This window comes from Amblyomma americanum, chromosome 1, assembly GCF_052857255.1.
Source record: "Amblyomma americanum isolate KBUSLIRL-KWMA chromosome 1, ASM5285725v1, whole genome shotgun sequence".
Taxonomy (NCBI): Eukaryota; Metazoa; Arthropoda; class Arachnida; order Ixodida; family Ixodidae; genus Amblyomma; species Amblyomma americanum.
Window position 1 is genome coordinate 151046494 of NC_135497.1, and position 114222 is coordinate 151160715.

Consider the following 114222-nt stretch of genomic DNA (forward strand, 5'->3'; position numbering starts at 1 on the left):
CTAAGCGTGGAGATAAGACTGCTTGGAGCCGGATGGAAAGGGAGGACGTCTTGAGGTAGGAGCCCTGGCTCGCCGCACCCATGGTACAGCAGACCACGCATGCGGCACAATACGGCGTGGGAGGCGAGATCAAGGTGATCAAGGCACAAGTAATCCTGTGGGGGTGGGTTGGGAGTCAGCGACGCGAACACAACACAAACTATACCGCTGCGACAGGACGGCAATGTAGGTAGAGCAGGTTAATCCATGGGCCCTCGCAGCAAGAGTCTGGTGGGCTTCCGAAGATCCCGCCTATGACCACAGTGGACGGCCACGCTGCCACCAACACGCCACAGTCGTAGGAGGCGCTGAGGGATGCAGAGTGCGCGCTAGGAATCGCCCATTGCCTTGAAATCCGCTGCCGCGAACGACGCCTGTAAGAGCGCCATTATGGTGTAGGGCCGTGAAGCTGTGCAAAAGACTTGCGATGCGCCGCGCGCCGCTGCACCAGTTCCAAAAGGAATTATGTGGGCACACCGAGGTGCGCGGGAAAGCTTCCATGAATCCGCAGCTACGAAGTTCACGACAGCCCAGTGATGAGAGCAAGAGCTGCTGCGCACTGGGGCTTGCGCGCGAGCGGCTAGGGGCTGCGCGAATACGTGTGCGCAAGATGGCTTCCGTCCAGCGAGGAAGCCGGGCGAGCGACGGGAGGCCCGTTACTGCGCCTCTGCTAGACAGCGGCGCAACGAGGACTGCTGGTAGTTGGAGATGCCTGCAGGGACCGCCGCACCGTGCTGAAGTTGGAAACACTATTGAAGACGGGCACGTTGTTGACCGCCGCTCCCGACGACGCGATGAAAAGGCAGACCGCCGTCGCCTGCCTGCAGCATGGAGCCGACGGCCCACGAGAGAGATGCGGGTGTACTGCGCTTCCTTCGGCTGTTCGAACAAAACTGTCTGATCTCTCAAAACGGCGAGTGCAAGCGCAAAACCTTCTCTCCCCGTAGGTTTTGGCGCGAGGGAGAGAGAAAAGGGAGCGATGAGTCAATTTGTATTTTTTGTTGAAAAGCATTGGTCCCAAAAATGTTCTCCAAGTTACCTTTCTGGGACCAAAAAGCTATGATTTGTTTTTGTTTCTGCTTAACACCCTCGAAAAAACGTTTCTAGGACATTAGTGGGCGCACTTCGCTTTTGCTTGTGTTTCTATGTCCTGCCTCTACGGCCTGGAAATGTTCGATAAATGTTGTACTGGGACAGGGACATTCCATCCTTTCTGGGCGCTCCTGGGGAGGTACGTTGTTTGCTGGGGAGTTGGTCGTTGAGGCTGGAGGGGTGCAAAGCGGCGGACCACCTCGACGTGTGGGTTTCGGAATTAACGCCGGTTAGTTGAGCCTTGCACTCCCAGAGTATGTGTTTAAGTGTGGCTACGTCTGTCTTACGACTTTGCACGTGTTGGTGTTATATATTTCGGGGTAGATATGTATTGCAGTGGGTACGTGCTTGTTTGTAATTGCCTCGTTGAGGTTGGTAAGGTGCGGAGAGACGTCCCTCATGTGTGCGGGGAACCAAACTAGCTCGACCTTGTTGTCCGGTGAGCGTTACAGGCTCTTGATTATTCGGCAGGCTTCCCCGGATATTCTATGGCCGTGCGCGAGTCGCTGACAACGACCCCGCAATCGTGATCAGATGGAGAGAGTGCGATGGCTAATTCCTCGGTCATGCACTTCAATGTGTCGGGACATTACGCTGGCGGAGTGGACAAGCGTTTCGGCAGCGTCCACGAAGCACGCTTCCCTCGCTTTTTACGTAAACTCGCAGCAGGGCCGCGGCTCTTGCCCAGTGTTGTAGGCGTTACCGAAAAAAAAGTTACTAAATACGTTACTCGTTACGCTAAGAAAAAAGGAACGCGTTATCGCCTTACGTTACCTACATAAAAAAGTAACGCGTTACCGTTACCGAAAAAAGTACCGCACGTTACTTTGCCGTTAGTTCGTGGCCATAAATTTTAATTACTGCGTCTTCGCCTTAAGAACTCACGATAACGTTGTCATAAAGCTCATATTTCACATAAAACTTCTAGAAACAACGATTTTACGCGAAATCCTGATTTAACGAGAATACTTCGCACAAATGTGCAGGAGCTTAGCAATGTTATAGTGGCCTAAAATTACCTGTAGAGTTACATGTGATGGATTCTAACTCTATGGCACAGTGTGAAGCAGTTTTCTGGACGTGACATTAAACACAAAATAACACACTTCATCATCAATTCTAACTTCACAAAGAAAACATCGCTGAACTCTCAACAAATTTACAGTAATTCCGAAAAATGTGATGTTCAAAAATGCTCGGCATGCTTTCACTCTGCAGAGAGTTGTGTGCGTGAGTGGTTCGGGAAGGGGAGGTAGGTGAAGGCAAGTGTGTGAATGCGTGTTCGTGCACGTGTTTTGTGCTTTATGGCTATTCTGTCTTTTTTTTTAGTTGGGTGCGTCGTCAAGAGCAGGTGTTTTCTGGCATGCATGCGAGCCGTAACAGAGGTCGTCGATAGCACCTGTTTGCTTATTTGCAACATCAATTTAGGTGCTCTGCGCTCTTTTTTCTAAAAAAAGGGGGAGGGGGCAGAGTGCGGGACAACTGCATGGAACAAAAAGTAACTAGTAACGTCACGCCTTACGTTACCGAAAAATGTTTACGTAAGTACGTTACCCGTTACAGATCCCAAATGGGAGAGAGTACGTTACTAAGTTACCGAAAAAAGTAACGCGTTACCGGCAACGCCGTTACTTGTAACGCGTTACCTTCAACACTGCTCTTGCCTGTCTTGATTATATGTCAGGTGCACGTTTAGCGGGACTGAGGCGATCGACTTGGATGCCGTCCCTGACCATGAAAAGTTTCCTCCCTTCAGTGATGGCGACATGAGGAGGCGAAGGATGGCGGTCGCCACCACAAAGATTTGCCGGTCCCGGCTCAAAAATCTGACGAGCGCTTCGTTCAGACACTGATGAGGAATAAGTTTCATATGATAGCACATCCCTAATTGGCTCTCTAGCTATGACCATTTATTTTAATGAAGAGCGATGCCGCAGTGACATCATGCCTACCCAACATTTTACGCTCCCCTTGTGCTTCGCCGTGCCACCTTATCACGAAGGTTCAAGCGCCATCCCAGCCACTTATTCGACTCCGGGATTTCCCTCTCCTGCCGGTACCTTTAGCGTATATATGGCTCGGTACAACAGGTGCAAGGTCCCCAATGCATAACCAATCATACAATAACGCACTGCTTTCTATCTTTTCTGACGATGCATTCGTGTGAGAAAGCTAGACGGGACCGATGGTAGCAGTTCCAATCGACAACAACGCAAAAGCCAATCTGACGCATGAAGTTCTCAAAGGACGAAGTGTGATCGAACAAAATGCAAAAAAAAAGCAGAAAAAAATTGGGGTACTTAAGCTCTGCCTTTAAAGGGGTATTCACACGGGGGATGGAATCCCTCCCGAACTGACGGCGGCTGCGTACACGTCACGCCTTCGAGAGTGCTCGCGGCGACGCAGTTTCCGGTTTTGGTCCGGCGGCCGCCGCCGACGGGGGAGGGGACCGTTCGCTCGGCCGCTACGTTCAGTCCCCGCGTCCCCGGGAGATTAGGCGGCACTTGGCAGGGCGCGCGTTGGGGTCGCTGTGAGTGGCGCTCCGCTGTCGACGGAGCTGTATTACTTCTTGCCGTGGATTTTGCGCACGTTGGACGAAGAGGAATGCGGGCACTAATAAAAACATTTTTGAAGTCCAATAATTATGAACTGGTTAGAGCAAGATGCGTTTTGTGGCATACGTCGTCTTTGTGTTTGTCTGCATCTTCTCAGAGTTTCTTCTCTTCTATCTTTCACGCATCTCTTTTTTTTCGTCTAATTTTTCCCCCCTCGACTGTCGGCATTTTCCCTCCTCAGATCAGCACAGCCCCGCTCCTTGAGCATGGTAAACCCAGATGGCGGCTTTTGTTGTAAAAAAAAAAAATAATAATAATCCGGTGTCTGATGCGTTCCAGCATCCACAAGAAAACTTCATGCGGCACACGAAGCAGTTTCTGGTATTCGTCCGGGTCATCTTCACGGAGCGTGTTATACAGACTGTGCTGCACACCAAGTGACTTTTCTTGCATCCATGGCTTCACCCAGCACCGCCGCTTTTTCTTGAAAAGATCGTCGTCATCCTCGGTTTCAAGTAGAGCCGCCAACAACACGTACTTGCGCCTTTTTGCGACGTCCATTTCCTGCTCTGGATCCTCTAGCGCCAGAAAGTTCGACGTGTATTCAGCTCCGGTGCTGGGAACTGTCTGTTTGTTTCCCTTTTTCGGTTTCTTTTCCCTCTTATCTCCCTTCAATCTTTATTATTTTTTTTTAGCCTTCGCTGTCTTCAAAGAACCGCAAAACCGGCCGTCCGGCCCTTTCTTTAACCCCTCCCACGCCGCCCGGCCGCTTCGCGCGTCTAGATCCCCGCGGCGGCTCCCCGCTGCCCGTGTGAATACTAAATTTGGGAGCGGGGGAGGGGTTTGGCCGGCCGGTGACGTAGCGCGCCTCGTCTCCCCGTCCCTCCGCGCCGAGGTCCCCCGTGTGAATACCGCTTAAGGGTATGACGCGACAGCGGTTCCTCTTGCCCACGAAGACCGACACCCTCTAAAGAACTTAAGGCCTGATGGCTGTTCCTCCCCCCCCCCCTCCCCCCTGAGCTACGTCACGCGACAGAGGCCGACATAGAAGTTCCGTGCAGCACGTCTCGAAGCTACGAGCGGCGCACGGATGTTGAGAATGAGGCCTGGAAGGTACACAATGGTTAACCCCACCTGTATACAAAGAAGTCAGGGTGGGGGCCGACAGTGACGACAATGCAACCGGTTCTGGAAACATGTGACACTTCCTTCATTGCCTTGTGGAAAGTCGTGGCATGTCGCGACATGCTTCCGAACGCACTTTTTTTTAGACGTTGACTGTGCATGCAGATCCTATACACCTTGTGCTGCGCGTGCGGTTATGTCCGTCGAGACGATGTTCTAGTGCCATCGCTGGGGTGGAATGTGGATTACGCTTTTGCCAGGGTATGCCTATTAAGTGCTGCGTTCCCAATTGCCGGACTAATTACGAATCGGGTCCCAAAAACCACGTGTTCAAGTCTCCCCGGGATGGAGAAGAACAGAACGCCTAGATTAGGGCAATACTTCGTTGTATCACCGCACTCCAGGGTAAGATGTTCGAAACTTCTTCAAATAATAGTTACATTTGAAAAATACGATAAAGTTATGCGCATTCATTGTAAATAAAGCGTATTTAAACTAGGCAGCTGGCTAAAACCGCAGGTAGCAAATGCAGACTTTCAAGAAAACTCTCTTGCGAAGTTACAGCTGCTATTTAAACAAAAATTTAACTTCCCTCTCTCTAGGTTTGCGAGCTTCACTTCACTGAGGCCGACATCGTGCGAGAGGCCTCCCACATCGACAAGGTTACAGGGCACACCACCACGGCACCACTTTCGCATTTGCGCCTTCGCCCAGGTGCAATCCCATCTAAGTTTCCGGGATGCCCGTCTTATATTTCGAAGACAAGCAACTCAAGGGATGACCCAGACTCGAAGCGCATGCGTCTTGAGACTGCTGCTTTGAGGAAAGCGCTTGAATAGTCAAGTATTCCGCAAAGGGCAGGAAGCGGATAGGGTTCTAAACCTAAAAGACTTGACCGAATATCTAGCAAGCAAAAAGTCTGCATTCTGGCATGCTATTGAAGGAAGTGAACGCCCTATAGGAGCTATTCACGTGACGTCATCCGCAAGGGGTGCGAGTGTCCGGCGCGCCATTCGCCATGTTGGTGGTCGTGCGCGCGGCAGCCGCAGCATTTACCTCGCTTGTGATGTGTGAAATGTGAGTGTATTTAGCGTCTCGCCGCAAATCATTTCTGTCCGACCGGTAAGACCATGTGACTGAGTGGATACGCCGTGAACTACGCGAAGCAGAAAAGAGCGGGCACGCTGAAAATGTTACACTTTGTGAAAACGTCGACGCGTAGGAATGTGCAGGTGCCGGCGTGGTGTGCGACGTACTACAACACGGCTGCCGTGCGTTAAATTCACCAATATTAAGGTCCGCCTTGTGCACGGCGTAATTTTGCCGACAGGTCGAGGAATTAAAGCATGCAAATCTATGAGAGTGTGCAATTGCTTGACAAGCGGTCGACCCGGGCCCCACATCCGTGCTGAGGGTGCCGACGGCCGAAGTGCTGTTTTTCACCTAGGTGAGTAGTTAAACTTGTCTGTTCGTTTAGCTAGCTTAACTTGTCATCTGACGTGACGTGTTACTACTGAATGTAGCGGAATCGCTGCACATCGAGTTGCTGCGAACCGGCCTACAGATTCCAGGCCTTGCGCACTGGAAGCGACGCTACATTTCTACAATAAAACCTGAAAAAAACGTTCTTGTTATGTCTGCCATTCGTGCTGCGAGTGCATGACAGTATTTGCTCGACCATTTTATCGCGTAAATAAAGCAGCTATGACGCAATAAGCGTTTTTGCTGGAACAATGAGGCTTCGGCAGTTCGCGGACTACAGCCGCTGGAAATATGAGTTTCTGCAGCGTCCGTTTAGGAATATGGGTAATCAGTCATGTGCTGTGTTATACACCATGTGTCCTGCATGAGTAGCTGGCAGTTATGAACTCATATTAAAAGCGGCAAGCCGTGTACATTCTTTCGTGCAATGCAGCCGGCCAGTTTTGCTGCCGAGTTGCGGCACGCAGCTCGGTTAAATTACGGCACAGAATTCTGCTGCAAACTTGATGCACAATAAGCGTTCCACAAAGAAAAGTGGACGTTGTCGCATTTAACAACGTGCAAAGATGTTACCGATCACTAACAATACAGGCCGGATACCTCACGGCGTACCGTGACACTACGCGAGCTTTCGTGAAACGACCGCGAACATGGCGCATTTGCCGCGGCGACGCTCGCGCCGTCTGGTAGCGCGGCCTCAGTGAATACCTCCTATATTAGTGCACATCACTGAAGACGGAGCTCCAAGCATCAAATATTAAATTGCAGTAAAATCTGATCTTTTCGTGACAGTTCACTTCGTAAAGCTGCCGATAACGAAACTAGGCACCAATTTCTCAATCCCAACAGTAGCAAACAGCAAGAAAGAAAAAGTTGGAGCTTCTTGAGATCATTGAAGAAAGCAGTGGCGACCTCAATAAAACTCCTGAATCCGTCAACGAAGACATCTGCAAGCAGATTCTTCTCCTGCCGGAAAAATTATCTTTTTCGCCCACAGATGAAGGCACCAATGCCGTACAATTTCTTAGCGAGCAGTTCTCAACGAAGAAAGTTCGGAGAAGTTACTCAGCCGACTTCATGATATTTTGCTGTCTACTCTTCACTGTATCGCCTCACGCATACAAATATATCCGCGGATCTGGAATCATGACTCTGCCGCACCCAGTGACCATTCGCTCAATATGCTTATCGTACGAAAGGAATCCTCAAATCGAACATCAGAGTGAATTGTTCCTCCGGTACAAGGCCGGAAGAATCACCGACTTGAATGATCGCCAACGTTTTGTGGCACTGATGGTGGATGAAATTCACATCAAGCCTTATTTCGACTACAAAGGAGGCAATATTACAGGTGCTGCTCTGAACAGCTCAGGTGCAGCAACCAGCGCACTTGTCTTTATGGTGCAGAGCCTCTTGTGCCAATTCAAGGAAGTCGCTCACATCGTCCCTGTCCAAAAAGCAGAATCAGAGTATCTGCACCAGTTGCTGAGAAAAAGTTATAAGTGGAGTAGAAGAAATTGGCTACAGGGTAGTTATGTCTCGCTTCGTCCCCGTCTTTATTCGCGCTGTATCGCATTATGGAAGCTGTCATATGTCCTGCTAGGAAAAATCCAAACCGACAGTCTGGAGGAGCGCTTTCTGAAAGTACAGGATGCTGGCTGGATCCCAGTATTATGTGTCGATGAGGCAAGTGTATGAATGCGAAAAGAAGCTAAGGCTGCAAAGCACTTTGCCAGCCATCAGTAAGAATGATCAATGGGATGAGCTTCACTTGCGACCAGACTGCCCACGCCCTATCCTAAATGTAGTGGTGACCGAAGATGCACTGTCGGAACTAAAAGACATCGTCTCGGTGCTGGTCTATGTGGCAGGCTATGCAGTGTACGCAACACTTAAACAGCTGAACTGCACAAAATGCATGGATGCACTCACGGAAAAAAGGATGACATCATGCAGTATCCGACACGGATGGACGATACGACCTTTGACAGGGGCGGGCTTGTTCACCCAGCAACATTTGCCGTCAACGCTGTCGCACACAACTAAGTAGTTGTTAAGCAACTGTCAACAAATAAGGACTTCGTCAATCTGCCGAACCAGCGTCATTTAGTCACGGACCTCACGCTTGAACTGCTCGCCGGTGACGATTCCTCAGAGTTTGACACCTGCGAGGATGGCCACAAGTGCGAACTTTTGTTGAAACATTTGTTATGGTGTAGCACCAACATTTTGCTGAAGAACTACTGTTGCAAGATGAATGACAAAATATTGGATGCCAACGCCAAGGCAAAAAAGAGAAAAGCTGAAACTCTGCGGAATAAGGCAGCGGTTTCTTTGTAAATAGCAACATGAGTGTTTTATATATCAACTTCTAAACCCACTTGCTGTGTTGTAAATACGTAAACTGTGGCAATGTACGTATCTGTATCGAAAGCGATCGAATCCATTTCAAATATATTCTTTGAACAAATACATGTGTCGCCAATAAAAAATATATACGCAGTTGTGAAGCTAATCGAGTGTTTAATTTTTCATTATTGCTGCGCTTCATAAAACTAGGTGGAAAACGGAAAGCGTTAAAGCATTGGTAAATTTATTTCATGTAACGCATAAAAAAAACTTTTGCTGAGAAAGATGAGAAAGCGCAATGCAATAGAGTGGCTGACATCAGTCCTTAAACATTCTCAGCGCAGGTGTTTCGGGCTAGTGCCTCTAAATAAATTCCGCGTAAAGTGGCTGCTCTTCATTCCAGCATTTTAACTAAAAAAAATGTGGATTGACAAATGGAAGCTTATTGCTGCTAGTTGATTCCAGTCGCGCTTCCTTAAACTCCGCCATAAGTGGCGGCGACTCTCGGCCTCTTTTCGTGACGTCACGGGAGGAGCACTCAGGCCTTCTCAAATTCTCTAAAGGTAGTTCCGCAGACACGGTTTCCTCTTTCACAATCATTATGTGACAGACCACACTACATACACATAAAGCCCCGCTTTAACCCAGCCAGCCATGCGAATGTGTCTGCGTGGCGTAGCGGTAGTGAGTCTAACTAGCAACCCGAGGGTCAGAGATTTCCTATCCGCCGCTGGTGTGGTTGGCGCCATCTAGCTATGGAAGCCTCTGGTAACAGCCACTTGTTCGACTTGTCCGGATTTTCCCGTCACGATGACGGCAACGCCTACACCGGCTTTTTTGAGACATGGAACATTTACGCTTCCGCGTGTGCTTCGAAATGAAAACTAGCGAGGCTTCTTGGCCACAAATAAAAGCAGCACGGTTCACAAAAGCTGAGATCATATAGTTCCAGGAAAAATCGTTCCTGTCTGCCAGACGTGTCATCGTCAGCCTGACTACGCCCACTGCAGAGCAAAGGCCTCTCTGATATCTCTGCAATTAACCCACATTCCTAAAGTATCTGAGTACAGTAATAAATAAATAATAAAATAACTAATTTCAAAGCACAATTTATTGTATGACCGAAACACAAAGTTTCGCTTCACCGAGAAGCATTATTTTCTTGACAAAAGCAAAGGGCCGCACAACCAAAATGTCTTGTTCGCCCACAGAAATAACTGCTCTCATTGATGTTGTCCTCGAGACACTTTGCCCCTTTTCTTTTCACATACAGCGCTGCCGATGCCGAGAAGCCGCCCTCGACGCGGCTCACAAATCTCTGCAAGGCAGGTGTATGATCGATGTCAGCTCCAGATTTCTCGGTTCATACTTGGGGTAGCGACGTAGTTCCTCGTAGGAGGAAGAAAAATCCTCGCCTTGTCGCTCTTTTGCGCTCAGTGCAGCGAAAGCCGACTGCGGCAACCGATCAACTTCCTCCCTTCTCTACTACTGGCTGGCGCTTCGTGTCTGGTACACGTTGAATTTTAGACCGAGAAAGAAGGATGACTGGATCTGGCAGTCATCGCGCCACCGAACTTTTCGGAAAACCCACAAGCAACGCCGTTAATGCGTTGTGGGGTTTGTTTGGGGAGATAAATACGTTCTCCCCCATTTAACCGCGGCTGACACACAAAGTTAAAAACCGCTGGACCCCACCCCGTGATCGCGTACGCTACCAAGCGCACGCCAACAACGGCGGGCCTTGCTCTGAGGGAACAAAGGAACGACACATTGGCTGACACAAACAGGCATTCATTGCTACAGCAACAATAACGCCAGCTAGCAAAAAGATACGCTAATGAGTCAAGGTCGTCCGACTCACCAGCAAGGTTCCGAGCGAATGTTCGCCCGCGCTAGGGCAAGGGATACTCCGCGGCCTGGACGGGACGAGATACGGGAGCCAATCTTCCCGCCGCTTCCTCGCCCCGCAGGAAAAGAGCGCAGCCGCGAGCAACACGCCCGCTCGCGCTGACGATCCCAGCCGAAGACCTTCATGCCCTCTCCGACGCGCGGGCTGCAAGCAGTCTCTCGCGCTGTAACGCTGGCGCCCTCTCTTGCTAGTTAATGTAACTAACAAGGGAATGTGTTCCTCCTCGAGGCGAGGCTGCTGCTGCACGGTGCCTCGCGGGAAAGCAAACACAGGGGACTGCAGGGCAGATCCCCACAGAGTTCAACGAGTCAGTGAGTATTTTCAGGAAAATAGCATCTCCAAGTTAAAGTGAAGTTAAAAAGCAGCAAGCAAAGAAAAATTAGAGCGACACTTAAGCTCCGCCTTACGAGTATTACGCGAGACAGTTAATGGTTATTTGCTGCTTTCTTTCTTAATACCCATTTCTTATTACACACACAGGTACATATTATATATACATACATACAATTATAGGTATTATACCTATTTCAATACAGATGCTCATTAGCGTACAACTTGCCCGGCTTTCCCTTACCCGTCAGGGTCAGTGGTTATTGACTCAAGCGGGTATCTCGCCCATTCCAATCTCCCCGTTTACCTCTCCTATTCCCACCCCCGCTCCCAATCTTCGTATCCTTCCCCTCCCGACCAACATGTCCCCCGTCCTGCACGCCGGACGTCGTCATGCGGCCGCACAGCACCATTCCCCTCTCTTTGATACCCAGGGTGTAGCTTACACGGATGCCTCCTTCGTGGCTCCTCGAGGATCCTGCGGCTACGCCCTGTACCATCCACACCTCCCTGCTCCTGAAACCCACACCAGCGGGCCGTATCTACACCCTCCAGACGCATTGTCCCTCGAGGTCCTCGCCATTGCGCATGCCCTCCAGTCATTTGCCCTCCTTCCCTCTCTCCAAGAGTACACAGTCTATTCAGACTCACAAGCCGCTATACACCACATACCGAAACGCACCCTGACCCCTTCTCTCCAACAGGAGGTCGAACGAGCGGTCTCCGCACTGCAGCCTTCCATCGTTTTCCTCCGCTGGGTCCCTGGGCGTTCAGGGATTGACGGCAATGAGCTGGCCCATCAGCTCGCCCGCGACACACTTTTCCGGGCACCGTTGATCCCCTGGCCCAAGCCCTCGGAGGACGGTGGGAGGCTCACCCTTCGCCGCACCATAAAAGAGGTCTACCTTGAGCTCCGCCTCCGTGACGGTGCCGGAGTCTCGCCTTCTTCGGAACATTCAGATGAATGCAGTTATCACCCCGTCCCGCCTCTTCCTCTATCGCTATCGATCGGACCCTTCCTGTCCCAACTGCCCCTGCATCTATGCGGACCTGGCCCATTGCCTCTTCTATTGCCCGGCTGCTCAGCAGTCGGGTTCCTTCCCCCCACCCTTTCTATCCATCACCACCTGGCTCGACTGGCTTGGCGCTGAAGGGGAAGAAGAACAGCGGCTTCTGGTCGCCCAGGCGGTCGACATGCTCGGCCTATAAATTATGGTCGAATAAAAGTCTTTACTACTACTACTACTACTACTACTCAGTATTTACTAGATCATGTGATACACCACAAGACACACAAGGTCTGCCTTTAACCAAGTCGAACGGACGTGCCTCAGTGGCGCAGAGGCAGCGTGCCTGGCTCGCAACCCAAACTTTCTTTTCAACGTAATAATTTACTGCACAACTTTACATGTCAAAATGGCATTTCAGTCATCTTGCGACTTCATAGTGTCAATTTAACTCGATTTTTAATCATTTTAATTGCACAGTGTAAGGGATCGATGATCCGCGGGGTCATTAGGACCGCGGTCGCCCGGTCTCGGCGCATCACAGCTGCAGGCTCCCCTTGAACACCCCTCCCAACCCCCCCACACACACCTCGTTCCCGGCGGCGGTGGATGGATGGATGGATGGATGGATACGGCTGAACCCTTTACATCGGGCGGTGGCTCAAGCCACCTAGCCATGTCTTGTGAAATTTTACTCCTGTCTTGCTTTTAGCCACCAATCAGATAACCTTCGCTTGGTTACTTCTAACCTCTTAAAATCCACTTTCCCCTCACTATCCCTAAACCCCAATGCCTTGGGTAAGTCAGCCCCGCTGCCTTCCACTGTAGGGTGAAGCCCTTTACAGAAAAGTATCAAGTGTTCAGCCGTTTCCTCCTCCTCTCCGCACGCAATGCACAAAGTGTCTATCTCCTGGTACCTGACTCTATACGTCTTAGTCCGCAAAACTCCAGTCCTGGCCTCAAACAGCAAAGAACTTCCCCTACAATTATCATAGATATTTTCTTTGACAATTTCCTGTTTAAAGGTCCGGTATGTTTCCAGTGCCGATTTCGTCAGCATAACTGTTTTCCACAACGCTCTCTCTGTTCCTTTAACCTTTTTCTTAACCGATAATTGCTGATTTGCCCCCTTACTGCTGTCCAGATATTTGCTTGTCAATTTTCTAGTTCGCTTTCTCCATTTCGTGTCAACATTCTTTATATACAGGTATCTGAAAACTTTCCTAGCCCACCGCTTTTCCTCCATCCTTCTCAATCGTTCCTCAAATGCTATCTTACTGCTAGCCTCTCTGCTCTCGAAAGACGCCCATCCCATATCCCCCTGTACCCCCTGATTTGGTGTATTGCCATGTGCTCCCAAAGCTAACCTCCCTACTCCCCGTTGCCTAATTTCCAGCCTTGCTTGAACATCTGGCCTCATACACAGGACCGCATTCCCGAAGGTCAGGCTAGGGACCATCACCCCTTTCCAGATCCCTCTTACCACCTCATACCTATTGTAATTCCACAGTGCCCTATTTTTCATGACAGCTGCATTCCTACTAGCTTTATTCATTACATATTTTTCATGCTTTGTCAGATACTCAGCACTGTTATTTATCCACACCCCAAGATACTTGTACTCATTCACTACTTTTAGCACGAACTCCTGTATTCTATGCTCGCCGCCCTCTTCATTAAATATCATGACTGCAGATTTTTCCTTACTATACTTGAAGCCTAATCTATCTTCCTCTGTACTGCATATGTCTAACAACTTCTGCAGGTCTTCCTTGTTGTCAGCCATTATCACTATATCGTCCGCGTATATTAGTCCCGGTAATGTCTGTTTAATCAATTCCCCTTGCTTGAAAAAAGATAGGTTGAAGCCTAGTCCACTCCCCTCTAGCTTGGCTTCCAAACCTTGCAGGTACAACATGAACAACAAAGGGGACAGAGGACATCCTTGTCTAAGCCCCCGCTGTATCTCTACAGGCCCTGATACATTTTTTTCCCATTTTATGAGCACTCTGTTACCTCTATATATATCTTTTAAAAGATTAATTACTCCATTTTCTACATCCAATGTGCCCAATATGTCCCACAAATGCTCCTGAGTAACGTTGTCATAGGCTCCCCTAATATCCAGAAATGCTAGCAATAAGGGCCTATGTTCCTTTTCCGCAATTTCTATACACTGTGTCAATGAAAATAGATTGTCCTCCAACCTCCTTTGTTTCCGGAACCCATTCTGTAGTTCCCCTAACACCCTCTAGAGAATTTGAGAAGGCCTGAGTGCTCCTCCCGTGACGTCACGAAAGGAGGCCGAGAGTCGCCGCCACTTATGGCGGAGTTTAAGGAAGCGCGACTGGAATCAACTAGCAGCAATAAGCTTCCATTTGTCAATCCACATTTTTTCTTTAGTTAAAATTCTGGAATGAAGAGCAGCCAGTTTACGCGGAATTTATTTAGAGGCACTAGCCCGAAACACCAGCGCAAAGAAAAGAAAAATTGGGTCTCCAGGTTGCGCACAAGCCCACAAACACTGTTGCGCTTTGCCTACCTGTTCCCAAAGACCGGCCGCCGAGAGAAAGAGCCCAAGGCATTGTCTACCAAATTCCATGCGCCGACTGCGACGCAAGCTACATCGCCGAAACCAAAAATTTCAACGAAAGAATTCGGCAACATAAAAATGACGTCCGCAAATTCGCAAGAGAGCGCAACCCAGTAGCCGAACATTCCGAGGACTCCGACCATAGAATGTACTTCGAAGAAACGCGCATCCTCGGAACCGAAAGAAATTACCACAAAAGGCTCCTTCTGGAATCCTGGCATATCCAAACCACCCCGAACAATATCAACCGCACAAAAGAAAACCTGCCCCCAGTATATGCCCAGGGACTTCGCACTTCAACTCAACGAAAAAAATTCGCCATTCACCACCTCCCTGCAGTGCGCCAGCGTGACTAACATCCTAAACCCCCTCCTCCTCCTCCGCGCCTTTCGCGTCACAGCTGTCGTTCCTTTGACCCCCCTCCAACCCTCCATACTTAAAGACTCTTAGCTACTGCCCTCAGTCACCCCTGATGAAGGAGCCGAATCGGCTTCGAAAAGTTGGGTTAAAGTTAAAATTTTTGGTTGGAGATGTGCAGTTTTTATTACAGATAGTTTAAGGACTGATGTCAGCCACTCTATTGCATTGCGCTTTCTCATCTTTCTCAGTAAAAGTTTGTTTTTATGCGTTACATGAAATAAATTTACCACTGCTTTAAAGTTTTCCGTTTTCCACCTAGTTTTATGGAGCGCAGCAATAATGAAAAATTAAACACTCGATTAGCTTCACAACTGCGTATATATTTTTTATTGGCGACTCATGTATTTCTTCAAAGATTATATTTGAAATGGATACGATCGCTTTCGATACAGATACGTACATTGCCACAGTTTACGTATTTACAACACAGCAAGTGGGTTTAGAAGTTTATATATAAAACACTCATGTTGCTATTTACAAAGAAACCGCTGCCTTATTCCGCAGAGTTTCAGCTTTTCTCTTTTTTGCCTTGGCGTTGGCATCCAGTATTTTGTCATTCATCTTGCAACAGTAGTTCTTCAGCAAAATGTTGGTGCTACACCATAACAAATGTTTCAACACAAGTTCGCACTTGTGGCCATCCTCGCAGGTGTCAAACTCTGAGGAATCGTCACCGGCGAGCAGTTCAAGCGTGAGGTCCGTGACTAAATGACGCTGGTTCGGCAGATTGACGAAGTCCTTATTTGTTGACAGTTGCTTAACAACTACTTAGTTGTGTGCGACAGCGTTGACGGCAAATGTTGCTGGGTGAACAAGCCCGCCCCTGTCAAAGGTCGTATCGTCCATGGATACTGCATGATGTCATCCTTTTTTCCGTGAGTGCATCCATGCATTTTGTGCAGTTCAGCTTTTTAAGTGTTGCGTACACTGCATAGCCTGCCACATAGACCAGCACCGAGACGATGTCTTTTAGTTCCGACAGTGCATCTTCGGTCACCACTACATTTAGGATAGGGCGTGGGCAGTCTGGTCGCAAGTGAAGCTCATCCCATTGCTCATCCTTACTGATGGCTGGCAAAGTGCTTTGCAGCCTTAGTTTCTTTTCGCATTCATACACTTGCCTCATCGACTCATGATACTGGGATCCAGCCAGCATCCTGTACTTTCCGAAGCGCTCCTCCAGACTGTCGGTTTGGATTTTTCCTAGCAGGACATATGACAGCTTGAGCTCTTCGAAGCAGTACTTTGTAAACTCCACAAAAGCATACGTTGTGTGGTCGATAGCGGCATGGGTCTCTCTTGTTAACGTGCCACTGTCCAAGTTTTTGCCTTTCCACTCCTCCAACCAAGCCGAAAGATTGCGCAGGAAATCAATCGTGATGTCATTTTCCGAAGAAAACACTGGTTCTTCGAACTTGTCTCGAAGCCTTTTTCCCTTCCAAGGGGTCTTCACGTTCACGATCTTCCACCATTTCACCACCAATTCAATGAAAGTGGCAGTCTCTTCGAAAAATAAGAGGTTGTGCTTCATGCCAAGGGCTCGTAGGGCCTGAGGAAGGTATTCATTGAACATTTGTAAGGCCAACTTAACATCTTGCCGTTCGATGTTCGATGGACAAAGAGCTTTTCTTGACAGTCTGTAGCCATAGCTTAACAGCCTCTCGCACTCCAAGTTGTAGAGATTCCTCATGGTAGCAAATGACGCATGAAAGCATTCGCTGTCCTTCAGTGAGGTTTTTACCGAACTCGGAAAGTAGAAGCAATGTTGGTCGTTTTTTTTTATTAAGCCAATTGTTGCGTATACACTTTAGTATGTGTACCGGGTCTATCACAAAAAAAGAGAGGTCTTGCAGGGTCCGATGGATGCGAATAAACATTTTGTTTGGAAGGAGGTGACGAGAAGTAAGACATAGCTTTGGTGGTGATGGCATTGTTGTCACTTACGACACGCACTACCCTGTAGCCAATGGACCACTTGCGGAAAAGCGAGCGCCGCCTGCCGTGCAAACAGGGAAGCTCCGCTGGCACTTTCGGTTGGAAAGGGGTTCTCGAGCAGGCGTGTGCAAAGGTAGATTTCAGCTGTTCACGTGCGCTTGTTTTCTTGTTTTAGCGTTGTTTCTTCGCCGGAAGCGTGCGTTTGCTAACGAAAGACGATGATGGAGGAGGAGAACACCCCATTTCCGTTTTTAGAAACGGGGTGGGGCGAAGAGTTTTCGAGTTGTTGCCTGAAAAACGACCATGTGTGGCTGAACCTGCAGTCTACTACCTCACCGGAACGCCGAATGACCAAATGAAAGTGTGCATGAATGTGCGCCTATGTGCGGGCGAGTTTAACAGCATAATGAAATGCACTTTCCTAATGCCCATTTATGTTCGCGCTTCCTCGATAGGGCAAGAGTTTCTGCTAACTTCATGCAGCACCTTTTGCCGCAGGCCACACTTAACTGATCAGTAAACGACCCGTTGCACCATCTCAACCACGGCTCGTGCTGATACGATAGAGCATTGCTTTGCGTTCTAACAGGCCGCTGGAGCGTTGGAATGCGCGGATATAGGCGAGGTTGCGCTCTGACGCGTGCTTCGCTGTTGAGATAGCACAGCTTGACATTGTAGCATTTATGAATGTTCATACTAGTACAAATAATTTGGCTGTCACCGAATACGCACGTGCGTCGATGGCAAAACTCTTCTAGAACGACCGAGCTGTGCGCACTTGGGAGCAAGCGCGAAATGTCGCAGGAACAGTCGTTTCGAAACGTGCTCGATGCGCGAATTGCTGGCTCCATTAACGGCTTCGTCTTTTGCGCGTTGTATCTCGTAGCGGCTTTTATTACGTCCAAGTATCGCTGTTGCAAAACGCGTGGTCAGTTTAGTTAGAAACGCGTTGAAGTTACATGACAGTTACGTGGCAGTTACAGCTCACATCTGTCGCCGTACTACAGCGCTGGAATGCACGGCCAGCTCATGTTTTCCAACCAAAACCAAATCGCCTACAGAGGGCGCTAGCTGCGCTTTCACCGCGCATGCGCAGAAACTTTTCCGCAAATGGTCAATTTCTTCTACTCCACATATAACTTTTTCTCAGCAACTGGCGCAGATACTCTGATTCTGCTTTTTGGACAGGGACGATGTGAGCGACTTCCTTGAATTGGCACAAGAGGCTCTGCACCATAAAGACAAGTGCGCTGGTTGCTGCACCTGAGCTGTTCAGAGCAGCACCTGTAATATTGCCTCCTTTGTAGTCGAAATAAGGCTTGATGTGAATTTCATCCACCATCAGTGTCACAAAACGTTGGCGATCATTCAAGTCGGTGATTCTTCCGGCCTTGTACCGGAGGAACAATTCACTCTGATGTTCGATTTGAGGATTCCTGCCGTACGATAAGCATATTGAGCGAATGGTCACTATGTGCGGCAGAGTCATGATTCCAGATCCGCGGATATATTTGTATGCGTGAGGCGATACAGTGAAGAGTAGACAGCAAAATATCATGAAGTCGGCTGAGTAACTTCTCCGAACTTTCTTCGTTGAGAGAAGCTTCAACTGCTCGCTAAGAAATTGTACGGCATTGGTGCCTTCATCTGTGGGCGAAAAAGATAATTTTTCCAGCAGGAGAAGAATCTGCTTGCAGATGTCTTTGTTGAAGGATTCAGGAGTTTTATTGAGGTCGCCACTGCTTTCTTCAATGATCTCAAGAAGCTCCAACTTTTTCTTTCTTGCTGTTTGCTACTGTTGGGATTGAGAAATTGGTGCCTAGTTTCGTTATCGGCATCTTTACGAAGTGAACTGTCACGCAGAGATCAGCTTTTGCTGAAATTGAATATTTGATGCATGGAGCTCCGTCTTCAATGATGTGCACTAATATAAGGCGTTCACTTCCTTCAATAGCATGCCAGAATGTAGACTTTTTGCTTGCTAGATATTCGGTCAAGTCTTTTAGGATTAGAACCCTATCCGCTTCCTGCCCTTTGCGGAATACTTGACTCTTCAAGCGCTTTCCTCAAAGCAGCAGTCTCAAGAGGCATGCGCTTCGAGTCTGGGTCATCCCTTGAGTTGCTTGTCTTCGAAATATAAGACGGGCATCCCGGAAACTTAGATGGGATTGCACCTGGGCGAAGGCGCAAATGCGAAAGTGGTGCCGTGGTGGTGTGCCCTGTAACCTTGTCGATGTGGGAGGCCTCTCGCACGATGTCGGCCTCAGTGAAGTGAAGCTCGCAAACCTAGAGAGAGGGAAGTTAAATTTTTGTTTAAATAGCAGCTGTAACTTCGCAAGAGAGTTTTCTTGAAAGTCTGCATTTGCCACCTGCGGTGTTAACCAGCTGCCTAGTTTAAATACGCTTTGTTTATAATGGATGCGCATAACTTTATCGTATTTTTCAAATGTAACTATTATGTGAAGAAGTTTCGAACATCTTACCCTGGAGTGCGGTGATACAACGAAGTATTGCCCTAATCTAGGCGTTCTGTTCTTCTCCATCCCGGGGGAACTTGAACACGTGGTTTTTGGGACCCGATTCGTAATTAGTCCGGCAATCGGGAACGCAGCACTTAATAGGCATACCCTGGCAGAAGCGTAATCCACATTCCACTCCAGCGATGGCACTAGAACATCGTCTCGACGGACATAACCACACGCGCAGCACAAGGTGTATAGGATCTGCATGCACAGTCAACGTCTAAAAAAAAGTGCGTTCGGAAGCATGTCGCGACATGCCACGACTTTCTACGAGGCAATGAAGGAAGTGTCACATGTTTCCAGAACCGGTTGCATTGTCGTCACTGTCGCCCCCCCCCCCCCCATTCTGACTTCTTTGTATACAGGTGGGGTTAACCATTGTGTACCTTCCAGGCCTCATTCTCAACATCCGTGCGCCGCTCGTAGCTTCGAGACGTGCTGCACGGAACTTCTATGTCGGCCTCTTTCGCGTGATGTAGCTCAGGGGGGGAAGGAACAGACTTTAGAGGGTTCTTTAGAGGGTGTTGGTCAAGCACCCCTGGCATAGAGTCACTAAATAAAGACTCCCTGACAGCGATGGCCGCACGCTTAATCCTCGCACTCAGGGTTGTTTCGCACCGGAAGCACCCTCGTCTTGACAGACACCGGACGCGACGCGCCCTTGCGACGAACATCTTGTGGGAAGATCTTGAAAAATAGCAGTCTTATCAAGGAGGGGAACAATGAAAATGACGGATGGGCAGCGGCGGCCAGATTTGGGATAGCCCCAACGAAAGGGTATCGATGTGGAAGCTAAGCCGCGTATGCTCACGAGAACGCTAATCCCCCTGGGAAAGTCGGGACCGAGCAGGCAGTCGCTCACAGCGGAAGCACCCCGCCGGAGTTCGGTGACAGCTCTAATTGCGTAACGGCGACAGGGTTCAGGAGTTTCGATGAAACCGATTGCACGGGCAGGCACGACTGTGTGGTTTTTGCTTTTCTTTTTCTGCAGGAGAGAGTGTTTTGGTCAATACTGAAAGGGCTGCCGGGCGGGGCAGGCAAACCTGTGGACAAATGGTTGTGGCACCTTCTGAGAAAAATGGGTTTTTTATTGCGTTGTTCACTTTAGGGAGAGTGTTATATACCTTGCGGAAATTGGAGGGCCGGTCATACACTTGTTTAACCAATCATGTCAATAGTTTGACGTGATTGGACGCTACCGAATATGGGCCGGACCTTTAGGTCTTTATAACCAGGGCCCGGAGCCCTGGAAAATTGTTCTGGGCTAAGGTCAGGTGTAATGCATCTTCCGCTATGCCGAGTAGGGGCCTTCCCTAGTGTTAGACAGTTCCACCTTTTTTGTTGTTTAACCTTTTTGCCGTTTAAATTGTATCTTGTGCATCAACTTGTTTGTAATATAAATTTTTGTTTATAAACCAGTGAAGTCGTACCCCCTTAATACCTGCATCCTGATTCGTCGCAATACCGTCTCTGACGGAGCGCCCCTGGTGCGAAGAAGCCTTCGGTCGTGAAATCAAGCAACCGTCTCCGGCGGTGGGCACCTCTGGTGAGAAGATAACTAACCTAGTAATGCCTGCAAAGAGACCTTACAACTTTACTCAAAACTCAACTTGTGACGTCGCGACCCTCTCGACCAATCCCGAATTATTGTGACAACGCGCACGGCTTTTCCTCCGCACATCCGCTCTAGCGTTGCGCATTTAAAGAGCTACGGTTGCCTTTTGTCGTGACCAGCGATCACGTTTAGCCTCAGCGGCTCAAATAGTTGGAGCGCGCAGGCAACATCATTAACTTGCATTAAGAACTGCGACAGTTGGTAGCAAATAGCCACGGAATGCCTTGTCACCTTGAATAATATCAAACGCATTTGCAGCATGCTTCATTCCCTGTAAAAACTGAAAAATTTTGAAGAAAAAAAAAGATTACTGGTCGTACCACGTACGACGTACGCCTATGCGGCAGTTGCATATCCACAGTTCTCCGGAGAACCCGAAGTTTTTTTTTTCTCCTGACAGAAGTTCTCCAAGATGCCATATTTATTTTCAAGACGTTCCTTTACACGCATTGTGGCATTGAATAGAGATTTCAACCGCGTAGTGTTTGGAACGATCGGAAAGATCATGTTTTGTTACCGCAGCCACAGGACTCAAATCATTACTTTATCCTTTAAGCTGGTCGCCGAAGAAATCAACGTTACCCAAATAAACTTTACCACACACCTCGCCAACAATCTGTAGATGTTGTCTGTTGCAATCGTCAACCGATTTTAACGGTACCAGATGGCCTAGAAAAGGTTATGGGTGACGAGAGAAAATACAGTGTGTATATAGGATGCCAATGATTCGTATGCACCTGATTGGGTCGACGCGAACAGAGAGAGAGAGAGCGACTGAAAAAGGATCAGGAACAAATTCCTCACAAGTGCTGACAGTTTGCAGCCGTGATCTTGGCGACCATTCGCGGCAGTTTCGGCTGTTATACAGCAATTTCGGTCAGGTATTCACTTCAACCACTGCAGCACAGAAGACGAGGGGCATGCTGTTCTCGTACCCGATACAGATGCCATTCTTATATTGTGCGACACTCGTTATGAACGTTAGCAGCGACGTTTTCTGCGCACAAACGCTTCCTCAGGGAGGCGGGCCTACAGTGGAACTGTGAATATGATAAGTAGACATTGGAAAATTGGACAATCGAGGATCACTTCGCTGGTTTCTTAGCAAAAGTTTTCACTCCTTCTTCCAACATTCTCCTCTAGCGCCATACCCCCTGCTAATCGCGTCTATAGTGGAATACTCGTCGAATTATAGGGGAAAAAAGGGGGGGGGGGGGGGTTGGAATGTTGTTGGGCTTTAGCTCCTGGCCCTATATGTCGTCTTGCCGCGCTGTACAGTGTGTGAGCACGGGTATGCATGGTGTTTTAATTCGCACGCGCTGTGCTCCCCTGAAACCCTATGCGCTGTAGGCATGCTGCTTCCGTGCAGGGATCTGATCATACCATGGACATGCGAAACTTCCCACAGGGCCCATGTATTGAAATCCCGCGGTCTGATTGAGACAGAATTCGGATGTTAGCAGGCTAGCTGTCGCCATGCTTGCTGGCGGCAACGTAAACAGTGTTCATGTTACAAACTTCGAGATGGTTAATAAACGCGCTAGCGCCTGGAAACAAAATCGGTCAAACAGATATGCTGTAACAAAAATGATATACATATTACCGTCCCAGAGATAAATTAAGAGCTACAAAGCAATACTCTTTTTAACTTTTATTGGCAGTTTTCATTTGACGCTCACAGCTGGCGCCTGCAAATGGTAGCCTCCGTGAAGTGGCCGCAAAGGCTATACCCGGGTTTTGAAGCGGTGTCCGTGCTCTTGCCATTGACAAGGCCAGTGCGTCTATAGACAGGCGCGGGATAGGCAGCACTCATGGACTATTGAGTAAAGAAGCAACATCTGCAGCGGTGCTGGATAAGTTCCCTCGAATTATCAGTTGGGCCGATGCCTGAGCGGCAGGATGCGGGCACCCCAAAACGCTCTGTGAGAGGTGCTCGATGGAGGAGCGTGGCCGGCAGCCACAACTGCAGGCGGCGACGTCGCAAGCAGCGGACCGGAATCGTGCCGGAGAGAGTGCCCCGCAGCAGCGCAAAGAAAGCTGAGCGTCGTCCACGCCGCCCTCCACACCTGAGCGGTCCCGAGCAGAGGACCGCGACGCAGTTCTAGGCGGCGACGTCGCGGACGCGCCTCCAGCTTCCTCCTGCTAAAGTAAAAAGAACATTTACGCCGACGGCGCTTTGCCTTTCGCGGCATAAAAGAGGGGCGCCTGTGGACGGGCACTCGTGCAACGCTCAACGCATCCCTCGACGTCACCAAGAGAGCCATGGACAAGTCACTGGTGAGCGCTTCCCACTGACTCCTCTCGTCGCTCGGGAGGCGAGCGGTGAATTTGTGTGACGAAACGGGCAGAAACGGTCATGTCGTCGCGCGAGAGCTTTTATGACCTCAGAAGCGAGAGTTGTGGAGAAACACTGTACCTGTGGGCCACGGGGTACTCCTAGCTTCGCCCTGACTCTGGGCTGCCCGCTTTGGTTGTACCTCCCGACGCGTGTAGCGCGCTGGCGAAGGACTGAAATCAAGGCCCGAAATCTTGGTGTTCTTGTGATCTGCAGACGGCACCATTTACATAATTTGTAAGTTTCCGCCCACCATAACAGAATGCAGCGTTTCGCTACATTCTGGTCTTTTCGCGTATGTTGTTTTGTCTGCTGCCATTTACGTTTTTGAAACAACAAACAGGGATTGCGACTGAGGTGACCGCACACGCATGTTTTAATGGACACAGAAGCACTGCGATATTACTGAAGAAGGAAATGAAGAGCGAGTTGAGACGATATACGATGTTGACTCCGGGAAGAGTGACTAGGCGATTGCATGCATCCTCTGGTACTCGGCAGCACTAACGTGTACACAAGTACTGATTTCAGTCAAGACAGACTAGACACGTTTCGCCCTGCAGGCGTCAACCATTAAAGGGACTATGCAATGAATTAAAAGTCGCTTGTAAATCTTTTCCATGCTTAGAAATGAAGCTAAGGAGCATTTACACTAAGTATGAGTGTATGGAACTGAGCCGGCAATTTATTATGATTTTTTAAAAACCGTGTTTTTCAAAATTCGCGGGCGATTGGTGTTCTCGTATTGACGGTTTTTGCAAGTAAAATCGTGAAAATATGGTTCAGTGAGTGACGTCGGCAGGCCATCACAAGCTGTCGCTGTCATTCGTTGGACCACGGCAACCCCGACGTCACGGGCACACTTCCGGTAGCCGTGAAAGTCGTCTGCTCGTGCCGCCGCGAGACCCCATCGGGCAAGCGCGAGCCAGGTCACTACCTTCGCGCATATGCTTTCAATTTACCTCTTCCGCCTCTTTCTGCCGGGAGTCACCGGAGTCGGAGCCACCCGCAGTGTCTTTTTCGTCTGCAACAACAGATAAGAAGCAAAAGAATCCGACGAGCGCCGCAATCCAGATAGGCGAAGAGAGACCGCGGAGACGCTGCCGATGCTGCTGGTGGGGCACCGGGTGCGACAACCGGAAGTTGCAAACCGAAAGTCAGCGGATGACGTGTCCATAGGCGAGGCCCAGTCCCAGACTTGTTTTCTTTATTTTTTTTTCTGGTGCCCAGCGTGTACGAGTTGAGGGGTGAAGAAGCGTAATTTTTAATCGTCTATATCTTGGCTGTTATTGATGCTAGCTCAAAAATTGTTGCCTTTTTGAAACATTTAGCACTACTGTTCAACTTTTTAGAATTACCGCTGTCCGTTTCATCTTGAGGTGAACAGCGCAGAAAAAAAAAAGACGAAGGACAGGTGACGCGCAACTGGCCATTGTCTTCATTCTGCGTTGTTGATGTGAAGATACAAAGCAAACTAGCCATAGCTGCTGTTCTAACACGGTGTACACTGTCCGTCATGAAGGATTCACTGCTGCATGTGGAAGGGAAAAGCTCTGACACCATGGTACACTGCTATCACTTGCCATTTGTTTGCTCGGGAGCATTTGAACGAGCGCCAGAAATGGTTTCAATGTTTTTGAATAACCCTTAGCACTTTCCTAATCGACGTCTAGTGAGCCTCGAGAGATGTCTGCATGAGTTGCGGACCATGCCGCTATTTTCGTGCATGCCCTTGCCATTGTGAACGGAAACAGGTGAGCTCTAATTTGAGCTTGTCCCGCGTGTATCATTCGTTCACGCTCACCTGTCTGCGTTAAAAAACCACGCAACAACAAGCCCAGACCGAAGTTCTTTGCCATTGTGAGTTCGATTCTTTTAGCGAAACGCTCGGTGCATGCCTTTTCAGGTGTCAGCTAACAATTGTCACAATTTTCTAAAAGCAGCTGGAGTGGACAAAAAAGTAAAAAAAAACATCTGTTCAGGAACAAACTGTCAGACACGGTGGACGTCAGTAACTTTAAAAGCGACGCTAATAACTAGCTAATTAACTAACTGCGGCAATTATCTTTGCGCTTAGCACATGTCTTTAGGGCCAAAGGCGAGTTTGTAGCCACGGTGGAGACGATGTCATATCAGTTTTTAAAAAGGAAAAAAAATAAAAGCGTCCGTCTCAGAAGCCTTGCAGCGCGAGGGCTTTTTTTCCATACAAAACCGAAACACAACAGCATTGTTCGATTCAGCCGTGGTTCTCTGCACCGCCGGCACCGGTTCACGGTGCGCTGCACCAAAGCCCTCGATTCACAGCGCCCCCTGCACCACTGTCCGTGATTTATGTGGGTGCAGCCGTGGTGTCGCTGTGGTGGAAGGAACCTTGGCACCGTCCGCGAAGGATGCGCAGGAAAGTTAATTGTGCACATCCAGAGAGCTTTGAGCAGACGACGCTAACATGCTCGTAAGTATTGAAGGTTAATTGAAAGAGGTCTTAGCTGTCGTAGACGGTTCCCATGTCATTTTGCGAGAAAATGACGCTGAAATATACGCGACAGCAGGTAACTTTCTGTTTTTTTTTTGTTGTACCTGCTACTTGTAACAGGTACCTAAGCCGTCCATGTGCCTGGGAGTTCACACAAAACATTTTTTTCTTCAGACAGCGCAGCAATGGTGTGGGCTGTTGGAAAAATACGGGCAGGGCGAATCGCGGGCGTGTTTTGCCGGCGCCGTTACCTCTGCCTACTGCGCTAGCATGCAGGCAGATGCTGCTGGTTCGCCGCTGCCTGTACATTAATTCTGCTGTGGCTACAGGGATTCCGGGGCTCACGCAAAGCAGCGAGGTTGCTTTTAAACTGCTTATAAAGAGCTAAATGAGCGAGGCGGGCTTTCGAAGGTAATTTGTGGGTGCCTCCCTATAGGCGTCGGAAAATATGCAGGGCCTTGAATCGCGCCGAAAGTTCTTCGAACGACTCTCTAGATAGTCTGAAGAGCCTCGTGAATGCGAAATTGAAGTAGAAATTGCAGTCACGCTTTTGCAGTACTTTGGAATTCGGAAGCGATAGGTCCAAACAAGTGAGTTGCGGCAAAGGACCGCACGGAGTCGGTTTCCTGGTATTCACTGTCGTAAGAGTAGAACTACTCCATAAAGAGGAACTATGTGATGTCCCCGTCGTAGACCATGGCCGACTCCATGGACGACGCAAGTCTCGTTATGCACGAAAGCGACCGCACACAAAAAACGCACGCGAGAACTGCACCACTGAACACCTCCACGGCGAGCAGAAAACAAGAGCTGCCTGCATGCGCTCGATTGAAAATTGTCGCCCATAAGGTGCGGCGCTGCTGACGCGCTGCACCTGCACCACAGAACTGGTTCTGCACTGCGCTGGCACCAGCGACACTTTTTCAGGACTGGTGCCGTGAACCAGATCTGAATCGAATAAATTTGCTAACGGATGAGATGCGCAGGAAGTTCGGCTCAAATTCAACATCCGGCTGGTGACGTGTTGCAAAGCCTACGGCGTCCAATTAGAACCGTATGCGCTATTGTGCTGCGGCATGCACTTTCTTTTGTTTGATGTTCTTTTCAATATCTTCCTTTTCAAAGCTGGGAAGTGAACAAGCGAATGTTTTCGTGACATCCAACAAACTCGAAACAGCTATAAACTGTGGGCGCATATCCGTGCCCTGAAATGCGCGGGCTGTTCAGCCGGGCGCAATCGCAGTTGACTCGAGTTCCGGGGCTTCGTGCACGATTGCTCGGAACTCACAACCCCTGCTTCAACCACAGCCGGCCACGCGAAACACCACACACGTCAGTAAACGTCAACTCTGTGGCGAGGTTTCCAGCTTGAACCTGGTTAGAGAGATAAAGCTGTGGTGCGACGGTGGCTCAGTGGTTAGGGCGCTCGGCTACCGATCCGGAGCTCCCAGGTTCGAACCCTACCACGGCGGCTGCGTTTTTATGGAAGCAAAACTCTAAGGCCCTCGTGTGCTGTGCGATGTCAGCGCCCGTTAAAGATCCTCAGGTGGGCGAAATTATTCCGGAGCCCTCCACTACGGCACCTCCTTCTCCCTTTCTTCTTTCACTCCCTCCTTTATTCCTTCCCTTACGGCGGGGTTCAGGTGTCCAACGATATATGAAACAGATACTGCGCCATTTCCGTTCCCCAAAAGAACAATTATTATTATCCACTGACCCAAGGAGCCAGTAATGCGCCCTTCCTTTCCTCAAAATCATCGGAGTCTAGTGTAGAACGTTGACAATGCCACGCTAATGAACACAATGAACGCCGACGGCCTATAGCGTCAGTGCCGCGTTTCTGTCACCGGACGTTGTCAATGCCAACGCATGCAGTGCCCATCTGTCACTACCGCCACGTAGCTTAGAGCGCGACTGAGGTGTCCACTCTCCCAGGGGCTCAGTTATGCGCCTTTCCTCTGCTTTCGAAGCTCCCGCTCTTCATCGGTTTCGGCGCAGCTCCGGAGCGGCGGAAGGTCAATGTGACGGAGTAGGCGAAACTCGCGGAACATGGCGTAGTAAAGCTTTCGCTTTAAAAATATTAATCCTGCAAGTTCAAGAATGTCCATTGCCGCGCATAATACGAGCTAAAGGAGTCCGCACATCCTCACCCTTAGAGTCCGACACCCCACTGAGAAGCAGCCGGTGTATGGTGTGAAATGCAACAGCCATTGAGTTTCTTATTTTTTTACCAAGGAGGTTTCATGGGGTTTGAGGCGATGTGGCAGATTTAACGCACGCAAGTCGCTGTGTGGAGGGAGGTTCGTAGTCTGCGCCCACGCTGCAAAGCAAAGGTAATCGGAAGCCAATTCCATGCTATTACAGTAAATAAGTTTCGCCGAGACGATTTTTTTTCTGGTGTGCGTATAGTTAAGCAACAGCTATTATGTCCACAGTTGCATTAGCAACTGTTGAATGATTCATGACAACACCGCGTGAAAAGCGCTCCCAAGGTTTCTTTCGCAAATTAACGCTGTGGGTGCGAAAAAGTGGCCGCGAATAAAGAGTGTGTAAAAAAAATTACAGCACAGAATGCTGCTGGTGCATTGTGGTCGCTCACAGCTAGTGACGTTGCGTCTCATTCCGCGCCATCAGAGCACTTATTGGAGCCTCTTTAGTCACTGCACATTGAACAAGGAAAAAAAAGATGGGGTGTGGGCAACGCCCATCGTTTGAGTCGCCGAGAATCGTTTTTGCGCAAATCTCTATGGAGGTTTCGGTGCGATTGAAGAACCCAAGGAACGCCTAGACACAGCAGCATGAAGTTAAGAAGCTAAAACTTCATCCAAGGTTTCCGGAAATGGTTAGTAAGCATGCTCACCGAACGCTGAGTTTGCAGGAAGTGTACGGAACTGGCCAAGTGCAGAAATTTCGTCCTTCACCTCTCTTCCTGTCCCCTCACCTCTTTCATTTCATTTCTCCATTCTGTCTGCTATCCTTTATTTCGGCTGCCCCAGCTCACGTGCTTCAGTATCGATGGCAGATTCCGGGGCTAGCAAAAATCTTTTCCTTCCTTTTTACTATTATTTTAATTAAAAAATCTACTACTACCACAACTCAAGGCGTTTTCGATGTCAGCATTCTTGCAAGCGCCCTTCTCAATCACACATGCTCGGTTGATTGCAGCTTGCTCCCAAGGGGCAACGACCCGAAAGTCTGAGTTCCCTAACTTCGTGCGCCCACATGGGATGCGTGAGGCGCGCAGAAATGGACAGCCTGGCAGGCAGGGCGCGGATTAGAGTTTAGTTTGCAAAGCCTCCCGCATGATGCACCAACATTAAGTTATAAGGCTGTCGTGTGAACCACCAGCGAATGATAAAAAAAAATTGTTTTCAGCATTTATGAAATATATTTTCATGATTTATTTTGTGAAACTATGTTTTGGGAAATGCCTGACGCTGTGAATAAAAGCCTTGTTCTGTTTAGTATTTGGGATTCAAGGAAATTTTTTTGTGTTAGATTTTAAAGCACAAGAGTTGAGCGTACGTGCGCAAGGGAGAGGGAGACCGTGGAGGCGACACCCACCTTGTTAGCGAAAATTGAATGGGAAATCGAAACACTGCTCCAGTTATACTTCTCCATACTTTTTGTATCTGTCAGTATGTGGAAGCTTCCCAGATAAGCATCGGGTTGCAGGTTGAAATTTATTCGTTCACATCATCCGAATGAAAAGTCCCCTCCTTCCCCTTACATGCTACCCCTCACATACAATGTCCACCAATAGGGCTCAAGGTTCAGCCCCGGGGCGGCGATGCCCGCCCTCCGGCAACGTTCCTTCTTTCCATCGGAGATGGCCGCAAATCAACATCGGATGCACCACGCTCGCCACTATCAGCTGGTCCTCATCTGTGTGTTCTCCAATTCTGGGAAGAGTTCATCTTGGCGTCGCTGCCGCCGCCAGCCCCGCTGCAGTCTCCACCAAGGTCGGGCAAGAACCTTCGCGTATCGCACCCGCGCAATGACGTCAGTGCTGGAGTCTCCGCCAATTTCCGCCGCATGGCGCAACCCGGGAGTAGCACAACCGTCAAGCCAGCGCCCTTCACGCATGGCACTCGAACCGCGCCCCGGCCCGGCACACGGGGGTTTGTCCAACTGCGCGACACCAGCGCTATTCCCTTTAGACCCCGGCGACGACTGTGCACGTGTCGCCACCACGTGCAGATGGCCTGTCACTTGTTTGGCTGCGCCGAGGCAGGTGGCTCTCTTCGTGCAGTGCCGTCCGGGCAATGGCCCTTCTGCGAACTTCGCTCGCACGAGCGCGTCTGTAGGCACCGACACGTGGTGGAGACCTAAAAGAGGCGCTGGGCACCAAACTATCCACGCAAAGTTCAGAGCGGCTCGTGGGTGGCTCTTCGGCACAGATGCAGGCAGCACTAGCGCAACAATTAAGTGGGCATCTACCTCACATCACCGGACAGTGTTCCGGAATCGTGGGCGCCGCATCTCAAACATATCGTTTGAGACGATATGTTTCAAACGATACAGTTTTAGATACGGCAGTTGCGGCAGGAACAAAGCGGTCCCGTTTGGTGTGGGAAGGAGCTGCGTAGGCCGCTAGTATAAAAGTCAGCGTACGGTTGACACGCTCCGCAAGTCCGTTGCACTGGGGTTGGTTGACGGACGCGGTAGAGTGCCGAACAGAGGGGGGTAAACTCATGAGGTCGACCTCAACCTCACCTCATGACGTGAGGTCGAGGTGAGGTAGGCGACGGCTCGAAATTTTGTAAGTGAGGTCAACAAATCAGACCTCAACCTCACGCGTGAGTTTGAGATTGAGTGAGGTCGTCATTCAGTGAGGTCGAAATTTTGAGGTCGAGACTTTTTGCAGATGCCACGTCTTACTCCAACGAGTGCCACTTCCGAAGCGGAGTTGCAGCGCATCACCGCAGTGTTCATGCAATGACGATTGGTGTTCGGTTTTCCCTGTCTAGACAACCGGATGACGCAGTCCGCTCTTAGCTATCGGTGCTGCGCCGTGATGTCCGTCCAGCCCGAGCCGACAGGAGGACGCACCCGTCTGGTCTTCCTGGAAGGAGTGCTGCTGCCACAGCACGCCACTCTACCTCCCACTTGCCCCGCTGGCTTAGCACCCGTAGCTGCCTGCCGGTCGGCTCAAACTCCCGGGAGCGCGCAAAGCACGTAACTCACCTTGACCCGCGGTAGCTTTGTTTGATGCCGCAAACAAATAAGTTCAGTCCAACAAGCACGCAATAAATTCGTCGCAGCGTGGATGCCCCAAGCAAGACTGCTTCGTGTTCATGCTCGTTGCTGGCGCTGACGTCATGGCTCTTGCCTTGTAGTCGAATAAAGGGGATCCTGCTGTACACATAGAGAAATTTAGTATTCCACGTGTGTACACTAATTATGGAAAGAGAACCCGCGCATTTTATGTACCTTCATGTTTCAACAAATTTGAAACCGAACACACCTTCACCTCTGATCGAAAAATTAAGGCATTTATACGGTCATTTGTGCTGTCAAATGAACGACACCATGTGCTTTTCGTATGCTGCCCTTATTAGACAATTCATTTGGAACAATGCTCTTTCTTTATATGGAGTGCTCAAAAGATAATTCGGTTGCAAAAATGCCCTGTCTGGTTTTTTTTATGTGTATTGAGGAAAATACAATCTTGTTCATATACTATGCCAGTACCTTGTTTTGAGCATCGCAACTTTGCGACATACATGTGCTTGTTTGTTTCTTTTGAAAATTTATGTGCTTTCAATATTGTTTTATTTTTTTATCCGACTACTGATCCGGAAGCGGGCTGGTTACTATCATGTACAATTACCTGGAAATAAACGATTATTATTATTATTATTATTATTATATTATTGTTATTATTGTTATTATTATTATTATTATTATTATTATTATTATTATTATTATTATTATTATTATTATTATTATTATTATTATTATTATTATTATTATTATTATTATTATTATTATTATTATCACCACAAGCTGGCTTAACAGAAACTGGAGTAGTCAGCACAGGGGAGAGAATATGATTCATGCTGCTCCTGAAGACGACATCTGCTGATTTGATTAAAAAAGCACGAAGTCAGAAAAACCTGTATAACACCGTCGACGCTTTTGATCGGTGACTTCCCCTTTCGAATGTCACACTACTTGTGTATAATCCCGTTCTGTAATGGAAGCAGAAGCGGCTGCGTTTTTATGGAGGAAAAACGCTAAGGTGCCCGTGTGCTGTGCGATGTCAGTGCACGTTAAAGATCCCCAGGTGGTCGAAATTCTTCCGGAGCCCTCCACTATACGGCACCTCTTCTTCCTTTCTTCCTTCACTCCCTCCTTTATCCCTTCCCTTACGGCGCGGTTCAGGTGTCCAACAATATATGAGACAGATACTGCGCCATTTCCTTTCCCCCAAAAACCAATTATTATTAATAATGGAAGCAGATACAAACATAATTTCACTTTTTATCCTTCCGAATAACCTCTCTTTTGGTCTCCGGTTCCTTGGTCCTTCTCGGAAATTCGCTTATTATGTCGAAACACCGCAACACGAGACAAACACGCCAGCATAGCGGTGTTACAGCGGCGAAAAAGTGCAAAACTATAATGAATGTATGGTGATGTCGTAGCTGATTCCTTTCCTGTGCGATTCCTTTCCTGGTTCCTGCGCGATGTCAGTGCACGCACGTTCAAGATCCCCAGGTGGTCGAAATTATTCCGGAGTCCTCCACTACAGCACCTTTCTTGCTTTCTTTCACTCCCTCCTTTATTCATTTCCTCACGGCGCTGTTAAGATGTCCAACGATATACGAGACAGATACTGCGCCATTTCCTTTCCCCCAAATCCAATTATTATTTTTATTACTTAGCGCACACCAGCAAGAGGGGACGCTCTTTGACAGCTCGCGGTTATATGTGTCATTTTGTTATTTTTGAGATGCGTTGATAAATATGATCAATTAATAAAATCTATACGCAAGTTAAGTCCATGTTACATGTGTGCAGTTGAGTCATTTTACGCGACTACACAGGTGAATTTAAGGAGAGCTTAAGAACCGGAGCCAGCCCTTGAAAGGTTGTTCAGAAAGAAGGCCTGATCTGCGAACAGTTTTAACAAACCGGCTCTGGTAGCGGTAGGCGACTATGGCGACATTACGATTATTTGATCGTACGTAGAAATCTTTTCCGTGGTGCGGAGCACGACCGACATTATACCATATCACGTGGGAGTGCGAAAGAAATCATGCATTCCACAAACACAAAACACCATGTGCGGAGCAATGGCAGAGCCGGCTCACCAGCTGCGAGCTCGGGGTCCAAAGGGCCCTAGTAGCGCACGCAAGCGTGGTGGCCCGACTCAGTGGAGCCCTGGAATAGGGGCCCACCCACGGCCAAGGAGAACCCAAGCTTCAAGATGAAGACTTCGTCCTCCACTGCTACCACCCCCCTAAGGGAATCATAAAAAGGTTTTCATTCATTCATTCTGAGCAGTTCTTCTGGCTCTCTGTTGGTAAATAATGGTGTGTCTAAACGGAGCTGTTTGTTCCGGCCGCCGGCAGGCTCTTGCCTTAGATGTCGTCCCTCGGGGGGCTAGTCCGGAAGATTTCGTCGATGCGACAGCCTCCGTAGTTGGATTGGAGGAAGTTTACTGTGTCCAGCACTTCGGTGGACGCAATTACCAAGTAACCGTGAAGAGGGAAGCCGCCATGGCTGCGTCCTGCCTCATCATCGGCAAGGAACGCGTCGCCATCGTTCCCCTGAGCCCGCAGGTGACCCAGGTGACTGTTCTTTTTCTGCCCGCATGAGTACCAAGTGATGCCCTTGCCAAGGCTCTTTCCCCTTATGGCAAGGTGCTGCGCATAAGTCGCGGCACCATGGAGTCGCGTCCCACTGTCACCACCGGGATGCGGTACGTCCGAATTGAAATGAAGCCCCAGTCGCCCGTGCCTAACTACATCAAGGTCGCTGGCCACCGCGTGACATGCGATTACAAAGGCATGCAGCGTGTTTGTCGGCGTTGTGGGTCGACTGCACACTTCAGAGCACAGTGCACGGCTCCGTTCTGCGCTCGCTGCAGGGTCTTTGGGCACCAAGGTCAAGGTTGTGTGCTGCCGTGTCGATGTTGTGGTGATCCACACGCTACCGTGGCATGCGCAATCAAGCCCTCGTACTCTGAGGCTGCGGCCCGACCTGCACCTCCGCCGGCTGCACAGGCAGCCGATGAAGCCATCAAGGAGCCCGGCGTTTCCGACACCGACGCTGTTACGGGTGGTTCCTCTGCGTCTCAGAGTGTCTGTGTGGAAGAACCGCTGCCTGCGGCTGAAGTCTCCAGTGATGCACCTAGCAAGCCGGCAGTAAATGTGCCTGCTCTGTCAGCCCCAATCTCTACAAGTGTACCTGCCGCTGCGGAGACAATTGCGCCCCTGCAAGTCTCTGATGCTGGGGGCAAGCTGCTCTCGGAGCCCGTGCGGCAGCCCGCACCCAGCGTTGCGGCTTTGAGGAGTAGGAGGAATAAACATTTTATTGAAATAGCAGACTGAGGTTCTTGCGGGTGAAGCCCCTATTCTAGGGCCCCACTGGCTCTAGCGGCTCGTTGGGCTTGGTCCAAGGTGGCCTGCTGGCTTCCCAGGTCCTGCCGAGCGAGTCGCGCCTCCCACGACCTTTCAAGTCCGTTGCGTGTGACGGGGGGTGAGTTTCCTTCTCCTGGTCTTTGTTTGCAATGCCAAGTGATGTGTTTGAGGGTTGGTGTGTCGCCGCACCAAGGACAGCTAGCAGTCATCGTATTGAGACGGGTGTATTTTGCTGAGTGTGTGTATGTTGAGATATGTGTTGGTTTGTAGGCGTCTCCAGTCACTGGACTGCCAGGGTGTGAGTTTAGGGTGGGGTGGCGCCATTGTCTGCCTGGCGCGTATTTGGCTGTCGAGGATATCTTGCGGCAGCGTAGGTGTGAGGTATTCCTCCCGGGTCGATGTGTCCGCGGCTCGGAAAATTAGTCCTCGAGCCACGCGGTCCGCCCGTTCGTTTTCCTGTACAACTTCGTGAGCAGGGCACCAGGTGATGATGTGATCTTCTCGAAGGCTGGTTCCTAGTATCCCTAGGACGCTCCGAGAGAGGACGCCCCTGAGAAACAGTCGGCAAACTTCTTGCGAATCCGTGAGAACACGTGCAGATTGCCTCTTGCCCTCTGCCGCTCTTATGGCTAGTGCTATGGCTGCCGCTTCGGCCACGGCCGTGCTCTTGGTACGGATCGTAGCCGACGTGATTGCTTGGTTTCCTCTAGTGACGACCGCAGAAAATGCTCTCAGCCTCAAAGGGTAGGGAGTTGCGTTTGTGTAGTGAGTGTTTGGGTCGTTGCGTAACCGTTCGAGTGCCACCGCTCTCGCTCGTCTGCGGCCGGCGTTAAAAACATCGGATGCATGTTCTTGGGTATTGGGTCCACGTGTATGCGTTCCCTGTCTTGTCTGGGTATTTGGTGCGTTTCCTCCCGCAGAATTGGGATGCCAAGACGTAGTGAAGTCTCTGTAGTAAAGCTTTACTTTGGGTTGTCGTGTTGAGTCTCTCTGCGCGATCAAGACTGCCGCGGCGTGTTCATCGTATGTAATGTAAATACCAAGACTCTCCAGGCACTATGCGCCAGTGAAGTCAGGGAGGCCCAGCGCAGCTTTGTAGGCAGTGCGAATGAGTACGTTGGCCTGCTCTGCTTCACATCTGCGTGAAAGCTGGTATGGCAGAGCGTACGTAATGCGGCTGATGATGAAGGCTTGTACCAGTCTCCTAGTGTCGTCCTCTTTCATGCCGTCCTTACTGCGGGCGATTCTTCTTATGAGTCTCGATACACTCCTTGCCGTGTGTTTGAGTTTGTTTAGCGTTGACGATACGCTGCCCGTCTCCTGAATTAGCATGCCTAGCACCCTGAGCTCCTGCACTTGTTTGACCTGGCTTCAGTTGATCTCCAGATTGAGGATGGGGGAGCGCGTCTGCTGGGTGTTTTTAGGTCTAATTTGTATAAATTCTGATTTTTCCCGTGCGCATCTCATGCCTGCCCTCCTCGCGTGTTCGTCAGTTGTGTTGATCGCTCTTTGTAGAGTGTCTTGTCTGTGCCCGTAGGACCCCTTGGTCGCCCAAAGGGTGACGTCGTCCGCCAAGATGGCTACTCCAACTCTGCGTCTTCCTACAACGCTAGAGCCAATTTCCTCATCCCTATGTTTAAAAGTAGTGAGGGGAGTATAGAGCCCTGTGGAGTGCCCTTGCTGGCCATGTGAATCTTGTCCGATCTTAGGTGGCCCAGCCCTATGGACGCCGTTCTGTCTTTGAGAAAACTGGTCACGTTACTGTATATCCTCTCCCCACAGCCTACCTCTTATAGGCCGGTGAGTATCGCGCCATGTGATATGTTGTCAAAGGCCTTCTGCAGGTCCAAGGCAAGCAAGATTCTGTTCATCCTTCTGGGTGGTGGGTTGAGTACCTCGTCCTGAAGGAGGAGGAAGGCGTCCTGCGTGGAAACCCCATGTCGGAAACCGTACATCGAATTTGGTAGGAGTTTGTTATCCTCTAAGTATCTCCCAATCCGTGTTTGGATGACTTTTTCGAAAAGTTCGCCAAGGCAGGAGGTTAACGAGATTGGTCGGAGGTTCTGTAGCAATTTTGGTTTCCCCGGCTTAGGTATTAAAATGATCTCAGCCTCTTTCCATTCAGGTGGTATGGACCCTCCTATCTTCCAAACCGTGTCGTTGAAGAGCTGCGCTAGTTTCCATAAAGCTTCGGTGCCCAGGTTTCTGATTGTGGCGTTTGTGGTACGATCCGGTCCGGGCGCCTTGTTCCTCTTGAAAGACAGCGCTGCAGCGTATCGGTTCGTCAAGGGTGGGGTTAGCCGGTCCCGTATAACTTGGTGTGGTGGTTGGGGTCACCCTTTCTCCCACGTACGTGTTTTGGAGCTCGTTCAGTAGCTCCTCGTCTGAGCCTGCGTAGTTGTTAGCTATGCGTCTCAGGGCGAGCGTCGTTTCTCTCCGTGTGGTTGCAGGGGTGAGCATACTGCGAAGGATTACTGCTTCTAGCCCTTTGAGCGTTATTACAAGAATAACCCCCATATTCTTGGCGCCCAACGTGGGGCCAGAGGTGTGACAAACCGAGTGTCTGTGTGACCGACTGCCGACACACAGGCTAGCCATGGCGTGCAGCGGGATTGACTTCCAGTCCCTGCTGTGGTTGTCGGATATGGCATCTCAGCAGCAACAGGTTGACGCGGCAGTAACAACTACTGCTGGCATATTCGCAGAGGCTGACGCTAGCCCCTGCGATCTAATATCGTTTGAGCCGAGCGGTGATTCACGCGACACACTGGCTCGGACGAGCGGCGACGGTAGGCACTTCTCGCCAAACGCTATGCCGCCAGGTATGGAGAGCACGGCGCAACCTGCGCAGCCTTGCTCATCCCACGCGGCCCCTCAGCCAGAACTTCCTGGCCAGGCCAACCCCCAAGAGGCTGTGTTGCGCAACGCCCTGTGCCTCATCGAGAACCTCACGGGTATCGTGCAGAACAACCTGCAAACGCCCGCTCCAGTGGCGAGACCTAGGCTTGGGGTGGACCTTCCCAGCTACGGTGGCTATCATGATCCTGTCAGTGCCAACGAGTACCTGGATCGCATGCTGAACTACCAGCAGGCGACGGGGCTTACCGATGGCGAGGTTCTGGCGCGTGTCGTGCCAGTCTCACTGGCAGATCAGGCTGCCCGCTGGTTTCGCCTTACTGGCCACCGGTCACGCACGATGGAGGAGTTCCGAGCGAGGTTTCGCGAGGAGTTCTTGCCCGCAGATTACGACCGTCGTCTGCGGCGCGAGTTGGAGCTGCGTACTCAGCATCCGGACGAATCCTTGCTTGAGTACGTGAGGGCGATGGACGAACTTTATCGTATCGCAGACCTCTCAGCTCCGATTGGCGAGAAGGTAGAGCGCGTCACGCGACAAGCTCACCCTACCTTCGCAGCCTACCTACGAGGCGTGCAGTTCAGGGACTTGGACGAACTCGCCTCGGCAGTCAAGCGCATACAGGCGGACATACTCGCCCCCCGCGCGTATCGGCCACCACCGCCAGCGTCGCAGGCACTTGAGCCGCGATGCGCCTGGAACGGACACTTTTCGCATTCGTTCCCGCGGTGCCGAAACGGTTGCATTCAGTGACGGGCAACTGAGAAACGGTTGGGAATTGTCTGACCGAGCTCTCGACCCGTACACGTATGCCATGCGGGCAGCACACGCTGCACGTAGCCAAGGTACGCAGAATCGGGACCGACATGCCGACCCGAGGACGCTAGAGCAAAGGGCAACTGCGACGGTACGCCCGGCAGGAAGGAACGGTCAACCGGCGCGAGGCGACAACTGCCCCGCCCGGCAACGGCCGAACACCCTCTGCTGCCGGTGCAACCCACGAGGGCACTACGCCCGGGAATGCAGACACCCCGTGAACCGAGAGCACGCGCTTTCGGGAAACGAACGGAGCCGCCGGTGAGCAACGCTGCACAGCCGGCGGCGTCAACAGCGGTGCTCAGTGAGTCACACGAACTCCTAGCCCTGCTGGCTTGTAGTTTGGAACCACCCAGCGACACACCAGTCCCGCTTATTGAGCTTACGGTTGATCGACGTAAGTTCATGGCTTTGCTAGACACAGGAGCGAGCGCATCCCTGTTTGGCGACGAGGTATGCGAGCATCTCCGTCGGAACGGACTCCGACTGCGAGCGAGCAACCTCACGTTCCGATTAGCCAGCGGCACAGCGCACGCGAGCGGTGCCGCGCGGCCTGTGGTGCGGTGGGAGAAACGAGTGAGGCGCCAGCGCTTCGCTCACCTCCCCGCCCTATCGGTTCCCATTATTCTTGGTAGAGACTTCCTCGCCAAGACGGGCATTGTTATTGACGTCTGCAACGGAGGATATAGGGAGCGAGCATGTGGCACCCTGAAACCTTCCGTTAAACCCCCAAAAGCGTCAGAAGCACATTCGCTTTCCGATGCTACGCGCGCAGACGTACGCAACGATCGCCCGAAAAAGCCCCTCGAAAGGCCTTCGGCCGAGCTGCCATACCAGCCGGTCGACCGCGCCGAGAGGAAAAGCGCGGAAGGGAACCCCTCCCTTCCCGTGCGACCCCCTGTCCCCCTGCGGACAGGCGACGCCGTTCCGTGGAAGTGCAATCCTCGGCCAGTCAGCTTGGCTAAGAGGAAAGCGCTCGATAACGCTCTGGACGAACTTCTCGACACAGGCGTTGTGGAACGTTCAAACAGCCCCTGGGGGTTTCCAGTGGTGCTGGTGCCCAAAAAGGATGGAACTACCCGCCTTTGTGTGGACTATCGACGCCTGAACGAGGTGACACGGAAGGACGCATACCCACTTCCGAGCATTCCCTCGATAGTGTCTAATGTTGGTGGAGCGAAGTACTTCACTACGCTCGATACCAGCAGAGGATACTTTCAGGTGGAGATGACTTCCAGTGACCGAGAGAAAACAGCTTTCACTTGTCACAGGGGACTTTTCCAGTTTACCCGAATGCCTTTCGGCCTGGTCGGAGCGCCCGCGACGCACCAGCATCTGATGGACCGTGTCCTAGGCGATGCAAGGTGGCACCACGCTCTTGCTTACCTGGGTGACATTGTGGTGTATTCGGCCACCTTTGATGAGCACTTACGCCATCTCAGGGATGTACTGGAAATGCTGAGGTCGGCGGGAATCACTCTGAACCCGAACAAGACCGAGATAGCGGCGACCCGAATAACACTGTTGGGGTTCACGCTAGACAAAGGACGCCTTTTGCCGTGCGAGGACAAGCTGCGGGCTATATTGCAGTTCCCGTCGCCGGCAGACATAGGCGGACTGAGACGCTTTCTGAGGCTGGTGAACTTTATCGCCAGTTTATCCCAGATTGCGCAGCTCTGCAGCCCCCTTAACGGCATTGTTGAGGAAAGGAGTGAAGTGGCATTGGGGACCCGAGCAAGAGGCGGCACTACGCCATCTCACTTGCGCGCTCGCGGAAACCACAGAGCTGAGGCTGCCTGACCTGAACAGGGAATCTGTGATCCACACGGACGCTTGTGACCTGGGCTTAGGAGCAGTCCTGCTTCAAGAGCACGAAGGTAGACTGAGACCGGTGGCGCTCGCTAGCCGATCATTAACTGCCGCAGAGAGAAACTATTCCGTGACAGAAAAAGAATGTCTCGCGATTATCTTCGCTCTGCGGAAGTTCGACTATTACATCGACGGAGTCGCCTTCGTGATTGAGACTGATCACATGGCACTCACGTGGCTGAGGCGCCTAGGCGAGCCGAGCGGACGCCTAGCGCGATGGGCGCTACTCCTCCAGCGTTAGGACTTTACCGTGCGCTACAGGAGGGGTAAAAACAACGTGGTGGCGGACGCACTTTCGCGCGCGTCCGTTGATGGCGTGAGAAGTAACAACACTGCCCACTCCGCCGTGCCCGACAGCCGAAGCAGCGCGACTGCCGCGAAGCTCACCCAACGCCCCGAGGGAAGGGACTACCCCACCCGCCTTCCCAGGGCTAAAGCGTGAACCACATGGAATTCGACAGTTCAGAGGTGAGCGTTTTCAGCAGAAAGGAGCTGTTGGAGGCACAGCGGGAGGATCCATTTTGTCGAAAAGTGTTCAACGTGCTCCGGGAGCCAGGCGGCGCGGCCGCGGCGCACATGGAGGCAACTGGTATTGTTGTCCGTGCGGGGCGCTCGAACACAGCTGGTAAGGCTGTGAGCGCGATGGATTCCTATCTGCTCGACTCCGACGGCATCCTGCTGAGATATATCCCCTCCGAGAAGGATACACACGAGTACTTCAAGGTGGTGATACCACGCACGATGAGATGAGCACTTTTACGCTACTTTCATGACACGTGCATCGCTGGGCATGCGAGTGGCACTAAGACTTACCTCAAGTTGTGCCGCCTCGCTACCTGGCCTGGCATGAAGCGGGATGCGATTCGCTACGCCCGCTCGTGCGACGTGTGCCAAAGGGTCAAGCCGCGTGGTGGACGCACACCCGGGCTTATGCAGCCGATCAATAATAGCCAGGGTTCTTGGCAAATTGCGGCTTGTGACGTCATAGGACCTTACCCCAGGACTCCGAGTGGAAACCACTTCCTGCTCGTTGTCACAGACCATTTCAGCAAATGGGTGGAACTTTTCCCACTTCGAAAGCTGACGGCACGCGTAATCATGGGGAAGCTGATCGAGGTGTTCACACGATTCGGCTACCCCGGGCAGTTTATAACGGACAATGCATCGTACTTCACTGCCAAACTCTTCGTGGACTCCTGTGCGGCCCTTGGCATTAAGCACAGGAGAACAACCACGTACCATGCCCAGGCGAATCCCACGGAACGCGTGAACCGCAACATCAAGCACATGCTCGTTGCATTTGCGGAGACGCACAGCGATTGGGACACCTGTCTCCCCGAGATTGGGTTTGCTCTCAGGTCGACCGTGAACCGCTCGACTGGGTTTACACCTGCCGCTCTCAACCTTGGCAGGGAGCTGACGAACCCGGTAGAACTTACTCTCCAGGTTCGCAGCAACACCCCGATTGCTTCGTCGGCACGCGCCGACTACGCGACCGGGCTGCGCGCGAGGATGACGGAGGCTTTACACAAAGCCCGCCGGAATCTGAGCACTGCTCGGGCCCAGCAGAAGGCGCAGTATGATCGCTCTCACCGGGAAATTCACTACAAACCGGGTGACCTGGTGTTGAGGCGCAATCACGTCCTGAGCGACGCAAGTAAGAAATTCTCTGCTTCTCTGGCGCCGAAATGGACGGGCCCGTATGTAGTTCGGGAGAAACTCTCCTCTCTCGTCTACAGGCTGGCGGACTTGACGCCTAAGACCGACCGGCGGACCGGTGCATGTCTGTGATCTCAAACCCTACTTTGACAGAGGGAACGAGTGGTCGGCGGAGAACACCCTCCCCCGCCAGCAGGCAGCCGCACCGAGAGGCAAGGCTCGACAACAGAGCCCAGCGCCTCGTTACAACTTGCGCCCACGGCAGAACTAACTCTGGCCAACGCGCAGGGAGTAATTTCTCCTGCTTAATATGGACGGAACACCCCTTCCATATTTCGCACTGTCGCTTCCAGAGCGAGCACACGCTTTCTCTTTGGAAACGACCTAAACTAAAAAAAATGTTAAATGTAAAAATAACTAGAAAGAAAAGACAGCCTTGCAGCCGCAGGCCAGCCTTCGCAGCGAGCCCGGAGGAGAGCTGACATACGCTGAGACGACCGTTGCTGCTTCGAACATCCAAAGCCAGGCCGTTCGGACAACGGCCGCATTCCAGAGCCAAGATCCCGCTGTCACCGCCAGGCAACCAGGCCGAAAACAAACAGCTTCCGGTCGGCCGCGGGACGAGCGAGCGAAAATTCGGGGAGCCGGCGACAGTGTCTTCCACAGCGAATGCTGCAGCAAAGAAGCCGTCTTTGAGTGCCCCGTTCCCCGCGGCAGAGGCTTCGCCCACGAAAGCAGCTTGGCACCCCACTGGGCCCGCCTCGCAAGCCCTCGGCGGCCGCGGGAAAATGGGTCGACGCGCCTTTGCCGGCCCCGCCGAGAGGAAAAGAAGGCGATTCAAGAGCGAACGGTGCAACCAGCTGAATGGAGGCCTGCTGCACACTGTGCAACGAACGGGACTGTGCAACTCTGCCTGCCGCCCGCGCGTCCCGGGAAGGTTGCCCTGGCCGAGTGACCCTCTGAAGCGGGACCAGCGGTCATCAACCCCCTTCACTGCTTGGCTCCACGGGCGTCCATGGCGGTCGTCTGCACTACCTTCCTGTCCTGTCGTCCACGGCCTTCGACGACGGCACCTGTGGCTGTGAGCTGAAACTTTTCTTAATTGGTTTTAAAGTTAAACGGCGTTTCGCCTGCCCCACTCGGTACACCCCTCGGTGAACGTGGTCCTTCTTGGCCGTAGGTAGTCGCTCTCTAGCACCAGCGTGCCAGCCCTAGCAGTCAGAGCTGTGACCCCCAACCCGCGGTGCGGTAAGTCGCAACCACGGTGGGTTCGGGCCAGAGGGGACAAACACGAGTATGCTACTCGGATGAGCGTTTATTGCTCCCGAGCAATACAAGCAGCAGCAAGCAACAAAGCAACCGCCGCAACGAGGGAGTGTTCCGCTCGCGTATGGGGGTGAAATGCACAAAAAGGGTGGAGCGCACACAAAACGGTGGGGGAGAAAGGTTCCCTCACCTCGCGTGGCTCCTCGCTCGCGGCCCGCGGCGGTCAGTTCACACACGGTAGCCGGGCGATAATGGCAGCGGTCTCCGTGGCAGATATGCGTCCGCGCGTGTGCGCGGCTCCTGCCAGAAGACCCTCGGGCCCCAGGAGAACCGCGCGACCGTGCCTTCTCCAGAAATGTGGAGAGGAGGTCTCTCCGTGAAAGAGGGGAAAGAGGGAAAGTCTCCGCGGCGGCGTCGCTGCGGGGCGCGAAAGGAAGCGGGGGCGGCGTGAGTGCCCTCCCTCGCAAACCTCCCGAACAGCGCGCGCATAACATCGGGTGATCATTACGCGCGGCCGTTACCATGGGACAGGGGATTCGCGTGTATCCCCACAGGCTTTGGGTCGTAGTTGCTAGATGCTGTTTGAGTGCTGCGGATTCGGCCTGTAATTCAGCAAGGCTGGACTACAGTTGCTTATTTTCTGCGATTATTCTCTGATAGTCCTCACTTTGTTATATTGGGGTGGTCGTGGGAGCCGCGACCCTTGCCAGCTTAGCTGCGAGTTCGTATAGGTGGCGTCGACTTCTGTCCCGCCGATGCCGTGGTGGGTCGAGTGGGCAGCTGCGTTCCCCCTGCTTGATGTTTCGGACTGTTGTTTGTCGGTGAAGGCCTGGACCTTTAGCTCGATCTCCACCGAGGTGTAAGCGGTGTCTTGGAGCGTGCTCGGACTCTTCTTCGATCGTTGGGTGACGGAGTCCTGTATCGGCTTGGCGATAGCGACTTTGCTTGGTTACAAAGTTCCGATTCCTCTTCCTCAGATGTAAACCAGCGGATCGCCCTACCCTTTGGGCTGGGCGAGCGCCTTCTTGGTTGCCTGGCCGGTTTTCTGGGCTGTCTGAGTCGCTGTGTACAGCTGCGGTCACCTGTGACGTGTGCATCGGTTGGCATCGGTTTGCACGCCAGGAGCTGTTGTGCCCTCAAGGTGCCCCTGCTTTTACATCTTCCGCCAGGGCTGTGGCCCAGCCAGTTGGCTGGAATTTCAGTGCGTTTTTCGCACATTTCCGAGATAATGCTCAGTCGCTCCTTCTGGTTGATCGCAATGACGTTTCCGCACACCCATTTTTTGAGGCTTGCCGCAGGCTGCCGCTGAACCTCATGATGGCCTTATGGCTTCGCCAACACCAGGCGAAATCAAGGAGGCGTTAGATTCCATGAAACGAGGCTCAGCGCCTGGACCAGATACGCTTCCTGTGGAGTTCTATTTAAAATTCTGGCATATTGTAGGCCCCATTTTCTCGCAACTGTTTCACTCGGCGTGTCTTTCCCGACTCATTTAAAAGAGGTGGCGTTGTCCTGATTCCTAAAAAGTCTCCTTTCTCGACATCTCCGACAGATTGGCACCCTATCACCTTACTAAATTCAGATTATAAAGTATTAGCAAAATTACTCGTTCGCCGTCTACGGTATCTTCTCCCGTCCCTTATTTCCTGCCACCAGGTTTGCTCCATCCCGGGTCGTGAAATACATAGTTTATCTTCCGTAACACGAGATATCCTAGAGTATACTATACGGCGGCGCGCACAGGGATTTCTTGTTTCCTTCGATCAAGAGAAGGCGTTGGACTTTTTAGAGTATGAGTATATTTACGGTACACTGGATGCTTTCTGTTTCCCACCTTCTTTCGTGCTTCTCATTAAAGAGATGTACAAAGACATTTCAAGCACTCTGTTCCTCGATGGCTGGGAAAGTACCGCATTTGATGTTGGCCGCGGCGTCCGTCAAGGTTGTACGCTCTCCCCCTTATTGTTTGTCTTAGCATTAAAGCCTTTCCTCCTGGCAGTCAATCACTCTCTTATTAGAGGTCTGGCGTTGCCAGGCAGTGAGGTAGTACGCATCACTGCTTATGAAGATGATATCACACTCTACTTAGCTGATGAACGAAGCCTTTTTAAAGCTTTAAACGTTTTTCTTGCGTACGCCTTCTTGTCGGGGGCTGCTCTTAATTATTCGAAGAGTCATTACTTTTTTGTGGGGTCTCCTCAGAGACGTATTACAAGTGCGATACCTTTGCAGTGGTGTGCGCAGATGCGCATTTTAGGCGTGACCTACGACTGTGCTGGAATATGGGATGGTATGTGGTCTTCGGTTGTAGAGGGCATTACAGCTCGTGTGCGGAGGGCGCAGACATTTGGCCTGCCTCTGCTTGAGAGGCGCTACCTGGTTCAGTCGGTCGTGCTGGGTGCCTTATGGTACCTAGCTTTGCCACAATGTTAAACCACCCCTGCGCGTCATAAGGCGGGTGCCGACTACAGTTTTTTTCTTTTTGGTCAGGCGGAACCGAGCTTGTGGCTCGTGCTGTTCTTGTACAACCACGGGAGAGAGGCGGTTTTTCCTTTCCAACTTTGTCCATCACGTCCTCGTTGTTAGCTTTGAAGTGCATTTTGCGTATCCTGCTGGGGGACGCGTCTCCGGCGCGAACCCTAGCGGTACTTTTTGGGCCCTTTGCGCTTTTTACATACTTCGGCCTCTGTTAATTAATTAATTTATTTATGTATTTACTTCAGAATACTGCAGGCCACTGCTTGACCCAAGCAGGAATGAATTTACATTGTTACATAACCATCATGTTATGTTAATCATGTTAATCATGGATCTCAACCAGAGCAGCCTACCGCTTTCTATGCTACGTCAGTGGCCTTTTTCAGACACGTAAGCGCAGTAGCACCTGATGTCAACATCGTTGCAGACCGTGTGGTGGACATTATGGGCTCGCTGTTGTTGCCTGTTGTGCCGGCGGCTCGCCGCTCACCGATGCGCCGCATTCAATGGGCGCGCATAGCGTAGACGCCTCTCCCAGACCATCTACGCGACTTTGGAAACTTGGCTGGGCAGTGCTGCCTACATGTGATCGGCTAGAGCGGTGGGGTGTTTTACGCTCCAGTACCTGTCCGAATTGCGCGCTTCCGGAATCTAATCGCCACGCTACAGTCACCTGCGGGGTAGCGCGTGTCTTTTTGCGCGCGGTTCATGGGGGACTCCGTGGGCAGGGCATTTCGAGCTTTGTCTCCCGCGGCCCCTTCCACAGCGGCCGTTTTGCTCGCCAGTTTACTGTAAAAAATTTTAAGGACGCTTAAGCTTCCTCTTTAACAGCAGGACGCGACAACTTAAGCTTCGTCGTTAAGAGCAGGGCGCGACAGCGTGTTGCAGCATTGCCAAGGAATCCACGAAACGCCATTGTCCGTTCGGCGCGACGCCTTACCCGGACAATTCAAGGAAAGGAAACATATCTTGGTGGTGGCTGATTGGTTAGGGCGCTCGGCTACTGATCCGGAGTTCCCGGGTTCGAACCCGACCGCGGCGGCTGCGTTTTTATGGAGCAAAAGCGCTAAGGCGCCCGTGTGCTGTGCGATGTCAGTGCACGTTAAAGATCCCCAGGTGGTCGAAATTATTCCGGAGCCCTCCACTACGACACCTCTTTCTTCCTTTCCTCTTTCACTCCTTCCTTTATTCCTTCCCTGACGGCGCGGCTCAGGTGTCCGGCGAGATGTGAGGCAGATACTGCGCGTTTCCTTTCCCTAACAACCAACAATCAATTATAGAAGAAAGGGAAAGAATTAACAAGGGGAACAGGATCCGCAATAGGATCCCCCTTTCCCAAAAAACATGCACCCAGAACTAGACATGAAAGAAGACAAAACAGATCCGAAGCGCTGGAACGCATATAAGCCCCATGACTGCGATTGAATGGTGCAGGTGCCGCCTTTTGTCCAATTCCTCAATGGCCTGGGCCGTCTTGCTAGCCCCGTCGATCGCTTTGTCATGTTAGCGAACGCATTGTAGCTTGTCAAAACAGCGCGCCAGCTCAACGTCACTCAGCGAAATGTGGCAGCGAAATATTAGGAAGAGCGGTGGTTACCAGAGCTAGCGCGCACGTCTTCGCGGGCCGCCGCCAATTCCAGCGAAGGGAGAGGCACTTGAATTTCCTTGGTTGCCCAGTCCGCGGGCCTACAGCACGCCTCTCAGTTTGGTGGCGCACGAACACGTGATGCGCGGGCCGCGGGCTAACGGTCCGTCGTGTGAATCGGCCTTTATGGCGCGGTTCAGGTGTCGACCGATATGTTAGACAGATACTGCGCCATTTCCTTTCCCCAAAAACCAATTTTCAATTTTATTCACCCGAACCACGCCGTAAGGCAAGGAAAATGAAAATAAAAATGGTTTTAAGGAAAGGAAATGATGCCTGTCTCATATATCTCGATGGACACCCAAACCGCACCGTAAGTGAAGGAAAAGCACCCAGCCTTCTAAGACAACACCGTATTCACTAGACGCGCCTTTGTTTATTCCAAACCATCGAGGTGGCGTGACGGTGTGGTTAGCGAGCTCGTATCGCACTCCGGAGGCCCTGGCTCGATTCCCCAACTAGACCAATTCACTACTCGATCGGATAGATTTATTAATGCTTCTGAGATTTTTCGCTCACGACCAACGCCGCCTACGACACCGGCTTTTCTGCGTTACGGGGCCCTTAACGCTATCGCGTTAATACAGCGTGAGTCTGTTGGTGTGTCTTTTGGTGCGTCTGCGACTACAGTCGCAGCTTGTTAACTGCTTTCGAAGGCAACGTACAGAGGACTCAAAAGAGCATTCTCGCTATGCCGGATAGAGCTAGAAAATTGAAATATACTGATATCGTCTGCATAACGGTCTCATTGGAAAGTACACCGACGACCAGTTTCTTTATATTCGGTAACTATTCTCAAGCCTGAAAAGAGAATCGTGAATGGACCCGCCGCGGTGGCTCAGTGGTTAGGGCGCTCGACTACTGACCCGGAGTTCCCGGGTTCGAACCCGACCGCGGCGGCTGCGTTTTTATGGAGGAAAAACACTAAGGCGCCCGTGTGCTGTGCGATGTCAGTGCACGTTAAAGATCCCCAGGTGGTCGAAATTATTCCGGAGCCCTCCACTACGGCACCTCGTCTTCCTTTCTTCTTTCACTCCCTCCTTTATCCCTTCCTTGACGGCACGGTACAGGTGTCCAACGATATATGAGACAGATACTGCGCCATTTCCTTTCCCCCCAAAACCAAATATTATTATTAATACCTTCCCCCACGCTTCTTCCCAATTTCTGGTATACGGTGTAGAAGGTCTGTTTTTGTGCATTGCCGGTTAGTGCGTGAATGAGAGAGACGCTTCAATAAGAACAAGTATACACGAATAATAACAATAATTGGTTTTTTGGGGGAAAGGAAATGGCGCAGTATCTGTCTCATATATCGTTGGACACCTGAACCGCGCCGTAAGGGAAGGGATAAAGTAGGAAGTGAAAGAAGAAAGGAAGATATAGGTGCCGTAGTGGAGGGCTCTGGAATAATTTCGACCACCTGGGGATCTTTAACGTGCACTGACATCGCACAGCACACGGGCGCCTTAGCGTTTTTCCTCCATAAAAGTATACACGAAGCAGGCTGCTAAATATTGACACATATAAAGTACTCACCGACGTACTGGTAGTAAGCGCGTATGGGACACCCCTGCCCGCAGGGCATATACTCTCTGAGGGTTCATCCCAGATTATAAGCTTCTCCTATTGCGTGCACATCAATAGTGTCTGTATACACCTTCCATCATCATTTTGGCTTTCCTTTCGCGAAGGATTCTCAGAATTGTTTTGAACTGAAAAACTTCTTAATCGCTTTTTTGTTTTTCGTTTGTTTTCTGAGGTGTTTTCTGAGGAAGAGCGCTCTGTCAATAGCAGGCGATGGGGCCTGACCACTGGCTGCGATTGGCTGCAATATGCAGTGCGAGTTGTAAGAGGGGGATAAGTACGTTCTCCTTGCTTAACCGCGGCTCAAACGGTTCAAAACAGCCGGACCTCACCCTGTGATCGCGTGCGCTACCTAGCGCACGCCGATCAAGGCGGACCTTGCTTCAAGTGGGAGCAAAAGAACGACACTCTGGCTGACACGAACAGGCATTTATTGCTACAACAATAACGCCAGCTAGCAACAAAATATGCCAATGAATCGAGGTCGTCCGAATCACTAGCACGGTTAAGAGCGAACGCTCGCCCACGCTAGGGCAACGGATACTCCGAGGCCGGTCGGGGCGAGCTGGCGGGAGAATGTTCCCACCACGATGCCTCGCCGCGCAGGCGTAGTGTTCCTGTATATGCTCCCTGCGGGAGCAGAGTTGCGCGACTGTTTTCCTCGCGCCGCTCTTGACACCATTCGCCAAGCTGCAGTCACGTGATTCCGCAGACGACGTTTGTTCCATTTTAAAGTGGAAGAGCCGACTTTCCAGGCGCAACGCCGGTTCCTCGCCAGCCCCAGTACCCTCTCGGCGGCCATCGTGATCGGACGCGTCCGGTGCGATGTGTTCCCGCCTTTTCCGTGCGCTCCTGTAGTATATATTTTGATAGTGTGCAGTGACGGCAGCCTCCAACTATGACGGGGTGCAGTGCGGCAAACTGCAAGAACCGTACCGAAAGCGGCAAAGCTTTTTACGCAGTGCCGTCCGGACGGTCAGTCGTACATCAGCGATTGCGTTGGTTTTTGCGTATGGGACGCGTGAAAGCATCTCCGAAACGAACTTGGATATGCGAGATAAGAAAATAAACAGCACTACTTTACCGTATTTGCATGACTCACTTAGCCACATAACCTCCATTGTCTCATACCTCCCTCCGGCGTTGCAACTATCATTTGCCTATGTGCCTAGTCTGATAAAAATTACAGTTCAATAAAAATTATAAATTGTTCAACAGGCACGCTCAAACTCTATGCGGCGACTCATGTTTGCCATCAACAAATTATCTTCATTTTTCCTGCAAAGCTACAAGTTCCAAGTGAAAATGTGAACAAAGGTTCTGTTCCTTACCTGGCTGCACGTGACAGAGCATTTCTCATGTGCAGCCGCTGCCAGCCCGTCTGCTTATTCTGCTGCCACCACCAACATTTTGCAGAAATGGTTTCTTTTGTGAAAAAAAGAATGTTCGACAAGCAAACTGTATGTGAAATTTTGTTCTAGTCCCAGTTTACTACGCAGAAGTGGGAGGCCAGTCTCTCAGCATGAGAACAAGCTTTGTCTAGACTTTTTAACTATTTTATTTGTTAAGAATACCCCTAAGGTTCCACTAACAAGGATGTTAACACTGGAGGAGAGGGGAACAAAAATAGCATGAAATACTTGAAAAAGCAAAATTGGGTATTCAGATAATTATTTTTCCTTGAGTAAAAGCATTAAGCAGTCCAAAACAAAGATATTTCAGAATGCAGTGAAGGTACATATAATTCAAGTAGGTCAAGAGAAAACGCAACAGTGTTTAGGTAAAAACGAGCAATTAAATAACAGCACCAGAAAGAGATGTCACTTTTCGAGATCCTTGGAAACTCGTAAACCACAATTCAGCTGCAGTGACTTAAGGCAGGCTTCTCTAACTTTTGGATATTAAAGAAGTACGGCACGTGATATGTTTGGCTTGAAAAGATGACCATGGCATAGGAAAAATGCAATAGAGGGCTCGAAGTCAGAGCGACAAATGATACGTATATTTTGTGAAAGATAAGCGCGCGAGTTTACGATATCTGTGCCTTTGGTGGGTTAGATTTACTTGAGTGCAAAATGCATAGCTTTAGACTGCCCGCATTCACATCGTATGCAGCGTGGTTTCACAAGCTTCGTACCACATCGGCGGTCGCAACCCTATAGAATAATGTATTTCAATGTGGTTCTGCAGGGAGATGCATTACCGCACTTCTCTTCATCGCACAACTCACGCAGGTTTTTCATTTCCAAGCATTTCTGTGCGATTATTGTCCGTACTGCGAGCTATCGCTGTCATTCCGCGATCTTTCTGTCATGCGTATGAAATTTTCGGAAAATCACATTATTTTCCGACGTTTTTTTCAACGAAGTATGATGGGCTTAGCATCGATGCCTGAGCACTGAGACAGTAAAAGGAAAAAGGATGCCCGCAATCGAGCGCCGTTTGTAAGCTTTTCAAAAAAAAAGCGAACTGCTCTACAACGCCAGCCCCTACATAATCCCAGCGCCTGTGCACTCGAGGAGCTGCTTTCCCGCACAGCTTGGAACAAAACGGCGGACCTTCGCGCAACTCTGCTCCCTGCGGGAGCATATACAGGAACACTACGCAGGCGGAGAGCGGAGCGCCGCGCCGTAACATTCGCGTGCGACGAGTTCCCAAGCTGAAGAGAGGGAGAGAGAGAGAGCTACTCCACTCCGGCTACCCCCCCCCCCCCCCCCCGCGCGCAGCAATCACATCGTCCGTGGCGCTCGTGTCACTGCGACGCCCTCCCTTAATCAGGTACTTAGGGAGGGCGCATCGCGGGAAAGCAAACCAAAGGCGATGAAGCGGGCAAGTCCCCAAAGCAACCAATAGTGGGGTCCGCTCGCCAACCACCCAAGGCCGGGTCGCTTCCCACAAACTTGAAAGCCGCGGGTATATATATATATGAGTCACCATTGACAAGACCAAATGGACGCGAAATGAACAATGGAAAATGGACAGCTTGTAAAAGACGGCCCCTGCTACCTCACCTGTTTTCCGTGCGCCCGAAGGCACTCCGCTTTTCGTTCACACTCAGCACTGACGCCTCGGGCGACGATATCGTTGACGGCATAGAGGCAGTTGTCAGTCCGAAAGTGCTGGAAAGCCTCCACCACCAAGGAGGGCCGAAGTTCTGCGTCGCCATTGCCTCGGCTGCGGCGACCTAGAAGATCCTAGCGGAAGCCGCCTTCAACCTGAATGGCACCTCTGAACTTGTAGCCTGCGTGGGCCCCTCCGTAGTATACGTGACAGCTTGTCGAGTGCCGCTATTCGTGGGAGATGCGGTGATGGCTTGGGTATACTTCATGACCACCCAAGGCCCCCGAGTCTAGTTCGACTGCTGCGGCGTCCGGAAGGTGTGCTCTCGTTGCGGCCAAGGACGGCCACATCGGCGCGGCATGTCGAACACCGCGGCACGCCCGCTGTGAAGTGTTCGGCCATGACACGGCTGGATGCAGAGCGGCGTGCAGATGCTGCGGCGGGAAGCACGTGTGGCTGACTGCCTGCGGCAGCTGTCTTATGCGGCGGCAGCCACCCCAAGAAAAGACCTGAGCAAGGACAACGTGGCCATGGAACCGCGGGCAGCGCAGGCCATTCCAGCACCACCTGAGGACACGGGGCTCACGGCCAACAGCCCGAGGAGCCCAAGGTCGTCCCTGCCGCAACAGAGGCCAGGCATGACAAGCTCTAGGGGTCGTCATCGTCCGAGGTGGAGCAGTTCTTCAACATCTTCACCGAGAACTTGCCGCCGTATCCAGTCGTGTTGTCCTCCATCAGCTCGAGCAGCGCAGAAGACTCGTGCATAACATCAGACGACATGGAGGCGGTTCCTGCTGGCGACACGTTGCTACGCCTACCAGGCGACCTAACATGCGAGCAACGTAAACAGCGCAGCGACAAGGCTGAAGGCCGTCCAGAGGAGCAAGCATAAGAGCTGAAGACTCCTGGCGGTGTGCACGACACTGGCGTATGCCCTCGTCGGCAGGCCAGCTTATATCCCATCAGGGACCCAGCCAGCCTCCTCAGCTTCAGTTTTGAGCACCACGCCGAAACCGGTGAGCGCTGCCACAGCGCCGACGAGGCGACGGGAAGAATAGACGCGGGCAGACCGGAGTGCAAAAGCACCCACCACCTCTCTTCGGACTCGAAAGGCCCCCACGATACGGGCGAACCTTCCAACGCAAAATTGACTCACGGGTGCAGAGTCCGCCCTTTGCGGGGCCCCTTAGTTTTCGTGCCGAAACGTCGGCCCTCCTGGCTACTATGGCGGCTGTGCATTTCATCTCCCTGTATGCTCAGGGATTTTGGTCCACAGGCAGAGAGAGAGCTTTTGCCCTTCGCCCGTTTGAGGTAATTAATAATAATTAATAATTGGTATTGCGAAAAAGGAAATGGCGCAGTATCTGTCTCATATATCGTTGGACACCTGAACCGCGCCGTAAGGGAAGGGATAAAGGAGGGAGTGAAAGAATAAAGGAAGAGAGGCGCTGTAGTGGAGGGCTCTGGAATAATTTCGACCACCTGGGGATCTTTAACGTGCACTGACATCTCACAGCACACGGGCGCCTTAGCGTTTTGCCTCCATAAAAACGCAGCCGCCGTGGCCGCGGGTTCGAACCCGGGAACTCCGGATCAGTTATTGAAAATTGGTTGGAATAATAATAATAATAATAATAATAATAATAATAATAATAATAATAATAATAATAATAATAATAATAATAATAATAATAATGATAATTTTTGGGGAAAGGAAATTGCGCAGTTTTCAATTGTTAGCATTGAAAATTGGTTTTGGGGGAAAGGAAATGGCGCAGTAACTCTCTCACATATCTCGGCGGACCCCTGAACAGCGCTGTAAGGAAAGGAATAAAGGAGGGAGCGAAAAAAGAAATGAAGAAAGAGGTGCCGTTGTGGAGGGCTCCGGAATAATTTCGACCACCTGGGGTTCTTTAACGTGCACTGACATCGCACAGCGCACGGGAAAAAATTGATAATAAAAATAATAATTGGTTTTGAGGAAAGGAAATGGCGCAGTATCTGTCTCATATATCGCTGGACACCTGAACCGCGCCGTAAGGGAAGCGAGTGAAAGAAGAAAGGAAGAAGCTAGAGGTGCCGTAGTGGAGGACTCCGGAATAATTTCGACCACCTGGGGATCTTTTACGGGCACTGAAATCGCACAGCACACGGGCGCCTCAGCGTTTTTCCTCCATAAAAACGCAGCCGCCGCGGTCGGGTTCGAACCCTCGTGCTCCGAATCATTAGCCGAGCGCTCTAACCACTGAGCCGCCGCGGCGGTTGTTAGCGTTTACACATCCTGAAAAATTGTTGTATGCACAATAATCATTAGAATTGCGATTACGCTTTCTTGAAATGCGCCGCTTTCAGTTTCGCGTTAGGGGCCGAAGTCGTACTCAAGTGAATGGTATTTTTAGTGCACTACGGCGAGAAGAAGGCCATACAGGACCGTGGGGCAGAGACCTCTATATTTTTACAGTAGCGCAATATATTTTTACAGGTGCGCAATTTTCGCTCTTCCTTCGACGTGTTTAGTTTCACCTTTCGGCTTTCTGTTTGCATATTTTTCATTGCTCGATTCTGTTGCATCTGGAGTCGGCGTCGTTTTTTCAAACACTTGTCTGGGCGCGGTGCGCATTGTACTTTCGGGCTGCACGGCCGCACTCTCGCGGTCGATTTTAGTCTCCACTGCAGTCACTTTGCGCAAGTGGTTGCGGTGCACGTTCTAAGCATGACGGCTATCTGTAAACGCGTTTAGGAAGTCTTTACGGAACAGCCGGCGCAAAGTGAGCGCGACTTCTAGCGCCTTGCCCTCCTCACCCTCCACTTTCCACCTTGCGCTTCTGCCTTTCTTCCACTGCTACCCCCTCCTCCATCTTTTCATTATCGTCCTCCTTTCCTTATCGCCCTACTTTCATCCTTCGCCGTGCTCTTCGCTTTGCTATATCTCTGCCGGTTACTCAGAGCTGCGGTCCAAAACGGCGTCGTCGCTGCCGGTGCAGCGGATGGCTCGGTTGAACGGCAGACACGCAGAATTAGGTTAGGTTAGTGTGCTGAGCGCGCAAGCCATAAGCGCCAAACTCGATCCTCTCGTATTTCATGCGGTGCGAAGCGCGCCCCATGCATGGGACAGCAGGAAGCTAAACTTTTCCGACATGCTTCGATGAAGCCGAATCGTCATGCATACCATGATGGCGTCTATCACAACTGCACGCAGAGGCCGAGTCGCACGGTTGTAATCCAGCTAAGCGTGACGATAAAACCTTATGCGGTTCAGAGCAGCCCCCTCGTTGAGGCCCTGCCGGTGCTCTCCCATAGCTTTGCGACCCTCAGTCATCGTATCACGTGCACGGTGAGCTGACAGCAAGTGTACATGTGGAAGTTACCTGTCTCCGGTCACGGCGGCCATCCAAAGAGTGTGATCGAAATGCGATTGGATTATGTGGTAGTGGTTTACTGACAGAAATAAATACAAGCGAGGAAAATTGTGGGTGCGCAGCCCACGGAAACGTCGCATATTCATAAGACGCGTGATCTGCGGCCGGCGGAAACAAAACGGGTAGCACAAAGGGTGAAACAGAGACAGGAGTAAGAAATTATATAGGAGACAGGTGCTCTTTGCAGCTATGTATAGTTATCACACTCGCACAAAACAGGATGAGATGTCAATGGGTGTTCGCGCACAGGGGTTCTTTGTGCAAACAGTCACGTTATCTACAATTAGCGATGCACGCTTGTTTGTTAAGTGAAGTAGTACGTAAGGTGCGCTCGTAAGATGCGTGGTCGCGTGAAATCGCCAAAGGTGCGGCCGAGCAGTCCGTTTGCACTTCATGAGTGCTTAGATTTTCACCCAAATTAACAATATGAAACAGCAGCATTTACTAAAAGTTACACGTTTTAATTTTTAATGGTCTCAAATGCATGAACATACCGCATTATCAAATGCAACAATCTCAATTCAACTGACGTTGAAACTCGTATCATTTTTAGTCAACGTGTGCTGTAAATTTTGCTGTGAGCCTGGATCAGGGGTGAATTTATTGGACACACTTGTACGGGGCCGGTCCGATATGAACCCATTGATTTTTGAAGCGAATGCTTCGGTGCGCTAGGTAAAGCCGATTTCGCCGTGCGTTGCCGGTTTACCTTCAAGTGGGCCAGAGGTCAAGTGTGGCTATAGGCCTTAACATACGTCTGCCATGGTATCGCACTACTTGACCTTTGACCTTTCGATTCGCCGGTAAAGGGCGGTAGAATAGTCACGTGACAATCGCGTGATGTCGCGCGATGGAAACTGCATGCCGTTGTGACGTCAGTCTGGGGGAATATATAGGCCGCAGCGTTAATGGGTGACCAACCTCTCGCGATCAACCATTAACTTAACTGCCACCTGCCAGGGTGGCAGGGTGGGCGCGCTGCATATATCCAGTGTGCGGAACACACTCAACGTTAGAGACGACAAGCCGCGTCTAGTTGCCCGATTCACCACACCTTTCGCTCTCTAACCAGGTTCAGCAGTAGTTAAACCGCAGCTAATTTTAGAGCGTTAGACGCTCATACCTGGCTTTCTCGTCGCCGTCGGCGCAATCTGTGGGTGCTAGCGCACCCATCGTTTGCACCGGTCAACCTGGGTCGCATAATCCTACGGGTGGCCCTCTTTCGAACAGCCGCCTGCCAGTGCAAGGGTTCATCACGTGACCACTGCACCAGTGCTCACGTGACTAAACGCGTAAACAGCTGTCGCTGAATTTCGCGTTACACAGTCGTAACCGTCTTGCGAGTTTTTTTTTACTTTTTTCTCCGAAAGAATGACGTTAAGCGCGGTTTTCCTACGTAATATTTTGCGCTTGAAAGGAAGATCCCCCCCCCCCCCCCCCCCCGCCTGCTGCTAAGAGCCTTGGAGGCGAAGGCGCCCGCCCGAGACCTTTGGAGCCTGAAGGCGCGGTTTTCGAGAACCTGTGATCGCAGTGCCATCGATCATCAATCATCATCAGCCTGGCTACACCCACTGCAGGGCAAAGGCCTCTCCCATGTCTCTCCAGTTAACCCTGTCTTTTGCCAGCTGCACCCACCCTTTGCCTGCAAACTTCTTAATCTCATCCGCCCACCTAACCTTCTGCCGCACCCTGCTGCCGTCCAATGTCAAAAAGTAAAACCAATGGAAAATGTCTATGCAGCTAACAATGTTTTAAAACATCTTATAAATATACAAAAAGTTTGTCCGGTTTTGTTTTTGGACGGGTGTTTGTATTTTATGCCAGGATTTCAGGACAGTAAAGTGTTGCAGCAACACCGAGTGACCCTGAAGCCAATGCAATTCACAAAACCTGCTCCTGCTAGATACAGCAGCGGTGACAGTTCTTTTAGGGAAGCAAAAACAACAAAAATATCTGAGCTCAACAAATGAAAAGAATACCCAACTTTAATTTTATAACACTCACTTCAGCCCCCTCATGCACAGCAGCGGTTGCTAAGCCTCGACGGCTGTTTCACCGTTGTGCTACACCGTGTAGCTGGTGTAGCTGCGTCGCTGCGCCTTTGAGCTTTCGCTCATCTGGTGAAAAGAGATGTCTTCGTTGCAAAGACCTCCGAGGAACGCCGTGTGGCAGGGGTGCTCTGGCCTCCACCGCGGAAGTTGTGCGTGGATCACCATCGTGGCGCCCCTGACATTTCCCGCTGGCAGCAACGGTGAAAACCGGTTTCGCACCGAACGCGTTTTCTCTCCTAATTTTCTGCCACAATCTGAGGCGCCGCGTCCGAATTCGTTCGTTCATGACGCCGAATGGCCTAACGGGATACTTGAAAACGAAGCAGCAAATGCACTTCAAAGGTGGGCCCCAGCCAATGGCGTCGGTCGGTTGTGGTGCAGGTCATCTGTGTGGGTTTGGCAAGTGGTGTAGTATGTAGGATCGCTGTAATGTGGGATGTATTCGGTGTGCTAATACGGGTAGTCGTGGCGACCGCCATCGCTCGTCGGGCTGGGAGAGCGTTCCGTCGGCGAACGGAGGGAGATTCCTGGGGCGTACGCATGATTGCATTCATCATGGGGCATACACGCGAGGGAGAATTGCACCTCTCTCGAGGGTGGAGTGTGCACACGCGTGACAAAAAACGTCACACCTTTGGGCGCTTGGGCGGGTATAGCTTGGGGTTGAGGGAACCTTTGATCTGCTGGCACAAACGCTCCCTGCGGGGGCCGCCACCGGCCAAGGCGAACAAAGCAATGTGGTAGGTAAGCTATAATTAAGGTCAACTTTCTGTGAGGCTACAGCGGAGGCTAGGCAGGAAATGGGAGGAGGCGGGCCTTTGTCCCTGTGCAATGCGGAGTGGGTTCATTGTTCGGGCTAAGGGTTCAGTCAAATGGCTAAAGGGGGAAGTTGGAGACACAGTGCGGGGTTGCTAGGGTAGGGGATGGCCCACTCCCCACTAAAGTGCTTTACTCCCCACGGCACTGGACCAGACTGGTTCCCCCTCGCCTCTTCGCCACTCCTGGGGCGCGACAGAGGCTGCTTTTTCCTGCTGGCGACTTCATGACCTCCCCCTTCCTCGAGGGAGAGCGGGATTTCCGGCGGACGGAAGCAACACTGTTGGCGGAAGCCTCTGCCTAGCCCCCATGACAGAGAGCCACCGCAGCTGTGTTCAACTAGCGAATCTACCCTAAAGTCCATATATCAGCTAGGGACTTCAATCTCCCCATAGCTTTGTTCACTTTCGACTGCGGCGGAGGCAGAGAGCGACTGTATCATGCCAGTGGAGTAAAAATTCCCTCAGCACGAGGGGAGGTTGGCGCTCCCGCGCTGGACCCGCCCCGGCGCCTAAAGGCATGCCGTTTTAATGGGATAGCATTAGATACACATGAGCAGAAAAAACTGCTGCCGTATGCCAGGAAATTTTCTGATTGGTCGAGAGCTACGACGTCACCGGGTCACTTGACATGACCTAGAGTTGATTGGCCGGCGGGGTGTGTGACGTCATTAGACCACGCGACATGGCCGAGTTGGCAGGTGCGCCGGAAAAAACATGGCGTGGTTATCGATAAAACAGAGGGTTGTTAGTCACAAAATTCGATGGTAGATCGAGAAGGTGATGACGTCAAGAGTTCACGAGACATGACCCGGCGCTGATTGGTCCCGGTGTGTGACATCACGAGACCACGGGGCATGCACGAGTTTGTAGGTGCGCTGGTCACCTGACATGGCCGAGCAACACATAATGGAGGACACAATCAAATATTTCATGGCCGCGAGCGGGATTCGTAGCCGCGGCGGCGCAAAAAGATCAGCTCCGCTAGCTACTGCATCAGGCCACTACGCCTTCACCGCTGCCTAAAATGCAGCGTGTCGAACTGCCAGTCGTTGTTGTTGTCGTTTTTTGTTTATTCGAGAAGTGTGCCATGAGGCATAAGTTGAAAAAAGGAAAGGGGGAAGGAATCCAATCCCGTGTTGTTGTCGTTTGCCTCACAAAATGGTGCATACCCACAAGGGGGATTGGCGCTGTGCTTCGGGTGCCGTCGTCTTCATCAACTTCCATCCATGCGCAAGTCAGTCTAAAACCAAGAGAACGCGGGCACCTGTGCATGCAAGCCCTAATTCGAACGCATGGCAGCTTTGAACGGTACATATTCACCAAGAAAGGAGCGCGTCAACGGAATTCGGTCCTCCGGTACGCATGATTACGAAGAAGAACCATACGAAGATGCCCTAGGCGTGGACGCAGTTAGTGCATGAAAAAAGTGGTAGGGTTTTAACGTAGTCAAACCGAGTTTCTCTCAGATCATGAATGGCATATTCGTAGACAACAGCGCAACGTCTCTAGGCCAAAGAAGAACAAAGAAAGAGCCTGTACCTATTGTATCACCGGTGGGTACCCGACGGCACTGGGGTTCTAACCCCGCACCTCCCGCATGCGAGGCGGATGCTCAGACTACTAGGCCACCGCTGCGGTGGCCTGGTGCTTCCCCTGGCCTGGTGCTCGGCTTATTCAGGGTGAAACGCTTGGGAAATGAGTCTTTGACCCTACCTTGACCGATCGAAATTAATTTGTGCCATGGCGCTCTTGGCCGCAGATGCCCTTGCGCCATCAAAATTCACTATCGTCATCAACACAGAAGGAAGGGCGGAAATGACTAACACAGCGCTGACTCTCAACTGTTTATTCAGTTGAGTCAGCACTGCGTTCGTCCTTTCCGCCCTTCCTTCTGTGTTTTTCTTTGGCCTAGAGCCATTGCGCTGTTGCCTGCGAATATGTCCCAACTTCATTACCAACTAGCCCAACAATTAACACTTCTGAAGTACATGAATGGCAGTTTACCAATATCCCTCAAGAGGAAAGTATACAACAGCTGTATCTTAAAGGGTCCCAGAAAAGGGCGCTTGAGGTTATTTATAACAGCCTTGCATTATGTAGAGTACAGGCCACCGAAAGTTCATGCCGTGTAGAGTACTTCAAAAGCGAACCAATCATTTACAATATATTTGTAAAAATTCGCGCTTCCACGCCTCGCGGCGACCTGCGGTGGCGAGCGTTCTCCCGAATCCCCGCTCGTTACGTCATGCAGCGCTCGTTACGTCACAGTGAAGGGTTTTTATTGGTCCGCCGTGACGTCTTTTTCTGACGTCACTCACCTTCCCTGGCTGCGGTCAGAAGCTCCGCCTCTCCCCCCCCCCCCCCCCCCCGCCTCCTCCCGCGCGCGTCGGCAGCCGGCGGAGGTATAGGGGAGGTACCGAGTGGGTGGGGCCGGAGCTGCAGCGCCGACATTTCAGCGTGCAAAAAGTGACGAGAGGAGTGAGAAAGGCGCGATGACGAGTAAATTCATATTTTGACTACAGATAACTCAGCTTCCACAAAACGCATCAAAAAAATTCTTTCTGGAGGATATTTGTGAAGCGGCGCCCTTTAACATCTGAGGCATACCGCAGCTTTATTTTCAGAGCCCCTTTCAGAGCCCCTTTAAGCGGGTTAATGACATCCTAGTCGAAATCAACAGGAAGAGATCGTCTTTAATGCAAAGGCAAGATAACCGCTGGTCCTTAAGAGAACGGAGTGGATTCCAAGAGACGGCAAGCGTAACAGGGTTTGGCAAAAAGTTAGTTGGGCAGATGAGAATAAGAAGTTTGCGAGGATACGGCGGCCGCAGCTGGCAAAGGGTTGGGAGAGGCATTTGCCCCGCAGTGGGCGCAGTCAGGCTGATGATGAAACCGAGTCGACGTGCGAAAGCGTGTATTCATTCTCCGCCTCTTTCTGGCATCTGCATCTGCACGCAACCGCGTTTCTCGCTCTTAATCGTCATCTCTCCACTCGGCGGCAGCTGCTGCTCCCATTGGATACAGCTGACGCGACGCTCCTCCCAGCTTCCTCCCAGTGGCTGCAGTTTGTGCGACTCTCCGAACTAACCCGAGCTTAACCAAGTTCATCCGATCACACAAGACAGGACAAGATCCTTTCTCGGGGTTGGTACTACGTTCGGAGTAGTGTTTTCGCACCAAGATGTGTGCGTGCAAATAAAACTTGAAAGGACACTTAAGCTCCGCCTTAAGGATTTGGCGCATATCACTTGGCAGACACGGACACTGTGCTTTCTTTCCCCATCACGTAATGCTTAACCTACCCTTATGTGCGCAATGAGATAGCATAGAGATCCTTCCCACGCAAGTACTCCTTCCCTGTCGCCTAGGTTCTGCCTGCATGCCCATAAACACGGTATTGGTTTTTCTCTACATTCATTGATCGCTGGGAGTGCTCACGCCACTCCTGGCGCAGTGGTGCAGCGGTTAAGCACTTCACCACTGCCCCGGTAAGTGGCTGTTTGAAACACAGCCCCCGGTGGGACTTGTGCGACCCAGGTTGCTCTTCCCGAGCAACCTCTCACGACCAATAAACCATTAATTTAACTGCCACCTGCCATGGTGGGCGGTTTGCTCACAGTCCTGTGGTTAGGTTGTGATGACGTCACAAGATCACGTGACCTACCTAGGTGGCAGGTGGGCTGCCTGCTGTTCTCTACACGCCACCGACACGGGGGTTGCTGCTGAACGGGACCCTTCATGCTGTCGCGCTAAAAGATGCGATAACAATAGCAACGATTGGGTTGTGTAGAGTGGATGCGAACTCAGCCGGTCCACTCTCATCCGCTGGTTCAGTTATGTGATCGAAGAGTATAAGTGGAGAGGCAGACGACAACACAATTACCGAAAGAGCTGACACAGACACATAGGTATGATTATCATGCTATGGCATTACTCTCTTGAGGTGAATTCAGCATCCCCATAGAGAGAGAGAGAGAGAGAGAGAGAGTGTGTGTGTGTGTGTGTGTGTGTGTGTGTGTGTGTGTGTGTGTGTGTGTGTGTGTGTGTGTGTGTGTGTGTGTGTGTGTGTGTGTGTGTGTGTGTGTGTGTGTGTGTGTGTGTGTGTGTGTGTGTGTGTGTGTGCGCGTGTGCGTGCGTGCGTGCGTGCGTGCGTGCGTGCGTGTGCGCGCGCGCGCGCACCGGAAAACCCTTGAGCCCAGGTCCCCATGAGACGGTTATGGGGTGTTCGGATGTGGGCGCGGTGGCGGCATGAGCGATTGCCAGTGCTATAGGACAACGTACTCGACTTCTCCCGGGTCCTTGGTGTGAACGGCGGCTGCCGTATTGTGGGCCGTTAGGTCTATTGTGGCCGCCGCGGCGGTGACGGTGCCGTCATGGAGTACCGCGTCCATGTATGGGAGGTATATGCACTCAAACCACAGTGGTCGCCATGTTGGCGCCCATGCAAGACCAGAGCCAGCTGCTCTGCACCAGGGGAGGGCACATGCCCTCATTTTTACTTTTCCTCCCTTACCCTCACTTTTGAATCCATGGCCCTCCCTCACCCTCGTTTTGAAAAGTTATCCGGCCCTCCCTAATCCTCACTTCGAAAAATTTGCTAGCCCCCCTCACCCTCGCCCTCACATCGTCGGCCCTTCACTACCAGTCGTTTTAAAACTCGAGTGTAGTTGGTAATTTCTGGCGATATTACTTCAAGGCACTATTGGACGAGAGGCTAGACGCTTATATTGTTGTGTGTGTGCATGTATGTACGTAGGTGTGTGTGTGCTGTTGGAGCTAATACGTGAGACAAAACCGTAAGTTACTAGTTGTGCACCTCGCTTCCAATCGTGAACTGCTGTTCCCTTTCTAGCCTGTTGAGCATTACTTTGGTTTTCTGCATGTTAATTTTTAGACCCACCGTTTTGCCCTGCCTGTCCAAATCATCGATCATTCTTTGCAATTCATCTCGTGAGTGACTCAGCAAGGCCATGTCATCAGCGAATCGCAGATTAAGTATTCTCCATTAACTCATCGCCAACTGTTCCCAATTCAGGCCTCTGAATACCTCCTGTAAACAGGTGGTAAACAGGGAAGTGGTAAAAGAATACGTCTACTTAGGGCGGGTACTGTCAGCTGATCCGGATCATGAGAGGAAAATAATTAGAAGGATAAGAATGGGGTGGAGCACATATGACAGGTTCTTTCACATCATGATTAGCAGGTTACCATTATCCCTAAAGAGAAAAGTGTACAACAGTTGTATCTTGCCGGAACTCACTTACGGAGCAGAAACGTGGAGGCTAACGAAAAGGGTTCAGTTTAAATTAAGGACAACGCAGCGAGCCATGGAAAGAAAAATGATAGGTGTAACGTTAAGAGATCGGAAGCGGGCAGAGTGGGTGAGGGAACAAACACGGGTTAATGACATCCTAGTCGAAATCAAGAGGAAGAAATGGACTTGGGCAGGGCATGTACTGCGAAGGCAAGATAACCGCTGGTCCTTAAGGGTAACGGAGTGGATGCCAAGAGCAGGCAAGCGTAGCAGGGGGCGGCAGAAGGTTCGGTGAGCGGATGAGATTAAGAAGTTTGCGGGCATAGGGCGGGCGCAGCTGGCAAAGGACAGGGTTAATTGGAGAGACATGGGAGAGGCCTTTGCCCTGCAGTGGGCTTAGTAAAGGCTGATGATGATGACTAGTTGAGCCCCAAATAACGCTCTGCCTTTACTTCAGCCACGCACTGCACGCATGCATGTGCCCTGCACTTATAACATTTCAATGTTATCTTATGAACTGCTGAAATGAGTCAGCGCGTTGTTACGTCCGAGTACAAAACTAATATACACCAAGAATACTCAGAATTCAATGCAGTAGCATTTACCACGACAATTACATTAAGTGCTGGGCATAGAGTAAACACAGAACAAATTTGTAAGTCGCCTAATTACCATTATCCGATGGCAATGCGATAACATTGGATTGGAATGCAAAACATTTATTTCCTCAGAAGGCAAAATACAGATGATCCGTGCTAGGTGGTTATCAGTCCACGGTTTACAGCGACCTGAGTAGCCCATGCAATGGACCAGGTTTGAACTCCCAGGTCTGAGCTGGCCAAGTTTCTTTTTACTTGTTTTTTTTTTGTTTATGTACCTTGGTTTTTCAGAGACTAAAGTTTGGCTCGAGAGAGAACAATTAACTGCGCGAGAAAAAAAATGTTTTCCTTATGCAGTGTTTCTTCGATCGCTAGATGGTGCGTATTATACAAGCACTAACAAGAAAAAAAATTACAAAATGAATTTTCAGCGCGCACATATTTATTGACATTTGACAAATTTACATATTTAGGCATTCGCGCATGAAGAAAACCATAACATAAAACAACAGTTTAAATGCCACAATACAAGCAAACGCGCTACAGTACATGTATACAGTTGCCAATAATGCACGCAAGCAGCAGACATTTCGCACAGTGCTGCTCTTTCTAGGCGCTTAGGCGATGGTTGCTGCTCGCTCCGCTCTTCTGCTCACATACTCCCTGATGACGTCGTCTAAACTTAGGAGCGCCGTTTTTTCTTTGTGTATATGCAAAATCAAAGGATGCGATAACCTCTTTTGAGTCGTTCGGTTGCGGAAATACGTTTTGATTCTGCGCAGAGCACTAAAAGAGCGTTCCCCAGAAGCGACAGAGGCTGGTATGGAAAACAGAAGTTGAACATACCTCACGACCTGATCCATCAACTCGCGAATCACTTGCGATTCCCTTTGTAGAATCTCCAAAATGCCCAGCGTTGTGGTAGAATCAGCACCGTTTAGAAGAGTTGATAATAGCATAAACTGCGCTGAGAGTCTGCACAAGTCAAAATCAACTGCATGCACTCCCAAAGCCGCCTCTAGATCATCTGCTGTATACCGAGTCCCAGAGATGAGCATCCTCACGAGGGCGAACCCTCATGAGGGCGTCTTCACCCTCACCTCATGAGGATTTCACTTGGTGAGGTGAGGGTGAGGTAGGATGGACGCATGAAAATACGTGAGGTCGAGGGTGAGGGAGGAAACAGATGGTGAGGTGAGGGCGAGGGAGGGAAGACATGATGAGGTGAGGGCGAGGGAGGAAAGACATGATGATGTGAGGGTGAGGGAGGGCAGAATTCACTGTCTGAGGGCGAAGGTGGTTGCCCGAACCATACTCCGGCTAACGCTTTTGTCTGTGCCGCCCGTTATGAATTCCCGCTTTAAAGCGCTACTTCTTAGGGTGACGATCCCGGGGAAGACGTAGTTTCTGCACTCTGAAGGTACACGAGGCGAACACGAAACACCGGTGCAGCACACCTTTTCCGTCGCCGTGATGTACCACACCACCGAAAAAAAAACGCTCTTCTAACTCAAAAACCTTTTTTTTTAATTGCGTAAAGTATTCGGTGAAACACCCTGTATATTGCGCTAACAAGGGGCTACTGGCCGGGCCGTGTGTCTGGCCGCCAGTCCAACGGGGACCATGGCACCACAGTCAACATTTTCATTATCAGCCCCGAATCTGTCGGATGATCAGAGTGTAGAGTAAAACACGTAGAAATTATACCTAGTAAGGCTGTTGAATTCCCAAGTTAGGCCTTCTTTGCCGGAACGAAGTCTGGTTTCAGCTCAGTGAGGTTTCACAGAATTGGCTGCAGCGCAAAAAAAAAAAAAAAGCTTTTGCGAAAATACACTGTCAAATCAAAACCTGTTGGCGGCGTTGCTGTGGATTTTTTTTTCACGCTATGAGTAGTTCAGTACAGTCATATCTTCTTTCTACATTCTATTTTCTCTGGAACTGCGGAATAGGAAAGCGGTGCATCATTGTTGGTGGCCAAAGGCGACCACTGTAGTTTTGCCATGAAAATAAAGCAGCCCCTTAACCACCTTGGTCTGAATCATCGCTCACTCCGCCTCGCATTGTACGATGCGCTAAAAAAGAAAAAGTTGCCCCAAATAACATCACCATCTCTTTATTTATTTCTGTCCCTAGTAAGACCTGTGACGTAATCGCGCGCCTGATTTTAAGAACCAAATTTCTATCAGGCAAGGTAGGGAATTCACACTCAGCGTTTGAGTAGGGCGTAGACGTGCAAGCAAAAAAAATCAAGGGCGGTTTCGCTTCGGGATAACCACGAATTATCGTGCGGTAGCACCGTTAGTCCTGTTTCGCATGGTTTATCCTGACTTTCTATGCTGTTGCTTGGCCTGAACATGCTTACTTTGGTTGATATGTCATGTGATGTAAGCTTGCGCGTTATTGCATCTTTTTAGAGTTGTACTGCGGCTGAATTGGTCATTCTCTACCCTCACAGATACCTGCGAATTACGCTCCATGCGCAGAGGTGCAGCGGTTAAGCTACGCGCCACTGCCCTGCGATGGCAGGTGCTGCCATCGGTGGGGCTTGTAAGACCTATGTTGTCCCTGAGGAATCTCTCGTGACTAACCATTAAATTGAACTGCCATGGTGGGCAGTTTTCTCACAATCCGGTGGGCAGCTTGTGATGACGTCACAATCTCACGTGACCAAGGTGGCCCACGTGCTATAAGCAAGCTTCGGACAGGAAGACCACTTTTCGGCGGATTGGAAGCGCTAGAGCACTAAAATCGCAACCACAGAAATCGTTCAATCCAGACTCGGGGAGTTAGTGATTACTATTATTCAGCCCATATCCTGCATTTTAGCGAGCGGTTTTATTTTCAAGTGGCCTAAATAATGTTTTATTTTAAGCAACAGCATAAGGACCTCACTGCAGCGGAAAGCCATCACCGCACCGGTGAAAGACACTAAAGAAATAAAAAACTTTAAAGCTGGGGGAACGGGATCCGAACTCGCGGTGGCACTAAAAAATCAGGTCTGCTGGCCACTACTTCAGACCACTACGCCGTCGCCACAGCTTTTTTTTACGCATGACATTTATAAGATTGAAAATATATTCTATTTACATTAACTAAATTTTCTACAAAGCTTTTAGGATAAGCCACGAAACACATCGCAAAAAGACAGCAACAGAGCAGTAGACGCGAGGTATAGGCTGGGCGCATCACCACGGAGTGCGACTTCGGTTTTAAGTCGGTCGGTTCATACACTTCCCTAATTTGAACAATCAGTTGGGAGAAATCCTAACATCCTGCCTGTACGAACTGCCAAGCTCTCGTGCTGTGCTTGCAATGTCGTCGCCTTTGTCACGTAGCCGCGTTCACGAGAGTTGTTGTTGAAAGTACCAGTCTCTCACGATGTTGTTGTTGTGGTTGTTGTCCACATACTATGGCACATGCCCACATAGGGGGATTGGCCAAGAATTGGGGGGCACAGAGATTTTTTGAGGTAAATAATTCCTGGACGAAATTAAAATGAATGGTAAGGACGGAAAAAGTAAACAAAAAGAAACAACGAAATGAAACGGGAAATGCATAACGCACGCAGCAGATCGAGACTGATGTTTATGGCCGAGTAGTTAAATGATAATGATGATTGTAAGAATAAAAATAATAGTGAAAAAATTAAAAAAATATAAGGTAGCCGTCGTGATTCCATTAAAAAATTTTGCGCGGCAGTAAAAACAGACTTGTGGCTGTACCCAAGTATGGTGGCTCCAAACGACAATAAGACTGGGCTGTTCAAACAAAGGCCAAGCTGTCGTACAGGTTTCTCTAAAAACCGTCTTCGCATCATGGTGTACCGGCGACAAAACAACAGAAAATGGTCTATGGTTTCGTTCTCACCACAAAACCGTACGAAATGGCGGAAGATTAGAAGCAGTGAAATTGATAAGACCTAGTGCAAAAGAAATGTAATTGGGTTATGGTAATTAAGCGACCTACAAAACTTCCTTGTTCTGTGTCTATTCTGTGCTTAGCACTTATTGCAATTATTGTGGTAAACGCTGCTGGATAGATTTCTAAATGCTCTTGTCGTACACTAGTTTTTGTACACAAACAGAGCAACGCGCTGACTGATCTTAAGCAGTTCATTTTAGCACAGTGTGCATGGCAGCAGCAATCGGGGTAGCATGCTGAGCAATCCTTTTTGCTTTGCTATCCAGGTTAGTGATTCCAAATCTGCACATTGCTATAGGAGTGACTATCGCTTTCTAGCGCTGCTGCCCTGCCCACTGTGTGTTCAGCGTTTCCTTTCTTGCGTGATTGCATTATCAAAAGAACTGTTGTCTTGCGGCGGTGTTGAAACAAATCCTGGCCAGATTGAAAAACAAATACTATCGGAATTGCTAGAAGGCCAGAACAAGGTTAATTAAAAAATGTAAGGCCTGCAGGCGTCTCAGAACATAACTGAGAATAACACTCCGGTATAACTGAGCGAATTGATGGTATTGAGAAACAGTTGTCGGTCCTAAATGTCTTAGCCACGAAGGTAAAAGACATATGGAATCAGCAATATCGGAACTTCAGGAGCAGCTTAGTACTGTTAGGAACCAGACAGACGATTTAGAAAACAGAGGCGGGAGAAACAACCTGATCATTTACGGAATAAAAAAGCTTAGGAGGAGACTATAGCGAGGAACTGGAATAACAAGTAATTGATGGTGTTTTTTTTTTTCTGGAACAAGGTTTAACAGTGAGTGGTGTCGAAAGATGCCACAGGGTGGGTAAAAAGGGAATAAATACGGCGCGACCAGTCGTTTTGAAACTGCGAGACTTCTGTGAAAAAAATTAAATACTACGATCACGCTATTAAGTCAAAAACACCAAAATCAGCTCAAAATCCAAACACCAAAAAGCTCAGAATCATTAGGTGATGAATTTCCTAAAAGAGTTAGAGAAATATTTTTAAAAAATCCTCTTTTTTTCTATTTATCTAATCTATGATAAGCCAAGCGTTAATAGCGTACTGTATGGTTGGGATGAAACAAAAGCTCCTCGCTTTAGGCTTAGAAATAAATCAAACTGACTCCGGACTAAGATCTCAGACCCTGAAAATACTAAATGTTAATTGCGGAAGCGTCATATACAAGACAACTGAGTTGGAGGCTCTTCTGCTTTTTCATGACACTGAAATAGCGGTTTTGACAAACTTGGCTTAACAATAGAGTGTTTGACAGTGAGTTCGTTACCACTGGCTACAGTTCGTACTGAAAGGATCGTGATGGTAGATGTGGAGATGTCTGCATTCGTTTTAAATCATCCCTGCAAATTTTACCAAAGCCTGATGTACCCAATGTAGATCCCATTTTTTGCACAACGCACTATGGAAACGTTAGATATATTATTGGAGCAATGTACGGGCCCCCAACTCCACCGTTGCCGTATTAGACGAACTGAAACAATATTTGTGCACGAATTTTAAACCCGATTATCGTATTATATTGTCAAGATATTTTAGTTTGAATAAAGTAGACTGGTCAAATTTTTCAGTTAAAAAGCATCACCCCCAACGTGATGCTATGTTCGACATTGCTTTGGCCTTCGACTTATTGCAAATTGGGGAAGAAAATACCATATTTCAGGGCAATTCTCAATCAATGATCGACCTCTTTTTTTGTTAGCGGATCAATTACTGCCAAAACAAATAGCCAGATAGTAGATGGAATATCGGACCAGAAAGCTATACTGCTCACTACTGCAGACGCCGCTATAGATAAGAAACCTTAATATTCATCCTCTCGAAACTTTTCTCGAGCTTTTCTCGAGATACATTACAAGTATCTCGGACTCTTGATCACTAATGACTTCACATGAACTAAACACATTGAATGCATAATGGCTAATATTAATCGCAAGTTGTTCTTTCTGAGGAGAGCTTTGAGACTTCCTACTCATTCTGTCCGACTGCTCGCATACAAAACCGTAATTCTGCCGATACTAGACTATGCATGCGTTATTTGGGACTTACACTAATAAGATTAAAACTTACACTAATAAGATAGAAATGTTGCAAAGAAAAGTAGCTCGCTTCATTGGTGATAGATTTGGACGTACGTCAGTGACAGAACTCTAAACTAAAGCGTGCTTTCCCCCATTAAAGCAAAGAAACTATGAGTAAATGTTTGCCGGTGGTGTTGGTCCGGCGATTTCCAGAAACTGGATGCACCGCTTGAAGGCTTCTCGATGATATGACTTGCAGGCGAAGCGATTTAGTGAGAAACGAAATTTTATACAGGCTATCTACAGATGGGTACAAACAAAAGTCAGTATACGGCCACAACTGCCCGCGGCCGGCCTAGCCGACCGCCTGCACAGAGGCGAGGGACACCGCGTCCCAACAGTCAAACTGGCGCGCCTTGCGCCAGCTCTCAACGGTCACTCCCTCCGAACTCAGCCAGACCGAGCGCCTGCCAGCTAGGAGCAGCTAGAGAAAAAAGCACACGGGCGCGGCTCCCTTCGCGGGTACACCCCCAAGATGCCCGCGCCCCTTTCCACACGTAAAAATAAACTGCTAACTGCGGCTCATCAGTTTTGACGAATAGGAAAGCTCAGAACTGATGCAGCGTTTTCCCTTATTCCCGAGTTCCTCCCTAGGTGGTCTCGCAATCCTTCGCCATGGGGACAGGGGTCCAAGGTCGAGGCCGGCAGACAGCCCCGCTGTCCGGAGCGGCGAAGGAAACCGCAAGGACGAATGGGGAGACTAACCAAAAAGGCATGAGTCCCCTTCTAACGGCGTGCACCAAAGCAAAACAATATAAAACAAAACCGGACGCGCTGCCTAGGTCACTGCCCTCTCGCGGAATATTCGCAACAAATGTACAAAAAGATGCGACAGCGTGCCGAACCCTACACCATGTGTCATGACTAAGATTTCTCGTTCAAATCAGTAATGGCGACTATAAGACAGATCTCACGAGAATAATTTCTTTTTCATCTGGTTACGCCACTAGGCAAAGATATTGCCGCACAGTAACGCCATTTACCAAGCGTAATAACAGTTTTAAGCGTTCTTTCTTTCCACGAACAGTAACTGAACTCCTCCTCCAAATCCAATGACCACGTTTCAAAATCATCTGTCAACATTTCTTTCAAGTATTGTTTTAAAATCTGTTGTGTATGCTTATTTTCCAAAATTGTCAAGCTACGTTATTCTTCTTTGTTCTTTTGTTCATTAGGTGTTATTACGTTGTGTTTATGTCAAGATATCGTGGGCGGCTGTGGTGTTGGTTGGCGCCGAAGTTACAATTAATCGGGCCAACCTGCCCAACACTGCACTCTCCGTAAGTTCGGAGCGGGAGGAGCGACAAACTTCTCCGCCCCGCTTGCGAAAGATTGTGAATCGACTGCTGACCGGCGATAGGGGCCACGCCTGATTAGTCGTTGACCGGAGGCATGAGGCGTAGGCCAGTTCCGTAGCGAATTAATTTAATTAGGCAAACAACAAAAAAGTATTACAATATGCCCGACAAGGTAGCGCCGTACACTGACGTGACGCAAATAACACAAGCACCAATTGAACACGTTAACACAACAATTAACACAAAGAAAGAAACATCAGGGCGATTGCTATACAAAAATGTTACGAGACGGAAATACAGTACAAAGGATTACAACGAGAAACACAGAAAGCAAAAATACAAAGTTAAAAGAGTTGAAGTGAGTGGTGAGAAACGATGGCTTAGCTGCGGAGTGGCAAGGTCCAGTCGCAGGGAGCGTCGGGCTGCGGTTGCTCGTCGCGGGGCTGATGGGGGCTTGCGGATACGGGCGAACTTGGGCCTCGCGTCTTCGGGACCACCGTCGCCGCGCTCTAGGCGTCAGATCTCCGCCTAGGCTCCTTGCCGACCACTTCCCTGGCTGACCTCACTCACGACCGCACGCACCGAAATCTCCAGACCAACTGCCAGCGCGCGGCGTTACCGTCGCCCCCTTCGCATGGCAAAGAATGAAAAAAAAAACAACACAGGGAAAAAGAAGACTTCAGGAGCCACGCACAGAGGAATGCAGCTCCCAAAAAGAAAAAAAAGAACACATGAAGGAATGTCGAAAGAATTCGGCACAATGCCTTAATCCCACGAGGAGTCATTGGGGGCCGCGAATAGTGCCGGGGCATTTAATCCGCTTCTGCTGTTCCCAACACGTGCAAGCGCTTGCCACCTGTATGGCAACAATGCTAGGAGGGGGGGGGGGGTAGTTTTGAGTGACCCCTCCAGCGCTATGGTGAGAATGCCGTTCCCCCGCGGGGGAGGGGGAAAAAGTCGTCGACGCCGCTCCGCGACATGTTTCTGGGAAACAAAGGTCAAAGCTGGACAGGGCAGGCATGAACTTTGTGACAGTTTACCTATCTGTATCCCACCCTGCTAAAATCCCCAGTGGGGATTGCAGTATAGCAAAATAAATATAGATAACAATGAAATGTTATAAGTGCAGGGCACATGTATGCACACAGTGCGTGCCATAAGTAAAGCCAGAGTGATATTTCAGGGCCCAACTCGTAACTGTCTCGCTTTTCTCTCACGCATTAGCTCAAACAGCTCACACACATGAACCCCTCTCGTTTAACAGAGCCTTGAGGGCTTGTATTATATGTTCATTACTCAGTAATATCGCCAGAAGTTGCAGACTAGGAAATATAGCTCGAATTTTAAAATGACTGTTAGTGATGGTGAGGGAGGGTCGACGATGTGAGGGTGAGGGCGAGGGAGGGCCGGATAACTTATCAAAATGAGGGCGAGGGTGAGGGAGAGCCATGGATTCAAAAGTGAGGGTGAGAGAGGAAAAGTAAAAAGGAGGGCATTTGCCCACCTCTGATACCGACTACCTCCAGCGGCGCTAATTAAGATGCCTTCTAGTTTTACGAGCTGTCCCATGCCTGGCTGTTCAAAACGCTGTTTTGTTTCACTTCTGATTCGGTCGGCAGTAGCGAAATACTCCTTGCGCAGTACCGTTCAGCTGTGGTTAATAGTCGTCTGACTTTATGGTTTATGGGGTTTAACGTCCCAAAGCGACTCAGGCTATGAGACGCCGTAGTAAAGGGCTCCTTAAATTTCGACTACCTGGGGTTCTTTAACGTGCACTGACATTGCACAGTACACGGGCCTGTAGTCTGACTTTATGGCTTACTTCTAAGCCTTGAATTGCAAAATTAACATCTCGTAAGACCAAAATAAATGGTGATGGCGAGGGTCTTCTTCACATTGCTCAGATTGCTTCAATTCCCCCACCACACGGCACAAACACTAACCATTTTGTGTGGACTGTCAAGGGTTTTTAAACGGGATATCAGAGCTCAATATTTCCAGTTGTGGATAAATACACCTTATGTTATTTGCACGCACTGCAAAAAAATGTTGCTGAAATATAATTTGTATTTTGGCAAAGAATATATTTGGCTGAAAATAAGACGGAGCCATGGCAACAAAGAAAACAAGCACCATGGGTTCTCTGTTCCATACTAGTCCACCGCTGTGGTTAATGATGACCTGCAGCGCTGTCAGTACTTGCATTTAATCTGTATCTCTAACGAATTTTCTATTTCAAAAGGAGCAAGACTAAGCAGGCCTACTCAACTATAATAATAATGTAAGCGCAGAGAGAGCGGTACATACCCGAATAAGCCCCCAAGAAGGCTGGAGCTGTCCACGGAGGTTGACAAACGGCGCCGGCCTTCCTTGATCGCGGTACAAGCTTCCGCCAAGCTCCCTAAAGGTCGACTTCGAAGGCCCTTCCGAAGCGCTTCTTTATATATAGCCACTGGAATGGACCACTTTTCCAGTAACGTCCTACGCATGCGCAAAGCCTCCTCGTTCGCAAATTTTGACGACTAGATTTTTGAATAGGAGAGGAGTTCGCTGAGTTCGCTGAGAGGAGTTCGCGTGCTTTTCCAGGACGCCCCCCCCCCCCCCCCCCTTCTCCCCGATGCGACAAACTACTGCACAATAATGGATCATTTGAAAAAATCTGCAAGCCAGCTTTCCGCGAGGCTTGTTTTCCAACCAAAAGTTCTCGTTCCAAGACGACACTCTCGCATTCTTTGTGCAGTCGGGTTCCCCCTTCTGAGTAACTTCTGGGATATCGCCATTTGACTTCAAGATGGTCCCGAGAGAGGGGGGACCGCTGTCAACCTCCTGTAGCCCCGCAGTAGAGGTTAGGCAGGAAATGCAAGGAAGTGGGCTTCGCTTCCGTGACGGCAGGAGTGGGCTACCTCATACAGGGACTCTGCTCATACTAAACTTTCTTTGAATTTTCTGCTGAACAAATTAGACTGACCCCGCACCGTCGCTCCAACTTCCTCCCTTCACCCCTCCGTCCCCCTAGCCCGAACAATGAACAGCCAAACAGCCCACTAGCCACTTCGCGAAGAAAAAGACCGGTCTCCCTCTTTTCGTGCGCCACCACGCTGAGTGATGACACATCCGACTCACAAAGACGACGGTGATGGGCACTCCCGGAAAACTTCCCTTCGCATACGTTAATGGACTTCGCCAGTTTTTAACAAAGGAAAAGCGAAGCCAGCTCCCTGCTTCTGCTGCTACTGCAGATTGGCACCTGCGCCAGGGTGTTTTTATTAATAAAATTGCCGTTCTATGAAAACCAAAATGAGGGCTAGCACTCTAATTCATGCTTGTTCCAGAGACTTGGGGATGTCTTCAACGTGTAGTTTCCTACTGGGACGTCATGGGAACGTGGAGGTCGTAAGTTAGGTTACAGCAAAAAAAAAATGTAAACAAGGCAGGAATTTAAGTGGGGGAGGGGCTGACCCCCCTCATGAGAATACTTGAGGGGGGAGGCCTCTGGCCCCCCTCCCCCCCCCCCCCTTCCTACACAGTGCGGCCCTTACCCGCGTAAACACGGTATGTGTATTTATTGCGTGCTGCTCTTATAAGGACACAACTGAAAAAAAATCACAAGTTGGTAACACTGGTCATGGTCCGCAGCTTAATATTACAACGCTTACCAATTACAACATAGATCAAAATCAACTTTTTAGTGTTGGACTGCATCAAACAAGCCAGAAACGTCGAAATACTTGAGCCTACAATTTCGCCGCGTGATTGACTGCTTGTTTAGGTAAACAGAAAAGTTTTACCAGTGGTCTACATTTTCTCACGGAGGAATTTTGTTCGTTGGTCGTGAATGTGGGCGGAGCTTTGCTGCAGATTTAATTGTATCCGACTGTAGTCCGTCTGCAGCGTGCGTTCTAGGGGGTCAGGGGGTCATTCAAGCTTTATAATACAGTCGAAATAAGCGCCCAAAATGTGTTTTTGACTAGCGAGGGGAAACGCTGTGATCGAGTGAGCAGACGACAGTTGCTAAGAAGCGTTTGCAATTATTCATCCACTTTACGCATTATCATCCGAGGAATGAAGGTACAATTGTGAAGTTCTTGCCATTCATATCGCTCTTTAGCAAGAACGTCGTGGCCAGAAAGCGGTGTTTAATCTAGACCAGAATGGACTGAAGCGTGATGAAAAATCTGTTTTGTGCAAACGTCCGCCTTAAAGCCTGGACTCCATGTACGCGAAAACTCATGCGAAGGCGACGGCGGCAATTAAGCGACGAGTGACGCCGTCGAGCGAAGCAAAATGCACGTGTTGCTTGCCGTGTCGCTCGGATCTGCACCCACAGAAAATTTCGATCGTCACCCGGAAGTCCCCCACCCGACTGGCCAATCAGAGCCCCGCAAAGCCGTTTCCGGTTGGTCCACGGTTTCTCACGGGTACATCCATTGTACATCTCACGAAACCAGCGCGTCGTCTTGGTCATCGCCACCGTCGAGAAAATATTTTGTTTTGTAGCTGTGAGGCAGACCCGCATGATTTAAATAATTAAAACAACCTACTTGTTGAGCGGGCTACACGAGCGGGCGTACTGCAGGGAGAGATGCGTGTCGAGCCGCGGGTACCGGCGCTCGATCCGCCGTGCCGCTGCGCTCCAACTGTGCAGAAACACTCGCGGCGCGCATTCTCAGTTTGCTCACTTACAATCAGATTACGGTGACAGTTTACGGGAGTGTTTTTACTAAGCCGGAGTCCACAGGCAGCGAACGAAAGCACACCTCCCCCGTGAATCCGTGATTTGACTTCAGGCCGTTTCACATGATGCGATTGTTGCCGCAGCGCAGTGCGATTTCTGCCGCTGTGCGACAGAAATGCGCGTCGTTCTCGTCGCAGGGCCACTGCGACAGACTTTCAACAAGTTGGTCGCATTGTCGCAGCGTCGGTGCGGTCGCAGCGATGGCCAAAGTAGTCAGCCAATAGGAGTTCAGCGACATGACAGGAAAATCTCGAAAACGTCTTATTGAACTTAATAATACATCACGGCTCAATATTATTACTCATGATTACGAAACCAACGCCTGCCACGATGTTTGACATTTATTGCAGCCGAAGAATTTTCGTCCACTGAAAGGTCGCACCGACGCTAGGGTGCCGACGGCACCGACAGAAATCGTTGTCATGTGAAACGGCGGCTGCGATTACCGTTGCAATGGCAGTGCGACCGGGCCGTAATTTTTCGTTCCCGTCGCTCCATGTGAAACAGGCTTTCGTCTCCGCAAGCACGCCGTTGGTTATCTCCACTGCCGCTACATCGCTGCCGTAGAGGAAATATTCCTTTGGCCCTGACTATGAGGCACACTCACAAAATTTTAAGAGAGAGAACGGGTAACGGGCGTGTTTCTAAGCTTGAGTGCGCAAAGCACGGAGTCCGCTGCGCACGTCGCGGGTTCGCGTCGCCTGCCGCCTTCGCTTGCATGGAGGTTGCCCACAAGCGACGGAGTGATCGTCGCCGTGTCGCCTTGTCGCGTCGCTCGCTCTTTCGCGCACATTGAGTCCAGGCTTAAAATATAACCAATATACTCCATATCAGCTCAGTGTTTAAGCACTGCACTGCTTTCATGCAGCTGTAATAGGCCACGTTGGTAGCATGAACAAAACTCCGAATAGGAATGCATTGACGACACGGTGTCGTGGCGTCAACATAGCACGTCACTGATTAACAGACGGGTCATTGGGCTGAAACTCGTTGCCAACCTGCAGAATCAGCTTAATCACTGCTTTTTGAACTCTTTATGTGTTGGCAGAAACAACATGTTTGCTATTTGGAATGTTCGCAGATTGTATAATAACAGAATATGCTCATTTTTGACGCGTATCTGAGGCTCCAAGCCACTGCGATTGCACGCGTCGCACAGAGCGATCACCGGCTCGCCGCTTCAGGAAGAGGCCGCATGGCGCCGCCACCGTCGCTGGAACGACCGAATCTGTTGGGGCAGCGGCATTAACTTGCGAGGATGAGGAGTGCAAGGAGGAGGATTTTTCGCTCACGGCCAACGCCGCTGACGCCGACACCGGTTTTTCTGCTACACGAGCTCCTTAACGCTGTCGCGTTAAAATTGGCGGCGGTTTAGCTCTGGTTAAACCTGGAGTGACGCCATAGCTACAGCTGGTGCGTGGAACTTGGTCACATGACCAACCACGTGACGAACGGCGTGATCAGCCACGGCGCCGTGCCGCCGGTAGCTGCTCGGCACCACGCCACCAACCAGGTGACAGCGTGGCGGCACCGCCACCCTATGGCGGCGCCGCCCCGCTGAAGGCTCGAAATGCCACCGTGATGTAGCTATCGACCCGGCGCGGTGGCTCAGTGGTTAGGGCGCTCGACGACTGATACGGAGTTCCCGGGTTCGAACTCGACCGCGGCGGCTGCGTTTTTATGGAGGAAAAACGCTAAAGCGCCCAAGTGCTGTGCGATGTCAGTGCACGTTAAAGATCCCCATGTGGTCGAAATTATTCCCGAACCCTCCACTCAGGTACCTCTTTCTTCATTTGTTCTTTCACTCCCTCCTTTCTTCATTCTCTTACGGCGCGGTTTGGGTGTCCGCCGATATATGAGACAGATACTGCGGAATTTCCTTTCCCCCAAAACCAATTATTATTATTAATGTAGACCTGCCGCGGTGGCTCAGTGGTTAGGGCGCTCGACTACTGATCCGGAGTTCCCGGGTTCGAACTCGACCGCAGCGGCTGCGTTTTTATGGAGGAAAAACGCTAAGGCGCCGTGTGCTGTGCGATGTCAGTGCACGTTAAAGATCCCCAGGGGGTCGAAATTATTCCGGATACTGCGGCATTTCCTTTCCCGCAAAATCAATTATTATTAATGTAGGTTTCGCTACAAAAACGTTAGCCCGCAGTACGGTTCGACACGGGAAACCACCCTCGCCTTCAGACCATGGATCTTGCTCTCCCGCGCCCTCACCTCATCATGTCTTTCCTCCCTCACCTTGGTCCTCACGAACTTTTATGCGCCCGTCTTCTGTCACCCTCACCTCACCCAGCGAAATCCTCATGAGGTGAGGGTGAGGACGCCCTTTAAGGGGTATTCACACGGGGGATGGAATCCCTCCCGAACTGACGGCGGCTGCGTACACGTCACGCCTTCGAGTGTGCTCGCGGCGACGCAGTTTCCGGTTTTGGTCCGGCGGCCGCCGCCGACGGGGGAGGGGACCGTTCGCTCGGCCGCTACGTTCAGTCCCCGCGTCCCCGGGAGATTAGGCGGCACTTGGCAGGGCGCGCGTTGGGGTCGCTGTGAGTGGCGCTCCGCTGTCGACAGAGCTGTATTACTTCTTGCCGTGGATTTTGCGCACGTTGGACGAAGAGCAATGCGTGCACTAATAAAAACATTTTTGAAGTCCAATATTTATGAACTGGTTAGAGCAAGATGCGTTTTGTGGCATACGTCGTCTTTGTGTTTGTCTGCATCTTCTCAGAGTTTCTTCTCTTCTATCTTTCACGCATCTCTTTTTTTTTCGTCTAATTTTTCCCCCCTCGACTGTCGGCATTTTCCCTCCTCAGATCAGCACAGCCCCGCTCCTTGAGCATGGTAAACCCAGATGGCGGCTTTTGTTGTAAAAAAAAAATAAATAATAATCCGGTGTCTGATGCGTTCCAGCATCCACAAGAAAACTTCATGCGGCACACGAAGCAGTTTCTGGTATTCGTCCGGGTCATCTTCACGGAGCGTGTTATACAGACTGTGCTGCACACCAAGGGACTTTTCTTGCATCCATGGCTTCACCCAGCACCGCCGCTTTTTCTTGAAAAGATCGTCGTCATCCTCGGTTTCAAGTAGAGCCGCCAACAACACGTACTTGCGCCTTTTTGCGACGTCCATCTCCTGCTCTGGATCCTCTAGCGCCAGAAAGTTCGACGTGTATTCAGCTCCGGTGCTGGGAACTGTCTGTTTCCCTGTTTCGGTTTCTTTTCCCTCTTATCTCCCTTCAATCTTTATTATTTTTTTTAGCCTTCGCTGTCTTCAAAGAACAGCAAAACCGGCCGTCCGGCCCTTTCTTTAACCTCTCCCACGCCGCCCGGCCGCTTCGCGCGTCTAGATCCCCCGCGGCGGCTCCCCGCTGCCCGTGTGAATACTAAATTTGGGAGCGGGGGAGGGGTTTGGCCGGCCGGTGACGTAGCGCGCCTCGTCTCCCCGTCCCTCCGCGCCGAGGTCCCCCGTGTGAATACCGCTTTATGAGGGCTCGGCCTCGTGAGGATGCCCACCTCTGCTCTGCACAGTCCTGTTCGCGTCGGGGCGGACGCTCACTACACGCGGTGACAACCCCAGTACACTGCACACAACAGGAGCTTCAGTTGCAGGCGCATGCGTCATGCTCTGCTGAATTTCCGCTCTTGCCTGCTGTACGTGACACGCGGCTTCATGCATACAGGGGGTAAAAAAGATGAAAAATGGTTTTGAGGAAAGGAAATGGCGCCGTAACTGTCTCACTTATCTCGGGGGACACCCGAACCGCGCCGTATAAGGGAAGGGATAAAGGAGAGAATGAAAGAAGGAGGGAGGGTGGAAGGAACCCGAAATGAAAATTCAGCGATATATGGGTGCAAGACGTTGTCAATGCTTTTCTTTTTAAACCTCAAGTCCGGCTATAGGTGTCCACTCATGTGTGACTGGTACCGCACCGGTTCCGCGTAATATGCGGGAAGTGCGGGGTTCGATCCCCAGGCCGGTTTTCCAACGGGCACAAACTTTCTCCCGGCCTAATGATCTGCTTTTGTGGGGTGAAATGCTTGCGAAAGGAGACCTAGCTGTTGCTTTGGTGGATCAGTATTTCGTTCCGTCGCCAAACAATTTAAATACATTTCGTGCGACAAAGACGTACCTCTTGTGACACTTGTGCAGACGCGCGCTCTCTGTGGCTTCGGCAGAACGGGGACGCCCGTGCCTCAAGCTACGCTATGAATAAACTATGACGCCGATGCACGACAAAGTTTTGAAGATACTCCAAAGAAATATCGTCACACTCACCCATATTTATGAAACAATCCTCACAACGCTTGCGCCAACGACGGGTGGTTCCTATGTCTCCGCAAAGCTATGATGATGGTGATTGGATTTTAAATGGTGCAAGAGGAGTTTGGCCAGATGGCGTCATGCTTGGGTAACGTCCTTGGTGGGCAAGATATTACAGAGTCAGGGACATTTTTTCCCCCAATTATTTTGCCCCAGAGAAAAGGGAAAGGAAAACCGATGGCTATCCCGGCGGCACTAAGCACCAAATCCCGCACCTCCCGCATGACAGTTGAACAAAACTGGTGTATACATGTCGTGGCGCGGTGCCACACTGCTTGAGAAATTAAGGGGACACTGAGGAAAACTGCATCTAATTTTTGTTCTCGGCAGATATCGATTCAGTGGCTCTTTCGAGGCATAATCTTGTACAGGTTACGTGCTACAGTTTAGGAGGAACAAAACGGACATAACGCGGTCCGTTGTGTCCCTCGTGAACTGTATATAAATTGTGCAAAAAGTCGCGTCAACTAGCCAAAGCACAGCATTTCTTATTTAGTACGCTGATGTTCGCCAGCAAAAGACGCATTTATTGCGGAGAGAACCGCATTAAAAAAAATTTTCCGTCAGTGGATTCAGACTCGCGATGTCATGATCCCCTTTTCGAAGTGAATCGCAGTGTAGGTCAGTTTCCGTGATCCGCGCGCGCAAAAAAAAAAAATCATACTTGAATTAAAAACTGTGTCGACGCAGTCCACCTGCGAAATCGACCGGTGATGGCGACGCCTGTATTTCACTTTGTGCTTTTCCAGGCTGTAAAAGCTCCGTAACGCAGTAATCGATCAATGCGGGTCAAGTTCAGTAAGTCCTCAGTGTGCCTCTTAGGTTCGCGCATTTAATACCTTTCTGTGATGCCACTCAAAGGGAGGCACGTACGTATAGTGTGACTATCAAATAACTGCTGGGGCTGCAGCGTACCCCTTTACGACCAACATTTTCGGTGGTGCATGCCGGGAGGCACTGTGTGCCATCTCTCGCGCCACTGATCAGAAGCTGCATTTGGCAGAAGCCGGCGGGGCTGCAGTCCCGCCAGTTGAAGCTCCAACCTGGGTGATCGAGCTGCCCCAGCTCTCAAATGCATTGCGCGGGTGCGGGAGGGAGCTGGCCGGCCTCACTCACGCGCAAGGCGCGCGGCGATCGCAGGGTGGGCTGTCGGCGCTGGTGGCCAGCCTGCTGCTCCTGCTGAGCGGCCACGCGGCGGAGGCAGCCCCCGGCTACGGCGGCTACGGGGGCCACGTCAGTATCAAGGTGTACCGCGGCCCGTCGCACGGCCACGGCTACCACTCGTTCGCGCCCTTCGGCTACCACGTCCACCTGCCACCCGACAACCACGGCTACCACGGATAATCCGCGCACGCCGACCACACAGGAGATCCAGCTTAGCGACATAACCGACGGCTTCCGATGATGTTGCGGCTCCGCCAATAACAGCGACGTCCCAAGCTCGTCATCGCACTCGGACGAGCACTGTACAAGCATACGCACACTCATGGCCTTGATTAAAGCAAGCACACTGGTATTTAATTTTTTGAAATGCAATTAAAGTTTATCTGAGAAAAAACATTTATTTCATTTTCAACTGCATAATAATTCAAAGGTCATTAGCAACAATACCTTTTGAAATAAAAAACAACTTAGTTCATCACAAAAACTGGACGCGCAGGTAGATGAAAAGGAGTCACCGGTTCGCTGTCAAGATATCGTGGGCGGCTGTGGTGTTGGTTGGCGCCGAAGTTACAATTAATCGGGCCAACCTGCCCACCACTGCACTCTCCGTAAGTTCGGAGCGGGAGGAGCGACAAACTTCTCCGCCCCGCTTGCGAAAGATTGTGAATCGACTGCTGACCGGCGATAGGGGCCACGCCTGATTAGTCGTTGACCGGAGGCATGAGGCATAGGCAAGTTCCGTAGCGAATTAATTTAATTAGGCAAACAACAAAAAAGTATTACAATATGCCCGACAAGGTAGCGCCGTACACTGACGTGACGCAAATAACACAAGCACCAATTGAACACGTTAACACAACAATTAACACAAAGAAAGAAACATCAGGGCGATTGCTATACAAAAATGTTACGAGACGGAAATACAGTACAAAGGATTACAACGAGAAACACAGAAAGCAAAAATACAAAGTTAAAAGAGTTGAAGTGAGTGGTGAGAAACGATGGCTTAGCTGCGGAGTGGCAAGGTGCGGTCGCAGGGAGCGTCGGGCTGTGGTTGCTCGTCGCGGGGCTGATGGGGGCTTGCGGATACGGGCGAACTTGGGCCTCGCGTCTTCGGGACCACCGTCGCCGCGCTCTAGGCGTCAGATCTCCGCCTAGGCTCCTTGCCGACCACTTCCCTGGCTGACCTCACTCACGACCGCACGCACCGAAATCTCCAGACCAACTGCCAGCGCGCGGCGTTACCGTCGCCCCCTTCGCATGGCAAAGAATGAAAAAAAAAACACAGGGAAAAAGAAGACTCTTCAGGAGCCACGCACAGAGGAATGCAGCTCCCAAAAAGAAAAAAAGGAACACATGAAGGAATGTCGAAAGAATTCGGCACAATGCCTTAATCCCACAAGGAGTCATTGGGGGCCGCGAACAGTGCCGGGGCATTCAATCCGCTTCTGCTGTTCCCAACACGTGCAAGCGCTTGCCACCTGTATGGCAACAATGTTAGGAGGGGGGGGGGGGGGTAGTTTTGAGTGACCCCTCCAGCGCTATGGTGAGAATGCCGTTCCCCCGCGGGGGAGGGGGAAAAAGTCGTCGACGCCGCTCCGCGACATGTTTCTGGGAAACAAAGGTCAAAGCTGGACAGGGCAGGCATGAACTTTGTGACACAACCCCCACGAAAAGAATGATATTCTCAATAACATTCACAAACAAAACACAAATTTCGTGCATGCACACACGCTCCTGGCGGACAAGACGCCTCAGATGAAAGACGCGCACATCACTGTCACCAGCGCGCACCACATCGTCGTATCACCAGTTTTCCACGAAGGCTCGCAGGATAGCGCACCGACACACGCCTCACGCACTGTTACACCTCACGCAGTCACGTCCCAGTTAGTCAAAACAGTTCGACACTGCACATTCGGTCGTAACAGTCCAACGCTGAAACACGACCACAAGCAAATATCTTGCGCTGCATAATATTTCAAAACACTACCAACAATGCACAAAATAACAATGAAAAGAAATTTTTAGCTAAGGGTGAAACTGGGCCGTCGCAATGCGTTTAGTTCACCCCATGGCTATTCACACCCGGCTGAGGTAGTCTGCGCCGACGTTATCTTTTCCCTTAAAGCTCTCGACCCCGAAGTCGTACTCCTGCAGGAGCAGCGCCCAGCGAAGCAGCCGTGAATTCATAAACTGAGCCTCGCTCAGATATTTCAGTGGCTGATGATCTGTCTGGACGGTGAATCGTTTGCCGTAGAGGTAGAAATTGAAGCGCTTGATAGCCCATACAATGGCCAAGCACTCCTTCTCAACTGCTGCGTACGCCTTCTCTCTGGGAAGTACAGTTTGCGACTCGCGTACGCAACGGGATGCAGAAGTCCGTCCTTTTCCTGCAACAGTACTGCCCCAACCCCTTGATCTGAGGCGTCGGTACGGAGTACAAATGGCTTGCTGAAATCCGCAACCTGTAGGATGGGGGCCTCTGAGAGCAGTTGTTTCAGGCTGTTAAAGGCTTGTTCTTCGTTATCCCCCCACCTAACGCTGTTTGGTGCGAGTTTTTTGGTCAGGTCTGTCAGAGGTACGGCAACAGTTGCGTAACTCGGGATGAATTCACGATAGTATCCCGCTAGGCCCAAAAAGGCTCGTACTTGGCGTTTGGTTATCGGTCGTGGGGCTTGGCGGATCCTGTCCAGTGTTGATTCCATCGGGCCAAGGGTCCCCTTTCCAATCGTGTGACCGAGAAAACACAGTTGATCGACGCCGAGTTCGCATTTCTTCGGGTGTATGGTCAACCCGGCTTCCCGGATTCGCGTGAGAACCTGCTCCCGTTGAGCCTTTCCACGAGGCCGTTGGCCATCGGGTGGTAGGGCGAGGTGGTCTGCAGGCGAAGAGAGAGCAGACGGCCCACTTCTGCCATGAGTTCCGAGGTGAAATGCGACCCTCGGTCGCTCAACATCTCCTCCGGAACACCCAATCGGGCGAAAATTTGTGAGAGCCTCGGCCACCCGCTCGGTCTCGATGCTGGGCAGGGCGACGGCCTCTGGGAACCGGGTCGCATAGTCGACTAGCGTCATGATGTAGCGATTGCCCCTTCCGAGTTGTGGGCTTGAGGGGCCCAATAATATCGATAGCCACCCGGCGAAACGGCGTGTCAACCAGAGGCATTTTCTCAAGGGGCACCTTTTTGACTGATCCCCGTGGGGCTGTCTTCTGGCAGCTGTCGCACGACGCCACAAACCGACTAGCGTCACCATGCACGCCGGGCCAGAAGAAATCAGCCAGAATGCGGTCACAAGTCTTTTTGTGCCCCAAATGACCTGCCATGAGTCCGCAGTGCGCGAGGCGGAGAACCTTGTTTCGGTGCTGAAAGGGGACAACCAGCTGTAAAGTACCCGAGCCTGACCAAAGCCTCCTAGAATACTTTCAGGCCTGCGCACTCGCTCCGTGACGTCACGCACCTTGACCGAGCAGTGCGGGAAAGCATCTGCCGGCGTCGCGCGCAGTGCATGCGGCACGCATAGCTCTAAACATCTAAGAGAGAGAGAGAGAAATAACATTTATTAGCACCCGTCAAAAGGATGATGGGTATCCGAGGCGCCGCTCGGTCCCAGCCATGTCCTCCCCCTCAGCCGTCGACCGGGATCTCTTGGATCTCAGCAGCGGCAAGGGCGAGACGGATGACTTCACGTTGTTTAGTTTCGTCCTCGTTGTGAAGCAGTGCCTCCCAGGACTCATCTGTTCGAGGGTATTCGAAACCCCTAGACTCAAAATCTTTTTTGTTGGCGCACAGGGTGGTAAACCTAGTGCTGTTTTCAACCTCCTAAACATCTAAACTTTTTTAATTTTCTCTCTTGAGCTGCGGCCTTCTTAGCCGTTAGCAGGTCCGTCTTCATCTGGACGTAATTTTTCATGTAGGTGTTCGTGGAAGCCCACAAAATGTTGGAAATCACTTTGTCCGGGTGATGTCCGTTGCAGCAAACATCCAACTCTTCGTCATCGCTCAACAAGTGCTTCAGTAAGCAAAGGAGCTGCTCTCTCTGATGGCGTGTGGAATGGAACTGCGCGGCGTTTTCTTTTGTCGTCAATTTTTCAAGCACAATTTCTGTGTGCAGAACAGCGTTCACAACGACAGGCTGCGGAAATTTGAGCGCTCCTCTAGTGAGCCCTTGAATTAGACAGTTCTCGTCCGGTGGAATGTCCCTGTCCTCTCTAGTCAGGTTTCTTGCACAAGCTTCGCAAGGAAGTTTGTTCAAGGCGGCGTGGGCGCAGAAACCAGCTATGTAAATTATTGCGGGCAAACTTTGTTTCTTTGAATTGATGTCATCCCATGTAACCGTGATGTTGTATTGGTCTTGCAATTTTCTGCCTTCAAATGTGATGGTGCTGGACTCTGAGAGTTCTTTCATATCTGGAAATACCAGTGAGTCTTGAAGACGCAGTTTGGTTTCCGACTCAAATATTTGCTGAACAGAAATATGATAATTGGATCCAGCAAGCCGGCGGTAACGTCCAAACCTGCTCTCCAAACTATCTGTTTGAAATTTCCCCAGCAAGACATATTCAAAATTAAGCTCTTCGAGACAGTACCTGCTGAGTTCTATCAGCGCATATGATGTCAGCCGGAGTGCTGCATGAGTTTTTGGAGTCAGTGAACCAGAACGGCTGCCACTCATCTTCAGGTCATTCCATGTGTCCAACCAGTCTACAAATTCACCAAGAAATTGCAGCTGCACTCCAGTCATGTTTCTGACAGGCTCCTGATAAGGATCTCTGAGGTGTCGGCCCTTTGATGGTGTTTTTGTGTTCACGATGCACCACCACCTGTGTATTAAATCAATGAACTCCGCAGTATCAGCGGCATAAGGAAAGCCGGGTTTCGTACCGGGAGTCTTCAGAGCTTGTGCTACAAAAGGATTGATTACTTTGAGCGCAAGTTTCACATTTTGACGCTCAATATTTGTTGGGTGCAAGGCCTTGTATGTTAGTCCATAGGCAAATTTAGACAGGTTGTGTCGCTCTGAAGTATACAGGTCCCGAAGCGTCTGAAACGAAGCTTTTTTTATGTCAAGCTTTGATTCTGTGCTTTTAAACTCTGGATAAAGAAAAGATGTATCTGGATTTTTTTGATTGAGCCAATTGTTCCTAATGCACTTTAACAGGTGCACAGGATCCACCGCAAAAAACAACGGCCGTGCATTGTCTGCCGGATGAGGATACACTATGTCAATTGCTTTTTTCTTGGAAAATAATGACATTACTTTTCTGTTTATAGAATTATTATCGCTTACAACCGCAATAACCTTGAGACCGGCTTTTTCAAGCCCTAAAATAACCTTTTTGAGGACTTCATGCAAGTCACTTGCCTCAATGCTGAAAACTGGCAAGATATGTGCCACATCTTTGTGTCCAGAAAGCAACGACTGCGTCATAAATACGTGCGCAGTTTTGGCAGCTTCAGAGGAGTTGGATGCTGTTCCCGTGAGGGAACCTCCCTTATACTCAAAATATTGCTGTATATGGATCTCATCCATCATAAGTGTTACCGTCCTCTCATGGGGTTTCAGAAGATTTGCTTTTTTTGTTATATAACTTAAAAAACCCTGATCACTTTGCTCTGCCGCAGGGCTAACGTTGTATTTGTTACAGAGTCTGGTGATTGTACAGGGATGAGGCAAGATCAATTTTCCAGAGATGCGAACAAATTTGTACGCATGTGGGGAAATTGTGAAAAATATGCTTGACAAGATGACAAGCTCTGAAGAATATCTAAATGCAGTCCGTTCTCTGTTGAGCAGATGAAGCTGTTCTTTTAGAAATCTTAGGGTTTCCATCTTTTCCACTGGCAGAAGGTCATCACTTGAAAGATCATCAAGAAGAGAAAAAAGTAATTGAAAGCAGGCTTTCAGTTTTTCGTCTTTCTCGCAACGGTCGGGTGCTTTGAACTGCTGCACACTTTTGAGGACGGATTCCAAACTGCGCATGTCTTCAAGTCTGTCGGGAACTGTCATTTCACCACCGCGCAGCTCAACTTTTCTCCAAAAGGCTGACACCTTCAACGAATTATTTACTACCACGGAGCGTTCGATTTCTGGGGGCGCTGAATTCTCGTTGACGTGAAAGAATGCTACGGCGGCGTCAGTTTTTCGCATCACCCAGAAGTCTGAGACGTGAAGACCTTCAAGGAGAGACAGAAGTTGCCCATACGACGAGACTTTGTTCCTGCGCTCCTCTTCTTCATGTGTCGCAAGTGACATCTCGATGGCGTCTTGCAGACGAGTTGCTTCGCGTCGTCTCCGTTTTGCATCGGGCTCCTCGCGAATCGGTGCAGAATTAGACAAGTATGATGCGCAATTTGGCAGTATCGTAGGTACCGCGTCAGGAGTGAGTCGGGTGAGGTTCATCGCAACTTCTATTGTCTTTCCATCAGCATCTGTGTACGATGTTGTAGACCGGAGGTATTCGGGCTTAAAATGGAGCTCGCACACCTGCATAAAAGAGGAATGTTCCCTTTGAGTATATGAAATTTTTCTACGTCCTGTTTTCTTTTTTTCTTTTGCGATGTAAGTGCTGTTGTTACTACCACAGATTGGCTAATTACTGCTATTGGTGCTGCTTATAAGTGCTGCTGTATGTCAGTTAACTGCCATCAACTGCAGCACGCCGTGTATCGAACTGGTTGCATGCCGTATGCTTAATGCATCCGAATGTATATTATCATTTGACATTAACAGTGATTGACATATGGGAAAATTATATTACCTTTGGATCCCGCAGTGTGTCGATGTCCAAATCATCACGCCGGATGGCCTGCTTCCATTTTATCCTCCGGTCGTCTTTTGGGAATGAGAAGACACGGACCTTCGGACCGCCGTCATAATTTCCACGGCAGTTCGGCACGCAACAGCGGCCCATCCTGGACTGCCGGAACTTTCACTGACACTTTCACGACGCAGATATGCAGCACACAACACACGTTTGCAGAAGAAAATCAGACCACGCTACGAAAAGAAACACGTGCTTAGCTTCAGAGTCAAGCTGCCGTGACAGGACACTGCACGCAGCACGTGTGTACTGACAAGCCTAGGCGGTAGTGCACCAACTTGTTTGACCGGTCACCCTACCGCCCGACCGGTCAAGGTGGGGTGACGTCAAAGGGTGCGAGGAGGAAAGTGCGGAGGCCTTAAAAAATTCGAGGAGGCTTTGGCCTGACTCTGGTAGGAACTGGCGATAGAGCATGTCATCTCTTAGCAGAAAGGTGTACGAGCCCCCTCCCTTGCACCGGACCTTTCCCTCTTCCCTCTGCATCTGAAAACAACGCCGGAGGGTCTCGTCCGCTTGTTGGTCTCGGCTAATCTGCGTCGGGGTGACTTCTGCCATCGCGGTTGGTACTCGTAACTTGCGGAACGTCTCCGACGATTGCTGCCTGGACTGTTGACGGATGGTCACGGCCGCCGCGGGTGCGGGCTCGTCCGGGGTACTTGGCTGTCCCTGTACGGGATCCGATGCACCCGCTTCGGCCCCTTCGATACTCAAGGCTATTCTCCTCCAAGTCGCGTCGGGCTCGGACGGATGCCTGGCGCCGTCGATATTCCCGAGAATTAGGTCGAACAGTGGCGATTCCATACATCCGGCCAGCACCTCTCCCCTATAGTAAGGTGTGTCAACTTGAATTCGCGCCTCGGGTAGCGTTTTGACCGAGCGGTCCACCGGGTAAACAGCTCGGTGTCGGCCAGTAAGTTGGGACTTTGTTACAAGGTCTCGGTTGACAATAACAATGTTACACCCCGTGTCTCTCAACACCTTTATCCTCTGCCCAGCAATGAGGCCTTCAACGACGGGAAAAACCCCGGACTCTTGGGCCCTGCCGAGGTTCACCACTGGCAGGAAATGGCCATCTTTCAGCTCTAGATAGCCGTTTTGAATGCAGGCCGACACGTCCTTTGCTCCAGGGCGTGCCCGGTTGCCCTGCTCAGGATTTCTCCGGCTCTCCTTGCAATGTGCCGCGACGTGCCCCGGTCGCGCGCAAATGTAGCAGCGTGGTGTGGATGATACTGCCGCGGGTAGCGGCTTTCCCTGGTGGCCCTTGCGGCCAGCGTCGGAGGACTTGTCTACGGGCCGGTCCTCACGTTGCAGTTCACGCCGGCCAAAGTATGTGGACCCCCTAGCAGTGACATAGTTGTCTGCCCTTTGTAGCAGCTCATTCTGATCGCCCGCCGTTTTCTCCTTCAGGAAGGTAGCCATCGACGGCGTGCAGTTCTTTAGAAACTGCTCCCTCAAAAAGAGGCTCTGGATACCCTCGTAGGTCTGCTCGCACGAAGAGAGCTGTACCCACCGCTCCCAGTAATTCTCTAATTCGGGAGAACTGGGACGAGGCTTCGTGCTCGTGGGGGGCTTCTGTTCGTAACTTTTGTCGAAATCCCTCCTCCTTCAAGCGGAAACGAAGCAGAAGAGCTCGCTTGACCTTGTCATAGTCTACCGCATCCGCTCCCGGCATGCGGCCACAAATGCTCAACGCCTCTCCCGCAAGGCACGTGCTAAGGGCAGTAGCCCACTGGTCTCGCGGCCACTTCTGCGCCTCTGCAACTCGTTCGAACCGTGTCAGGTAGGCGTCCAAGTCGTCCATTTTATCGTTAAACGGCGCCATTAGCTTATGTGGACTGACGACAGTGAAACGCGATGTAGGTTCGCTTTGAACCGAAGCGGAATCTGAACCAGCGCTCCCGCCACCCTCGCCTCTCGCGTGGAGAATTTGTAGTTCAGCGTTCAGTTCGAGCATTCGACGAGCGGAGCGCGCCTTGTCCCTCTCTTCCTCCTCGAGCAGCCGCTGCTCTTCTTCTTTCATGCACTCGCGCTGTTTCGCGCGCTCATCTCTGAGGAATTCCTGGAGGGCGACCCCCTCGAAGCCTAGCTGCTTCCCGAGAGCAATTATTTTTTCTAACTCTGCCATTGCACCAACGGTTCTTTGTTCTCAGTTCTGACAGTAGGTGAGATATTACTTGAACGCTATGCCTCGCGGTCACGGCCAATCGTGGTCAGCAAGTCCTGTCGCGGACGCCAGTTTGTCAAGATATCGTGGGCGGCTATGGTGTTGGTTGACGCCGAAGTTACAATTAATCGGGCCAACCTGCCCACCACTGCACTCTCCGTAAGGTCGGAGGGGGAGGAGCGACAAACTTCTCCACCCCGCGTGCGAAAGATTGCGATTCGACTGCTGACCGGCGATAGGGGCCACGCCTGATTAGTCGTTGACCGGAGGCATGAGGCGTAGGCAAGTTCCGTAGCGAAATAATTTAATTAGGCAAACAACAACCAAGTATTACAATATGCCCGACAAGGTAGCGCCGTACACTGACGTGACGCAAATAACACAAGCACCAATTGAACATGTTAACACAACAATTAACACAAAGAAAGAAACATCAGGGCGATTGCTATACAAAAATGTTACGAGACGGAAATACAGTACAAAGGATTACAACGAGAAACACAGAAAGCAAAAATACAAAGTTAAAAGAGTTGAAGTGAGTGGTGAGAAACGATGGCTTAGCTGCGGAGTGGCAAGGTGCGGTCGCAGGGAGCGTCGGGCTGTGGTTGCTCGTCGCGGGGCTGATGGGGGCTTGCGGATACGGGCGAACTTGGGCCTCGCGTCTTCGGGACCACCGTCGCCGCGCTCTACGCGTCAGATCTCCGCCTACGCTCCTTGCCGACCACTTCCCTGGCTGACCTCACTCACGACCGCACGCACCGAAATCTCCAGACCAACTGCCAGCGCCGCGGCGTTACCGTCGCCCCCTTCGCATGGTAAAGAACGAAAAAAAAACAACACAGTGAAAAAAAGACTTCAGGAGCCACGCACAGAGGAATGCAGCTCCCAAAAAGAAAAAAAAGAACACATGAAGGAATGTCGAAAGAATTCGGCACAATGCCTTAATCCCACAAGGAGTCATTGGGGGCCGCGAACAGTGCCGGGGCATTCAATCCGCTTCTGCTGTTCCCAACACGTGCAAGCGCTTACCACCTGTATGGCAACAATGCTAGGAGGGGGGGGGGAGTAGTTTTGAGTGACCCCTCCAGCGCTATGGTGAGAATGCCGTTCCCCCGCGGGGGAGGGGGAAAAAGTCGTCGACGCCGCTCCGCGACACGTTTCTGGGAAACAAAGGTCAAAGCTGGACAGGGCAGGCATGAACTTTCTGACATTCGCCTACAACCCTGTCCCCGCATTGTCCTTCGCTGTGTTATCTTCCCGGCATGCTGCGTGGCTCAACTTAGTCGTTACATTGCGCGGCTGTGCTTTGCAATACGACCTGGCAAAGCACAACGCTGCGAGGATACTTTCCACCTGCTATCCTTATTGCCCTCAGCGGACGGTCTTGGCTGGAAAAGGTGCCATCGGACCGGGATGTACCTCAGCCTACGCAAAACATGAAACCAATACCAACATAATGAACAGAAATTATATTTTCACACATCTTTAGTTGCTGCCGAGTCATCGTTGCGTGATTAAAGAAGAAAATACGTTCGATGAATGCATGTTTCGCTTTTAACCATTCCTTCCAGCGGGCTGCACTTACTCCATTAATGATTTGCACCCCATCAGTGCGAGTACTCTGGACACAACCAGAGGAGTAATTTCTGAAAATGATTTTCTCCATCAAAAAAAAAATGCTGGAGGTGCTGACCGACCAAAATGTCATATTTGTCGAAATCATTCAAATCTGCAGTAAAGATAACAAAGAAATCCCGACCAAGCACCAGGTATTCACATTCAACTTCAGTACTCTGTCTGAGTCAATAACAGTGGGATACTTGCAAATTCAAGCCCGACCGTAGATCCCCAAACCTCGTCGATATTTTAATTTCCAGAAATATGGCCTTGGTTTACAAGTTGCCGCGGCCGTGAAACATGCGCGAAATGCGCCTCCAGTGATAATCCAGCTGACAACTGCGATATTGCTTCACACTGCGCGAGCTGTTACGGGGAGCCCAACTAGGTGATGATGTCCTTCAGGGAAAAATGAAAAAGAGGTTATTACACTGAATACCACAGTAAGCATGAAATCTAAAAAGCACGAATAAGAACCCCTCCTCATTCGTGGCGAACACGAATTTCGCCGATGTGGCGCGTAGGGGGGGGGGGGCACATCACACCTGTCTTCGTCTCCACACATTTCACATAAAGATTTGTCTTGTTTTTCGCTTCGTTACACCAGCCGGCCGCGGTCCCAAGATTTGCACTATTGCTCAGCCAACTGCACGCGTATAGTAATCAAATGACGGCCACCCACGTGGCGATACTCCGCCACTAGTCCCAAACCTCCCAGGATCGGAGGGCCTCAAAGCCTCTCCCCACAAGGCGAGGCCTAACACAGTACACGGTCATCCAGCGCCTCTGAAGAGGCCCGTTCACAAACGCACACTCCTCTTTTTGGGAAACCGATACTAGAGGTAAATTATGTACAATTTTGTTTCAAGCAGTAGTGTTTGTATGCTGAACTCTGGTTACTGCTCCCCAAGCTCGGTAAAATGAGCTGTAGGTTTCTCTTTTAGTTCACCGTCTGTACTGTGCGATGTCAGTGCACGTTAAAGAACCCCAGGTGGTCGAAATTTCCGTAGTCCTTCACTACGGCGTTCCTCATAGCCTGAGTCGCTTTGGGACGTTAACCCCCATAAATCAAACCATAAACCAGTTCACCGTCCGTTTTTAGCGATTTTAAATTGGATGTCTTAGACGACCCATATGTAAGCGATCATCTACCTGCAACAATCAGCTTATCCTAACCGGAGGCCATCCCGACAGAACCACGAGGAGCTTCATTTAGCAGACTTGGAACTTTTTTACAGCAAAAGCCAGTTAAGAGATTTTTTTTTGTAACAGCAGTGAGACTGGGGCCGACGGATATGTACCCATCAAGACGATGTATGTAATTTCACTGCAGCACCTAATTAATAACGTACTCACTGAGCTCTGCAGCGTATCAGAACGCAATAGACGTTTTTAGCATACCAGAGACGTACTAGACCCCTCCTGCGCACGCGCAGTGGCTCCCCCTGTGCCACTGCGCATGCGCTGCAGTACGTCTCCACTCTATGAAGTGGCACTTGTGGGGAAGAATTTATTTCCCTATTTCAATAATGCTGCCTGTGACACTCACAACCGTACTTTTACGCTTTCAAAGGTCGGCTCTGTTAACGTGACCGCGTTGAGCCCCCTCTCCAGAAAATCCGGTGTTGTGAGCGAAAAATCACGGGCATGGCTCTGGCAGGTGGTCCCCAGAGAGCAACCTAGGAGGCACGTGGGCCACCTAGGTCACGTGAACCTGCGGCGTCATCACAACCTGGCCATCGTGGCAGTTAAATTAATGATTGGTCGCTCGGGATCGAGCAACCTGGGCCGCACAAGGCCCACCTCTGGTGATGTAGAGAATGACCTTCTGCATATATTGGTATTAACCCCCTTACGGTATCGCGTCATGCTAAGAGCCCTCCAATTCTTTTATTCGAGGTATCATCGCAAACCAAATACTGTGCGATGCACGTAAATGCTATAGGCAGAAATGCATCATGAAATGCATCACAAATTAAAGAGAATCTCCGCAGCAGGAAACACATCACGTCTTAATCAGAATATCGGTGGCCAATTTTATTCAGCAATGCATCAGAAACTCGACTGGAAAGTCGTCAAGCATGCATCACGAAGTACGTAGAAATGCATCATGAAATGCATCATATATGCATCCCAAATTAAAGAGAATCTCGACAGGAGGAAACACATCACGTCTTAATCAAAATATCGGTAACCAATTTTAATCAGCAATTCGATGGAAAGTCATCAAGCATGCATCACGAAGTAGAAATGCATCATGAAATGCATCATATATGCATCATGAAATGCATCATATATGCATCATGAAATGCATCATATATGCATCACAAATTAAAGAGGATCGCCGCAGGAGGAAACACGTCGTCTTAATCAGAATATCGGTGGCCAATTTTAATCAGCAATGCATCAGAAACTCAACTGGAAAGTCGTCAAGCATGCATCACGAAGTAAATAGGAATGCATCATGAAATGCATCATATATGCATCACAAATTAAAGAGAATCTCGACAGGAGGAAACACATCACGTCTTAATCAGAATATCAGTGGCCAATTTTCATCAGCAATTAATCAGAAACTCAACACAGAAGTCATCACAAATACCCGATGAGTGTGATGTCTAAAGTAATCGACTTTAAATCAGAAAATCATCAGAAATGTTTGTAAGGGTAAAGAGTTTAATTTAAGAACAGGATTTAGAGCAATATATCTTTATGTTAGTCGATCGAAGCACTAGTTTACGCACTAATTTCATGAATTATCTGATTAAATTTTTTCAGCAACCATACCGGCCACGGTGAGTGCATTAATTGGAGGAATGCAACAACGGCCGCGCGCTTGGTACGTAAAGTGGGCAAAAAAAAAATCTGGGCTACGCTTAGGCGGCCACAATTTTTAGCTAGCGAAGATCAATAGATGTTTCATGCATATAAAACTAAAATTTACTTTTGTGCTTGCACGTAAAGGAAGCAAATATTCCTATTTCCGTTACGTAACGCGGCAGACAGTTTGAGCGCCGAAGCCGAAGCGTGGTGCATATTATTCCGCCCGCGACAGTGCAGAGCTATTTATGCTCTTGTGGCTTCGTAAGCAAATGGGGAGCGTCAGCTCATAGCACAGAATATAAGTAATTGCAACCAATCTACAACACCAAACGGATCGCCAACAACAAGGAATTAACCTGATAGACGGGCCGTTCATTCTTTGTAGCCGTATTCAGCGCAGCAAACTTTGTCGCGGCCTCTGCTGGGCGACCTTTTAGATACATCGCTGGCACGGTACGCATTCAGTATCGACTAACATGGGCACCCTGAGCATACTGATCCGATGAGTGGGCGAACTTCGCGACAAGCAAGCGCGCCCAGTACGCGCAGCGCGGCTCCAGCCTCATTCAGGTGAAGTCGTGACTAAGGTGACGGGAGCTGCAGTGTCGCCTGTCGGTGTCCGTGCAAACGACCACGGCGCGCGGCTCGCCCTACTACATGTCCCACTGACTCTTATCTAGTTAGGAGTGGTTGGGAGGAATAGTAAGTAGCCTGGGGCCGTATTACGGAACTGTCAATTGGCAAAGTTGCCAAAAAACTTGTCAATAAGGTGTCAATTAGCCTCACTCCTATTGGTCGGTTGTGGCCGGCGGCCATTTTGCTTTTTGCGTCATGGGTGAGTGCAGATTGCGTCACGGACGCGGCAGAACTGGTGACGTTGCACACCTAATTATGCAGGCGCTAATTTACAGTTTTTTGTGACAGCCTCGAGGCGGCGGTCAATTTGACCGTTGCGTTTTTGACAGAAAATGGCGGCGGCGTACGCGGCGATACGAGTAAGCCGGCTGCGCCGCCGCGAGCAACAGCGAAGAAGAGCGCACGAAGACACGTTTGATTACGTTTGTCTTGCCGGACAAGCTGTTTCGACGCCTTTTTCGACTGGAGAAGCAGACTGTGGAGTGGCTATGCGACGAAGTCGCCGATGAAGTGGGAGGTTTGCGTGCGAGCGTGCTGCGGCGGCTGGTGCTGTGTGCACTGCGGTTCTTTGCTACCGCCGGCTTTCATGCTTCCGTTGGTTACGAGGCGCACGTCGGCATCGCACAACCGATGGTAAGCAAATGCGTGCGGCAGGTGTTGAAGGCAATCTGCAAAGTTAGTGCGCAGAAGGGGTGGGCTCCCGCGGTCACCTCTGCGCCACAGATATAAACACGCTTATGCTGGCAAAGCCCTATATTTTTCCCAGCAAACCACATTTCGTGGTCGTCTTCTGTTTCCCAAGGGAAAAGAAACTGACAACCACACATCACATACTGCAACACCTCACCTTTTGGCATTTTTGTCATTGATCGAATGAAGTGAACAACACAAGACTTCAACAAGTTGTCTTCGTCGATTTCGTACCAACCGCTTCTTGCAAGTTCACTCGGCAGGCACGTAGCCTTCACTGCATTGGTTCAAATTTTTCTGCGCACTTAGGTCAACCGCACAGTAGCTCGATTTCATACGCCGCGTAAAAAACAATAACACGGCGTGGAATCGGCTGCCTTCGTGCAAAGCGGCTTGACGTTTTACCGCCGTTAGCGCATCCCCGCGGCAGCAAAAGTTACCCACCAGCAAATTTAATAGCGCAATATCAAACGCTTTTTCTTTTGCTTAATATTTTCTAACTTTAAACACAATGTTTTGGTAAAACAAAATATTAATTACTTTTACAGCTGCGTATCTATTAAGTCTTTTTACAAAAATTTAGCAGACGGCCTCTAGCCGTGCAAATAAATGCTCTCGGGCCACCGCCCTGCTGTGATTGGCTGATTCCTCGTTGCGTCAAGCGGTGACGTCTCATCGTTTGGTTACATTGACGTCACTGTCAATAACTTTTGACAGAATTTGTGACAGTTACGTAATACGGCCCCTGGTTGAGAAGCCAACGCCCGCGAGCTGTACTTGAGAGGCAAACCACTTGTCGATCGCGGTAAAAAGAAAGGAGCGCGGAGAGGATGGAAGAGACTAGTGGCATACAGTTTATCGGTGGAGGTGGTTATGGGGAGGCGGGGAGAGCGGTGGCGACCAGTCCTGCATGCTGGCCGCCGCCATGCTGCTGGCTCTCAACATAGTCCCGGATAATAATAATTAATAATAATTGGTTTGGGGGGAAAGGAAATGGCGCAGTATCTGTCTCATATATCGTTGGACACCTGAACCGCGGCGCAAGGGAAGGGATAAAGGAGGGAGTAAAAGAAGAAAGGAAGAGAGAGGTGCCGTAGTGGAGGGCTCCGGAATAAGTTCGGCCACCTGGGGATCTTTAACGTGCACTGACATCGCACAGCATACGGGCGCCTTAGCGTTTTGCCTCCTTAGTCCCGGATGCCTCTTGCGTGGCTCCTCGCGGCTCCCGGTTGCCCTCTTTCATCTTCTTTCTACCCGCGCCACTCTCGCTTGAGGTCCTCTCCATCATTCGCTCCCACCTGTTGCTGACTATATCCATCTACACTGACTCCCGGGCAGCCATTCGTGCCATTCAATCAAAAACACCCCCACATCTGTCCACGGAACTCAAGGCCACACTGACGTCTTCCTCCGGTGAAGCCCTGGTAACTCGGGGATTGACCGCAATGAGCTGGCTAACCAGCTCGCCCGTGAAGCACGTATCCGGGCACCGTTGATCCCCTGGAAAAGGCCCTCGTAGGGCGGGTCGGTGTTATCCCTTCGTGCCACCAGCAAAGAATACTACAACGCTTTCAGCCTTGATTGTAAACTTTGCCTCGACCCTCATTCTAGTCTTAGTGCGGGAGGCTGACATCCTTCTACAGATAAAACCTGACACACTTGTCACATCTGCACGGCTTTATCTGTACAAATTCCGTCCCAATCCCTCATGTCCCAACTTCCCTGCCCATTATGCCAACCTCTCCCACACTGTCGGGACCTGGCTGGAGTTGAACGTGGATTAACAGCGCCTGCTCGTGCAGCAGGCCATCGGCATCTTAAGCGCCCAACTGTTGTGCCTAAATAAAGCCGCGTATTGCTACCACTACTATTTTGGCGCAATTTCACCAAAAACTGCACAACTGTAGCAGCACGTAGCAGGTTTAATGCAGTGGCGCAGTATCCCCACCACTGCTTTAGCCCCAGCCTTTATATAATTTCTGGCAAGAACTCTTACACCCAGTATGCAGACCGGAGATTTTGTAAGGCAAGGACGAAACAAAAAGGCCAGAGGGATGCAGCAGCTATATACTTGCCTTCCATTCTGCATTAGCGTTCAGTTTGCAACCATAAATATGACGCACATGACCCTTGATGGCAGCTAATGAGGCTACGCAAGCCAAGGACAGGCCTCCGGTCAAGAATGCATTCAAGAAACGCCGCCTGTGTGAATTTTTTTGAAGAGCGCTTCAGCCAACAAGGCAAGTGCTTAAAGGGCAGACACACCTAATTTTTCGTAGTGTGCTTGCTTTGGAATGATGTGCAAAAGATTAGTAAACAAGGATCTGATCCTCGGACTGTACCACAAGCATGCCCAGCTTTCTGGGACATCTACTACTTGTGCCATCTACCGGCACTGGCGGCGACAGGGAGCGTAACTGAATGGGAAGGGGTACAAGAAAATCGTAAAACGTGAACAAAAGCACCTACAAAAAATGCTTCGGGCATTTGTGTAATATACACTTAGCTGAGGAATGTGCCGAAGTTTCAGTCCTGTGCTATTAATACACGAGCTTCCCAGCGCGTTTGAATATTATACGATGCTGCCTACGGGAGGGGGCCAAAGTTTTGGCATTTTTCCAGACTTTGAAACTGTATAGCACCGTAACACGGATAGATATCGAAAATGCTTCACGGTTTTAGGTACCCAAATATATGTTGTTTAAAATGGTGTGCAACGATCTGGCATAGCTTTGATCAAGAAGCTTCCTGAGGCCTTTTAATTGAAACCTGATATTGCCTAAAATATGAAAGATGGTGCCCGGTAGCGAGCTACGCTGCAGAAATGGTTCGGACTGCTGAAGTTGCGTCCATTTCGACGCTTACCTTTTTATCGGGTGACTTCTGCCTTGCAGACAAGAACACATGTCAGAGCTCGAACCCAGTGTCTCGACCGGAGCTTTAAATAAAGAAGGTTGTTACGATGACCATGCATTAACGCAGCTACATAAAGTATTCGCGGCTGTTCATATATGCTTGTCGTGGAGCAACTTTGCAAATTGTCAGCCCTTTGCTATTATCTAAAAAGTTTATTGGGGCGTGTGATCATAATATATTAAGGTATGAGAGCTAGCTCGCCTGAATTTTAGCTATTCTTGTTACTTTTAAAGAGCGTAGCGGCATTCAAATGGCCGACATCAAAAAGTGTTCGCGGATATAAATGTTTAAGTTTATTCTTTTAATACTTATTTAAGAAAATTTGATATAGCTTTACTCAGAAACATTCTGAAGCGGTTCAGCTGTTGCCGGGCAGAACACAGAATTTGGAGTCTAGAAGCAAATAGCGTCTAGATAGACGTTCAGGTTGTTACTGCCACGTTCACCTGTAATACTTTCAAATTAGTGACTCTAGCGTTGTCCGAATATGGTGGCTCGAGTTTGCACTTAGAGTTCTAACCTGGGTTCAGAACCTTTTGTTTTGGTCAACTAATTTTAATAAATGTGCTCGTTTCTATAGAAAATATATTAGTATGAATGTATGAATGAAAAATTTCACGCATGATCACTATTCATACTTTTATTGCTGCAGCTATTGGCGACTTTTTTGCTGTTCTTTCATTCTGACTTCTGTAATATGCATGCATGATGTATTGCCGGGATCCATCCTGTGTAACACAACTGAAAAAATGAGGCTTCGCTTTTGAGGTACGAAACTTCACTTTTAAAGATACCGCAAGATACCGCCAACTTTTTCCCATTTTTGCAAACAAATTGGTGAATTTAATTGTGTCCACTTCTGTGCTACGAAAAAGCGCTTTCACATGGACGTCATCAAGGAAGCAGTTCATAACGGTATATATAAATGGTAAATATGGTGGCTGTCGCAATTTGCGACGCTGCCAGTCGCTGCTAAGCTGCTTCGTCGGCCGATTGTCATGATATCGCATTTAATTCTCCCGTACCTCCCAGAGTGACATCGCAAGGGGCCGCCAGGTGCAAGAGGGTTAACCACGGATTAACAGGATTAGTCGCGATGTCATATCAATCATCTGAAGCGGCTGTCTTGAGAGCCTTCTTTGAAGAACGTTTGCATCTGTCCTTTGAGGCTGAGCTGTAATCATTTTAAGCAATAAATTTTTCTATTTCACCAGTATAATAGATGAGTGGCTTTATCGCAAGCAGCTTGCTTTTAAGATTCATCTTCTTCAAAATGCTATGAAAACGTGTAAAAAATTGACCGCCAATAGCAAGATCAAAGGATGTCAAGGGGTATAAATTAGAGGGGGAAGAAAAATAAAAAACCAACTAAGTGTCCTGCCCACGCCAGTACAAATACTACATTGAGACTGTTAAAAGAATGAAAACTAGAAGTGCCCCCCCCCCCGTTAGGACGGCCAATAAAAATCAAGAGAAACACCCCCAGATATACATTCAAAGAGAGAGAGGCGGGTGGGAGGGGGGGTGGCAAAATCTTGCACAGGGTGCCGGGTGATGTAAGGCCGGCTTAGGACCCAGCCGCTATGCCCACATTTTAGCTACGCGAAATCCCCACTCAATCGCGGCTGACACGGTTCAAAGCCGCCCGGACCCCAACCCGTGGTCGCGTACGCTACCGAGCGCTCGCCGACCACGGCGGGCCTTGCTCTGGGGGAACAAAGGAACGACACATTGGCTGATACAAACAGGCATTTATTGCTACAGAAACAATAACGCCAGCTAGCAACAAGGTACGCGCTAATGAATCAAGGTCGTCCGACTCACCAGCAAGGTTCCGAGCGAATGTTCGCCCGCGCTAGGGCAAGGGATATAAACTCCGCAGGCCGGACGGGACGAGTACGGGAGCCTGTCTCCCCGTCGCTTCTTCGCACCGCCGGCGAAGAGCGGAGCCGCGAGCGACACGTCCGCCCGGTGCCGACGATCCCAGCCGAAGCTCCCCTTGCCCCCTCTCCCGCGCGTGGGCTTTGGCAGTCTCGCGCGCAGCGATGCTGGCGCCCTCTCTTGCCAGTTAATGTAACTGACAAGGGAATCCGCTCAGCCTCGAGGTGAGACCATGGTGAGACTGCCGCTGCACGGTGCCTCGCGGGAAAGCAAACTCAGGGGGCTGCAGGGCAAGTCCCCACACATTATAGCAGGCGGGGATGTCATTGTAGCACGTAACGGAAAGCACAATGTCAGCAAATTACCATGAACGAAGGGGAAGCCTTCGTAACGATAACACTCATGGGAAGTAATCTGTTACGTTTACAGCAATATTCGAAGCACTGGAGGTTATATTTCTTTTCTCCTTTGCACCTTTGGGGAGGAAATCGACCAAGTGTAATAGGTCTATTTTCATGGCGTCGCTGTCAATAAACTTGCACTTGTCACACTATCTGATAGCTGGTGCGGAAGGGGTTATAACTTCCCCGCAAAAAGGCAAAGACAAGGGATATAGTGCCTACATAAAATATTTTATTATACTCTTTTTATACAACATTTGGAAACAAAATGTGTACAGTCAGAATCACCTAGCGTCATTACCTTGTGTTCATGTTACATGAACAACCAGAACGATGCACTCCAAACGTAACGAATATGAATATAACTAAACACACTTCACAGCAACATGGCATACAAAAGAAGCAATACTTTGCGAAAATAATAAAGAACAAGGCAAACTTTTAATCGGTTGCCAAACAAAATGACTCAGCAAAGAAGGACGTACAAATGAACATAAATGATGGCATTGAATGTGCGTAGTACTGCTGTCGTCACTTTTCTCGAGCCTGTTTGTGCGCATTGTGCACTTGATGCCAGGATCATATGATCTACGCCCGATACGCCCCAATCAGTTTTCTTAAATTCGCTGCAAAATTTTTTCCTGCTTCCCCACAGAACTTAAAGGCGTGTGTGCATGTTCATTTTCAAAGCCCCCCCCCCCCCCTTAAGTACTTTTTCTAGCTGTACTGATTGCGTTATAAGTCGGTTAGCCATGGTTTGTTTACTAAAAGAATTTTCTTACGCAAAAGACAAGCCACAAGATCATTTTAAAAGTGACAACGGCAATACTAACAAAACACACATATCACATTTATATTACACCAAAAAATTGCTCAGGGCATATATGGCAGGTAAACAGTCACATAATACAAAAATACACTATTTTTAGTACACACCGAACACTCCTTTAGGGGCAGGTTACATAAGGAATCAGGAACAGTACTCTTCATCTTCAAGCAGTGATGCACTTTCTAAACTAGAGGTACAGCACAGCACTATAAATATAGGAGGAAACACGCAAAACTAAAATGCACATCTCACCACATAACTGTTATCTCCTCCTATGGCTACAATCATTGCTTTTATCTTTCTTTCCTTACAAGGTTGCGAAGTTTTTTTACTGATTTGACTTTTGTCGACATTCCCATAGCCCGAAGCTCCGTGCGCAATTCTCCTGCATCCATGTCGTCCACATTTTGTAGACAGTTTCCTTCGCTCACTTTTTCTTCTGCACAGCGTAGCCTCTTCGCCCGTGTCTCTTGAATAAGTCCCTCAAACCAATACTCTTGGTCCCGCTTTTTATATGAACGGCTTAGTCTGATATTCTCACTCACTTCAAGCCTTTTCGCCAGCTTGAGAGCGTCAGCGGCTGCATTCCACTTGTTAGACTTCCCATGGTGTAGATGCTTTAGCACGTCGTTTTTGTCTAACCCTTGGCTTGAAAACCAACCAAAGCACTTGAACCTTTCGTGCTTTGCGGAAGCGTGGTGCGCGAGAATATGAATGTACGGCGTAACTCTATCGCCACCATAGCCTTTGCAACCTTGGGCTCCTAATTCTAAGAACGTGTGAAAGAATTCTGAGGTTTCTCTTTCTATGCTGCGACCTTCAACATCATTTTCCAGGTGGTACAAAATCTTTCACATAAGCTTCCAAAGGAGCAAAGTTTTTTCCTCTGTTTGAGGGTGCAATTTCCCGGCCAGTTTTTTAGGCAAAGCCTTCAGCAGGCGCTCACAATCACCCCCCGATACCGACGTGAATGTTTCTCCCTTGTTTCCTTCATTGGCTTCCCTGACGTGAAATTTAATCCCACAGTTATTTATGGCGTCAACGATGTCCTGAACGTGTATGGTCATACAACGTGGGTTGCGGACTTTTTCACGGTAATCTCTGTCTTCCGCTTCTGAAAGCATTCCATCTACAAGGCGGTTAACTATTCTTAACTTCATGTGCAATACATCAGGAATTATTAAATCAGAGTCGAAGTTAAACAATGGTACGTTTTTCATCCCGTTCGCCTCTGCGCAGCAATCAGCTTTCATGTTCTCAAGAGTGCGGATCAAAGGAGACTCATTAAAGCTCCTGTTACTTGTCAGAACTGAGCACCTTGTCTGTGGGTTTGCTCGACAAAATGAGCAAGGATAGTGTGATGCAGCAGACTGCAGACCCTGAACAAGCAAAAATTTCAAATCTGACCCTAGACAGATGCGAATCGGAATCTCGTGGTCCCCTACAGATATGCTACCCCTTCGTGCGACAACATTAATTTATTTTATCAAATCCCGAAAAGCCTCTCTTATTTCAAAATAACCCTCCAAGATCTCCGCAACACCGAGAAGGCGATGAAGGTTATGGCTTTGCAGCTGCCGCGTTTTGCAAATGATGACGAATGATAATGTTGTCCAGGTCGTGCGTCTACTCACAACGCAGCCATCACCCTCTATTTTTACAAGGAGTGTCTCGGTGGAGATCTCTGTCACACTTATGACTACATCTTTAGCTAGCTCTTGCGCAGCTAACGCCAAGTCTTCCTCAAATGAAACCTGAGCGCCAGGTGAGGTACCTGGTGTCTTGAAGACAGTTATCCTGCTATCTAGGTGCTCTCTGTAAGAATTTATTAGCCTTATGGTAGGCAGATTAGGGACGCTCTTGGAGAGGTGCTCCCAGAAAACGTTACTGACAAAATGTACGTCCGAGAGGGCTGCAACTTCTCGCAAGCTTTGTTTGTTTGAAGAAGAAAGGGCATTATAGTTAACTTGACCATTGCTGCAGAAACCTCTTTTTACACCGCAATTACAAATAATTTCTCCATTTTCCTTGAATGTTACTTTGTGCAGCAGGCCCTTTAGGTCAGTTACGAGGAGCTGGCATACATCTAGGCCGTAGCTCTCCAGTACAGCGTCAAGTGCTTGCGCGATGGAATATCCAGCGGCATTAAGCTTCCTTCGGTCTGTTTTTTTGCACCCCTCGCCGACCATTATTCCTTTGTTCAGTAGCATTGTAGTTTTTTCGGATTTCAGCTTTTCATTCTCCTGCTCTAGGTTAAGAAGCTTAGCCTTATAGGCAGAGACGGTGTCTCTGAGCTCATTTATGGCCTTTTCTGAAACTGTTCCTACTCTTTCGAGTTCTTTTTGCAGAGCAGAAATTATGATGTTCTCTATGGATTCTCCGGTATTCGTTTCAGGTGGGCTAGATTGAGACTCGAAGTGAATCTTTATGAACCTTTTATTTTTTAAGAAGGACACTTTCGCACGGCCTGTCAAATTCATGTAGCGCCTATCCGCAATATTGCGCAGTGACGTAAACCGGTCTTCAAAATATTTACCCATTATGGGAAGCCTTACATTCGGGGGCAAAAATGATTGCACAGTTTCAAAGTATGTCTTTCGAAGAAGGTCCTTCTAGTGTCTTGTCTTTATAGCTGTCTCATTGTTCAGCGTGAATGTGACACTGCAACTGTAAAAGGTAGCAGACAAGATTATATGGTTATCTGGCGTGGCCATTTCGTGGTGCTATAAATAACAAACTAAATAAAAACTAGAAAATTCGACGAACAAGAAGTCATAGCAGTGGAATAGAGAGAGTAACACTCAGTGAGCTAAACAGGTGACACGTTGTACAAAACAAGCCAAAATAACGCGAAAACAAAACAAATAGAACAAAAGTAGAACTCCATGGGAATAAGCACTTATCACTGTATTACGATGCGCCAGCAATGATCTTTGTCACGATAAAAACCTGCAAGGTCTCACGAGGAAATCCGCAAGGAAACCTCTTGCAGGACTTCTGAAGTGTTACCCCACCCTTAATTCTGATTGGAAACTCAATCGCCACCGTGTTCCCAAGTTTCGTTTCCCGTATCGACCATGCAGACGGAAGTTGTAGCCTGGAGAAGTCTTGTTCCTCACAGAGTAGCCATTCTAATGGTTGGCCTTTCCCGTGAAAAGCCCATCGATAAATGTCCTGGTCAAGTTTCACCTTCTGGAGACCGCTTGATTGACGGCAGTCGGACAGCTTTTTTTTAACTTCGTACACGATCTCTTCAGAGGCAGACTGGAGGCGTCGATTCGATGGTTTCCTTGGGGATGTAAACTCGCGCAGACAGGTCTCGTTGAGATCCCTCTTAGGCTCCAGGGTACAATGGCATTTGGAGTACCCTTTCCAATTGATCAGGTATCCTTTCCGCTAAATGAAAGACAAATGGAGACATTTTGTCAATACTTTAGGAAACGATTTCATTTATCTGAAGATAGCGGGAGGGGGGGTGGTGAAACCAAAAATAGGGAAACTGAAACTGAGTCTCAGGATTTTATTTGTTGTGGTACTTATTAGATTTATAAGATCCGCAAGCGCACATGCACCTTATTACGAGGAAAATTGGCATGTTATCTCTATGAAACAAAAAAAATGCTGCTGCTAATATGAAGGCGGCAGAGAGTCATCACGACAAACGCTAATAGAAATCGTCCTTGGCAATCGCGAGAAAGGCTAATACCTGTGCTACACGGGCACGTTCGAATGACACCTGAGTCGAATGACATTCGCAACTTGGAATGGCATTCGGACTCGACGGACTTCCGCGGCGCTACACGACACTTTCCAAACGCATTTCAAATTTCCTCAGCTCGTTTTCAGTGTTCGATGACGGCGGCGGCGGTGGTCACACTAGTGCGACAACGACACTATCACGGTCAACAGCAGCATATATGACTGTAGTGGGACAAGTTTTTGAGGCCAACGACACCGACGAATCCGACCGGCGGACTGTCAGCCTTCATGTCCTCGGCAGGCCAGCGGCTGAGCGAAAACACGCTGATGAGGCGACGGTGTGAATATATTCGCCCTTCTACCTTATCCATATTGTTAATAAGCGAAAGGAATGGGTATATTTCCCATGTGCACACTCGAACACTCACCAGCTATAAGCGCTTGCCAAATTAATTTTAATCGACGGCGACTCCCTTCCCTTCCGCGACGACTAGGCCTAGCGAGTCCGCAGGGTTACGTCTTCGAATTCGGCGGTTGTGAAGAGCGAATTCACAAGTTTGAGCGAACGCAAATGATCAACGAGTGTAGTTTTGACAACAGTGACCTCAAATCAACTATTGCTCACATCGCAGGGCGCGCATACGATGAACGGGAAGCGCCGGTGTGACCCAAACCGCCGAGCACTGCTTTACGACCAGCAGCAGTCGTCGCCGTTGCTATTTTGGGGATAACAAGTTATGCCTTTTCAATTACCGCGAACGGTCCCCAATCATACTTCTGAATAAAGCAGTTTAAAATAAACTACTGATCGCGTCGGACGAAGTCGGGATAATTAGCGACAAGCGCCGATCGTACTCGATGTCAGTAGCCCAGCTGTCAAGTGTTTCTCAGGCGAGCGATCGTATCGGCGCTTCCTCCCACAGATTGTCGCACTGCCTTAACAAGCCACGGGTACAACCAGTACAAAAAAGATGAGATTATTTAATAGAACTAAAGCGCAGAATGTGTTTTAAGTCATGCAAACGAGCGCTAGCTGTTCGTACGCAGCGATGTAAACAATAGTATATGCGTGCAGGCGTCCTCATCGGCACACTGCTGGAGAAATTTCATGCTCACGCGGTAAATGTTCTTTGGTGCACTGTTATCTTCAAGCACTTACGTAGACAGAACACGAGCTATTTGCTAGGCAAAGAGCAGGAAAAGGCGAGCAGCAGGTATCAAAATGAGCAGCCACAGAGCCGAAAGCACTCGCGCGGCTGTGGGCGGGACGAAGCGATGGCGGCGGCAACGCCCATTGGTCGGTTCGGGCTGCGTTCGCGTTTCGACGGCATTCCAAAATCTGGAATGTCTCCGCCGAGCTCCGTCGACTCGAATGTCATCCGAACCGAATGTCGTTGAGAAACTTCATGTAGCAGCGTAAGCTCGGCAGTCGAGTCGAATGACATTAGGTTGGAAGGCATTCGAAGCGCCCGTGTAGCAGGGGTATAATACTAAATTCGGTATACTAAGTTCGGTGCGACTTACTAATATCAAATACTAAATTGAACAACTATTTGCCGGCACGCAATACTACGCGAAAATGTTGTTACCCATAACAGAAGCGCAACAAACATTTTTATAACAACATTACAGAAAACGATATGTACATGAACTTGTACATTTTTGTGAATGATACGATGTTGTCTTCCTCGGGACTAGTCCGGTGCAAAGTGGAGCAAGTGCATTTGACTGTGGGAATGCAGTTTGCACCTCGTTCCTAAACCGGGTGAAAGCAGTCACAACTATTAGACTAAATGATGCGTGAGCGGAGTAAATATAAGTGACCCTCAATGTTGTTTTATTCCCTACCATATGCATACTGTCCTTAACAAGTCTGTGTGTTCGGTGATAGATGAATCATCCTCACTTAAAGCAGATAATCTAATACAATGCGTAATTATTTTTTGTTCTTGCGTTGCCGTTTTTTTAAATGGAGCGAGTTTTCCAGGGTACCTTTTTAACAATCTCTGAAAGACCATTACTTAGGTTTCAAACTTAGTGCTGCAGATGGAATAAATGCACTTTATTTTTCTGATGAAGTATATGGCTGCACATACCAAAATCAAACCACAGGTAATGACTAAATGTACCCAGCAGTGCGTTACAATTATAAAAAAAGTTTTAAGGTTACAATATTCAAACAAGAAAGTTAAAAACTTGCCGTTTTCGCGATGACTCTCTCGATGGAGTGGTACATCAGTTGCTTCTAGCAGAAAGGTGAGGCTGGTGTGGACGAATGGTGTTCAGCATCTTGATGGTACTGTATTTATAGTACGCCAGCGAACAACCTAGCATAAAAACAGCGTCAAGGATTCGGGATCACGTGCAAGGCTCACGTGCTTTCCCTTTTGTCCCAAGACGCCTCCCGGAAACTAAACATCGCGAAAGAATTCCTTTTTTTTGGGAATTTTGCTTTACCTTCCGACGAAACCGGTTGTGTAAACCAAAGCATTGTCACTTTCTGTACAGCGGGGAGAGACCTATCCCTGGGGTAAACAGCGTGACGTCTAAGGGGAAAGGCCCGATGAGCACAATCGTCAAGTTTTTCTTCTAAACTGGCTTTGCACGTGACGAGCACCTGCTACCCATCCATGTCAAAACGCGCATTCCAGCCGCCTGAGTCGAAGCGACAAAGGCGGCTGCGGGAAAATCCAAATACCTATGTGTCCCCCTCATTCCCAGCCCATGTTCCTTCAGCTGGTTGCCGACGCCATTTATTATTCGCGATTTTTTTTTCTACTTTATTGCCGTGCTCCCTGTTTTCCTCTTTTTTATTTTGGTGCGTCTCTGTCAAGAACTCTGTCAGGCGCGTCAGTCCTACTAGTACTGCCGAATGTGGGCGAGTAATTCTCACTATCCAAGCGGCTTTGCCTCCCCAAATCTCTCGCGGCGCACAGAAGAAGGCAGCAGGCCGGCCCGACGATTAAGTATCGCTGTTTAATTATTGCGGCGATAAACTCATCCCCATGGCATAAAGTGGAGATGTGCTACTACCGGTGCATTTCGCGAGTGACTTTGGGAATTGGATCCTTTTAAAGACTTTGTATCTATTAAATAATTTTGAAGACTTGGTTAACTTTCGATGTTTACAGCCTTCAATTTATAGTTCATTAATAGTCTTTTAAATGAACTTTATCACGGACATAATGTCCGCCTTGGCGCACAATCCACCTGCACGGACCACGACGATGCATATTTTACGGCTTTTAAAAGAAAAATCTGGATACATTAGAAAAAAAAGCACGCGCTATATGCTGCAGCAAACACGATATTAATGAACGTCCGTCACGTCTGCAGCTTGGAAGCGTTCATAACAAGGCACAAAACAAAGAAAAAATTCAATATACACGCAAAAATTTTTGAAAAGAGTATGATACAAGCAAGAACGCGAATTCAGCTTCTCATAACGAGATGAAGGGTAAATGCTTACCCATGTATTCTCTCTAGTGAGGCTATCTGTTTAGTTATTTTTTTTTGGTTAGCAGATTTCAAGAGTGAGTTAAGAACGAATTCTTCTCACAAGCGAGACACTATCCTAAAATCGGGTCGCAAACACTCACTGATAGCAGTGCATTGACAAGGAATCACCGTTCGAAGTCTTTACTTTATTGTTATGGTGTCGCCGCCGGCAACTAATACAGCAAACGGCTTCATCACTTTTGCAGGATCATAATAGTATGAATGCAAGCATGCAAATACTCAGGAGAGTAGTTCTACCATCCTTCCGTTCCGCAACCAAGCGTGCTAACGACTACGCTACTTCCGGCCAACGCATATGTAGTTCTGCTTGTATAGGACGCTGGAGAGTGTTTGCAGAAGGGCGTCGAATCAGATGGATGCCTCCCAAATGCCCTGCAGTGTCTCCAGCCCTTAAGATTCACAAGCAATTGGGTACTTAATTAACATCTTAACCCCACATCAGTGACACAAGCAGCTACACCGCGCTAAAGGCTTTCGCCTCACCGCACTTTAGTTCAACAAAGTGCCCCCTGAATTTTTTTTTCTGGTTCTAACGTAATAATTGTTTGCAGCCTGAGACTGCGATGCAAATGTTACATTTGCGCAGGTAAGAAGCGTATTACACTCCGCGTATTCTGTATAGCAATGTTGTGTCCATTTTCAGGATGTTACGTTGCTGCATGTCCCAATCTTATCCACAGATTCCCTTCTGAAACTATGCTGCAAATGTACAAACTGCATGCAGTGGGAGACCGAGACAGGCAGCCATAGAGGGATATAAAGTCGGAACCCGACGCATGGCGTTGCAGCGCTTCTAATATTGTCGCAACACTGAAGTCAGTGTTCTGAATAATTGTCCGGCCCGATTACGATGTACAAGAGCTGTAGTACACAAAACATGGTGAGGACGGTTAGTTTTTTTCTTTTGCTTCGGGCTAGTCTGGTTTGGTTTATTGGATTTTAACGTCCCAAAGCGACTCAGGCTATGAGGGACGCCGTAGTGAAGGACTCCGGAAATTTCGACCACCTGGGGTTCTTGAACGTGCACTGACATCGCACAGTACGCGGGCCTCTAGAATTTCGCCTCCATCGAAATTCGACCGCCGCGGCCGGGATCGAACCCGCGTCTTTCGGGCCAGCAGCCGAGCGCCATAACCACTTAGCCACCGCGGCGGCTCTTCGGACTAGGATAATTTAACAAACAAGCGCAAACAATGGTACATGGATTTGTTTGATAACTAGGTAACAGAACCAAGAAACAATCCTACTCATGCTCTGTGCAGCTTGTTGAGAGAGCAGTGGTGGTGGTTTCAATGTACATGCGGGAGTACCCTTACTGTGGTCTGTCGGCAATTGCTCCATCTGAGCCCCTTAATTTAAACAATGTGTTTCTACCACTGTCCCGCAAAGCCATTGTTGACCTCTCAGTTCATGAACGCTGAGGGTACACGATGAGAGAGACGGTGTCCAAGAGAGCGCTCAGTCTCCTCAGATTGCACAGGAGTGTCTCACTACGGTCACAAAAAAAAAAACTGGAGTGCGCCGCTATTCGTGGTTTCACCAGTTGATGTTAGATACGCTAAGTTCTGGACACGAAGTCCTGTATTTATTTATTTATTTACTTAGTTACCCAATATTGCAGACCTCTTGCTTGGGTGCAAGCAGGAAGGGCACAAAGATATAACTTACAAGGGCAATAAGTCAGTAATAAAAGCATGCACGACAAATAAACCTGAAGAATATCTGTATACAGTAACTAAAATGCATTATTAAAGGCCTTCAGAAAGTCAACAGCGGATATCACTCTCTCAGGGAGAGCATTGCAGCCAGTAACCGTCCTCGGGAAAAAAAAAGAAAGAAAATTTATAACCGTTACTTTTCGCGAAATATAGCGCTGAACTATAGTCGTGCTGATGAGGAGTTCGACGTGTTTCTGAAAACTGTACATGGCATTACGCTGATAAAAGAGCTGGTTCACTGATCCGCCACAAAGATAGGCGACAACAATTACACAACCAAGACGGCATCTTGCAACTAACTCCCCAAATGATTGTTGAGATTGGCCTTTTGGACGCTTCCATTGCGTTCGCCCAAAAAATTCTTCTACAAGCATCTGACATCCCTGCATTCGGCGTCCTTGATTTTCTATTTTTATACATATTAATTTGGCTTCTAATCACGAGCCTAAATCCAGGAGTTCACTAAGGTGGCACTTTGAGCTAGTTGTAAAGCAGCGAAAAGATACGGCGCCTGTGAGACATGACACACTGCATCACTGCGTCCTGCTGGGATGTATCTCTTCTCTACCTTACAACTCGTCAAAAAGAACCACGCGTTTTCACTCCACACAGCGTCCCTATCGAACGGCCTCAACAAGCCCTTCAGCCATCTTGCCTTTTCCGTCCCCTCTTTCTCTTCTAACTGGGCGCCTTTCTCAATATCCTGCTACTGAACATGCGTTCCTCAGGCGCAGCGAAGGCTTCACGCCGCATTGATAGTTTTTTTCGCCCACAAAGCCCTACTTGCTCCTTCCTCCTCCCACAGTGTGGAATCCGAACAATGGTTAACCGCCCAACCCAACCCCGCAGCTGTGCGCCTTCCCGTCTGCCTGCGTGCGGCTATGCGAGGCAGGAAAGGGGAAAAGAAAAAAAGAAAGAAGGAGTTCATGGTGAAGCGGCCCGTGGTGGCAGTTTGCCGAACTAAACGGCCATGTCCCTGACAGCTGGGCTTGGTTATATGGCTGAGTGGCGCCTTGCAATATACTAATGCGAAAGGATTACTTCGCTATGTAGGCAGCTGACGTGTCCTCATAAAGCGGACGCAAATGGGGAAGCAAAATGTGTAAGAAAAATGGGTCGCACGATATGACGTCATTCGCTAGTGTATACTAGTCATGACTGAATGTCTATGACAATTGGTATATAAATAGAGTGTCATGAGTGAGTCGTTCTACTTGAGTCATGAGTCCAAAGTCATGAGTCAAGACGGGAATCATAATCAATGTGGTCATGACCGGAGTCATTGTCTGAGGAAGGAATTGAGTCGCGGTCATCAGTCATGATCATAAGTCATGGACAAAAATGGGCCACAAAAAGTGCTGAGTCATTGGTCACAACAAAGAACTGAGTCATGGTTCACAAAATTGGTCCCAAATGTGTCGAGTCAGGGGTCACATAATCGGTCAGAAAACAGTTTAAGGCGCGGTTGAGGTGTCCACCGAGATCGGATCTGAGAGCTACTGCGCCATTTGTTTTCCTCAAAATGGTTGCTGTGTCATTTCCTTTCCTCAAAAACTAAAACCAAAAATCCTCAAAACGGATGCTTTCGCATTCCTCCACGTAAACAGACATAAGTTCCCTCAGAATATTTTTTTTCAAAAGATTATTGTAGAGCTAAATTGGTCTTGAGTAATGGTATGTCAATGTGAGGTTCTTCGTCCTGAAACGACACCAGGCACACCGTAGTAGAGTGCTCAGGATTATTTCTCAATATCTGAGTTTCATTAACGCGTGTTGAAATCGCATAGCACACGGGCACTTTTCACTTCGCCGCCATTAAAATGAGGCGGTGTTGGCTAGAATTGGACATACGACCCTGGGTTGAGCAGTTGAGCGCCAAAGCCACAGATAGCAACCACGCGGGATTGCCTTGGATAAAAGAGCATGCAAGTGCTTTTTGCCTGACGAAGACTCACAGATGCCCATAGGCTCACAGATATATGACGGAAGCCTCTGACATCACGTAGGAAGAAGCGGAGATAGGACCCATGCTTAACCACCGCAGCCTGCTGTGCATAAAGTTATCTCTTAAAGCATCTTCGTCATCAGCCTGACTACGCCACCTGCAGGCAAAGACCTCTCCCACGTCTCTCCCATACGCTGTACGAAAGAATATATTCTTACACCGTGCTGCGCCCACCGTATGTCCGCAAACTTCTTAATCTCATTCGCTCACTTGACTTTTTGCCGCCCTCTGCTACGCTTGCCTTCTCTTGGAATCTACTCCGCTACCCTTAAGGACCAGCGGCTATCTTTCCTTCGCATTACATGCCCTGCCAAGCCCATTTCTTTCTCCTGGTTTCGACTAGAATGTCATTAACCCGCATTTGTTCCCTCACCCACTCAGTCCACTCTTGGTCTCTTACCGTTACACCTATAATTTTTCTTTGCATAGCTCGCTGTGTTATCCTTAACTTGAGCTGAACCCTTTTTGTTAGCTCCACGTTTCTGCCCCGTAGCTGCTATTTCCACATCACACGGTTTTTCGTCACGGGCGCGATTTGCGGGGCGGAGGGGGAGGGGGGGGGGGGCGCTCGCCCCCCAAGCGAGAACTTTAACGTAAAAAATCCTACTGAATCCCAACTTTTGGGCGAAGAAAGTCGAAGGCATACAAGCTTCAAATAGAACAGCCCTCACCTCCCCAGTTGCGCCCTTTAGCACTGACCCACAGATTGTCTCCGGTTTCTCAGCGTACTTGTTTGTGTGCTCAGAGATGAGGAGGACGCGCATGAAAGCGCGAGTCATTTCATCTTCCTCCTCTGCCTTGCGGACACTGATTGTTCGGCGTGCATTAGTGGCCGCCGCAGTTAAAAAACCACAGACTGCGAATTCAGTGGCACATCAGTTGCTTCGCGAGAAGAAAAATGGATGGACGGTTAAGGCGGAGCGTCGTGCTCGGGTCGCTGCACGTAATCGGGAGACAAGGGGCGCTAACTTGGGGCGGGTCAAACGTAGGTAGAATGCGCTCGGTCTACGGTGGCCGCAAACGCACTACAAGACGAGGTGCGCGCTCCCGTAACATGAAAACAATCATCGTGCTCTTATACACGGCGTCATAATTGCGTTAATTCTTTTGCGAATCAGGGCGCTGATCACTCGCCATACTCTTGAGGCAATTGAATTGTGCAGCACTGGAATGGAACGTGTAGTCGTCACCAGCAAACATAGC

General features: G+C 49.8%; 3 protein-coding genes and 1 pseudogene across 3 annotated transcripts; 1 reads left to right on the plus strand and 3 right to left on the minus strand.

Annotated features, from left to right (window-relative positions):
* Positions 1 to 15375: 15375 nt before the first annotated feature.
* Positions 15376 to 19461, minus strand: LOC144114264 (uncharacterized; annotated as a pseudogene).
* Positions 19462 to 23131: 3670 nt separating this feature from the next.
* On the plus strand, positions 23132 to 81521 carry LOC144136433 (uncharacterized). Its single transcript, XM_077668750.1, has 2 exons — positions 23132 to 23250; positions 81273 to 81521. The coding sequence occupies exons 1-2, from the start codon at positions 23236 to 23238 to the stop codon at positions 81474 to 81476; spliced, it is 219 nt and encodes a 72-aa protein (XP_077524876.1). The 5' UTR covers positions 23132 to 23235; the 3' UTR covers positions 81477 to 81521.
* A 3590-nt stretch (positions 81522 to 85111) lies between these two features.
* On the minus strand, positions 85112 to 85839 carry LOC144114272 (uncharacterized). The gene has a single exon (XM_077647895.1). The coding sequence runs from the start codon at positions 85703 to 85705 to the stop codon at positions 85112 to 85114; it is 594 nt and encodes a 197-aa protein (XP_077504021.1). The 5' UTR covers positions 85706 to 85839.
* Positions 85840 to 85865: 26 nt separating this feature from the next.
* On the minus strand, positions 85866 to 88263 carry LOC144114279 (uncharacterized). Its single transcript, XM_077647905.1, has 3 exons — positions 88059 to 88263; positions 85920 to 87784; positions 85866 to 85872 (listed from the first exon to the last, which is right to left on the minus strand). Exons 1-3 carry the CDS (start codon positions 88209 to 88211, stop codon positions 85866 to 85868), a joined length of 2025 nt encoding a protein of 674 aa, XP_077504031.1. The 5' UTR covers positions 88212 to 88263.
* Positions 88264 to 114222: the final 25959 nt, after the last annotated feature.

What these genes read in the sequence shown, in the direction of transcription:
- LOC144114279 (XM_077647905.1), bottom strand. Translation starts at nt 88,211, where the DNA reads ATGGGCCGCTGTTGCGTGCCGAACTGCCGTGGAAATTATGACGGCGGT. An exon ending in ACACACTGCGGGATCCAAAG is followed by an intron (nt 87,785 to 88,058) that starts GTAATATAATTT and finishes TCTTTTATGCAG; the next exon opens with GTGTGCGAGCTCCATTTTAA.
- LOC144114272 (XM_077647895.1), bottom strand. Translation starts at nt 85,705, where the DNA reads ATGAAAGAACTCTCAGAGTCCAGCACCATCACATTTGAAGGCAGAAAA.